General features: G+C 46.0%; 2 protein-coding genes across 4 annotated transcripts in view; both read left to right on the top strand.

Annotated features, from left to right (window-relative positions):
* Positions 1–60,929, top strand: part of LOC114704606 (aldehyde oxidase 3) — a 94,090-nt gene extending 33,161 nt beyond the window's left edge. For both annotated transcript variants that reach the window (XM_028885935.2, XM_037210396.1), the window contains 23 exons: positions 2,399–2,508; positions 4,214–4,398; positions 5,263–5,425; positions 5,901–5,993; positions 10,322–10,491; positions 11,074–11,188; positions 11,563–11,685; positions 14,134–14,230; positions 17,017–17,141; positions 21,324–21,457; positions 23,551–23,638; positions 25,102–25,188; positions 26,198–26,389; positions 26,581–26,808; positions 33,929–34,024; positions 34,800–34,928; positions 36,630–36,704; positions 38,228–38,280; positions 42,332–42,446; positions 44,598–44,663; positions 45,985–46,173; positions 53,228–53,395; positions 60,631–60,929. In XM_028885935.2, coding sequence (XP_028741768.1) covers positions 2,399–2,508; positions 4,214–4,398; positions 5,263–5,425; positions 5,901–5,993; positions 10,322–10,491; positions 11,074–11,188; positions 11,563–11,685; positions 14,134–14,230; positions 17,017–17,141; positions 21,324–21,457; positions 23,551–23,638; positions 25,102–25,188; positions 26,198–26,389; positions 26,581–26,808; positions 33,929–34,024; positions 34,800–34,928; positions 36,630–36,704; positions 38,228–38,280; positions 42,332–42,446; positions 44,598–44,663; positions 45,985–46,173; positions 53,228–53,395; positions 60,631–60,684 — 2,855 coding nt within the window. In that variant the 3' untranslated portion in view covers positions 60,685–60,929. The remainder of the gene's footprint in view (positions 1–2,398; positions 2,509–4,213; positions 4,399–5,262; positions 5,426–5,900; positions 5,994–10,321; positions 10,492–11,073; positions 11,189–11,562; positions 11,686–14,133; positions 14,231–17,016; positions 17,142–21,323; positions 21,458–23,550; positions 23,639–25,101; positions 25,189–26,197; positions 26,390–26,580; positions 26,809–33,928; positions 34,025–34,799; positions 34,929–36,629; positions 36,705–38,227; positions 38,281–42,331; positions 42,447–44,597; positions 44,664–45,984; positions 46,174–53,227; positions 53,396–60,630) is intronic.
* Positions 60,930–74,362: 13,433 nt separating this feature from the next.
* LOC114704588 (aldehyde oxidase 4) lies at positions 74,363–142,274 on the top strand. Of its 2 annotated transcripts, XM_037210395.1 has the most exons (36): positions 74,363–74,547; positions 78,290–78,343; positions 78,663–78,666; positions 82,828–82,924; positions 85,821–85,929; positions 88,201–88,327; positions 92,980–93,041; positions 96,728–96,811; positions 97,483–97,563; positions 99,497–99,641; positions 99,886–99,978; positions 102,230–102,381; positions 104,407–104,500; positions 105,984–106,093; positions 107,495–107,679; positions 109,836–109,998; positions 115,591–115,683; positions 116,344–116,513; positions 116,832–116,946; positions 117,841–117,963; positions 119,343–119,439; positions 121,517–121,641; positions 124,164–124,297; positions 125,427–125,514; positions 125,791–125,877; positions 126,041–126,232; positions 127,188–127,415; positions 128,495–128,590; positions 130,330–130,458; positions 135,379–135,453; positions 137,054–137,106; positions 137,532–137,646; positions 137,841–137,906; positions 138,487–138,672; positions 139,929–140,096; positions 141,070–142,274. In XM_037210395.1, exons 1-36 carry the CDS (start codon positions 74,494–74,496, stop codon positions 141,121–141,123), a joined length of 4,008 nt encoding a protein of 1,335 aa, XP_037066290.1. In that variant the 5' UTR covers positions 74,363–74,493; the 3' UTR covers positions 141,124–142,274. The 2 variants fall into 2 exon arrangements, with proteins under 2 accessions (XP_037066290.1, XP_028741754.2); XM_028885921.2 differs by lacking the exons at positions 74,363–74,547; positions 78,290–78,343; positions 78,663–78,666 and having other exon boundaries at positions 82,147–82,924.
* Positions 142,275–143,547: the final 1,273 nt, after the last annotated feature.

Here is a 143,547-nt window from a genome sequence, read left to right as displayed (position 1 = left end):
TGGCTTTCAGTTCAGAGGTTCAGTCAATCATCATCACGATGGGGAGCATGGTGGTGTGCAGGCAGACAGGGTGCTGGCTACATCTCGATCAAAAGGCAACAGGAAGTGGACTGTTGGTCAAACTGAGTGAAACTTGAGCAAAAGAGACCTCAAAGCCCGCCCCCACAGTGACACACTTCCTTCAACAAGTCCACACCCACTGCAACACAGCCACACCTCCCAGTAATGCTGGGGACCATTTTCTTTCAAACCACCACAACTGTGTTTGCCCATTTACTGTATGGGATATTATATATGTCAAAGGTTACTGGTGAGCCCTGGGTGAAGACATCACAGGGCGGCACTCATGGGAAAGGACACAGAGCTGCTAAGTTCTCTCCAAGCCAACCACCGTCCAGACAGCTCCACATGTTCCGTCATCTGGACCCAGTCTTTAGAACCTCATGGTAGATGTGGTTGAGGACCCAACTGGTGTTTGCTAAAGTATCAATCCTCTCATCACATGGTTGGTTCCCCTGGCAACCAGCTCCCATCCTGAGGCCATTCGAGTGCCCACCAAGAGTCACTTCATCAGTGAGAAAGATGCTTCCCTCATGCAGGAAATCCCAGGGAGTTTAGATGTCAGACGCCCTTACCTCTCAGGAAATCACACAGGCCCAAGAGTTCTGTATCAGCAAACAGAACCGAAAGGCAAACACTGAAGCAGGACAGTCTCCTAGCTCTCCTGTCCAGGGCTCTAGTGCTCCTGTCAGGGACTAGGACAGGAGCCAAACGTGTTTCTTACTAGTTCATAACACTGCGGGCACTGTACGCATGTGTGTGTGCACTGTGTGCGTGCACGTGTGTGTGTGTGTGTGTATGTGTGTGCATATGTGTATGTGTGTACATGCACAGCATGCATGTGTGTGTGTGCACTGTGTGCATGTGTGTATGTGTGTGTGTGCACTGCATGTGTATTTGCACTGTGTGTGTGTGTGTGTTTGCGCACACGCGTGTGTTAGATCAAACTCAGAGCCTTGAGTATGCTAAGCAAATGCTCTACCATTGGGCTGGAACACCAGTGCCACATGAGTCGTGTCGTGGGAAATTCTATAGCAGAATCCACAGGAGAGGATCCATGGCCATCACATGCTTACCCTTTGTGATGTCAAGGGCTACTATGCAAATCATCATTAACGCTCACCTTGTCAAATAAACTTATTTAAAAGGAAGGTTCCAGCAGGACAGGACAGGGAAATAGTTCCCGTGTGGTGAGACAAAGAAAGCTCTTCCTGGGTCACACATTACACAATCAAAATCAGTCTATTTTTACTTGACTTTTGATCAGAAAGTGTATTCGTTAATTTGAGCCAACACCCTTTCCATCAATCCTTCTCCAGAATGTCTGTTACCTCTGGGCACAGATCACACCCACCTTCAAAGGACAAAGATTCATCCTCACCCAGGCTCAGGAAGAAGACCACCCCCCAAAGGATTCCCAAAATGCCACAAGGAAATATGTCACCTTCCCCAGGTGGCTTTCTCTAGAAGTGTGATGTTTATTTCTGAGTCTGTGTTTTAGGATTTGGGTTTGAAATAATCACATGAGTTTGTTGTTATTTCATGTGTTGAGGGACATGACTACCATTATCCATATTTCATCTACTAATATCCCTGTCCTCACAAAAGATGTTCCCATGCTTACCATATGCCTTCAGACAGTTGAAGTCCTCACCCTCGCTCATTCATGTGTGCTCTGCCCACCCCACACACATCGTCTGGCTCTGTGAACACATGTACACACTGATTCAGGATGTTCTCCCCCATAAGTCACACACTGTGAGATAGGCAATGTTTCCCACACACTGGATGACCCTGCCACTACAGGGAGAGAAGGCTGTCATTACCAGGTGAGAATCAGATCATGGGGTTGCATGAAGTTTCAGGTAGCTAATTTTTCCATATAATTTCCACTTTAGATTTTTTTTTTTTTTTTTTTTTTGGTTTTTCGAGACAGGGTTTCTCTGTGTAGCTTTGCACCTTTCCTGGAACTCACTTGGTAGCCCAGGCTGGCCTTGAACTCACAGAGATCCACCTGGCTCTGCCTCCCGAGTGCTAGGATTAAAAGTGTGCGCCACCACTGCCCAGCCTAGATTTATTTATTTATTTATTTATTTATTTATTTTGAGACAGGATTTTTCTGTGTTGCCTTGGCTATCCTGGAACTCACTCTGTAGAAGACCAGGTTGGTCTTGAACTCACAGAGATCTGCCTGCCTCTGCCTGCTGAGTACTGGGATTAAAGGCATGCGCCACCCCCCAGCTTGGTACTTGTTATTAGAATAGGAATACCACTGGATATTATCAAGAAAAGATCCACAGTGGTGTAGGCCTTTGAGGAAATGCTTTTGCTTTGGCAGAAGGAGCCCAGCAAATCCCTCTGGACGATCGCTTTCTTGCCGGACTGCCAGATGCAAGCCTGAAGCCAGACCAAGTGCTCGTCTCCATTTTCATGCCCCTCTCTGGGAAGGTATGAGGTCACAGGGTTACAGTATCCACCGGCATCACTGGTCTTTACCCTGAATTAGCCTTGGCATAGAGAAGCACAGAATTTGTAGCAAATGCCTTTTGCTTGCAGAGGTGCAGATAATTCCAGATTCGGTGTAACCAGCTCCTTCAACAATGTCTTGCAGCATCAGGACATTGTGCTCTTTCCCACCTAGCTCTCAGGCTCAGGACACTTGGATCCACAGAGCAGTTCAGGGAAAAGGACCGATGTCCTCAAGGGATAGGTGAGGAGATGGCACTCCAAGGAGGTTTTATCATTTCAACCAAGATTTGTGGTGAAAGGTTGGTGGAAACAGGAGCCCAAGCCGCCAGCAGCCTCAAAAGAGCTAAGTAGAAGAGTCATCTAAAAATCACTTGGCCTTACTGTACCAGATTAATGTTTCCTTTAAATTATTGATAATTACAGAGACGTGCATGATGCGCCAGTGAGCTCCGCTTACAGGAGGACGCGCTCAGCATATCAGGCTTTCACGTGGTCATTGGTGGAGAAATACAGCTTTGACACACTTTCCGTTCAGTCACAATATCTGTTTGCTATCCAGAAGCTTGGGCAAGTGTTTGCTGCTGTAGTATCTCGGGTTTTGTTTTTGGGAGCAGATCAACCCAAAAAGGGGAAGCGGTCGTCACTGCCAAGCACACTCATTTCGTTGACTCTTGCCCACAGCATCATTCATTCACTCGCCATTCATTGAGGGACTTCTGAGCAGATGGAATGCCAAGGACAGACTGAGAAGTCACTTTCACTTACCCAAAACATGAATAGGTACCTTCTCTCTGCCAGGGCGTTAAACAGATTACAGTTTTAGCCAAAGTTCAGAGATGTAGCCAAATAAATTAGAACAATAAAATTAAAGATTCGCTGCTGCTGATTGAGGAGCAGATCTTAACGTTCAGAACCTCGTGGGCTAGCCTCAGAGACGCTACGACTTCAAAATGAGTTTTGCCAAAGGAGAAGAGAAGCGGTGTTCTAAGCACGGAGACTATTCCGGGGTTCGCGTGTCTTAGTGAGAGTATCTGTAGTGAGTAGGAGGACTCAGAAGTTAAAAAGAAAAGCACATTCCATGCTCCATCACCCACATTGTATTCCTGTCACCCCTCCCCCCAAAGTTCAACCTAAATCAGTTCACGAGGAGAGAATCAGATAAACCTAGTTAGAGACAGTCCACAAACAGTCTGTGGTTCCCCACATTCAGTGTCATGGAAGAACAAAGCACAGTACTCCCTCAGAACAAAGGAACTAAGGGGGTTGTGACCATGCCACCTTCACCATCCAAGGCAGGGTTGGGGTCCCACCTGCACGCATGTAGAAATGTGAATGTGAACAGTATGTCAGATAATAGCATCATACCATTACCTGCTAATAAGTCTTGCTGTTATCAATGCCATTGACTTGGAGCTATAGAGGAGAAAGCCCTTGTATTTTAGGAGTTCCATATAGACATATTTAGTGAGGAATCATCCTGGTGTCAATGATTCATTTCAACAAAGGTTGAGTGTGTGTGTGTGTGTGTGTGTGTGTGTTAAGCTTAAGGGTAGGCATATGTGATTAGTCACTGGTAAATCCATGAATCTAAGTGAAGGATATATATTTATTTACAGTTCTACTCTAAGACAGCTATGGATTTGAAACATTTCAAAATAAACAGCCATTCTTCTCGTTTTTCCAGTGGGAGTTTGTGTCAGCTTTCCGACAGGCCCCACGTCAGCAAAATGCCCTTGCGACGGTGAACGCCGGAATGAGGGTTGTTTTCAACGAAGACACAGGCACCATGGCGGACTTCCGCATCTTATATGGAGGCGTTGGTGCGACCACAGTCAGCGCAAATAAATCCTGCCGGCGGCTGATCGGAAGGTGACTTACAGACGCTTGCTCTTCCCGGGTGAGCCGCTGTCCTTTGAACAGTGGCAGGTGACATGATTGTCAGAGGGAAGGAACTGCCTTCTCTCTGTGGCCGGAGCACTTTGGGGTAAGCACAAGGAAACAGCTCGGCCCGAAGACGGCGTTGGTGTGTGCTATGCTCTTCCTGTGTGAGAAAGTACATTTGAGCAACCTTTGTTTATATTTTAGGTTTCCTTTGGTAAGTGTACCAGGCCTTTTCTTGGGGGCCATCAACCAATTCCCAAATCGTGACGCAGAGACCTATTCTTAGTTTTGAATGCTTGGCCTAGCTTAGCTGGCTAGCTCCTTTAACTTAAATGAACCTGTTAGTTATCTAGCTTTTGCCTCGGAGCTTTCCACCTTTCTTACTTCTGTATATAACTTTCACTGCTTCTTGGGTCTGCTGGCTGGCGGCTGCCTGGATTCCGGCCCCGGGTGTCTCCCTCTTTCTCTCCTCTCTTCTTCTCTCGTTCCTTCTTTCTCTTGAGCCTAGATGTCTCCTCCTATTCATTCTCTCTGCCTGCCAGCTCCGCCTATCCTTTCTCTGCCTAGCTATTGGCCATTCAGCTCTTTATTAGACCAGTCAGGTGCCTTAGGCAGGCAAGGTGAAACAGATGCAACATATTTACATAATTAAACACACATCCTTACATCATTAAACAAATGCAGCATAAACAAATGTAACACACCTTTACACAGTTAAAGTAATATTCCACAGCATAAACAAATGTAACACATCTTTGCCTAGTTAAAATAATATTCTACAACAGGTAAGTATTAAATACTTGTTTGGCCCTGCCCATACTGAACTGTTTACATTCCTTTCCATGTGCCCAGATGTTGGGATGAAGGGATGTTGAATGAAGCTTGCCAGCTGGTTCTGGAAGAAGTCTCCCTGCCAGCATCAGCCCCTGGAGGAATGGTGGACTACCGACGGACACTGACCATCAGCTTCCTCTTCAAATTTTACTTAGAAGTGTTGAAGCAGTTAAAGATGAGGGTAAAGTTGTGGTTGTCCTTAGGATGCCCTGGGGAAGAGAGTTTGTTCTAGATGCTTCTCCAGCCTCTGGGAAGCTTAAGAGAACACCATGTGCTGACCTCACTATAGTTCTGTTTGTGAGCTACATTTCTGAGGACCATGCTGAATGAAACCCGAAGCTCTCCTTAAGTTCACTCAAACTTCCCCAAAGCAATAAAAACAAAAGTCAGGGCCAGGCGGTGGTGGCGCACGCCTTTAATCCCAGTACTCGGGAGGCAGAGGCAGGCGGATCTTTGTGAGTTCGAGGCCAGCCTGGGCTACCAAGTGAGTTCCAGGAAAGGCGCAAAGCTACACAGAGAAACCCTGTCTCGAAAAACCAAAAAAAAAAAAAAAAAAGTCAGAAGACCGTGCAGCAACAAACATTTAAAATCTTGTATCTCAACTAAATCTCCACAAGAAGTACTCTCCATTAAATAAACTATAGTCTGTATTCCAGGATCCCCGTGGATACCCTGACATCTCCAAGAAACTCTTACATGTTCTAGAAGACTTCCCTTTGACCGTGCCGCAGGGGATGCAGTCATTTAAGGTCGGTACACTTTCTCAATGAACAGAATATAGTAGAATATTATTTTAGGGTATGTTGCTTTTGTTTTTGTTGCATTTGTTTAACTCTGTGAAGCTGGGTTACTGTGCCTGTGTGAAACACCTGATGGTCTAATAAGGAGCTGAACGGCCAATGGCAAGGCAGGAGAAAGGATAGGCGGGGCTGGCAGGCAGAGAGAATATATAGAGAGGGAGAAATGTAGGAGGAAAGCTCTAGAGCCAGAGAAGGAGACGTCTCCAGCCATCCAGCAAGCCACAAAGAAAGGTATGCAGTGATAGAACGGGAAAAGCCCAGAGGCAAAAGGCAGATGGGATAAGTTAAAGTTGGCTAGAAACTAAGCCAAGCTAAGGCCAGGTATTTATAAGTAAGAATAAGTCTCTCCATGTGTGATTTATTCGGGAGCTGGGTGGTGGACACCCCCCCCCCCAAGAGTAAAAAACACCACCAACAGGACAGCCAAACGGGGCTGCAACTGTCTTTTGACCTGGTTTTACTTTGAATCTCAAGTTGCTGCTGTGGTCTTTTAAGAAAAGTTCAGCTATGGAATTACATTCATACTCAATAGTCAGAAAATACAGTAGAATGGTAGTTCCTATTGATGATACCCAACCAAAACTAAATCCCCAGAAATAAAATCAGGAAAAAAAAATATGCAGTGCTTGTGTAAAACAGACTTTTAAACTGCTGCTAAACTTTTTCAAAGAAATTATATTTGAATTAAAAGAAACACAGGTCACAGCTAGGAAAACATAGCATATAAAGATAACAATTTTCTCATAAGTAATGTAGATATTAAATATATTTTCAATCAATAATGCTGACAAGAGTTTTGGAAATTTTGATTTCAAGGTTTATCTAGAAATCTGGAAGCAGGCATTTATACAAACCAGTAACGAGGAGTGGACCCAACCCTCTTCAGCCCTGACGACGCTGAACCTCTAGCTCTAGGAGCTAAACATATAGGCACTACACTAAACATCATAATCATTACAGGATTCAGGAACAGACTGAAAGATCAATAAAGCAGCACATAGTCCAGAAACAGACCAGAAAGCGTGCCATCATGAAAACAAAAATACATTTCAAATAAACAGTCAAATGGAGGGTTTAAGTAAAGACTTCTATGTGAGTCACTTTAAAAATAAAGAACAGAGCCATGTTTTCTACCTTACAGTGCATGTGAAGTCCCGATTTATTACTATTTTAAACATTAAAAAACAGCAACATGAAATCACTAGGTTAAGGGGTGTGCAGATTCTGAGGAGGTCTTCCAAACAGGACTGACACCCAGACGCCATGCAGGAAAGCCTGACAGATCCAGCCACATAAAAGAGAATACACGAGCGATTAAAAAAAAAAAAAAAACATGCACAGCAGAAACTTTTACAAATGAATAGACGTAAAGAATTGACAGATCACTGGGGAAAAAATTTTTTAACTACAACGTTAAAATAGAGCCTCACTCGGAATTTTTTAAATGCATTTTAAGACAACTGTGAGATAAATTTCCAGTCTATCGGACTGAAATAATTTAAAATCTTCATCGTGTCCAGGTCTCACTGGACTTGAAGTATTTTTCTACAAACCCGGTCTCATAGAATCAAGTTGCTGAAATAGAGCAGCCTATCTGTAAAGGTAGTGGGGCTCTCTGGGAGCCCAGCAGCAGGGGGCAGCAGAGACCTCCTGTGCTGTGTTGATTCATGTCACACCCTGGTTTTAAGAGGCTTTTTCTGTTGCGTTTTTTCTGAGGCAACGGTTAAACAAAAAGAGACAGTATTATCCGTTCCTGTCACTGTCTCAATGGCAGGGAGTGCTGAGGTGGCCGCTGGCTGGAAGTTACCTGGAGAGCCTCCTTGCCAGGTTTCACACTACTTTGCTGAGGAGACATGAATGACTGTTCACCCCACCTAAGGGTACCGCTGAGGGGACAAAGGAATGAGCCCAGCCAAGTCCAGCTTGGTGAAACCATGAATGTATTGGACTAACTCATGGGGGCATAGGTGAGGGATTACTTACAGGACTATGGGTAGCCCCCAAACAACTGTGTCGCCAAAAGGTCCCACCCCAGTGGCGGGCCAGCCCTCCTGACCCTTCCAGTCACTCATGTAGAGCTCAGACTCCTGTTTCCATCAACAAAGGTGTTGCTTACACAGGCTTCTCTGTCCTCTGCTCCCATTAAAGAAATCCCAGCTCAGATGACTGCCATGATGGAGCTCTCTGTACTTAACTAGTAGTGCAGATTAACTTTTTCTAGTGCTAGCTATGATAAAATACCTCAACTTCCAAATCAACTTCCAAAGAGCAAAGGCTCATTCACTTCACAGTTTCAGGAATTTGCACCTATGACTGGTTGGCTCCCGTTTCAGGGAGACCGTGGGGAGGTAGAACATCATGGAGGACAGTGTGTTGTAGAACCAAGTTGCTCACCTCATGGCAGCCAGGAAGCAGAGATGAAGAGGAGAAAGAGCTGTGGTCCCGATCCTTTCTCCAGGCCCCCAGTGATCTAACTTCCTTCTGCTAGGCTCTGCCTCTTGAAGGCTCTACCCCTCTTCCCAGTATCACCCCAGGATGGTCACCGGGCCTGCAACACCAGGTCTTTGGGAAGATAATTCAGACCTAAATTATAGAAGGAAACATGAGAAAACTTTATACCCATCCATTGGTGCCTGTCCTGTCAACAGAGCTGCCTTTAGAAGTTTTGATGTACCCTTCAGGGTTGGGGAAAGTGTGAGCTGAGAAATTAGGGTTATACACACACACACACACACAGTTTTTTATTTCTTATTAGAGAAGTAAAGTGTGTCCTTCAATTCTCATACAAATCTAAAGCATATAGCAGAGATTTTTTTTTTTCAAGACAAGGTTTCTCCGTGTAACAAACAGCCTTGGCTGTCCTGGAACTCACTATGTAGACCAGGGTAGCCTCGAATTCAGAGATCTTCCTGCCTCTGCCTCTCGAGTGCTGGGATTAAAGGCATGCACCACCATAGCCTGGTTTAGCAGAGTTGTTTTTTGTTTTTTTTTTAAATCATTAATAAGGAAACTAATTTTTAAAAAATCAGTGAATAGAAGTGAAAGGGATTGAGTTTGGTGAAGTGTGGCTGATTTAGATGCAAAACCAGAAAATACCTTGCAGAGAACCTGTAACCTTTGAGACCATTTTTTCCTACAGGGGACAAATAACTTGATTCTCTCTGGGAAACAAAATCAAACCCTGCATGTCCCCACATAACTGTGCATCTCCACCCCACCTCAGCATCATAGGAAATGGAGCAAACCCTGCATGTCCCCACGTAACTGCATAGGCGGATTCCAGAGGCTTGCTGGCTAGCCAGTCTAGCTCAGCAGCAAGCTCCAGGTTCAGTGAGAGAGGTCCTGCCTCAAAAATAAGGTGAAGAGTCGAAGACACTAGATGTCAAGTTCTGCCGCTAATTGATGACGCTGTCTTCAATGGCCTCTCACTGAGGTCTATTTATAAACCATACAGGTTTCCTCAGAAAATAGGTCTCCTAGCTGCTAGCTGTCACAGATCTGTCTTTGTTCAGGTGGAATGCCTGCTTGTCTCTCTTTACCAGGTGTGAGCACCCTTCTGTTTTACACAGTTGGGGGGGGGACTCCCTCCCAGACCCCGGATCAGTCACAGACCACACCCGAACACCTGTTTCACGGAGATCCTTCATTAAGCAGGAAGGAAAGTTAAAGTGGCTGCTTTCTGATTGTGACCTTGCAGGTCCATTCTTAAGAGAAAAGGGGAGGTCGGGGTTAGAATGGGCTGGGGTGCAGTAGTAAAGGAGGTAGGGGAGGAGGGAGAGGGGGGAGAAGACACAGGAAAGGGGGAGGGACATCTGTCCCAGAGGACAGAGGACGGTCTCTGGATAGAGGAGACAGACATGGCACATGTTTATCAATGGCGGTGTATAAAGGTAAAATGGGAAACCCCAGGTTAGGATGAGGTGTTTAATTTTAATTGGACATGTTAATTAGATGAGCCAAAGGGGGCTTTTGGTTGTTGGACTTTGGTCGTCAGTCTCAAGAGGAGGAAGTGACCAAATAAAGGAGTAGACCTTGGTTTTTAGCAAGGCAGAGGGAATGGGGAGAAGGGCAAGGCCTGCCAGAGTCACGTGCTGGAGTGGGCTAGTGTCCCTTCATGCAGATAGGCAACGGGAAAGAAGAAAAACCCAGGATGAGCTGAACTGAGCTGCTTTGGAAAGCTTGCCTCAAGAGAATGGGTAAGACGGCCACTTCCTGGTGGATCCTGCTGACCCTGGTCTTTCTTAATCGTTTCCTTCTGTGTTCTGTTCTTAACACAGGGTGTGGACTCCCAGCAGCCCCTGCAAGACCCAGTCGGGCGTCCCATCATGCATCAGTCTGGCATTAAACATGCCACAGGGGAGGCAGTCTTTTGTGATGATATGTCTGCCTTGGCAGGAGAACTCTTCCTGGCCGTGGTAACCAGCAGCAGGCCACACGCTAGAATCATGTAAGCGATCATGGTGGGGTTGGGAGGCTTGGAATACCCAGCGGGTACCTAGGGATGAGGTTGCCTCTCGGCAATTAATCCACTCAACACACTGGAAACACAATCTGAGCATGTATCTTGAAAACACAAGATGAAAGGAAACCGTGGATGTGGGTGCGTAGAAGAGGAAGCCCCTACTGCATGGACAACTTTTTTCATCTGAAGAACTTGCCGTTGTTATCTGAGAATTTAATGGGGCAAGAACGACTTTCCTGCCTGTGAGACCCCCCACCCAAAGTTGTGATCCTCTCTCTCTTTTATGACGGTCTACCTTCAGAGGAGCCCGTTTCTCAAAGTGCCAGCCCCTGAGCACTGGCCTAGGGAAGCAGGCACGGACTCACCCTGGAAGGTGAGGCTAGTCTGTGCCCAGTGGAACGAGTGTCCTCTACCTCCAACATCATTTGGCCCGTGTTAAGACTCCACATTGTGGACTTGCCTAGTGATGCTCATGTGAATCCGGGGAGTTCCTCAGAATCTCCGTCTTCCCTTGGATGAGGTCCTCACCGCTGGGTGATACACACTATGGTTTTATTTCCTTCCCAGTTCCCTCGATGCCTCCGAGGCCTTGGCATCCCCTGGTGTGGTTGATGTGATAACAGCTCAGGATGTTCCTGGTGATAATGGCAGAGAAGAAGAAAGCCTATATGCACAGGATGAGGTACTGGCAGCGGGCTCTCCCCTGGTAGAGATCATTGCACCAGGGCTTTGTGTACATAACCGCATACCCTCCCCCAGCGACCTGAGACTACCTGTCTGCTAAGCCTTGCTCTGTAACTGACTTGGGGCAGTGAGAACCAGCTAAGCGGGCACACTTCTCCTTTTAAGACGAACACATTGAGGAGGCTTGGATACTTTGGTGACTTACTTGAGGCACATCAGTAGAGGCGCTGTTCATGCCAGCCTGTGCTCTGGGGTACAAGTCACCCTCCCCTGCCCCAATCCGGAGCACAGCCCTGCTTCCTCCCTGGCTGACAAGAGGAAGAAGCCATCTTTCATTCTCTCTCATGTATCCTCTGCTCTGCTTCTCCTCAGGTGACTTGCGTGGGTCAGATCGTTTGTGCCGTGGCTGCTGATACTTACGCTCATGCCAAGCAGGCCACAAAAAAAGTGAAGATTGTCTATGAAGATGTGGAGCCCGTGGTCGTGACAGTTCAGGTAACTTCAGTATCCCCTCGCTCTTGGGGCCACCTGGCAGTGAGTTTTGGTAGGAAGCGTGAAAGGGTATTGTTAGTGAAAGGGTATTGTTAGAGGGAGATTCCTTAATTTATGGCATTTGTCACGCACTCTGGCGATAATACACACAGAAAAAAAAATTCTGGAAGTTTCTTGCCTTCCTCTTTCCATCAGATACTTCTGGCTTAGAAATGGGCCTCCAGTCCCACTACAGACCACTCCTGGGACCACCAGCCCTGAGGACACCTGAAACAAATACTTCTGGTTTTCCCAATTTCCAAGTTTAACACTTGAATCTTAGAAAAGTTCACCCCTTTGCCTCTTAGGTGGATTTGAAGATCTGTAAATTTGGAATTTATTTCTCTTAGCATCTGCCCTGGGTTCCATCTGCCCAGGATCCATGTCATCTTTAAGTTTTCTGTTGCCCTACATGGGACTGGCCCCTTCCCCAGAGTGTGGAGAGGATCCTTTTGCTTTTCTTCACATTTTCCTAGATTCCAAGGTAAACTGCAGCAATTCCTTCTTGCATTTCGTGGCCGACCCACTAGAGAAGGAAGCAGCACCATTCACCAGGAGAGGGCCAGTGATGGGAATCGGCTGCATTGCTTGGCAGACCAGACAGCCTGCTGAGCGTTCTCTACTCTTTTACTATGGACTCATTAAGATTTGGCCACAGATCCCTACAGCGGGGTCACATACACTTGAAGTCAAGTGCTAAGAAAAATAAGAGATGAGCAGAGTTAACCTTACCACAACTGGCTCATTGCATCAGAATAGACCAAGATCAGAAGGGTTACGGACTGGTAAAGAGGTCAAAAGCAAAATCTAAGCGTTGAGGGAGGAAGGCACAGGTGGACGCCTTAACAATATTTCTGAGTACGGCTCAACTTCTGACTTCCGTAAGAGAAGATTAATAAATTAGCTATGAAAAGTAGGTGTACAGAAGATAGGCAGCAACTGGAAACATCTGCCAGCCACAACATAGGAAACAAGCATATCTCTAGTTATATAAATATTTCCTAGAAATGAAAAAAGGAATAAAATAGGAAAACTGAACAAGTAGATCCAAGTAGGCAGACCACAAGAAGAAATTACAAATGGCCAATGTGTGATGCTGTGAATAAAAGAAGAAAATTAAGAGCTATAATGAGCTGTCGTTTTCCACAAAAATACCAAAGTGTGATAACACTGAGCGGGTGAGCTGTAGGAAAGGAAGCGGGTATTGTCTTATCTTCCTGAGATGAATAAGAAACACAACAATAATCTCTGTGAAGGAACATTAGCAACGTCTATGAAAAGTCTAAGCAAATAAATCCTTTGCCAGCAAGCCCAACCTAGGATCTTATCCCCAGGCTTAGACTGCCCACCTGCAAGAGAAGGTTTTCAGAATCATTCCCTGCACCGTTGTTGGCAACAGTAAACACTGAACACAAGCCCAGGTCTCCTCTGTATAATGGAACTGAAGCTTGGCAGAGCACTTGCCTAGCATGCAGGAGGCCCTGAGTTCAACCTCTTTGAACCAACACACACACACACACACACACACACACACACACACACACACACACACACACACAGGAATTATGTGGAATTATGTGTACTTTTTTATGAGCACATTATGTATCCCATAGGTACAGAAAGATCTCTAAATCGTACTGATAAATGAAAGGCAAAAGTGTGAATAATCAGTGGGTGAAGAATACAGACTTATGTTTTTTCGTATTTGCATATATCTGGAAGATATAAACAAAAAATGCATAAAAACCTAACAGTAGTGCTCACCTTTGGGGGGTGCACCCACATATGTGCACCCACAGGAGGACTGCCTCTTCACCAATCTATGGGGATGCTCTCTCACTTTGCAAACGCTGAAATATGTTGTTTAATTTCAAAAAAAAGTTTTAAATATAGCTTTGAAGAAAAAAAGTGAACCATTCACAAAATAAAGAATCAAGAGAATAGCCAGCTGAGACTTTGAGAGGACCTTGGCTAAAGTAAGGGACTCGGTTATGTGTCTGATTCCAGCTACTGAAATTATTCTTTTTGTCACACTCATCAACATACCTGGCTATGACGGGAGAGTGGAGTGAACTCCAAAGCTAGTGCAAGCGTTTAGGCTAATCTAGCTGTAAGCCTCCATAATGGGTTTCTTCTGAAGATTAAAGAACACTGGTGTCCTGAATTCAGGGAAGATTGATGTGCGGTTGCATAATGGGCTGGAGTACACTGTGATCGTGTCTTCCAAAATGTGCCGGCTCAGAAGACAGGATCTAAGGTGTCCCCAGACTCACTGAGGGACTAGCCAGTCATGTGCTGGCTGGGGAATTTTGAAATTAATGCTTATCACTATACATGGGTTTCAGTGTGCAGGATCTGCAAATGACCAGACTGAGCAGCATGAATAACACCTTTTATTTGTTACCTTCCCAGGACGCACTGCAATATGAATCATTCATCGGACCTGAAAAAAAACTGGAAAGAGGAAATGTTCAGTCAGCATTTCAATGTGTTGATCAAGTCCTCGAAGGTGAATTCTTTTGGGGAGGTGTTCAGGGAGGTGATTGAGACAGGGTCTTACTCTATAGCTCTGGCCTCAAACTCACTATGTAGGAACCAGGCTGGCCTCAAACTCACAGAGATCCGCCTGCCTCTGCCTCTTGAATGCTGGGATTAAAGGCGTGGTCTACCATACCCAGCCCTTTGAAGCTGAATCCTGAAGTACTTTCTTCTCGATTACAGGAGGTTTTAATACATTGATACTGCGGCTTCTATGAACGTTGAAGTGATGCTGTGGTGTATCCCAGCACTCCGGATGCTGAGGCAGGAAGAACATGAGTTTGCAGGCAGCTTGGGCTGGGGCATAGTGAAAGCCGTCCCCAAAGCTAAGGGTGGGGGACACCGCTCAGTGGTAGTTCTTGCCCAGCACCTCCAAGGCTTAGATGAACTTAATGAACCTTAACTCTTCTTATGAAGTGAGCTATGAGGGGGAACACCCAGAATATCAGACTCAGAATTCTGGGAAAGATATGGAAGAGCTTGATTCATTGAGAAAAACAACAAACAAACAAAAACAACTCTACTACCTTTGCAGACAATGGACAACATTTGGTATTTTTGAATAGGAAAGCGGCAGGGTCTCAGTTGCCATGTAGAGCACTTGGCAGAAAAACTCAGATTGAAACGGGATGAACGGGTCCATCATGGCCAGGTCAAAGGTCACCACAAAGTCCCCGTTGAGAGAACTGATGCTGTCGGGCAGGAGAATGTAAGTGAAGAGTTAGGCACTGACTAGATGTGACCAGCAAAGAACCTAAGACGACTCTGAAATTACAGACGTGTTGTCTAGGGGAAAAGTGATACTATTAGCAACATGGTTGACATCTTCGTGGACAGACAGATGAGGGATCCAAGTGGCATGGACCATACCACCCACAAAAATGAGATGGAATTCATCAGCAGTTAAGAATTCAGAGGCTTGGAAAAGAGTGGAGCTGGAGACAAGTTTTGGGAGGATCCATAAAAATCAGTCTGGTCCTTACAGGTGCAAAAAATACCTAAAAATCCATTTAAAATCCATATTTAACTTGTTTCCACAGGGATTTGGCATGACCTCCAGGTAATAAGACCAAACCCCGGGGTTCAAGTCGAAACTGATGCTGTGAAAAGAAAAATTTGAGACGAATTGAAGTTAAGAGTTTAATTGAGTGAAAATGAGTCTCAGATTAGGTGCTCTGGGGGTGGACGGAAAGATTCAGAGACAGGAAGAAAAGTGGGTGGAGAAACCGGTCAGTTGGCGGTTTCTGATTGGCTGAAGCTCCACGGCTGGGATTAGCCGAGACTTCAAAAAAACAAAAACAAAAACAAAAACCACGTTCATGAAATAGGTTGAAATTCATCATTGCAAGTATGGAGGCACTCTGGGGCCGAACATAAGAGCACTGCAATAAAAGTTACAGTCACCAAACACTAGGAAAGGAAGGAGGGGCAGGAAGCAAAGGGGGCAGAGGATGAGAGGGACCGAGTCTTCAGCGAGGATCCACTGAACTCCTTACAGCTTCAAACCTGTTTCCCAGAGAAGTGAAGTTGGATGAACATGGTGATTCAGGGATGTTCACCAGGGACACTCAGCCCTGGAAGTCAATCGGGGCAGAAGATTGAACACAGCCTAGAAATCCAGACCAGTTTAAGAGCTGTATTTGTGGATGGATCGTAAACCCTCCAGTCTTCTAACTACTCCTTTACACACGTCCACCTTCTTGACTGCAGACCAGCCTTATTGTTTGTTTGTTTGTCGAGACAGGGTTTCTCTGTGTAACAGGCCTGCCTGTCCTGGCATCTGCTTTGTAGACCAGGCTGGCCTCCAACTCACAGAGATCTGCCTGCCTCTGCCTGATGAGTGCTGGGATCAAAGGCGTGCACCACCACTGCCCAGACAGCCTTATTTTTTAAGAATCGTTTCTACATTTATTTGGGGGTGTGGTGGTGGGGTACAAGTCTTCAGCCTTGCCATCAAGTACCTTTACCCACTGGCCCATCTCACTGACACTCAAACTTTATTTTTTAATACCTACGACAGATCATAGGTTTCTGAAACTTTTGCTTGCTACTTAGGCAAAATTTGTAAATGGAAGGAGGAGGAGAGACAAATTTATGCTGCCGCCCTCCTCCTCTCCCTCATCACAAATCTGTACTCTGCGTTGTTGTGTGGGTGGGGGTGCAGTTTGTAGTGTTGAGAATCCGACCCGGACCCTGACACTTGCCAGCCAGGAGAGCACTTTACCACTGTGGGTCCTAGTGAAGTCTCTTCCAGCTCAGTGGGTAACTGAGATGTGGTCTGTGGTTTTAATACGTCCAACAAGCAAATGAAAAGACATCAGGCTGAGTGTCACTGTTCCAGTACAAGTTTCTGTATGCTATGTAAAATCATTAACTGTCCTGGGCAGCCTCGTTGCAGAGATGAATTTACCCTTAGGTAAATCATCTTGTACTTGAAATCCCAGTTGTTGCTCAAGCCAACAGAAATTAATTTCTAGTTCTTAAGAACGCACTGACATGAGTAGGTAGGGAAATGGAGCCAAATGCATAGGAGATTTTAAATTGCATATAATTAGCCAATTATGCATAATGACAGCTGCTTATGGGAACGTTGTCAAATTGCAATGATTTTTTTTTTTTAAATCAAGACAGGAAACTAAATGCTATTCCCATGACCTAAAAGAAAATCGTGACATTTAGCAAAACATGCCATACTCCACTTCAGATGTTTCTAAAAGATGTGTCTCTAAAGCTACGTGTGTTTGCTGTGTCTAAAAGGGGAAGTGCACTTTGGAGGCCAGGAACATTTTTACATGGAGACCCAGAGCGTACGTGTGGTACCCAAGGCAGAGGATAAAGCGATGGATATATATGTATCAAGCCAGGATGCAGCATTTGCGCAGGTAGGTTTCATTTTAACGTGCCATTCATCTGACTTCCAGCTATGAGATCAAGGTAGGAGATACCAGTTAGACCAAAGTTGAACATCAAGTCACAGAGGCAAAACCGAGCCCCAATTTTTAGCAGCTCCTTCTGTCCTCTACAAAAGTCTATCCACTGCCTCCCGTCTCGCTGGGAAATAAACTGAGGCTACAGGGCATGGCTGCTCCTAGTCTTCATCTTCCTGAAGCCCCTCCCACCTCCAGGGTGTGGTGGGGGGCCCTCTCTCCTCTCCAGTCGGAAGCTTTACATCTGCACTTTTAGCCCCATAGAAACCCACATTTGCCTCTGCTGTGTTCTATGATGTCAATTTCTAATTATTTGCCACCTGTTCAGATCAGCACACAAAAACATGTTTGCCGTGTGTGCGTGGGGGGGGGGGTTGGACACGCATGTGAGCAAGTATGTATGGAGGCCAGGGGTCCACCTCAGACGTTGTCCTCAGGTGCCACCCACCTTGTGTTTTGAGATGGTCTCTCACTGACCTGGAACTTCCCAAGTATTCAAGGCTAGCTGACCAGCAGGCACCAAGGGTCCACCTGGCACTTCTTCCTCAGCGCCGGGACTGTAACTGGACACCAGGTCACCCAGCTTTTTTTACACATGGTTCTGGGGGTTGAAATCTGGTCTGCGTGCTATTGCAGCAAGCACTTTATCCATGGAGCCATCTCCCCAGCGCAAATATGCCCCGTTCTTAAAAATAACCCTCCTGGCTGGGCTATGTTGTGATGAGTTCAAGGCCAAACTCAATCAGTGAGACTTTTGTCTCAAAAAATAAAGTAGGGAGCTGAAGAGATGGCTCATCCTTCAGAATACATGCTGCTCTTCTCCAAGACTCAAGTTTGATTTCCCAGCACCCACACCAGGGAGCTCACAATCACTTGTAACTCCAGCTCCAGAGGATCCCACACCCCTTAGCTCTTCCAACATTTGCACTCACACACACACACACACACACACACACACACACACACACACACACACACTTAAAATAAAATAAAATTAAATTAAAAGTGTTAGTTATCATGCGGCGCTGTTTACCCTGTGAGAAAAGTCACAAAGCACAACAAAACCCACTCTAAGAGTTTATTACGAGAAGGGATGGACAGAAAAGAATGTGCTTAGGCCTACTGAAAGACTGGTACAGGAAGACAGGGGAGAATACATGAGATCCACCTTTTATGGACTCCCCCCCCCACGCATGCGCATATGGACTTACGTAGCTACACCATGCATGCACATAGATTTCACCATCACACTGCGCACAATTATGTGACCACGCAGCGCACGGTTTCCGTAGGCTGTAAGGTCCCCGGAAGTGACTAAGTGTCTTACCAGCACATGCTTGGTTATGGGGGCGTGGCTAGAAAGCTTATCAAAAAATGTCCCCTGATTCACCTGGTGGCTTCACCTGGTGGCTTCACCGCTTCCATCTCTCCCTCTCTTCTGAGACACGCTCTGAAAACAATGGTTTGCACTTCCCTCTTACACTTCAATCCACTCTTTCTGCCACGGCCACCGGCTGCCGCTGTTCCTCAAATCTAAGCCACGCCTTTCTCTCCTGTCCTGCGCATCCTCATTGCCTTCCCCTGCACACCATTTGTTTATTCTCCGTGCACCTTGCTACGGCTTCAAGTCCCTCCTTCTGCTAAATGACTATGATTTTTCAAAATAGAAGTTTACACAGTAAAATATAAGAAGGAAATGAAATGTGCTAAATATGTGTGTTTAGGCAAACACACACATAGCCATGTGTCCCTACAATCTTCGCTTTTATATTCACAGCATAGTCATTCTTGGGAAGTTTAACTGCTACAAGCCACAGGAATATATCATTAGAACTCAGCTGGTTATGGCAAAGTCACTACCTGGAGGGATCAAGGATTTCCTCCAGAGGAAGCCAAATTCCAAGGAGCATTTGGTGTTATTTGGCTTGTTATATATCAGCTGTCTTCTGTTATGAAAATCATGTGTGCCTTCATTTTTTCCCAATTAATTTTTTTCCTAAGAAGGGCTAACAGTGTGGACTGATCACTCTTTGGACATACACGTTCAAGGTATTTAGAGAACAGCCTCAGGAAAGGCTTCCTTTCCCCCAGCCCATCCATTTATCCCCTTTCAGCAGGTATCTCCCTTAGCCACTTTCAAGGGCTAGCAGAAATAACAGTCCAGACCAACACATGCTAGTTGCCTGATTTAAGGTAAATTCCACAAGGAGACACTGCCTAGGTCAGATGGACCTTAAGTAACAGCTTTGTACAATTTAGCTAGGACCCTCTTTTTCTTACAGCCTTACTAACTTTATAGACCTCTAACTCCTTACCTAACCACTTCTAGGAATATTTAGATAACCTTCTGTGCTAACAGCTATGCACAGCCAGAACCCCAGTTCAAGCCTCCCTGTAATTATCATTAGCAGCATCCAGCCAGGTCTATCCCCAGATGGAGGAAAGTACCTTATCAGAGATACCTCTATACTCTCTAAGAACAGACTTAAGCATCCAGATTACCTGTTTGAAAAGGCCTGGCGGATGTGCCGATTAAGCTTAACTCTCTCTTTTTCCAAATCTTACCTCTAGTTCCAGATCTCCCTTTAACGATCACCAGGGGCATCTAGCTGTACACAGGTTGCCTAGCGACCGAGCACACTTTCACTCACCCTGCAGAAAAACAGCAGATAGCTTGGGCAGATAAGGGTCAAAGGGATAAAAAGGCAGTTTTATTTTCAGAGAATTAAGATAGAACTTAGAGGTATGAGGAGATGGAGAGAAAGAGAGGAGTGGAGAACTTGAGGATGGAGAACTGAGAGGGATAAGGAGGATTTCGACCAGAAGGAACGTGTGGACGAGATGGAAGAGCCAGATGGGGAAGTACTAGCTGGGTAAGAATGGGATGAGAAGGACCTAGATGAGGAAGAATTAAGAGGAGAGAATTAAGATAGAACTTAAGAGGGAACAGTAGATAAAGGTAGAGAGAAATCGGACAAGAAAGGAGCTAGGCACGTGAACAGAACTGAGGCTGTGTAGATAGGATGTTATCCCAGAGGAATTGAAGCAAGCGGACGATAGAGCTTGGTGAGCTGAGATTCTATTCCCTGAAAATAGTCCTCGCCGTTAGTAGTTCTCTCTCCTGAGCCCCTGGGATGTATAATATTAAGGCTGGTTCCTCTAATATTTTACAAGATTCAACGTTGATGAACACTGAGTCGTGGCCAAGTTTCCACAAGTGACTCCTTCATGGCTCAAGGCTGCCCTTATCTGCTCTCTCTGCCCCAGTTCTGCTGTCTTTCTGGGCCTCCAGCCTTTCTTAGGCCTGCACAGCTCCCTAGATTGATTCAGGCCCTTCAGAAACAACATAGATTATCCTGAGTCCACAGACACTAACTCTGTTTACCATCAGGCTTGCACAGCCCCGCCCCATCACTCACTACCCAGGATGCATCCCTCCCTTTCCAGCCACGCTCCTCCTTTCTTATGTGAGCTCTTTGTAGCGTGCTGTGCTGGTGGTCATGCTTTTCTACCCATCGAGGCAGGAGCAATTATTCCCTGATGAATGATGTCTGAGTTAAAGAGTAGGAGTCGCCATTCTTTAAAGTCCCCCCACCATGCCGTGGCATGGTCCCCCTGCCTCCCGCCACCTCTCACCCAGCTTCCCTCTGGTCCATTTGCTTCCCCTTCAGATCCATCCCCTGAGTCATAGCAGGCTCAGATTTACCTTCGTGTCACATGGTCCGCTGATCAGCTCTGCAGGCCTGACTTGGAACTGTGTGATATTTCCTTTTGCATAGTGCATGGCTATCTGTCTCTCCTGCCAGTTCGTTTGTAGAAGGTATTAATGCTCGGGCCTAAGAGACCCTGGGTAGGATTATAGAGACCGCCGTACAGCGGGGAATGAGGAGCCCAGGGTGGCTATTTGTAATGCGATCTATCATCCGTTAATTTTGAAAAGCAACAGCAATGTATCCTTTTGGCAGGCATGTTGCAAGCATCCACAGCATTTTCTGCAGTCGGTACTCAAAATAGAAAAATATATCCTTACTGTAGGCAGTGAGAAAATGCTAAGGGAGTTCTTCGGTAAATGAACTTCTTGCTAATCACGTGGGTTCTGTTTCACCCTCTTGGGGGCCTGTGGCCAAATACTCACAGGAAATGGTGGCTTGCACCTTGGGCATCCCGAAGAATAGAATCAACTGCCATGTGAAGAGGGTCGGTGGAGCCTTCGGAGGGAAAGCAAGCAAGCCCGGGCTCCTGGCGGCCGTGGCGGCTGTGGCCGCGCACAAGTGAGTGGATCTGCCAGCCTCTGTGTCTCCTCGGTATCCCAGTTCTTACCTCTCTGGTCCCAACAATTTCAAGAACTTTCTTGGAGACACTCTCAATTCATGCCAAGGGGGAGGGCAGGCCTATTCAGCCTCACTACGCCCCCCCCCCCCCCGCGGTCACTGCACTGGGGACAAGTTGACTCTCCTGTCTTCTGGGGGTGGGCTCTGTCTCACACTCCTGCTGGGTTTTCAGCTCAACCATCAAGGAAATGAGAGTAAGTGAAACAGACATTTTCATTGGTCTACAGTATTCACTGAGACATAGGCAAAAGCCCAGAGAGATGGGAGGTAGGAATGGGGGGGATGTTATCCATGTGGATATTTCACTACTCCTTACGGAAGAAGACACCTGGTAGCACATTAAAATTTTAGTGTGTTTAGAAGGACAAAAAACAGCTGACATCTGCACTTCTTGGAAAAGCTATGTGGCTGGGGACTGCGGCAGGAGACTTGCTTTTCACTGAACCATCTCTTGAAATTTTTAAACTGTTTTAAAAATTTTTTAATTTTTAATAGGTTATCCACATAGGTGTGTGGATAACCTATTAAAAATAAATATTATAGTTACTACTGAGGCACATGGCTAACAAAGAGTTCTGATATAATGATGGAAGGGCCAGACCACAAATCTTGTATCTCTGAGGAAGACCTGATACACTCTCAGATAACTTAGAATCTAGGGAGAGTACCCAGAGTTCCCAAGCCAACACACACACACACACACACACACACCCATATGTACACTCACAATTCTCTCTCACAACACTATGTCCTACAAAAGGACACAATCACGAAGATACGAACCATATGCTCAATGTAGTAATCCTAGCCATACTTAAGCAGACTCTGCTGATAAGAGCTTCAGAACTGGGGTATTCTTCAGTGAACTGTTGAAGGAAGAAGAGGCTGTGTTGGTCTGATGGAGGCATGCCACCAGAGGTCTATGTCATTTTACTATTGTTGCCATTTTACCATTGTATGTGCACGAGGTAAATACGGGCCAGGCACACTGCGGCACACATGTGTGGCACTCCAAGGACTGCCTCACAGACTCTGTTCTTTCCTTCCATCTTCATGTGGATTCAAGGATCAAACCCAGGTTGCCAAACTTGCATGCAACCCCCTTTTCTCACTGAGCCATCTTGCCAGCCCATCCATGATGTCTCCTTAGAAGGTGGCATCTGATGCTCGCCTGGAGGGGTCCTGAGGCATGGACTAAAGTTGGAAATGTCCAGAGAAGACTCTGGAATTCTAACTGCAATCATCTGGATATAACAAAATAAGGCTTAGCCATAGGAACACTCACGAAAACAGAATTAAAACCTAGAAACTTTGTAGGAGAAGAAATAAATGAACATGAATTGGTATTTGAATAAAGAATGCAAGGAATTAAAATATATAATTAGACTTGCATAGTATCTAGACCAGAGATTCTCAACCTGTGGGTCACAACTCTTTCTTAGGGGTCACATATCAGATATCCTGCATATTAGATATTTACATGACGATTCATAACAGTACAAAATAACAGTTTTGAAGTAGCAACAAAAATAATTTTATGGTATGGAAAGTAATTGTATTTCCCCACAGCATGAGGAACTGTTCAAGGGTCTCCTCATTAGGAAGGTTGAGAGCCACTGAACTGGACAGTGGCATCATATAAATGGAGTGTGGCTACAACAGGAAATAATAAAAGATTCACCAAAGTCTCCATCTTCAGAGGGTTTTAAGCTTCCCAAATTACTCTGAAGGGGGAATCTAATTCACGGCTGTTGACCTTTTCTAAAAATTTAGTCAGGTCCGCAGTAGCCATAGGCAGGCTCGACGGTGAATAGAGGTCCTGCAAAGGAACTTCCATGGCCCACAGGCCCCTTCCCAGCCTCCCCATCCATCAGGAAGCAGCAGGAACTCATGGCATCCTCTCTCCTGGGAGTGGCTGCATCCTGGCTCTGTCCTTTCATAGACAGACCAGCAGCTGCTGCTGACGTTCTGCAAACCTGAACTCAAATCTTCAATCTGTTAGAACTGTTTCTCTCACATCTGTTTCTCTCTAGGACTGGCTGCCCAATCCGATTTATTCTAGAGCGTGGGGATGACATGTTGATAACCGGGGGACGTCACCCACTGCTAGGAAAGTACAAGGTGAGTGGGTAGCACAGTTACTGTACACATGCCGCTTCGGAGGCCTGTGGCTTGCAGCTCCAGATCTTCAGTGTGAGCGCTCTGTGAAGTGAGAGATCCCACAGAACCACCGCACTGAGGCTTTGAACGACCTTTTGTTTAAAGTCGGGGATTCTTTTTTTTTTTTTTTTTTTTTTTTTTTTTTTTTTGGTTTTCGAGACAGGGTTTCTCTGTGTAGTTTTGGTGCCTGTCCTGGATCTCGCTCTGTAGCCCAGGCTGGCCTCGAACTCACAGAGATCCGCTTGCCTCTGTCTCCCGAGTGCTGGGATTAAAGGCGTGCACCACCACCGCCCGGCTGAAGTCGGGGATTCTTATCTGAGTGCTTCCTGAAGGATTCCAGAGCCTCTTACTAACAGAGCACAGGTCAAAGCAGGGTGTCTCCGGGCTGCTAATCGCTTAGGCAAACAACTCTAGATAAGAGGTTTTGATAGGCACGAATTGCTTGCCCAAGGTGAAAGTTGCGTAACTATGAGAAGGCTCTGCAAAGCATTGAGCAATGGGTTCACCAGAAGCTGGCTCACCCTGCTGCTTTCGCTAAGCCCCAAATTCATCTTGGAATGACCCCTTTTCTTCGACAGACCCTAGCAAAACAGAACACCAACAGCCCTGGCTGTTCTGAGGGGACAGGGAGCACTCCAAGGAGGGAGGGCTGTATGCATAGGGTGGGTACCTAAGGCAAATCGCAGTGTGTCCGTCCAGTCAGAATCCCTGCCCCTTCTAGCCTCTTGCAGCCTCCGTGGACATTGAATTCCCCTCTCCCTCAGCTGCTGTAACCACCTCAGGCCCAGCAGGAACGCTGGCTGCCTCCCATCTTCAGCTTCACAAATGCCTGATTAGGCAACCCCGATCCAGCCTAGCTAGGATGCTGTTATTACTCAGATTGCTGAAAAAAACTATGCAAGAAGCGAGAAGAACCACTCAATGTTCTGGGGGAAGACGCCAGCGGAAAGTGATGGGGACAGAGCAGAGTCGTCGCCCCCCCCCCCACTCCCCGCTTAGGTTTCTGAGACAGTCTTACTCTGTGCATCTGGACAGCTTGAACTCTGGGGCTGCAAGTGTGAAGCCCCTGTGGGTCAGGTCAGCTAGGGTCAGAGACCAGCCTCGGGAATGTCACCGGGGAATTAGCTAGAAACAGATTCTCAAGTCTACTCAGTCAAACACTCTGAGGTGGGACTCAAGCCTTCCAGATGGTGGTGACAGACTTGAAGTCCTGGAGTGGATGATGGCTTCTTCCCTGTTACCCTGCCTTAGGGTACTGTGGTATCCCAAAGCAAATGGCCGATGCTTGAGTTTGAACCTAGACCCGTCCACTCCCCAGCCCACACTCTTAGCAGTCACAGAACTTCCACTTGCTCTGTTCAAGTGCTCAGGAAATAGTATTTATACCACAAAACTCACAGGGACAAATGTTGGACTCTTCACAGATTGGCTTCATGAACGATGGGACAATCAAGGCAGCAGACGTCCAATTTTACATCAATGGCGGCTGCACACCAGATGATTCTGAGCTGGTAGGTAACTTGGAGAACACCCTGGGTTCCAGTTCTTGGTAACGAGAGATTCAGTGTGAGCCAGGTGTCTTTGAAGGTTAGCGTAGATGGTCTGTTGTGCCCACTGACCTGCACCTCCTTGGCCCTTACTGTAAATTGTAAGGATGACTCAGGATTGCATTCAGATCTCCACCACCTGCTGATGAGTCAGGGAATGGTAAGATGCTCTGACTCTGAGGTACCCTGTCCAGGAGAGTGCCCAAGGCTCTCTTTCCACTCACTGTGCTCTAGGGCCTGGGTGTGACCTTTTGACGAATATCTTAAATTGATCTTCAGAACTTCCCCAGAAGAGAACTGAGTCTTCTAGTCCTCTCCTCCTTCCAGTACCCTCCTCTGGGCAGGGCTGAGGGGCTGTCAGGGGAGACCGTGCTAACACATGGAGAACAGGGCTGTGGGTTTGTCTCAGGCAAATCTCCTCTTTATGCCAAGGAAAACTTCCCTACACCACCCCGCCTCCTCCCTCCTGCTTAGATAAGCTGAGGCCCTACCTAGGCTCCCGTCCAAACCCAGCAGCTTCTGCAGTGTCTCAGGATCCAAAACTCACATGACATGTCTTCCCAGGCCTGTCACAATCTAATCCCTTAACCATAGATATGAGGACACCGCTGGCCTAATTGGCCTGTTCCTCCTTTCTAGGTCTTTCCATCAATTCTGAAGGCACGTCCAGCTGTTTTGTAAAGTAGGACCCCAGAAGTGTGTTGAAACTGGGGGGTAGCATCTCTTCCTCCTCCTTTGGAGAGGAAAAATAATAAGTAAATAAAACCTCTTATTACTTAAGAATTAAAAACAAGCAATGAAATCGTAAAATGAAGTACATGGCCATAGGTGTTGATGGCCAGGGAATGAGGGTGAAATTCCTTTCTGGCTATACCAAGAATGGAGTCAAGAAACAGCCCTCAGAAAGGCTTGTCCTCATCCTCCGGGCAGGGGGTCTAATGTGCTTAGACTTATACCTTGGTACTCTTTTCAGGTGATAGAATACTCTTTGCTCAAACTGGAAAATGCTTATAAGATCCCCAACCTCCGGGTCCGAGGTCGAGTCTGCAAGACCAACTTGCCATCCAACACAGCCTTCCGGGGATTCGGCTTTCCCCAGGGGGCATTTGTAACAGAAACCTGGGTGTCAGCAGTGGCAGCCAAATGCAGTCTGCCACCAGAGAAGGTAAGAGGAACTGACCGTTGTTTCAAGGTCTTTAAATAGTTAAACACTCCGTTTTCAATCCTCGGCACCGTAATGTTTCTTAATCGCTTCATTTGATGATCGGCCAGCTCTGGAATATTCTATGGCTCGTCTCTATTAGGGCTCACTTTCTGGAGATGAAATTTGTGAAATTTGGCATTTCCATCCACCAGGTTCGTGAGTTAAACATGTACAAAACGGTTGATAGGACAATTCACAGGCAAGAATTTGACCCAGCCAATCTGATAAAGTGCTGGGAGACGTGTATGGAAAAGTCTTCCTACGACAACAGGAAAAGCGCTGTGGAGGAATTTAACCAGCAGAGCTTTTGGAAGAAGAGAGGAATCGCCATCATCCCCATGAAGTTCTCAGTTGGATTTCCAAGGACATTTTATAATCAGGTGACTTTCAGAAATGCTTAAAACCAAAAAAGTATTTTCCAAGTGCGTGTAACAAAAGCTCTCTTGATACTAATTCTTAGAACAGTGGTTCTCAACCTTCCTAAAGCTGCCATCCTTTAATACAGTTGCTCGTGGTGTGGCGACCCCCCAACCATAAAACTATTTTCGTTGCTGCTTCATAACCGTAATTTTGCTACTGTGATGAATGGTAATGTAAATAACTGATATGCAGAATATCTGATATGCGACCCCTCCACAGGGGTCGAGACCCACAGGTTGCCAAGCATTGTCTTAGAAGCTTATGGCACCTGTTTGGCAGGTCGTTTCTTTGGCTCTCATGGCTACAGTATTCATAGTTGAGCAACTACTGATAAGAGATCTGCAGTTCTAACTACTTCCTTAAACCCAATCGGTGACACACCTGCGGTGCTCTTAGGTAAGCTCAAAGCACTATGGCTGGAAGCCATCTGGAGCCTCAGTGCCTGCCCTGATCTACCTTAGTGATGCTTAACTCTTGCCAAACGCACTGTCAACAATGCTGGAGTCTGACTCCCCCGAGGGTTCCTCATTCCAGCCTAGACCTAAGCCCTTCTCTGTCCCATCTGCCTCTTCTCCAGCCTAGCGCCGGGCATCGGTGACTAGATGGATGGATGCATAGTTCCATGGGTAGATGAACAGTATACGGGTGGATACATTGTTACATCAATAAGAAAGTGAAAGGGTGTTCATGAGTATTCCAGCATTCTTTATAATCTTCTTGAAACTGAAGTTGCCTGAGGTTTAGAAAAGTGATCTGGGGTTTTGTGGTCACCCCTACCTAGGCAAAGAGGACTGACTCACTGGATCATATATGGAAAACCCAAGACTTCTATCAGTAACCTGTTGTCCTTGTCTGTAGGTTTTTCATAAAGATACATTTCACCCTGGGAGTGTAGAACTAGGCAGAGGCTAACAATGAGTCTTTTCAAATCAATGGCATCCAGCAAAGGCAGAGACCCCAGAAGGCAGAGTTGGTGGAATTATAGAACAATGTTTTATGAGAACTGAGATTTATAGGATTGCATGAGAAGAACGCTGAGAGCAGCTGAGGGTTCTGTACTTGATATTCATGGGCTCCTTGACGACGAGATGAGACTTGAGATACGCTCAGGCTCTGGGAGTCTTGCTCCCTTCCCATGGGTGGCCCCGGGGAGAGAGCAGCCCTGCATTGCAGTGCCTGCAGCTAGGTCACGTGTTTAGAGCAACTCCTCTGCTGTCTTCGCATTCTGCCAATAAGTGTTTTGAAACAGAGCACCACTGAGCTGTTTCCCTGCACCCCAGTTCATAATGGAGAGCAGCCATTGACCTCAGGGAAGACAGTGACTAGTTAGCTGTTCAAAGCCGTATTCCTAGACACAACCCATGTTGTTAACATGCCCATGATTGCTCAGCTCTAATTGGCCCTGTCTCCCAGATAACTTTAGCTGCTCCTCTCAAAACTAAGAGGTTTACCTACCAGGATTCTACTTGCTCAAAATATTCTTTGCTCCACAAATTATGCCCACTTTATGGAATCTGTATTTTAATGAGGGTTTCTAGGAATGGTACTTAAATCTCTACATTTCTCCGGTTTACTAACTCAAATGAGAGTTCTACTCCATTCCACAGGACAAGGAGACTTAAGTATCATTTACCCATAATGCACACTGGCTGCTTAGTATACCTCCTTACAAAAAAAAGTTATAGTATATTTTGATAATTGACATTTTTCTCAATGAAAACTTTCTATTGATCTGTTTGTAACTATATAAAAAGTATGTGCTTACTGCTATTGTAAACAAGTTTAAAAGTTACCAAAAGTTTCAAAAGGAAAAAAAATCACTTGGAAGCCCACCATATAGAGAAAACCACTATTAATTTTTGTTAGTATATTTTTCTATACTTCTGTGTGTGTCTTACTTAGTCAAGGTGTCTATTGCTGTGAAGAGACACCATGACCACAGCAACTCTTATAAAGAAAAACATTTAATTAGGGTGCCTTACAGTTTCAGAGGTTCAGTCCATTATTATGGTGGGGCATGGTCACGTGCAGGCAGACATGGTGCTGGAGAAGGAGCTGAGAGTTCTACATCTTGATCCAAAGGCTGCCGAAGGAGACTGTGTGCCACACTGGGTGTAGCTTAAGCATAGGAGACCTCTAAGCCTGTTCCCACAGTGACACACTTACTCAAACAAGGCTATACCTACTCCAACAAGGCCACACCTCCTAATAGTGCCAATCCCTGTGAGCTTATTACATTCAAACTGCCACATTCCACTCCCTGGCCCCCACAAGCCTGTAACAATCTCACAATGCAAAATGCATTTAGTCCAACTTCAAAAGTCCCCATAGTCTATCACAGTCTCAACAATATTTCAAAGTCCAAAGTTCAAAGTCTCTTCTGAGATTCACACCATCTCTTAACTATAATCTCCTATAAAATCAAAATCAAAAACAGACCACATACTTCCAACATATAATGGCACAGGATATATATTACTGTTCCAAAATGTAGGGAAGGGAGCATAGTGAAGTAATAATGGACCAAAGTAAAACTGAAAACCAGCTGGGCAAATTCCACACTCTGTATCTCCAGGTCTGATGTCAAAATGCCCTTCAGATAGATCTCCAGCTCCTTTCAGCTTTGTTGACTGCAACACACTTCTTTCTCTTGGGCTGGTTCCACTTCCTGTTAGCAGCTCTCCTCAGCAGGTATCCCATGGCTCTGGCATCTCCAACATCTTGGGATCTCCAAGGCAATCAGGCTTCAACTTCATAGCTTCACACAATGACCTCTCTAGGCCACCATTCAAGGACACCCCTGACACATGCCTGGCCTCAACAGCTTTCCTCTTAGTCAGGGAGGCAGTTTCCATAATTCCTTTCTTCTTATCTTGACTCTAAAGTCAGAACCATGTGGCCAGAGCTGCCAAGTTCTGCTGCTTGCTGGGGCTGGAACATGGACCCCTGTTCAGTTACATCTTTACCAGCTTCCGGTTTTTGATGGTTTCCTTCACTGCCTAAGGGTGGCTGTCCTGGAACTCGCTCTGTAGACGAGGCTGGCCTCAAACTCAGAAACCCACCGGCCTCTGACTCTGGGGTGCTAGGATTAAAGGTGTGTACCACCACACCTGACTTTCAGCTTTCCTTTAATCCCTTTCTCAAGTTGGAAGCTTATCTGGGTAGAACCTTGCCCTGAGGTCACCACTCCCTTTATTCCACTTCTTAATCTGTGTAATCTCCTTGAACACAGGACTTGGTGCCATTCCACTTCCTAGTGTTCCTTGTCTCCTCAAATCATACATTATGCATTTTTTCTTTGCCCGGCTTGCTCCTTTTCATTATAAATCTTCATTAGTGTTAACACGAATAACCGTATGGTGGAGTCAATACTAGGCTGTTTTGAGATTTCCTCTGTCAGTGGAATTAATCCAAATCTCTTCACTTTAGCCTCAGGCAGACTCTTTGGACAAAGGCAAAAAACAGCCACATTCTTTACCAAAATATCACAAGAATAATCCCTAGGCCGCATATTAATATTCTTCTGTTTTAAAGCCTCCTGAGCCAGACCCACACAGTTCAAATAACCCTCAGCACCACTGTCTTCCATGCTCTTACTAATATGGCCCATTAAGCATTCCACTGCTTTCCTAATCCAGACTCCGAAAGTCCAAATTGCTCCAAACAAAAGCATGATCTGGCCTATCACACTAATACCCCGGTCCCTGGTACCAACTTCTCTAGTTAGGGTTTCTATTGCTATGAAGAGACATCATGACCACAGCAACTCTTATAAAGGAAAACATTTAATTGTAGTGGCTTACAGTTTCAGAGGTTTAGTCCATTACTATCATGGGTGGGACATGGCAGCATGCAGGTAGATATAGTGCTGGATGGAGAAGGAGCTGAGATTTCTACATCTTGATCTGCAGGCAGCAGAAGGAGTCTCTGTCCACACTGGGTGGAGCTTGAGCATAGGAGACCTGAAAGTGTCCACCCCACAGTGACGCACTTCCTTCAACAAGGCCACACCTCCTAATAGTACCACTCCCTATGAGCTTATGGGGGCCAATTACATTCAAACTACCACAATGTATATCTATGTAAATTGGATATAATAGTGATCACTTTACACATGGTGTGCACAGTTGTAAACAGAGTTGAAAGAGCTTTCCATTTCAGGAAGGTGGGGGATGCTGTCTCCTCTTCATCTCCCCTTTATCTCCAGCCACAACATAACCAATGTTATTAGTTCTGAGCACATGTTTCTACTTAGTTCTTCATGTCCCTCTCCAGGTGCATACAATTGTAAGGAAATATTCACAGAGAGATGCAAGTGTGCTGTGATGTCACGTCTTTGAGTGAGAATGTTCTTCTCACTTTCCGCCTTCTTCCTTACCTGGTGATGATCAACTTGAAACTAACAACATTAAGCTGGGGGGGGGGGTATTGGGAGCTTTAGCAGTAAAAGCTTCTCTGCCTCCCCTGAATGGCCATGTCCCCTCTGAAGCCACCTCAGTCACCTGTTAGTCACCTGCTCTGAGACGATAAAGATAAAACCCCGAGTCTAGTCAACTCGGCATACCTTCTTCAGCACCTCCTGGGTGATTGATGACTTTATCCAGGCCAAGTGCTGTGGCCTGGAGATTTGCTGTTGGAAGGTCTGGGTGTGTGCCTGCACTAGAACGTGGAATGGCAGTGTGGCCTTGGCAGCCTCGGGCTCTCATTATCGTCCTCATCTGTGAAATGGAAGTGGTATAATATCGGTCATGTCTGTCCTGAGGCAGCTGACAGTCTTAGGGCAGAGAATATGGCAGGGCAAAACTGCTTCCTGCCCAAGGGCAGTAAGCCCATGGATGAGACACTGCCACATGCACACAGGTAGCACCGATTCACTCCGTCAATGCACAGCACCCTCTCTCCTCTGGCTCATGAAAACTGGGTAAATCCCACCAAATAATAATGGCTAGGCCAACAGATGTGGAGCAGACCTGAAACACTGTCAGGTCAAAATAAGTCTTCGGGAAGTTGTTCCAAGTCCCCGGGGCCAGAGGATGGGGTGGGGTTTCGGGGTGGGGTGAGTCCTACAAGAACATACATCAATATGCTAAATGGGAGCTGGAGAGATGGCTCAGTGGCCCTGGGTCTGGTTCTCACTCCTGTCTATAAGTCAAGGGAGTTACAGAGGACCCAATACACTTTTCTGGCTCCCTTGGACACCAGGCATGTACATGGGACATGTGCATACAGGCAAGCCTCACATGCACATAAAATAAAGACAAATAGTATTTTCAGAGACTATGCTAAATGTGCTAATAAAAATAACTATATGCTGTGATACTTTTGCACTAAGGTAAACCACATTCACTGCTAGAAACTTTTTAAAACAACCTCATTGAGATATAATTTATATGCCATAAAATTTAACCCTTTACTGTGTACAATTCAGCCAGGCACACCTAGGTTTTTAAGCAGGAGGACTGTAAAATCAAAGCCAGCATAGGCTATATAGCAAGATTCTCTCTCAACAACAAAGAGAAAGAAAGGAAAGTGTATAACATAGTTTGTAATCTTGTCACAGAATAAAGCAGTCGTTACCACAGTCTAAATTTCAAACATTTCATAGTCTCTCCCCTCACACATCATCCTCATTATAGCTGATGGAAATTTACCTGATAAGCCTTTTCAAAATAGTGTTTGTGGGGGCTGGAGAGATGGCTCAGCAGTTAAGAGCACTGGCTGCCTTTCCAGAGGACTCAGGTTCAAGACCCAGCACCCACATGGAGGCTCAGAACCATCTGTAACTATTTCCAGGGGATCCAACACCCTCTTCTGGTCTCCACACATGCACAGACATATATGCAAGCAAAACATCCATTCATATAAAATAATAAATAATACATTTATAAACTGTGTTTGTTGACATATATATGCCAGGATGTTCACAATCTAAAGATATGTACAAAAAAAAAGTGAACAACAAAAATGTATGCAAAATAGTCCTCATTTGGAAACTTTTAAAATAAAAAGGTGTAGTCCATATAATTAATGGAATATTCTACAGATATTAAAATAAGTGAAGTGGTTCTAAATATGCGACATAGAACAAAAGTCCAAGATGAAAGGAAAAGGATCATCTCAGGACGCCAAGATCACATTCTCAGCACAAAGGAGATTTATTTGTCCCAGAGGGAAAGAGGACAGGGAATAAGAGACAAAGACAGGGAGAAGGGGAAGGGAACAAGGGACAGGGGACAGGGGTATTTGTCCCATAGGACAAAGGACTGCCTCTGGATGGAGAGGAGACAGATGTGGCACTTAGGAAAATGGTAGTTTATAAAGCTACAAGGGGAAACCCCGTGTTAGGACGAGGTGTTCAATTTTAATTGAGCATGTTAATTAGATGAGCCAAAGGGGGCTTTTGATAGCTGGACCTTGGTGGTCAGCCTCAGGAGGAAGAAGTGACCATAAGGGACTAGACCTTGGGGGCAGCTTTAGGGATGTAATCTAACAGTTTTTAGCAAGGCAGAGGGAATGGGGGAGGGCAAGGCCTGCCAGAGCCATGCTCGCCATGCTCACGAGCTGACCAGAGTCCCTTCACAAGATAGATTATAGTTAATAAAAATAATTATAAATAATCAAAAGCAGAGCAGTTTATACTATTATGCCATTTGTAAAAGTCATACCACCAAATGAGGACACATTCCTAAACCCTCTGAAAGCTGTGACTGGGAGCTGATGATTGGCCCCCTGGAGCAAGAGGAAAGAGCGTGTTCTCTATCTTGTACCTTTTGAAGATGTTTGCTTTGAAACATGGGCATGCTTTTGTGATTTCGCTCCTGTCAAACCGTTAAAGCCAGGTGTGAAAGATCATCGCAATCCCCATCCATTTATTACATAAAGTCCTCATTGGCTTCTGGGACCACACGCTCTGCTCAAGCGTGAGCGTGTCTGCAGTAATGTGTGCAGTAATTCACACGAAGTGACATTTCAAAAGACACCATTAACCTCACCTCATCGGGTGACAGGGAGCTGAGTCTCCACCAGCCACATTGGAATTCGGCACAGACAATGAGAACAGATTTCCAATTTCATTTCCAGGCTGCCGCTTTGGTCCAGATCTACACGGATGGGTCTGTACTGGTTGCTCATGGTGGTGCTGAACTGGGACAAGGCATTAACACCAAAATGATGCAGGTGAGAGAGGTTGTTTCAGTATTGCCTTAGAGAGAGCTCATAAAACAGCCCTGGACGCTGTGCTGGGCCACATTTGGACTTTGTGATACAATGGCCAAGAGCCCTGCAGTGTCCTAGTTGTTCTTTGTGGACCAGCTGGAAGTACGCCAGCTGGGATGTGGAAAGAGTGACAGTGATATCACTAAACCCAGCTTCCAAAGGGGTCAGCGGCTCCAGACCCCTGACTGCAGCAGCTTACATTCCCGTGGCTTCTAAGCTTGGGCTCTGGGCAGCCCGCTCTCCCAGGCAACTCCTATGCATACTTAACACACCAAGTTCAGGCCCCCTGATCCCAGAAAACGTGCTCCTTCCTCAGAGACAAGTCCATTTACTTGTGGTCATTTTGTAAAAGGGAAACCCATGGCTGTGGTGGGGGGCTCCCCTCTAGCCCATGGACTCCTGCTGTGAGTAGCCGACCTGACCTCTCGGAGGCAGCGGAAGGATGGAGGACCTGGGTTTTGTCTTTGCAGGAACCTGTCTCCCCAGCAAAGTCTGCCACCTGGCACTGGGGAGATTGGCCCAGCTCCTGGCATAGGACAGGTTTAGAGCAGAGAGAGGCCCTTGCTGATTTAAAGACCTTTGAGGTCTTTATAAGTTTTAATTTGTGCATACTGTTCAAAACATCTTTCTCACTTTTCCGAACAGAATTAAGAAAATCACAAAACTTTCTGAAAGGGTCCAGTCATTTTCCCGGTTCCGGTTTGGACTGGTCCATTCTGTCTCTCCCTCTGGACAGGTGGCCAGCCGTGAGTTACAGATCCCGATGTCTTACATACACCTGGACGAAATGAACACTGTCACCGTCCCCAACACGATTGCCACCGGAGGCTCCACCGGAGCCGATGTCAACGGGAGAGCTGTGCAGGTGATGAGCTCCCTGACTCCCAGCCTCCTCCTGCTCCCCACGCCCTTTCCCAGAGGACCCAGTGTCTCGGGACTCTCTTAAGAACGTTCCCATCCCACCCAATGTAAACACAGGGAGTTGTGGTACAGTTTCAGGAGACTTGGACTGCAAGTACTCAGCCCCACGGGTGGGCAGAACATCACGGTAGTGAGAATTCACCATAGGGGAGGTTCTTCACCTCACAGGAGTGACAAGACAGGGGGCCAGGTGCCAGGTATAACTTTCAAAATCACATGTCGGGGCGGGGGGGTCACCTCCGGAAGCTTTCCACACCCCCCACAATAACACCACCAACTGGGGCCTGAACATGAACCACTAGGGGTTATTTCGTATTCAAACTATAACATTTGCAAAATGTCTCCTGATGCTTTTTCCCAGAAGTTTCTGGAAGGAAGGAGGCAGAGTGCCAACTCTTGGTGTGTCTCTGTCCTACCCAAAATAGGGCTCCAGAGCATTATCTAGCACCATGAATTCTATATTTGCTTAATGTATTTCAAGAACACCCTAAGACACGAGTGTCACAAAGGCAAGCGACAAAGACCTCTTTGGCTGACGCATCATTTGGAGTACACGACAGAACATGGCCCAGTGTTCCCAGGCTGCTGTGGGAGGGCATCCCTGGAGGGCGCAGGGGCTCAGGGAGACACCTCAAATGAGATTGCAGTGTCTTGTGTCAGAGCAAGAGGGTTGACTCCTCCAACACTTCAAATGTAAATCAACTCCATCCCTCCACCCTCATTTCACCTTCCACACAGAGGAAAACCAAGTTCCAACATGCTAGTGAACCCCCCCACAAACACACACACACGAGAACAAAGACCACCACAGACTTCCCTCTAGGTAGGACAGAGCAGCCTATTAAGATAACAGCCCTGTTGTCTGAAAGAGGACAAGTGTGACCCTGAAAGGAGACAGAATTTGATACCCATGACTTTGTAGCTACTTGACTCAAAGTTCCGGTCCTTCTGGACTAAAGCAACTGAGATAACAGCTACTATTATGGCAACCTAATATGAAGCAGCCCTGGCAGCTGTCGGTTAGAATATCGGCGGTGTTATCCAAGCCAAGGCACTTTGGAGGTCAAAGGGAGTCCATGATAGCAATACAAGCTGGCAAGCTGGCGTGGGACTTGGCCTGGGGAAAAGGGAAGGATATGGTCCACCCATTACTAATATCTTCAGGTCATAGATGAGGTCCCTAAGGCATGGAAAGTAAAAGACACTCAGACTCTGGACACATTTGACTGCACACCACGTCATCTTTCTGTGTGACCTCATGAAGTACTGGATCTAGGAAGCGCATTCGTGTTCATTTTCCTGGGTAGTGGTTTGCTGGATATTTGGCAAATCCCAAATGAAATGTTGACACAGAAGCAAACTGAAACCTAGTTGGTGCGGCTAAACTGAGAAGAAGGGGTTTGCATTTTGCCTGGTGTCCCTCTGAGCCCCCTCTCATCTTCTGTGGTGGCTCCCCAAACTCCAACTCAGCATCAGTACCACAGGGATGGGCCAGGGCCTGACCCTAGCCCAGATGTGGGGACAAACCCCACGAAACGTCTGAGGAAGGAAGGTAGCCATGGCAGTTGCTGGGGGAGAGGTGGGTCGTGTTCGGAAGGCGTTGCCTTTAGTTCTCAGTTGCTCAGCTGTCCTCTCCAACCTGCAGAATGCCTGCCAGATCCTCAGGAAGCGCCTGGAACCCATCATCAGCCAGAACCCTAATGGTACCTGGGAAGAGTGGGTGAGTTCCCGGGGTGACTGCATCCTGCAGGGAGGGCCTCTCGAGGCCACTGGGTAGAAACACCTGTTCTGTGTTACACTGGGGCCTGCCGGGTCCCTTCTCCCCTGGGCAGCCTGGGGCAGGGGATAAATAGCCCCAGTTGTCCAGGAACACACACCACCCGGCCTGCTTGTTAAAGTGCAGCTTCTTATTCGGCGAGCTCCGATGGAACTCAGAGTCTGCACTTCCGCCAACTCCGTGGCAGCCCCCATGCTGCTGGTCCATGCTTCAAGCAAAAGAGTAAAGGATAGATACAGATCTGAATCACACCTTGGGACATCTTACTGGATGGACACCTCGGTTCACTTGCAGACGTAGCCCAGAGGTGGCAGGAGTTATTCTTTTTTTTTTATGTTAAATGACTTTATTTAAGTAGTACAGCCTCACACTAAGCATGTATTTTTTTTTTTGTTTTATTATTAATTTTTTAAAATTTATTTTACGTACCAACCACAGTTTCCCTTTCCTCCTCCTGTTCTCTCCCCTGTCACCTCCTTTCTACCCCACCCTCATCCACTCCTCAGAAAGGGACAGGCCTCCCCTGGGAGTCAACAAAGCATAGCGTATCAAGTTGAGTCAGGACCAAGCTCCTCCCCTCTGCAGGTAGATGCTGTTCTTACGGGCAGTTTCGTAGATAGATGATTATTCTCCAAGGAAGGGAGAGCCTACCCCATGGAGTCCACTTCCGAAGTTTGCGTGTAATGGGATTCCTTGCAGGAGGAGCTGCTGTGTGGGGTCCGGTTTGAAAAGTTCCTTCAGTGCCAATGACAACCGCAGCTGCCTTGCACGTACACATTTCAAATATGCCTGAGGAACACAGGGTGGGCGTTCTCTGAGTGCTAAGTCTGGCTCTTCTTTCAGAATAAACATTTCATGTGAGAACATGGCCCCGCTAAGAAAGCTACCAAGCCCAGAGCGTTCCCATCAGTCAGGGTCATTGACAACATTGACAAAGGGACACCCTGAGGGAGTTGGTGACAGATGGAACACGTTGAGTGACAAGATCATGTAACCTGTAATTTATCAACGTTACCTCATTCTTCACTGTGTTCCTTTGAAACTTGAGTGTGTGTGTGTGTGTGTGTGTGTGTGTGTGTGTGTGTGTGTGTATTTATGTTTCTTACCATAGTTGCTCTGTTCTCAGGACAATTCCAATTCTCCCGGGGTGGGACAGGAAGGTGGAAAGCCTTCATCAGGTTTTGCTTGGGGACCCTACCTTTAAACTCCCACCAAAATTTACCTTTCATCCCTTTTCCATTGGTCTATCAGTGGATCCACAAAACCAGCAACTTAGTCTCTTCAGAGGAAGTCAGACAAGCCAGTCAGACTTCCCGAGCAAGCGGTGAACACTCACCTGGCAGTATGCTCCACGTTCATTCTGCAGAGGCATATACCCAAGAGTAAGGGAAAGCGCAATGGACAGTGGGTATTTGCTTTGCCCAGCTGTGTGTCTGTCCCTTGAAAACAGTATTCCTCTTTTGCAGGTCAATGAAGCTTTTACTCAAAGCATTAGCCTCTCGGCCACGGGATACTTTAGGTAAGAGGTGGTCTGTGTCATCCTAAAGCTATTCTCTTTAGAAATGAAAAGAGCTTAGGAAACATGTGTTCGGTTGTTTATATCTTCAGTGTGATGTCTATTGCTTATTTTATTTTCACCAGAAGGTTTTCATTAGAAGTGCTATGTTATTATAAAAGTAGATAAGTTTGAGATTAGTCCCAGTTTCCTAATTGCAATTTATTTATTTTTTTATTTTATTCAGTTTTTCAAGACAGAGTTTCTCTGTGTAGTTTTGGTGCCTGTCCTGGAACTCACTCTGTAAACCAGGTTGGCCTCAAACTCACAGAGATCCACCTGGCTCTGCCTCCTGAGTGCTGGTATTAAAGGTGTGCACCACCACCTCCTGGCCCTAAATGCAATTTCTTATTCACACTATGTACAAATTATGTTATATACACATATTATATAACATAGGTGTATATTATTATAGATTTCAAGGTTTCCTGCTAATGCTCATATGTGTAGAGTGGAAAGACATAGTGACTTTAGCAAGTTTTTATATAGTCTAGCATGAACTTACTACTTATACTTTTGGTCCTGATATTTAACATGACCCAGGATTTGGTGCTTCTAAATACTCTTGATCTTCAGAAATCTTGCTCTGCATCCTGTCTCCTGTCATATGGGAATTTATAGAAGCCGTGAGTCAAGCCAGAGCCCAGAATAGTTCTACAAATAGAATAAGAAGTTGTGCAAGCCGGGCGGTGGTGGCGCACACCTTTAATCCCAGCACTTGGGAGGCAGAGGCAGGCAGATCTCTGTGAGTTCGAGGCCAGCCTGGGCTACCAAGTGAGTTCCAGGAAAGGCGCAAAGCTACACAGAGAAACCCTGTCTCGAAAAACCAAAAAAAAAAAAAAAAAAAAAAAAAAGAAGTTGTGCAAAGCAAGTTAACGGTTTCTCAGACAAGGATGCTTGTCCAAATAGGCAATAGATATCTCACCAGAGGCAACAGAAAACTAAGCCTGTTCTTACCCCATGAGCACACGTGGGCACATCTTTTATGATTTAGGGGGGAATAGTGGTGTGTTTTGCTGATGTCTAGCTCTGGTGTGTCTGGTAAGACACAGCTCATAGTAAGGAGATCTTCAAGTGTTAGTCGCTCAGGGAAAGGGTGAACTTTAGAAATCGGAGTGAGGGTGCTCAGTTTTGCTTAGTTTCACAGACAAGACCCTGAAAGACAGGGCCACTCCTGAGTGGGGGTTTAAAGGGTAGTAGCCATCCTGAGGTACACCAGAAGCTAGAGAGGCGTAGATGTACCAAAATACACTGTGGAAGAACAGCTTGGAACAGCAGGTCCCGGATTACTTGGCTGCCTGCTTAAAGCACACTAGAGAGATCTGGCCACCCCCTTCCCCACGGTGACATGGATATAAAGACATGTTCATTGACAAAGTGCTTTACAGTGGGTTGACGGTCTGTGAGCTCTCGCGTGAGTAGTGCCAGCATATGTAGAAAGGTGAATTGCTTATGTGTGGCTGGAGCCAGGGCCAGGCACAGAGCTTCTCAGAGCAATGGCCTGTGTTAGGACATGCGGCCTTACAAACACATCAACTACTGCTGCACCGTTCACCTGGAGGCACTTAGCCCTGAAGAGTTTACAATAACAGAGTCTGCAGATTGTTCTAAGTGAACCAGGCACGGTGGTGCACGTCTGTAATTCTCACCCTTTCAAGGCTGATCAAGAGTTTTAAGATAGCGTAGGCTACATAGCAAATTTTAGGTCACTTGTACTACTCAGCAAGACCCTATCTCAAAAAAAAAAAAAAAAAAAAAAAAAAAAAAAAATGAACCTGTAAGAACAATGATGCAAGTGTGAGATAATTTTAGAGCAATCGCAATGAAATAGAAACAAAACAAAACACTGCCGAGAGATACTTCAGACTCAAGATTGAATTGTGAAGTTTCTTCATGGAGTAAGGGCAGAGGGAGGGATGAGAAAGAATTCACGTGTGCATATAGAAACCAATGCACGAAGATTCAAAACCTGCATGTGGTCAGTGAGTATAGATTTCATAGTGGCTTTAAAAACTGGGAGTTGGGGTATAGTTCAGTAGTAGAGTACTTCTCCAGCATGTATAAGGCTCTGGGTATAATCCCTAACAACACACACACACACACACACACACACACACACACACACACACACACACACACACACACACCTTATTTAAGGCAGTCACAGAAGAACAAATATCAAATGATAACATTTACATGAGATTCCCAGAAGAGTCAAGTTCTGAGGCTGAAAGCCGAGTGGTAGCTGGTAGGGAGTGTAGAAGTAACTGTCTTATTAAATAAGAAACACAGAGCCAATGCAAAGATGAAAGCCCAAGAGGTCAGAGCTAAGAGCCTTACCCTTCACTCTGCAGCTATCCTCTTCTGCCAAGAGAACTACTTCCTGTGTGTTTGTCTTTATATAGACTTTCTGCTCTGCCTTCTCATTGGTTGTAAACCCAACCACATGACTCCCTCGTCACGGCCTGTCTGTACAGATCTCCAGGTTTTCTATGGTTGGTATTGAGATTAAAGGCTTGTGTCTCCATGCTGGCTGTATCCTTGAACTCACAGAGATCTGCCTGCCTCTGCCTCCCAAGAGCTGGGATTAAAGGCGTGCGTCACCAACACCCGGCTCTGCTATGGCTTGCTATTAGCTCTGACCCCCAGGCAACTTTATTTATTAACATACAAATAAAATCACATTTCAGTACAAATAAAATACCACCATAAGGGAGAGAGGGGATGTTGTAAGTTTCAGTGTTTTTATTGATACAGAGTGTCACTGGGAAGAAGAGAAAGTTCTGGAAGGGATGGTGGCTATCTTTGTTTATAGGGGTTTATCTAATGTTATGGACCCACACAATGCCCCAAACAGTGATAAATCTCAGAAATAGGAATCTGTGAGTTTTTTTTCAAGCCAGTGTTTGTAAGTTGGCATGTTTAGAAGACTCTGCAAGATAATGAGTTCAAATGTTTTGGTCTCAGGTGAAAACTTGGCTATAGAGAAAATATTTCAAAGCCGGAGAGAAAGGCTTGATCATGGGACCTAGATGTCCACCTTCGTGAGATAAAAAGCAGCATCAATAGTAATTGTCCCTCACTGAAGAGAGCTGACCCGGCCACGTGAAAACAGTTTGAGTGACATGTTCGCCCCAGCTCTTCTAGCTTTCACAGTTCTTAATGAGATTCTGGACCTTTTGACTCCATGACTGCTCAAGATAATTTGCAAAGCAAATGCTAAATCAAAAAGGTATTTGGATCAGGCCTCCTATAACATCACAGCAGTAACTCCAGGACCAGAGATTGCCACCTGCCTCCGGACCTGAGAGATGCTGTCCCTGAACTCATTTTAGCCTCACCTCCAACAAAAAGCACATTCCACGCCACGTCTCTCCAGCCAACAAGGAATTGTTTTTCAAAAAGAAAATCATATGCACTTTCTTTTCACAGTCATGATCACTTAGAATGATGTTGGGTGTTGTGTTTTGGTTTTGGTTTTGGTTTTTTAAAAACAGTGTAGGTCTTAAAGGTTTTACGCTTGCTTAAAGTTAAAAGTGGAGTCTCTTATTGAAACCTCACATGAAGATCATGTCCCTCCCTCCTCATGGTAGGCATGTCCCTTCTCCTCCAGGCCAAGTCCTTCGCAGGATTTTCAGGGCTCCACATTCTGTGAATAATTTACCCCTGAAGCCACCTGGATTTCTCTGGTTTCCATATTCTTTTTTTTTTTTTTTCCCTCTGATTTCCATTTTTTTTTTTTTTTTTGGTTTTTTTTTTTTTTTTTTTTTTTTTTTTTTTTTTTTTTTTTTTTTTTTGGTTTTTCGAGACAGGGTTTCTCTGTAGCTTTGCGCCTGTCCTGGAACTCGCTCTGTAGACCAGGCTGTCCTCGAACTCACAGAGATCCTCCTGCCTCTGCCTTCTAAGTGCTGGGATTAAAGGTGTGTGCCACCACCGCCCAGCCATCCCCATATTCTTAGAGACAGTCTCACTGATGAGCCCCTGTCCTGACCACTGGCTGCGTCTGTCTTCTCAGGGGCTACCAAGCCGACATGGACTGGGAGAAGGGAGAAGGTGACATTTTCCCCTATTTTGTTTTTGGAGCCGCCTGTTCTGAGGTTGAAATCGATTGTCTGACCGGCGCTCACAAGGTAAGTGGCAAACATGTGCAACCAGTGTAGTCAGTGTGTGTTATAAAGGTGATGTGGCCTGCCTTCATTTGCATGTCACATGCAAATATTTACTAAACAGAAATTTTGGTGCAAGCAAGTGTTCATAGGGAATGAGAGGGAAGGGACAGATGCAGGCATGTTTCGATGGAGAGATGAACAGACCTTGGTGGTGGGAGGAGGAGGAGGTGAGAAAGGAGAGCTGTGGTCATCCTAATTGGGTGATTGGACCTCTGTCTCATTCAGGTTTTCCCTTTCCGGAGCCAGGACACATAACTTCAGTTATGAATTCTTGGTCTCAGTTGTCGTCTGCCAATAACTGTAGAACAGAACTTTACTTTTGTAGACCACTAGCATTTATACACATCTTTGAAATCAATGAAGAACCTTCCAGTAACTTGCCTCATTCAGCTCCATTAAAAACTCCATGAGCTAGAAATTATTATTGATCCTCTCACTTACTGATAGGAATATGGGAGCTTTATAAGAGTTAACTGGCCAAGTCCAAGTGACCATTACTATAAGGTATAGCAAGAACACACAGTCAGAGATTCTCGCCCAATACTGTTCTCAACACATCACCGTAGTTTCAGGTTTTGCACAAAAGGAACTTAAAAACAAACATCCCCGAACATCAAGCCACTGTTCGTTCATCTGCAGCATACCGACGTGCATTAAGGACAATTCACCAAAGAGCTGGATGCGCGGGTCTCTGTGGGAATTTAGAACTGGGCCTTGAGGCCTGCTAATTCAGGTCTCTGCAGCACCTCCACACTGAGGATGGGTGACACTCTGTCCCAGGGTATGAAATCCAGCGTGACATGGCCTGCTCTGCGGTGCCATACACCAGCCCAGTGACATTGGGACAGTGACATTCTGTAAGCTTTCATTCTCTGGCCTGTGGAGAGTGCTCTCATAGACACTAGACACTAAAGCCTTAGACCAGCCACACTGAAAGAGGGAGGAAAACAGGCCAGGGCAGCCAGGAATCAGCTCTGCAATGTGGAGGGGCTGAAATCCACTCTCACCAAGGTGATCTAGGGCTTCCCAAAACTGCAATGGCTACCTGGAACCCAGGAAGTGATCAGCCAGGAGCACTGTCTCCTTGGGTTAAGGAAAACCCCGAATTAAAGACGGAACCAGATGATGACCACAAACCATAAAGTCTCCTGCATCCTTTTCATCTCATTGGCAATAGAACTAGAAGAATGTGTGTTTGAGGCCAGCATGCACTACATAGAGTTCCAGGTCCAGCCTGGGCTACAAAGTGAGAATGTGTCTCAAAAAACAAAAACATAGTACAGGGGGTGACTTTAATCCTAAAAAACAACCCCCTGCCACAAATTTTCAACACAAAACAACATGCTTTTAAAACCTCTTCTATAATATTACTATTTTAAAATAGCATGCCATGTATTTTTAAAATATTTAATTCTGATAATTTACTTTTTGTTGGTGGTGTTGTTCTAAGCACAAACAAAATACAAAAAGATTCTTTATTAAGCAAGGCAAAGAGATAAGGTGCCTGAATCTGAATTGGGCAGAAACAGCAGCAGTTATGAAAGTGTTGATTTTAAGAGGGAAAAGGGGGAGGTCTGTGTTAGAATGAGCTAGGACATGTTGGTGAGTTCTGACTGTGTACTTTAATTAGGTTAGTCAAAATGATACATTTTGGTTACTGGACCTTGATGTTTTGATGAGTGTTCTCATCTGTGTATATAATTTTATGGTCTGGTTTTCTTTATTTCGTTGGCTGTCATGACCACTTTACACATTATTACTTCATAACCATTATTTCAAGTGGCTGTATAATATTAGAATTGAGCAAGGTAAAATTTCACAACCTCAAATTTGTAGGAAGGCGGGCTCATCTCTGGTACTTGTGAACTTTAAAAATTCTAACAGACTCCATGTCAACAACTCTATGGTCATAGCTTACTCAACAATACCTGGTTCGTATTTATCCCAAGGAGCACCTCTTCATTAACAACATATGGTATTTTTATGACCTTTACCAATAGTAGAACTTCATTGTCGTGGCCTTTTAGAATCACCTTTTATGCCCTAATCAATGAAAACATTTATTGTTGATAAGAGGAGTATATATAGCAATCATGTTTTTGTTCTCCACAGAACATCAGAACTGACATTGTTATGGATGGATCTTTCAGTATAAACCCAGCTGTGGACATAGGCCAGGTAGGCAATACCTTGTTGGTGAAGTAATATCCAAATACTTCACATGCTAACCACATTTTCACCTGCTCTATTTTCTGGATATCACTAAATAGTTGGTCCATTCACTAAGATTGTTTTCACTGTCTTCTTCTTTTCTTTGTTTCACACATAATAATGTATCCCAAGGAGTGGAGATGTAAGTAAAAGAGTGCACACTTCAAAGACAGGAATATGGGTTCCACTTGGGTGTGTTGACTTCAAGTTGCTTATGAGAGACCCCAGTGAAACCACCAAGAAGAACACTGGTCTTCAGGCCCTGGGCAGAAGTCATATGTTTGGAAGTGATTGGAGGGACAGTGGTAGTTGAAGCCACATAAGCATCAGCATCATGAGAGGGAGAGAGGAAGAAAAGAGAGGAGAGAGCAGGGGGGGGGGAGCAGGGGGGCTTTAACTCCACAGGGAAGAATCACACGCATGTATTCACTGTGGTTTTAACGGAACCCCAATATTCAGTACATTACGATATGAACAAAGACAGTCTCTCTCCACACAACATTTGTAGACATTTCTAGTCCCTAGCACTGATTTTTTTTTAAAGTTTTATGTGTGTGAGTGTTTTGCCTGCATGCATGTCTGTGGACCACATGTGTGCCTGGTGCCCACGGAGGCCAGAAGAGGCCTTTAGATTCCCTGGAACTGGATTACAGACGGTTGTGAGCGACCATGTGGGTGCTGGGAATGGAACCAAGGTCCTCTGGAAAACATTGTTTTTTCTTGACTCTCATTTTTGTGGAGCTAAATTCAACTCAAATAGCTATTGAACTAAAAAATAATGATCAGATGATGTTAAGATTTTAGACTTTGGAATGAGGCAAAGGGCGTAGAGGTGGTCTAATACCAGCCCATTGCTAAAAGTATGTGCTGAGAAACTCTTCCCTGTAAAAGAACAGATCCAAGACCTGCTGTAATCCTCAGAACGGGCATTCTAGCAACTAGAAAAAGAGAGGTCTTGCCATTCATTGAATGACTTGGGGGTACAAATAACTTGTTACAGGTCCCACAGGGGCATCAGACATCTGTTTCTAAAATCACTGCTATGCAAATGACTTATCCAACCATTAAAGATAAGCATTATTGTTTCTGCAACAAGTCCTGTTAGTTTTCTGAAACCTACCCAGGGGTTTCAGAGGCTGTTGTTCACACCTGCAGGCAGAACACGTGGAGCTAAGGGACCTACACTCCAGAGGGAATCAGTCTTTTGAAAGATGACATCTTTTGCTGATGCTTGGGAAGTCAGCACATCATTTAAAAAATGACATTCATCCATTTTTCTGTGTCTCAGATTGAAGGCGCCTTTGTTCAAGGTCTTGGACTTTATACTCTAGAGGAGCTGAAATATTCTCCTGAAGGAGTCCTATACACCCGTGGTCCGAGCCAGTACAAAATACCTTCAGTTACTGATATCCCCGAAGAATTCCATGTGTCCCTGCTGACACCAACCCAAAATCCAAAAGCCATCTACTCTTCTAAGGTAAGTACATATGGTCAGGCTTCGTTCAGCTTGCCATTTATCTGTACATGTTCCGAACAGTAGCCAAAGAAAGTGGACAGAGGCGTGATGATGTAATCGCTTCTCGGCCTTTCGGCTGAGATCAAGTGTAGGAGTGATGATGTAGCTCGGTGGAGGAGCACTTGATTGGCATGTACAAGCCCCTGTGTCCTATCCCCAGTATCACAAAAGAAAAAAAGGCTGGATTGACATCCTCCTCTGTAGCCAGGAGGTGGTGGTGCACGCCTTTAATCCCAGCACTCAGGAGGCAGAGGCAGGTGGATTTCTGAGTTTGAGGCCAGACTGGTCTACCAAGTGAGTTCCAGGACAGCCAGGGATAAACAGAGAAACTCTGTCTTGGAAAAAAAAAATCCTTTGAATAGTCATGGTGGCGCTTTCCACCTGCAGAACTGGAGAATTGGTCACTGTTTGTAATGTGCAGAAACTCTGAGAGGATGGGGGCGTGAACGGAGAAATGTAAATTAAGGCCAAGGCAATATTTTCAACTAAAGTCATTTCACACTTCTCACCCTAGATCACATTACATTAGAGCATGTTAATGTGGTGTATAACCTACTCACTTCTCAGCTCTGTAATCTGCCTTCCACCCCACCATGCTGCTTAAACAACTGTCCCCAGAGACCTCAGTGCTGCTGGGTACAATGAAGGACCTCTCTAGCCCTTAACCTACTTGACTTTCATCGGATTTCTTCTACTGACCTCTCTCAGTCTCCGGGGGCCCACAACACCTGCCTCTCCTGTGTGCCTCTGCCTGCTCTTTGCTTTTTCTTACCGGCGATTCCTATTTCTCTGCCCAACTTTAAATGTCTTTCTATAGATGCATAACCTCGCCCACTAGTAAGGAGCTAGCTGTGAGCACTGGGGGAACAAAGCTGTATTGCCCCCGTGTGTCTCACAGTCCCAAAGCAGGGGCTAAACACGGGAAACATACAGTACGCATTAGATGGGTTGAACTGATCTTCATCTTTCTCTATCCAAACCACATCTATGGTGATCCCAAAAATTATGTCATCCACCAGCTTCTGTATTTACACACACACACACACACACACACACACACACACACACACACACACACACACACACAGAGGCACACACAGGCACACACACCCCACCACCACCATACACATACACTCCACACACACCACATACACACATACCACACACTAAGAGACAACTACCGCCGGGCGGTGGTGGCACACGCCTTTAATCCCAGCACTCAGGAGGCAGAGGAAGGTGGATCTCTGTGAGTTCGAGGCCAGCCTGGTCTACAGAGCTAGTCCAGGACAGGCTGCAAAGCTACAGAGAAACCCTGTCTCAAAAAACAAACAAACAACAAAAAAAAAAGAGACAATTACCGTGGTTTATAAGAAGAAATTTGGTGAAACACTGCTCTGAATCATGCATATACCATTTCTTGTCAGAAGCATTCTCAATATAATTTGTCTTGTAAGCAACATAGAGTGAGGTGTAAACTCCTCATTCAGCCTTAACAAATGTCACAAGCTTAAATTCATTCCAGAGTAAGTTTCAAACTAAATAACTGGTTTTTGGTTGGTTGGTTGGTTAGATGGTTTTTGTTTGGTTTGGTTTTTCAAGACAGGGTTTCTCTGTGTAGCCTTGGATGTCTTAGAACTTGCTCTAGACCAGGCTGGCCTCAAACTCAGAGATTTGCCTACCTCTGCCTCCTGAGTGCTAGGATTAAAGGCATGCACCACCACCACCACCACCTGGCTAAACTAAACAATTTTTAGTTTCATAATTCATAAATTATGAATGACTTCATAAAAGGCTACTGAAGAATTAGGGGCTTGTATCACCACATGAGGTTTTCTCTTTTAACTGGACTTCACTAAAGGAAAATTAAGACGATCACAATGTATTTTGCCAGATTCCATTTTTCACAGCATTGAAATAACCTGCTCTGGGAAAAGCCAATTCTTGTGAACTAGATGGCAGGAACCAGAGACAAACAACATCCTGTTGAACTCTGTGCACATGTTTACAAGGCTGGGCTGCTGCAGACCCTGCTCAGGTCCATGAACATGGCCTGTGACCCTTGCACTTTCCTCTTCCCAGGAGAATGTACCTATTTGTACCCGGAGAAGGAGATCAGTGGTGATACACTGCCCTCCTGGACGATGACGGTCTGTAACCCTGGAATAGTCCACCTGGTTGCCAAACTAGAGGGACTGTAACCTCGTGCAGTTTCACAGCCAGGGGGAGCAGGTCACACGATATTTCAAAATCCTCACTACGCTCCACCTGTCAGGTGTTTATTTTCAACCAAGCCGAGTGTAGGTTAGAAGACGCTTCTTGATGTAGAACACTACCCATCACTGTCTCCTGGCTTCCCCTCCCTCCCCACCCTACACTGTCCCCATTGGGACCAGAGAAGAGTAGGAAGACCCTCGTGGAAAGGCTGGGCTTGTCAGGCTGTCCTTTAGCATCTTGTTTGGACCTCAGGGGCATTTGTCCTCTGAGAGTCTGTAGCGTTATGACTTCATCTGCACATGTGGAGAGACTGAGCCCCTCAGCACTTGTCTTGGGTGCTTCTCCACAGCCCGGCACAATTGCACATCGCTTCACCATGAGGGTACGTTCCAAGAAATTTGAGTTCGGTGATTCCATAGGAATATCATAGCATATACTACACAAACCTAAATGGTATGCTTCAGTCACTTAACATGGTCCCTCTATGTACCTGAGAAACACAGTAAACATGGTACAAGAAGCTGCTGCCAATATGACACAGCATTCTGGTTCACAGTCAGCTTTTTAAATGAATATAAGTGTATCCTAAAATAGCAACAAAATAAGGCAAACATGAAACTAAAGCACAGTTGTTTATTACCAAGTATTGTGTACCGTGTGTACTTGTATTGTTGTAGTTTTGTACAACCCTCAGAACAGTGTGTCCTGTCGAGATCAGCGTCCTCACAAACACCGGGACAACATGTGGTGCCATGGTGTCATGATGTCACTAAACAATAAAATTATTGAGCTCCCTTATAAACATGCGGGACCACTGTTGCATATCCTGTCCATCACTGATCAAAATACTTTATCAGTGTAGGACTGTACTCAAGGTGCGTGCACCTAAGTCATGTGGTTGTTTAATGTCAACCAGGAGAAAGGGGGTGCCTTCTAAGGCAGCGAGGGAGTACTACATAATAAGGATGGGTAGACACCTGTGACATTGCTCAATCCCAAACGGCAGGACAGCAGAGCTCATCCCGTAACCTGAAGAGCAGGAAGAGTCAGGGCTTGCTGACTTAATCTGCTTTGTGTTGCTGTATCAGAATACTTGAGACGGGGTAACTTACAAGGAACGTAGTTCAGTCTCAAAGCTGGCAAAGTCCAAAGTTAGCGAGTCACCTCTGGTGGTGACTTCTTGCTACTTTATGCCATGGTAGAAGATACAGAATGATAAGACCAAAAAAAAAGGGCCAAACTCACCTTTATAGCATACCACTCCACATTAATTCTTTCATGAAGGCGGAGCCCTGATGACCTAACAACCTCTTAAATGTCCTACCTTGCAATGTATGGAGAATGAGTTGTCAGCACATGACCTTAGGCAGACATGTTCCAACAACAATAACCAGTAGAAACAGTGTGTAGGAGACGCTGATACTAAACGCAGTAGGGCATGGTATAAAGTTTGGGAATGTGACCTGATTCCTTCCTTATAAGTTACCCGGGTCCCAGTCTCCATACCTAAAATGTGACAATGGATGTGCAGGCTTTGTAGATCTGAAAGCTTAAGGACACTACCCATGCAGAAAGTGTGGCAGTGGTCTGTTCAAAGTCAGCTGAGGAGGATGTTAGCTGCTAATGTCACTTAGGTATGTCAGTCACTTGTGCGTGGCTGTGACGGATAATACCTGGCAGAAAGGACCGAACAAAAGCAAGATTCGTTTTGAATCATGACTTTAGAAGATCCACTACATCATGGCAGGGAGACCACTTCACGGTAGCCGGGGAGCAGAGAAGTAGGGGTCCTGACTCTCGGTTTCTTTTCTCCTTTGTCCTCTTCTTCTTTTCGCTAACACTCTGGCCCACAGGATGGTGCAACCCGCGTTCAGATCAGCTCTCTCTACCCCTGGGTGAATCCAGTCTGGAAAAGTATTCACAAACATATCCAAACATGTATCTCCCCAGTTTTCTAGGTGATGCTAATGCAGTTAGGTTAACGATGAAGATGAGGCCATCATTCATTCTGTGTCATTGTCTTAACTAATAGGCAAGAGCTCATCCATGCCAGGTAGTCAGTCTTTCATCGAATATTCACAAATACCTGAATACGACAGTTTAGCCTTAACCATGAAACATATAATCCCTATTTTGGGTCAAGGTGGTGACATTGCTCATCAAGGCTTTCCTGGTGTCCATAATGGACAATCAGTCATGTATTTCTGGCTAATTTAAGCCTCTTGAGGAGTCTTTGATCACCAAGTGTGTCCCCTGTGGATTTGATGGTGGAAAGTCGCCAGCTCAGGATTGTGTGTATAGTCTAATTTCCCCTCATAAATTAAGGAAATGGGCATGGTTCATGTGCCGGGCTCTGGGAGTTTGAGTACTTTCCTAGGGTACAATTAACTCTAGAGTCTGGTATACTTAGATTGGGGGTGGGTAATGTAGACTCTGGATTGATTCTAATGTCAGTCTCTCGCCCCCAGACCTAGACACTCGGCTTTCTCGGGAGCGTCCAGCTCAGGTTTGGGGGCCTAAGCCATGTTGTCTAAGCCTGAAAACCTCTACTTGTAGCCACCTAAGCCCATGCAGAGCACTCAGAGTACAGGGCACTCACTCCCCCAGTTTCTGGAAGGCATGAGTAGTCTAACACATGTGGGAAGGCTTGCCAGCACATAAAGGAGACAGGGACAGCCGTCTGCCATGTGATAATATTTGTTGCAATGATGGACCACCTAGACACAGGCTTACCTGTCAGGCTCTGTGGCTTGGTGGTCCTGTAGCTGCCGCCTTTGTGCAGCTGAAGGACAAAATGGCTCAGTGACAGATTTCTCATGACACATCCCCATCGTCACGTGTCACGGCTATACAGAAATGCAGCCACAAGATCCCCTTTGCCTATCTATCTCCATCACTCTGACCCATCGAGGACAAGGGTGATACCATGAGAACCTGATGGCTCCTCCTGCCAAGGAGACCCATCTATTGAGGAGAGCAGACCTGAAGAGGTGACTGGACCAGTACCTGTGGAACAATAATGTCCTCAAAGCCCTTGGCCCTACCTCGCCACCAGCTGGTTTTCAGCATTAGTCACTGCTTGAAGGATTTCTTTGGCATATTATGTGAGTTAAGGCATACTTGATCTGTTAACGCAACGGATTAACCACAGAGTACAAGGCTGGGAAGAAAGATATGTGATTCATAGTGGCTTTGGTGGCTTCCCTTGAGTTGGCAATAAGTCACAGCTCTGAACATGGCTTCCAGAGCCCTGCATAGTCATCCTGGCAATCGCTGCCCAGGCTTCTTGTACCATCCTTTCCATGGTGAAGCTGCCTAGCGTTTTCAGCCCCTTGGATGAAGCCAGCTCTTCCCTCTTCCCAACACCTTTGCAATGTTGCCCTGCATCAGCTCTCTAGACAAACAGGACCAATGGGCTCTTTCTGGGTATTGGAGATACACACATGCTTATGTTAGACATGAGTGTTATGTATACATGCATGTGTGTCTATATGTATGTTTGCACGTGAATCTACGTATATGTGTCTATATATCTGTATACACACGGAGAGGGATTTATTTTAAGGAATTGGCTCACACGGATGTAAAACTGACAAATTCAAGATCTGTAGGGTGGTGGGCAGCAGGCTGGGAAGTCAGGTGTGGTTTCTGCACTGATGCCCTGGGCCAGAATCACTCCTCCTTAGAGGAAACTTGTTTTGCCCTTAGGGACTCTGCACGTATTATCAAAGCTAGTCATTTCCTTTCTTTTCTTTTTCTTTCTTTTCCTTTTTCTTTTTTCTTTTTTTTTTTTTTTTTTTTTTTTTTTTGAGACAGGGTTTCTCTGTGTAGTTTTGATGCCTGTCCTGGATCTCACTCTGGAGACCAGGCTGGCCTTGAACTCAGAGATTACCTGCCTCTGCTCCCAGAGTGCTGGGATTAAAGGACAGTGCCACCACTGCCCAGCACTGAGAGACTCTCAATGGCAGGCACCATCCTCCACGGGACAGAGTCGACAGGTGTGCCTTGAAAAGGCTTTGACTCATCGTAATCCTCTCTGAACCTGGGGAAAGCGCTTGAACCCCCGCTGTTGACTTAATTCAGACCAAGAAAGATAAGTCCTTGGCACGGGCCCTTCCAAGAATGTCAGCCACTAACAAGCTGTTCCTCTACCTTCCTCATCCCTTAAAAGCCCAGTTGGCACAGTGGATGGCTTCTTCTGCAACCACATGGTCCCCTTGGGCATGGGCATGCCAGGCCTTAGCCAGGCTATCATCAATTGGAAAGTGTAACCAGCATTGGGATTATTACCACCAGAACGGGGCTCCTTTGAGTCCCAACAAGCTTCCTAAACAAATAGAAACTGGCCCGTAGCGGAGTTCAGGCCTGTTCTGGAATGGATCCTAAGGGTGGTTGGAAAGGCCATCATCTTGAGAAATGAATGATCCCCAAGTAGGCTATTGTTTGGAAGAGGCAATCCAAAAAATACATGCTGAGTCCTTTGTGGGTTTGTAGAGCAAGCATTAACTACACCCCAGCATGACCGAGGCATTGGGCACAGCTAAACAAACAGCCCAGATTCTGTCAGAGGGCTTACCTGCCTACCCGCGAGATTGCTACAAGGACGTAAGGACATAATGACCCCTTCAGAAGCACTGAGTCAGCTCAGGCCAGCTCCAGGGTGTGTGTGTGTGTGTGTGTGTGTGTGTGTGTGTGTGTGTGTGTGTGTCCCCATGTCCATGTCCGTGTGTCCTGCCCCATGGGTTGGCTGCCCAAGGCCAGGTTTCTAAAAGACTTCTCATTTTTGTCTTCCCCTCCCCAGGGCCTCGGTGAGGCCGGATTGTTTCTGGGCTCTTCTGTGTTCTTCGCTATCGCTGACGCTGTGGCCGCAGCCCGGACAGAGAGAGGCTTGCCCCCACTGTGGGCGATGAACAGCCCGGCCACGGCGGAGCTGATTCGAATGGCCTGCGAGGATCAGTTTACGGACCTGGTATGGGACCCCGTCCTTCTTGTTTGTGAATGTCTGCAACCACTTTCATGATTCTTAGTGCAGGGACAGAGGACATGGGTCAGTTCAAAAGCAATCTCACAAACCCCCACAAACAGGATGTCTTCTTGTGGGAAATGGAAGCTGCTTTGAGAATTTTCGAGTAGGAAGTTATGGGATTCTTATATTTGTAGAAGGGAGTGTGGGGTTTAAAGAGTTAAAACTGATTTTTCCCACTTGGGTCCCGATGGGTCCCGAAAGAACTGCCATAGACTATTGTTCTTTCCACAGCACAGCAATCTCCAGCCACTATCCACCCCCTCTACCACTTATGCAGGAAGAGGGGGCTACTCCATATCACGTCTTCAGCCAGGCCTTGTCTGCTGCTGTAGCTGTGAGCCACATGTGGCCACAGATCCTAGAAACCAGCTTAGTGTAGAGCGCAGTGCACTGTGTGTGTGCTGAATCCACACCGCATTTAAAGATGGCTTGGTGAGGAACTTTTTATTCATATGATGAGAATGGTAATATCTTTGTATACTGGGTTGCGGCTAACTATAACTAAAATTAACTTTACGTAAGTATCCTCCTGTGGTGATATTTTATTTGTATTCTAACAAATAAAACTTATCTGGGGATCAGAGGACAGAGCCAACCACTAGATTAGACATAGAGGCCAGACAGTGGTGGCACACACCTTTAATCCTAGCATTCGGGAGGCAGAGATCCATCTGGATCTCTGTGAGTTCGAGGCCACATTGAGAACAGAACCAGGCATGGTGGCACACACCTTTAATCCCAGCACTTGAGATCTCATAACTTTGCTTGGGAAAGACACATGCCTTTAATCCCAGGAAGTGATGGCAGGAAGCAGAAAGGTATACACGGCATGAGGACCAGGAACTAGAAGCATTTTAGCAGCAGTTCAACTGAGACCCTCAGGAGTGAGGACTCAGAGGCTTTCAGTCTGAGGATTCATGGAAACAGGGTCGGCTGAGGAGTTTTGAGGTGAGGTTGGCTGTGGCTTGTTCTGTTTCTCTGATCTTTCAGTTTCCACCCCAATACTTGGCACTGGGTTTTTTATTAATAAGACCATTTAGCAATTCATCTTACATCCTCCGATGACCTAAGGTCCTCCAATCAAACCTCTCCCAAAGGCTTAATACCCCACCCATACACTGGGGACCAAGCTTCCAACACATGAAATTTGGGGGTAACAGTCACGTGTAAAGCCATAGCCACCAATTTCACGTTGATAGATATGAGTACTAGAATTTTTTTTACCTTTTAGAGGTTATGTTTGTTTGTTATGTTTTTGTTTTTTAAGGGTGTATGTCCCTCCAATTAGCCCTTGGAGTACTGGAACTCACTGTGTAGACCACGTGGGCCTCAGATTCAGAGATCTGTCTCTGCCTCCCTAGTACTGTGATTAAAGGTGTGTGCTACCTCACTTGGCCCAGTACTTGGAATTTTAAGAACACGTGTGGCTTCCACTCGTGGTTTTCTAAGGGGCTGTTGTGGCTTCCGTGCTCAATCCCTTGTACATCTTGACATCAGGAGAAGAAGTCAAGACTGAGAGATGTTGGCACGTGTGGTGATTCGGAGGCTGTCGGGAGCCAACGAAGGAGCGCAAACTTTTAATTGCTTTAAAAAAAAAAATCTTTCCCAAGGTCCAAAATTCAGGAAGGAGAGGGAACTAGAAATGAAGAGAGGAGCCCTAACACCTTATACACCCCTCAAGCGGTCTTCCTCCCGGACCCCCAGTGACCCCGCCCACCTCTTCCTTGCTATCATTTCATTCGTCCTCTGGGAAAGCCCCGCCCCCGCCCCGCCCCCACCCCCACCCCCACCTGTTTACCTGTTCAGCTCAGCCTAGCGGCTGCATTCAATACACCCACTACATGCAGCAAGGCATTGCGCTAGGCTGAGACGGCCACAGTAAACAATGCGCGTTCACGCCCCCAAGAATCCAACGTCTAGCAAAAGACAGGCACAGAAACAGGGATGACTATACAAACCCTCCATTGCTGGGAACTACGCACTCTGGTGGCGCAAAGATGACTTGTGAGCTGCTTACCCATCCTTTGTCCCCAACTGGATGGCAGACTCCCTGAGAGCAGGCGGCATGTTCTGTTTCTCTTGCTCCTTATCATTGAACTTTATAAAATGGCCAACTAAAGTGGTTGGGGTTCCTGGCTTTGAAATCAGATGATTGGGTTCAAATCCCAGCTGAGCCACTCACTACATCTTTAAAAGAAAGAAAACACCTGCATACTTGTATCCCTCTGAGTAGGAAATGAACTTGGGTTTAAAAGTGGTTATCACTGTACTGGCTCGTACTGAACAAATGTTTTGAGGATCATTATATGGGCAATCTTTTTATGCCCCCAGATAGGCTCTAGTTTCTAGCCTTATGTGTTCTGATTTTCTTAACCTCAACTTCATAACGGAGAACTGATTGAAGGAAGAATTTTAACTGAGTCAAGGTAGCAAGCGGGGGCAGGTGCATGGGTTTGGCCAGGACGCCACATAAATACTGGCCCATTATCTCAATATGGTGTCAGCTGAAATTTCTCTAGGCCACCATACTTGTACAAACCTGAGTTGATGAAAACAGACTCTAAAACGCATGTGAAAGATGTCTAGTATAGTCTCTACTAAAGGTGTACCAAGCCAATCACAACTGGATTACGGGGTGTGTGTGTGTGTGTGTGTGTGTGTGTGTGTGTGTGTGTGTCCGTCCGTCCGTGTCCGTCCGTCTGTCCAGGTACCTGTATGTGTGTGTGTGTATACTTAAACTAAGACTCATTCCTCTCCAAAGAGTAAAGATAAAAGAGAGATCAGGGCACAGTGAGATGCCTATACACATTTTATTTCATTCTTATACGTACCTTTAAAAGTGTGACCAGGCATTGACGCAGATAATCATAATGAAACCTCCACCTCCTGGGACTTAGAACAAGATGACATAAGGTTGAAAGGAAAGGGACGCAGGAAGACGGCACCAGAGTAGACAGGGCCCAGTGCAGTCCTACGGGAGGTAACAAAGAAAACATCAGCTAACAGGTGACGGTGAGACAGGGGGATGACGGGGAAAGGAGTCCGGGTGGGGGGAAGTTAGAGCAGACGCAGGGCAGAGGAGAAAAGCATGAGGCTGTCTTAGAACACAGAGAGTGTGGGTTTCCCGGAGGGGAGAGTGCACAGAGGGAAATCCTCAGAGCAAACCACGACAGGAGCCTGAACTCCCACACACGGTCATAAACGTAAATTCGCTTCTTCCCCCGGGGCAGGCGGGTCTTTGAAGGTAATGTGATCATGGGAATGATACACTCAAGGAAGTAACCCGATAGACGCTATACCGTGAATCAGCTTGAGAGCAAACAGTTGGGAGCGGCCGTGAGAGTTAAGAGGCGACAAAGACTTAGCTGGGTAGAGCTAGTGGCATTTGAAGGCGAGGCAGGGTCACACAGTGCCTGCCACTCAGTGGAGTGGGGGCAGCTGAGAATCCAGGCGAGTCCAAGGTTGTGTGCTCTGGATGAGTGGAAAGGCCGTACTGCCTCTCACAGCAATAGGCAGCCGGGGAATCCTTCAAAGGAGAGTGGCGAATTCGCTTTCAGGCTTGCAGCCCAGTAATCGGTTAGCCAATTTGCTAACAAGCGATTACCTCAGGGTTGACTAGAGAGCAGAATTCCAGACAGATTTATGAGTCATTAGTGCACACTAGCAATTAGAATCGTGAAAATAGATAAAAATTCACCTGTGGGTGAAATCGTAACGAGGGGAGAAAGAAAATGGAGAAGAGAAGAAAAGGGGAAGGAGAGGTGAAGAGGAAAGAGAAAGGAGTAAGCCAGGTGGGCTTCGTGGGGGCACCAGGCGGGCGGGCAGACCTGAGGGAGGGGCGGCAAATGGCAGGCTCGGCCTTTGATGTGGAGGTCCCCAGGTCCTGTGTACCCTGGGGAGCACACCTAACCACAACTCTGAGCAGAGCAAACTACTGGCCTGAAAACCACACCGCCATAACCCCTCCCAGATGAAGGTGCCCCAGACTCCAAGAGGCCTTTGCCCCCATGCCCCCCAAATCCAGCAGTGCCCCCTGGTTCTTTCCTTCCCTGACCCCCACTTCACTTCCACAGTCACTGTTACAACAAGGAAGGGAATGGAGGTCTCTGTGGACAAGGAAAGTCACTTGGGAGACTGAGGCAAGAGGATGGCCATGAGTTAGAGGTCAACTTCAACCATACAATGAGGTTCCGGGTCAGCCTGGGCTACGTGACAAGTCCTTATCAAAGGAGGAGGAAAAGAAGAGAAGGAGGAGGGAGGGAAGAGGGGAAGAGGAAACCAAGGAAAGGATGATGGGTGGGTGGGTGGGTCGGCCTCCAGGGCCTCCTGTTGACCTGGGAGAAAAGACACGCAGGGATCCAAACGCCCACCTGACGGCCACCGTGAGCCTGGTGGACTGCTGCTCACTGGGCCCTGGCTGAAGCAACGAGTGGTTTTTGATCCAGGTGCCCCGGTGCCCAAGTTCTGCCTCCAGCCAGGAAATCTGCACTTGTGAGGCTGGTGAACCCTGGCACCCCCGGCAGGCGAGGCTCAGGTTTGCCCTGAATGCTCCCACTTGACAATCTGTACACTCGGCTCCCACGAGGGATGTGCTAGTGTTCTGTTTTAACCCCCTCCCTCCAGACAGATTTCTATAACTTGGTTTTTCACCCACCTGTGGCGAAGGGGGGTTGGGGGCAGGAGAGGGAGGAACCCTGGGTAAATCTCACAGGAATCTGTGTTTTGACATAACACATACGAACAGGTGCGTAGTTGACAGGTAAGTCCACTGACGCAAAGATCTGCTTTTCCAACCGCAGCAATGAAACTATGTTGCTATCTTTGAAATAGAGCAGAGTCAAACCCCTGCCGGAGTCTGATGAGGACTGGATCACCAGCAGCCAGCCTCCCAGGACAGTGGATTTGCTACAGCAAAAGGACTGTGCTGCTTTCAGGGTGGGGGTTTACAGGGAAGGAAGGCTGAACCTAGGATCAGGCAAGAAGGTGCATTGGGAGAGGCCCAGGCGCTGCTGGCTAGCACAGGTACCTGGATGCATTGCTAGAATTACTTAGACACTGACTGAGCCCCGTAGCAACAAATCTGTGTGTTTTACAGCCTCGAAAATCAGTGTCCCGATTACATCCCACTCACTTCCCAAAGCAGCAGAACAGGAATTTGCAAAACTAAAACTCCACGCCCCACCTTGAAAGTATCAAGAGCGAGTGGTGTGGAGTAGACGTTAAAATTCTGCTGTTGTCATACTTTCTTCAGCAGCACACAGAGAAAATTCTGCTCTCGCGTGTGTGCAAAGAGGTCACTATCATCTTTCACTCTCCTCTGCTATCCATCATCTGTCTGTCTTCTCCATCCAGCAGCATCTGTTATCTCCTCACCTCTCACCTGCCTCTCTGTTGACCCACCAACCCCAGCCTCTGTGGAGGTCAATTCTTTGTTTTACTCCTTTGCGTGACATATAAAGGAAACATTTAAAGAAATAAAATGGCTTTTAAACTAATTACGCTACAACAATGTCAGCTTACACTTTTGATTTATTGGGAGCCAACAGGAATTGAAGGGAATTGTGGGAAATTCTATTTTTGTAGAATAAAGATGAATTCACATCTTTGGTCAGTTTTGACTTGCCTGAGTTTAATGGAGTCCATTTGCCCATCTGTAAATTATTCGGATAAAAGATTGTTTAAGAAAACACCTGATGACCTAAGTGTAAAGTTTCAAACCCAGGACAGACAACTGAGGTACCCGTTTAACAGATCAAAGCAGACCTGACTTCCGGGTTCTCCCAGCATCCCTCAGTCCCTACCTATTACAGGGCATGTTGGCCTACCCAGTCCCTTACCCTGAACTCTCCAGCCCAGAGGTTGGGCTGCTCTTCCCCCTGAGGCTCTTCCTATATAATCCAGGCATTTTGGTTACCTGCCCCTTTTGTACCTTTGGCCTCCTGGCTGCTGTACCTGGTTCCTCTTTCTCCTCTCTCCCTTTCCTGCCCCCTCTCCCACATGGTCCATCTCAGTCTGGTCATGTCCACTCTGGACTCTCCCGGATGTCCCTGCCTCTGACTGTGTCTCCCTTTTACGTGCAGTAAACTTTTTCTCCACCGTACCTGTGAGCAGTCATAGCCGCCTTCTGTTTTCACCCACTAAGTGGAAGTTCTGTTTCTCTCTGTGGTCATCATTTCTTCTCTTACTGCACCTTTAATACCTCTTCTGTTCCCACTTGACACTAGTTGCTTCTTTTTAAAGGTTACATCTTTTTGAAACCGAAAGAGGTGACTTTTTCATGTCAGATTGCTTTTGTACTGAGTTTTATTTCTGCTTCCTTTAGCAAAAACCCACCAAAACAAAAAGCCCAGCTTTAAACTTGCAAAACTCTTTCTTGGTGGAGTGTGGGGCAGGTCACTGAATTCTATGAGTGAGCCCTTCATTTTGCAGGCCGTTTTTGAAGAGGCTCTTGACATGTTCAGCAATCACCACGCACAAATGTGACGAGTGTGACCTGCTTAGGAAGTGTACTCGCTGCCTCTGTTTCTTTTCTGTTTCAGTTTTGATGAACATTTACTTCCACTCACACTGAAGAACTCTTGCTTCTGAGCTGGTTCCAGTTTGCCTAGGTTAATAAGACCTCATATCACCAAGGTCACAGACCCGGATAGAAGATTAACTGTGCAGAAAGCGCATCTTTCCACTATTTGACCATGGGGATGCCCTGTGTCTGTGGTCGTATGAGGAGAAAGCGCAGCTTTGACCATGGGGATACTGTGTCTGGGGTTGTATGCAGAGAAAGCACATTTTTGACCATGGGGATACCCTGTGTCTGGGGTTGTATGTGGAGAAAGCGCATCTTTGAGCTTGTGGATGCCCTGCATCTGCGGTTGTGTCTAAAAACACCCCGTCGGTTCTTTCCAGAGGATCCAGTGTTGTGTGCATTTTGTCTCTGCTTTATTATTATTATGTCAAAGAACTAGATTGTTTGAAATCCAAAATTACTTAATTCCTGTTGAGAAAGAGAAAACATGTTCTTATATAAGTTAAGCAAATAATTTTTTATGAATAAATAGGCTAAATGTCTTTTTGAATAAGAAACTATTTTGCCACCAATTAGTTATGTAAGTTGTTTTAGGTGGGGTTTTTTTTTTCTTTTGTTTTTAAACTGTATTTTTTTTTAAACTTTTCCTTTTTAGGTTCCACATGTGGATTCTAAATGCTGTAAGCCATGGTCCATCCCGGTTGCCTAATGCCTGGGGTTCAAGCACAAAAGCAGATGTTCCAATGGATTTAAAGCTTCAACAGGTTACTAGTATAAACATCTGTATCTAAAATACATAGAAAATTGGGGGTAATTCTTAAATTTTCATATTTACAAAATACCTTGTAATCGTCGATCACTCATGCACACTATAAGCAATGATGTTTGTGGAGCTCCAGTCAAAGACTATGTTTAATTCAATATAATAAAGAGCACTTTCCACTGTGTGAAGAATTTCTATGCTGAGTGTACAGAGAAAATGAATGTCTAGTCTAGGCATATGTTCCTGGGGAGAAATGAGCAGGATTCTGTGGCTGTTTTCCTACTGTTTCTGAAGTTCCTGACTTAAGATGTGGTGTGCAAACTGACTTATTTATCACTCTGGATTAAATGTGGAGTTTAGGAACTGACAGTCCCTGGTGACTATGAAAGGAGTGCTCACTTGGTTATTTTAATGCACAAGTTTATTGGAAAGTCATTGATTTTTTTCCTAAGACTCTCCTTTACCAAAGATTCCCTGAGATACTACATATGGTGGTGTTGCCTCTAAGATGAGCCACGGGAGGAGAATTTGAGGGCACTGTGGAAGCAGCTTTGGGATGCCAAAGCTGTGGTGGCATCCGGCTTCCCCCCAACAAATCCGTGTTGAGGTGAAAGGCCAAAATACCTGCAATCAGTGTGTCCCTGAGTTAAGTTCAGGGGGCATGAGCACTTCAGATTTTGATATTCAGAGCCTATTTAAAATTGTCCAGTCTGGAATATTCTAGCATGTGAATAACCCACAGCAGCTGACTTCATTTGTACAGTTTTTATTGTTACAAAAGTTTGAGTGTTGGTGTCTTTCAGTGGGCTGATTTTATACATGACATTCTCTTACGAACAACCCAGTAAGTCCTACCTGAGTCCTACTCATTCCTCCTTTGCATTTTGGGATGCCTCTCCTTCCTACCTACGCCACTCCTAACACATGGGCAGCTTGTGTGAGGGCCAAGTGAACAGACAGAAGGGTGGCAGGCAGTTCATACACCCCATGCTCTCAGAACTTCCTGTTAGAAACTCGGTGATCAAAACCACGCAGTCGTAACGACAGGGCCACATCACTTCCCAGATAAAGAGCGTTTCACATCTTCCACTCCCTGGTCGTCTCACCACACCCCGATGCCTGCCTCAGTATTCTTAATCTCGATCTGTACTGTGTATGGATCCATTAATTACAGTTGTCCGTTTCTTGACGGCCGGCATTGTGCCTTGTATTTCACGAGCATTCACAGCTTAGACAAACCTCACAGAAGTAAATACCACCCAGCTGACGGCCAAGAAGCTAAGAGCTCCCAGGACAAAAGCGTCGACATTTGATGACAGAAGAGCTCTTAGGCGGGAAGGACTAGGAAAGTGTGTTTCAGGAAAGGGCAAGGGCTGATATAAGAGCCCGGGTGTGGTGCTTTGGATGACAAGGCTCCCCCTAGGCGCATAGGGAGTGGCCCTGTTAGGAGTGTGTAGAGGGGTTACAGCTCCCATAGGAAGATGGCCTGGTGGTCAGAAGCCAAGGAATACCTACAGTTCTTACGGGAAAGGTATCCTAAGAGAAGTGTTACAGCTCTGTTCCCGTGGGGGACTGTTTCTCCAGCCAAGGGTTACAGTCCTTCCTCTGGCAAAGGTTTCCCTAACGCAAGTGTAACAACTCGGCTCCAGCAGGGGAAGGGCTTCCCCAGCCAGGTGGTTACAGCTCTGCTCCGCTCTGCTTTGAGAAATGTTACAGCTCTGCTCAGCTCCCCTTGAGTGTAACAACTCTGCTCCAAGCCAGGGAAAGTTTCCTCAGCCAAAGTGTTACAGTTCTGCTCAGCTAAGGGAAAGTTTCCCAGTTTAAGGGTAGTAGCTCTGCTCCGCGTTAGCAAGAACCTTTTTCAGCTCTGCTTTCTTCCGGCAAAAGTTGTTACAGCTCTGCTCCGCTCCACTCTGGGAAAAGAAAGTTGTTAGAACAAACCTCATTCAAGAGATTTATTGGGAAGGAGGGATCCAGGAGAGTGGCTACTTCTGCCAGGGTCAAAAAGGCATCTTCAGGGCTGGAGAGATGGCTCAGAGGTTAAGAGCTCTGACTGTTCTTCCAGAGGCCCTGAGTTCAATTCCCAGCATCCACATGGTGGCTCATAACCATATGTAATGAGATCTGGCACCCTCTTCTATATACATAATAAACAATTATTTTTAAAAATTTTTTTAAAAGAAAAGAAAAAGGCATCTCCAAACAACAGGTACAGGGCTCATATAGGCTTTCTTAGGGTCCAAGCTTTCCAGAATAAAGATTTTTAGGGTGGAGATTGGTAGGATCTCAAGTCCTGAGCTTGGGACAAGCTCAGAGATTGGTTGAATTTGGTTGAATTTCATGCTCATGGACTGGTTGATTTTCATGCTCTGGGATTGGTTGGATTTCAAGTCCTGAGTTGGTTAGGGGCAGGGTGTGTTTCCTTGGCTCTGGTCTCAGGGCCAGGGTGTTCTTTCACTGGCCCTTTGTATCCTACAGAGTGGCCATGTTGGAGGAGGTGTGGCCATGTTGGAGGAGGTGTGTCTCTGAAGGTGGGCTTTGAGGTCTCAGATGCTCAAGCCAGGCCCAGTACCGCTCTCTCTACCCACTACCTTCAGATCTGGCTCTAGAACTCTCAGCTCCTTCTCCAGCACCATGTCTGCCCGCACACTGCCTTGCTTCCCAGCATGTTGACAATGGACTAAACCTCTGACACTAAGCCAGCCCCAATTAAATGTTTTCCTTTATAAGAGCTGCTGTGGTCATGGTGTCTCTTCATAGCAATAAAACCCTAAGACTCCAGGAAAAGAGTACACCAGGCCAAAACTATACAATGGAACAAAGAAAGTATCTTCAACAAATGGTGCTGGCATAACTGGATGTCAATATATAAAAGATTACAGATAGATCCATTTCTGTCACCATGCACAAAACTCAAGTCCAAGTGGATCAAAGACCTGAACATAAATCCAGTTACACTAAACTTAATAGAAAAGAAAATAGGAAGCACTCTTGAATGCATTGGCACCGGAGACCATTTCCTAAATAAAACACCAACAGCACAGACCCTGAGCACAACAATTAATAAATGGGACCTCTCAAAACTGAGAAGCTTTTGCAGGGCAAAAGACACAGTCAATAAGACAAAAAGACAGCCAACAGAATGGGAAAAGATCTTCACCAACCCCACATCTGACAGAGGATTGATCTCCACAATATATAAAGAACTCAAGAAACTAGACATCAAAGTACTGAACAGTCCAATTAAAAAATGGGCTAAAGAGCTAAACAGAGAATTCACAAAACAAGAACTACAAATGGCTGAAAGACATTTGAAGAAATGCTCAACATCCTTAATCATCAGAGAAATGCAAATCAAAACGACTCTGAGATACCACCTTACACCTGTTAGAATGGCTACGATCAAAAACACCAATGACAACCAATGTTGGAGAGGATGTGGAGCAAAGGGAACACTCCTCCACTGTTGGTGGGAATGTAAACTTGTACAACCACTGTGGAAATCAGTATGGCGGTTTCTCAGAAAATTAGGAATAGAACTACCTCAAGACCCAGTCATCCCACTCTTGGGCATATACCCAAGGAATGCTGATTCATACCATAAAGATACATGCTCAGCTATGTTCATAGCAGCACTATTTGTAATAGCCAGAACCTGGAAACAACCTAGATGCCCATCAACGGAAGAATGGATGAAAAAAATGTGGTACATATACATAATGGAGTACTACTCAGCAGAGAAAAACAATGAAAGCATGAAATTTGCAGGCAAATGGATGGAACTAGAAAAAATCATCCTGAGTGAGGTAACCCAAACCCAGAAAAACAGTCATGGTATGTACTCACTCATAGGTGGATTCTAGATATAAAATAAAGAACAATCAGACCACAACCCATAGAACCATAGAGGCTATATATATAGCATGGAGGTCCCTAGGACGACTGTGGCTTATAATAAATTTCAGTTTTACTCAATTATTGAAAAAAAATAGCCAAATGAATGGAAACACATGAACTATGAACCAAAGGTTGAGGGGCCCCCAGCTGGATCAGGCCCTCTGAATAGGTGAGACAGTTGATTGGCTTGATCAGTTTGGGAGGCAACTAGGCAGTGGGACCAAGTCCTGTGCTTAGTGCATGAGTTGGCTGTTTGAAACCTGGAGCTTATGCAGGGACACTTGACTCAGTCTTGGAGGAAGGGACTGGACCTGCCTGGACTGAGTCTACCAGGTTGATCGCAGTCCTCGGGGGAGGACTTGTCCTGGAGGAGGTGGGAATCGGGGGTAGGCTGGGGGTAAGGGGAAGAGGTGGGAGGGGAGAGAATAGGGGAACCCATGGCTGATATGTAGAACTGAATGGTATTGTAAAATTATATATATATATATACATATATATATATATATATATATATATATAGAGAGAGAGAGAGAGAGAGAGAGAGTACACCAGGAAATATTCAAGCATTATCTAAGCATTAGCCCTTCACTTACATGTCTTACACACTGTCTTACATGTACTTATATACATATATATATATATGCCTTCACTTACACATCTTACATATAGTCCTGCATATACAAGCCTTCATTATTTTTAAAGATTTATTTTACTTTTAACTGTGTGTGTGTGTGTGTGTGTGTGTGTGTGTGTGTGTGTGTGTGTGTGTGGTGGGGAATGTGTGCACATGAGTCAGGTAGCCATGGAGGCCTGAGATATCAAATCCCCCTGGAGCTAGAATTACAAATCAATATGGGCTCCCCGAAGCAGATGCTTGGAAGGGAAATGGGTTCTCTGCAAATGTCTTCATGATTTGTAATGGCCATCTTACTTTTCATGTTATTTATACAGGACACTGAATAATTCTTCCCATTACAGTGTGTTTGTCCATTGCTGATTTGGTAATACCTAAGTACAATACTCTGGGGATAAAGTTGGACATCATAGCTCTTAATCCTACTTTCTTTGAACTTTCTCACATCTTAATCAGAATTATTAGGTATTTGTATACTCAGATGTGCAAAGAAAATATTGGCCTTGTTAATCAATGTTTTAGTGTCATTATTTTCTGAATAGTAGTTTGCTTTTGTCTTAGGAACATATATATTTGTGATTTCTCTCTCGGTTTTTTTTTTTTTTTATTTTCTGCCTTTTGTTGTGAATATTTGGTTTTCTTTTTGAAATCATTAGGTTTAATAAAAATATTTAAACCTGCTATGTTTCAGGGGCTGGAGAGATGGTTCAGCAGTGAAGAACACTGGCTGCTGTTGCAGAGGACCCAGGTTCGGTTCCCAGCACCCACACGGTGGCTCACAGCCACCTGTGACTCCAGCTCCAGTGTCTCTAATGCCCTCGTCTGGTCTCTGGGGGCACAATACACACATGATACAAATATATGCATGCAGATAAAACACTCGTACACACAAAATAAAAATAAATTAATTGGTTAATTAACTTCAAAGAGAACTATTTACTTCACCCAGAATGTAATAGAGTCTTACTGATTTCTGAAACAGGATTTTTGTCGTCTTGTCTTTTGTTTGTTTGGTTCGGTTTTTGACACAGGTCTTATTGTGTAGCCCAAACTAGCCTTGAATTAAAAAATCTTTCTTCCTGGGCTGGAGAGATGGCTCAGCGGTTAAGGGTACTGACTGTTCTTCCAGAGGTCCTGAGTTCAATTACCAGCAACCACATGGTGGCTCACAACCATCTGTAATGAGATCTGGTGCCCCCTTCTGGCAGACAGAACACTGCATACATAATAAATAAATCTTAAAAAAAAAAAAATTTAAAAAAAAAAACTCTCTTCCTTAGCTTCCTGATTGCTAGAATCACAGGCATGCACCATCAAGTATAACTGTCATTTCTCTCTAAACTTTATGTTCTGTTTTCATGCCTTCTTTGAGCCCAAATAGAAATTTTGTTCTAAAAAATATCTGTGGTTGTATGCCTTGTTTGTTGGTTTTACGTTAATTTCTAGTGTGGTTGCATCGTACTCACAAAGAATTATTTAAAAGAAAAAAATGACACAGAGAAACCCTGTCTCGAAAAACCAAAAGAAAAAAAAAAAGTAAAGAACGAACCACGGTGTGGGGTGGAAACCGAAGTCTAAGATACAAGAAAGAGTAAAGGCAAATAATGACAGCGAGACCTGAACGAAGAGAATGGAAGGGACCCGGTGGCTGGACGGAGCGGAGGACCACGTCAGACTGTGGACCTGGCGGTAGGCTGGTGGACACCACACAAGATGAACGGCAGATACCGGAGGGAAGGGCCCAGAGCAGCAGAGAGGCACAGGAGCCTGGAGAGCCAGCTGCGCCTTGGCTGTGATGACTAAGATGCCTTAGTCTGTCCGTTCTGCCTGTTTAAGTGCTGGAGTTAAGCCCGGCTCGTCTTTTTCCATACCGCTCCTTGACTCTTCAGATCTTGCATGCGTTTAATGACCTCTATTTCTTCTATTAAACTGGAGGAGCCGATTTCAATGCAGGAAAAGCACCAGGGACCCCAACTGAGCAATCTAATTCACTCACATTGAGTTCCCGTGATGACCTTTTTGTCGTTGAGAACGGTGAAGAGTCACCAGGTGTTTCTAAACATCTTAACTACAGCCCACACGTGCATGCAAGCTCCTGCCTTCCTGAGCAGGAGTCATCTGTTCCCTCTTGGGAAAGACTGAGTGGCCATGGTAGCAACCATTCCCTAGCCGGGAGAAAATGCAGTGTATGCAGCGTATCCACCACCTCCCTACAGTATCACACTGACCAGGGAAGGGTAGGAGAAGATGAGCCTGATCCACTTGCCACGTATTTCCTACATTGGAGATGTCCGAAAACGAAGCTGCCCGGAAAGTTTAAGGTACTCATGAAGCCCAAGGAGGCCCTGGTACACAATGATTTCCAGCCAAGGCTCTCAGCCAGTTTGCTAGGGTTTGATGACACCTCTATTGCCAGAGTGTTCCTTCAGTCAAGTTACTATTCACTTCTTTATGCCTCAGTTTACCTGATCTGTAGATGATGAAGACAATGTTAGTACCTACCTTAGACGTTCTGAGAATTAAATGAACTAATGCCTGGACAGTGCCTGGTGCCCAAGCACATGGTGAAAACGAACTCTTCCTGCTGTCATGGGCATCCTCGCGGCTGCGCAGTCATGGAGTGCACAGACCTGCACAGAGTACAGACGCGGGACGATTGTGTTGACGCAGCCAGTTTTCGCACAGCTAACTAAAGCAGGCATCCAGACATGCGAAAAGCAAATTAGAAACCAAGACTTCAGGAGCAACCAATGGGTAGGAATCTCACGTGTCGAGACTCCAGTCAGAGAGAATGTAAGCAAAAGCTGAGACCTGCAATACCGTAGGAGCCCTGAAAAAAATGAACTCACAGCAGAGACTTGAGTCAACATGGACTATCCAGAAGAGGCTCTAGGAAAGAAGAAGGAAACTGAGAGCTAACACCCTAAAATCTTTACCACAAATATCTCACGTTAGTGTGGATTCAATCATTCATTTCTAAAGATACCAGTAAATAAAATCATAAGTGAGTTATTTAGAGAGTCATAAGTGAGGTGTTGTTTTGGCCACTGGAGATGTGTGATGAATCATGTAGGTGAAGACCCAGTCCCTAAAGTAGTTATCATCTGAAGGAGAGATTGACATTGTCTAAACTGTCCCACAAATGTCACTGCAAGCTTGTCAACTGCTAAGAAGGAAACATGGAAAGGGTCAATGAAGAGGATGGCAGGGGAGCTTTCAGATCTGGAGGTCAGAGAGAGAAGTCTTTGAGAAGGTAAGGAGTAATGCCATGCCCTGCAGAATGGGAAGGGTCTGGCTAGATAAAGAACCGTGGTCGATGGTGTCAGGGACCGGCGTGCTCAGGGTCCATTGACAGGAGGTGCAGATGTGGTAAAGGCACTGAGAAGCCTGTGTAAGGATCATGGTTAGGATGGAGAGCCAGCCTACCCAGGGACAAAGCCAGAACCCCGAAACAAATCACAGACGGAATTTCGGCAACTAAGTGTGTTGGGGCTGAGTGTGAAGGACTAGTAAGGAATACAGATGTCCATCAAGGTATCTTTCAACCCAGTCATTACAGTCAAGATCACGGCAAGTCCAACCAAAAGCAAAGATCCCTTTGCCTTATCGGATCCTGAAAGGCTCGTTTCCAGGGTGTTTTATATATGTGCAACGGCACCCATGCCAGAGGTCAGGCAGCAGAACATTCATTTAAATCCATCTTTTTTGAATCTCACTTGGATAGGAGTCACGAGTCGCACGCATCCAGCCATAGGAACATGTTTGTGGGAAGAACGATTGGAGTTAAACCTCAGGAAACAAGAACCTGGAGACGTGTTCCCGAAACTGTAAACAATTAGTGGGGGGGGGGAGCGCCCTTGAAGCCAGGACAATTAGGAAATAAGAGAACTGGACAGATGACAAATTAGTGTAGCAATTTTATTTCAAGTAAAGCCGAGGATTTGGGCTTAAGCCTCTGGATAAGCATTGCCTCAGAGATTTCACCACGGAACTAAGCCTGTCCCAGTTACTGATGGCTCTGTGGTGGACGAAACAGCAGGACTCGGCCTATTTAGCAGACAATAATGGCAGAAGATGGAGGGTCAGCACTTTGATTTTGTAAATCCTTAGCTCTCCTCCTGCCCCCACAAATAAAAAAAAACCTAAAAATTCTGTCTCGTGGCTTCACTGGTAACAAGGCAAATGTAATCCAAGAAAGTCTATGTTATAATTTTGTGCTGACTTTAAAGATCAGAAAAGATTTTCATGGACCCTAAAAGTCATGTCAGACCCTCAAAAAGCGTGTCAGCCCTGTAGAAGGCTGCCAGGAACAGAAGGTGGGGATCTGGGGAGAAGAGAGGGGTCTCAACTGCCTGTGAAATCCTCTCATGAAAACTTGGCAGGTGGCCTCTAACAAGCACTCTGGAGCCCCAAGAAATATCCAGCCTAGATCAGATTCATGAATCTATGGATTCTTGCTCATTCTAATCTGATTATGGGGCCCAGAGAATAGTCTGGAACCCCAGAATAATGTCTCCATGTTTCCCAATCTCTGCATCTCTTGAAGAACGAATCGAATGCATTGTTCATGGCAACACCCCAATACCACCTGCCAAATTCTTAGCATGGGAAGGATAACCCCCACCAGGACAAAGAAACAAGGTTCAACCCCACCCACAAGAGAGGAGCTCAAGAAATCCTGCACATTCAAGACATGATTGCAGGTTTCACATGCTAGGAGTAAGCAGGGCGCCACTGTTGTTACAAGCTTAAACAAGAGGCCCAGGGCTCGGGAAGGGTGCTGTTCTGTTCAGCCTTCCAGAAGAGCTAGTGTTCTATACGTATGCATTTCTGGTCATCAGAGGAGCACTGCCATCCTGTCTGCTTGAAACAAGCTTTGAAATTGCCTGTCTTTGAAATTGTTAACGCATCTCAGCAGGGTTGTGCGATGTGCCACACACACACACACACACACTCTAATTGTGCTCCATTGGTGGCAAGTCTGAGCCAACCCAGCCAATGACTAGGAGTCTCCAAGCTCAGACCCTCACCCTGACATTTAAAAAGCTTCAATAATAGTTTCTGTTTCACGCACCATGGAAACCTCATGAGTAGATGATCTGAGCACTCCGGAGAAAGTGAGAATCATTCTGTCTCACTGAGCAGTTAAGGAAGCAGGCTGTGTGAAATTATAAGGAATTTCGGAGGTCATAGGCGTGGACATACAATACGCATAACTCATTGAGTGCCTCTGATTCTTTATAAAGTAAGGATGCTATTCCCATTTCAAGGGTTAATAAAGATTAAATGAAGTAGCATAGGGAGACATCTGGCCCAGTATGTGCTTGAATACTGAATAGAGGTTAGTTTCTGTGCAGGTATAAGTACACACACACACACACACACACACACACACACACACACACACATATATATATACTTATGTATCTATATATGCATTCCATCTCAGGCCCTATTCTGCCACGTGCAGGGCCCCAGTTCCACACAACTGGAAAGAAAACCAGCAGAACAGAAATTCCACGGCAGGCTCGGGATGATGGCAGTGGCGAGGACATCTGTCTGAGGCACTCTCTCTGGGACTCCTGTCCAGTGTCACTGCCAAAGGCAGCAAAGGCTAGTTTGGCCTGAGCCTGCCTGTTGCAACCCCCTGCTCTGGAGGTGGGAGGGGCAACATGCTCCCCTGACCTCACAGGGTAGGCAAGGAAGTTTTGGGAAGAGTACATCACCTAGCAATCCACAGTGTTCTCCTGCTACATAGAAATAGTGTTTTTTCCTTTGTGTGTTACAATCCCCAAGGAGTCTGTGCTAATACGATTGATAATCTGATGATTAATTAAATTGACATCTTCATTGTCCTCTAGGTTCCTGTATTCCACTGACATCCCCCCCCTTGGAACTCAGAAAGGCACTTTACGCTGTATAGAACCAAGAAAGAATTTTGTCATCTTTTTCCCTTAACCCCAGCGCTGTCCACCCACCCCACTCCCGGCTTCCCATCTCAGCAACTGGTACGGCCCCACCTAGCTGTTTATGCTGAGGCCTCTTGTCTACTTTTTACCCCGTTCTTATCTAATCTGTCAACTGGTCCAGTTGGATATGTCCCCAAATTTCATACAAAAGATGTACTCTTCTCTCCATTCTTATCTCTATGTCTACCACCTCACACCATAGTCTAAGCTAGTGTCCCCTCTAGCCTGGGGTATGCAGAAATGGCTTCAGATCGGTCTCGATAGTACTAGTAATGATCTTTCTCTATACGTTAGAATAATAGAATTTTTACCTCAAAGTTTATTTATGGGCATGAATATCTCTCTATTGTGGCATGTATGTATGGGTTCCCACAGAGGCCAGAAGAAAACACCAATCTCCTGGAGCTCCTCTGGAGTTATGAGTGGTTGTGAGCCGCCTCATATATTATCCAAACTTGGGTCTTCTAGAAGTGTAACAAAACAAGCACTATTGATCTCTGAGCCAGTTCTCCAGTTTCTTTTTTTTTTCTTTTTTTTTCTTTTTTTTTTTCTTTTTTTTTTTTTTTGAGACAGGGTTTCATGAATCCCAGGCTGATTTTGAATTCACCATGTAGAAGAGGTTGACCTTGAACTCTTGATCTTCTGCCTCCACCTCCTGAGTGCTGGGATTGCAGGAATCTGTCACCACAGTCAGTTTATACAGTGCTGGAGACCAAATTCAATGCTTCATGCATGCTAGGCAGGCACTCTACAAACTGAGCCTCGGCTCCAGACCAAGGATGGCAGAATTCAAATCATGCTATGTTGTATCCTACATGGAAACTTCCTGGGGTGTTCCTTCCCACCTAGTTTCAAACCTTTGTCTCACCCCTGCATCTCTGCCTCACTCCTACATCTCTGTCTCACCCCTGCATCTCTGCCTCACCCCTGCAATCTCTGTCTCACTCCTGCATCTCTGCCTCACCACTGCATCTCTGCCTCACCCCTGCATGTCTGCCTCACCCCTGCATCTCTGCCTCACCCCTGCATGTCTGCCTCACCCCTGCATCTCTGCCTCACCCCTGCACCTCTGCCTCACCCCTGCATCTCTGTCTCACCCCTGCATCTCTGCCTCACCCCTGCATCTCTGCCTCACTCCTGCATCTCTGCCTCACTCCTGCATCTCTGCCTCACTCCTGCATCTCTGCCTCACCCCTGCTCTCCACACTTAGCTATACTCCCCTGCAGCTTTAACATGCCAAGTTCACATCTTCTTTGGAGACCACTACACTCACTCTTTTCTCACACATCCTCTAGGTAGGAGTCTCCTTTGCTCGGACAAGACACTCTCCGGTCCTCAAAACTAAATTGAAGCCACTTAGCTGGGTCACCACACTTCACTCACTGCATCAGTGTCCATTTCCTGAGGTTACCCCATTTCTTAAGTTTCAAATCCCTGGACAGGCACGGAGCACTGGGCAGAAGATGCTGGGAACCACTGAGGCAGCAGACGGAGGTGTGTGCAGATGGTAAGGTCCACCCGTGACCCTGACCAAAGACAGGGTTGGGATCCAGCCCTGACTGGGAGCCCTTTGCTCCGCTGCAGACGAAAAAGAAGACAAGGCGGAATATCTGACGTGAATATCCGACAGCTATTCACAGCCGCATTTGCTCTGTGTGTGTGTGTACGTGCGTGTGCACGCGTGCGTGCGTGTGTGTGCGTGTGCGTGCGTGCGTGCGTGCGTGCGTGCGTGTGTGTGTGTGTGTGTGTGTGTGTGTGTGTGTGTGTTAGCATCTCAAACTTAACCTGGGCAGACAGGACTTGAAAAGCTCACTGGCCAGCTGAGCCTCTCACATGCCTACATCACATCCAACAGAACATCTGCTCCCCTGCCATGCTCATGAAGTCTAATCTGAATCTCTTGACTGTGGCCCTGTCGTAACTTGTCGCTCTGGCTCACCTTCTCCCCAAGCTCTTCATTCTCCATAGCAGCTGTGTAAATTCTGAAATGTGATCCATCATACACACACACACACACACACACACACACACACACACACACCTGCTCAAGTCCATAATGACTTCCCTCCCTGTTAGGACAGCTCTCTTGGTGGCTCCAGGGCCCTCAGAACCTGGCACAACTGTTCCCTGGCCTCACTCCCCACCATACTTCTACGACATCCCAGGACAAGTGACAGCTGCAGACTCCAAGGCAACTCTGCTCTTTGGACAAGTCACTTAAAATCTCCATGTCTCACTGTTCTCATTTATAAAGTAATGGTGGTGGTGGTGGTGGTGGTGGTGGTGGTGGTGGTGATGATGATGGTGGTGATGATGGTAGCAATGATGCTCTCCTGAGATGACACAAAATTCCCAGCCTATGAGAACAGCCTCCAGCCCACAGCAAACCTGTATGCATGTTAGTGATTTCAAATAAATTTGTACCTAGGGTATTGCTGAGCATGAGACTCTTGAAATGATTTGCTGTCTCAAACTCAGATTTTGGCGGAGTGGGGACGAGTGAGTACAGAAAAATCAAGAACAGAGAGTGTACTTGCAGGTTGTTATAATCAAGACCCAGCTGAGGGGCTAGAGAAGAGATGGCTAGTGGTTAACAAGACGGGCTGCTCTTCCAGAGGGACTGGGGTTCAAATCCCAGCACCCACATGGTGGCTCACAATTGTCTGTAACTCCAGTTCCAGGGGATCCGATGCCCTCTCTGGCTTCCAGGAGCCCTGGACACACACACAGACAAAATACACAGACACATAAAATGAATTAATAAGAAAATCAAAGCTGCACTTGAGGTCTTTTGTCACACTCATGAGAGAATCTCCCTTTGCAGTTAAACACAAGAAAAACCGGAGAAGGGATCAATCCCCCTAGTGCGGACAGCATGGTATTGGTTGATAGGCTGGTTAGTTTTCTAAGGGCCATTGTTATCGTTGAATTAAAAGTCACCTCTCATAGATTAGCCCGGGTCCAAACCCACCATGGATAAACCAGTCACTTCAAGCAGCCATGGGAATTCTTGACTCACTCATGCCAGAGAGAGAACCAGATGCTGCCAAGAGTTGCCAAGCCTTGTGGGCCAGGCAGGCAGGGCTGCCAGCAGGACTATAAATCACCAGCGCTGGGCTGCACTGCCAACTTCCACTGCCCCGGCCCTGATAGGTACACAAGCTCCCGCTTTGGTGTGCCTGAGACGGACAGATAGGTAGATTTGCCAGCAGGAAACTGTCTCCTTTTTGTGTTTTTGGTTTTCCATTGACACGATGCCCTCCGTTTCCGATTCTGATGAGCTGATTTTTTTTGTGAACGGAAGGAAGGTAAGTTTCTGGCATGACTAATGTGGATTTTCCTTTACGCAGAGCAAAAGTCTAACTTCTTTTTCTTCTTCATGTGGTGCATCTCCTGTCTCTTTAGGAGGGGTACAAATTTAAACATGAGTCATTATCTCCATTTTTGGCATCAAATTATGAAAGCGTGGGGTGTCTGCTTGCTTTCCATCCTTACTTGGAGTCAGTAAGGAAAAGAACCTTTTATTTGTTTATGGTGACAAGCGCAAATTCTGACAGGGCAGCTTCACGCTGCAGGGGTGGGCGGCTGACGTCCCTTCTGTGTTGGCTGGATATGAGGGCCTCCCGAGTTCACTAATGTCCTTTGCACAGGAAAGAGGCAGGACCCCGAAAGTAACCACAGCCAAGGACTCTCATACCATAGCAATTCCCTCAGCCTAGCCCATCATCACCCCGGAGGCAGAAGCACCTCTGGCAGCCTCTGCAGAGGACAGGGCCGGAAAATGTTCTCAACTTTGTTCTTAAGGTGAAAACTAGCACATGGGAAGTTTGGCGTGCTTTATAGTCAGAATTCATATTTACTTGTGTGTGGCAATTAACAAGGAAAAATTAAATTAAAATTTTTAGGAATTTGTTATGGTTCTTGTTTCCCATACCTCAATAGTGCTGTTGCTGAGTGGTTTTCTGTTTGTTTGTTTTGGGGGGTTTGGGGGGTTGCTGTTTTGGTTTTTCGAGACAGGGTTTCTCTGTGTAGTTTTGGTGCCTGTCCTGGATCTCACTCTGTAGACCAGGCTGGTCTCGAACTCACAGAGATCTGCCCGGCTCTGCCTCCCAAGTGCTGGGGTTAAAGGTGTGCACCACCGCCACCCGGCAGTTGCTGAGTTTTTTAGTGGAAGAAACAAAACTTCAATAAAAGCAAAAATTCTTAGCAATTTTCCCAGTCAAATAGTTGTGAAAAAGTCACTTCTGAGACCCCTGTAAACTTGTAAACACAGAATGAGAAAGAGACAGACAGACTGGCTGAAAGGAAAAAAGCAGAATGGAGTGAAAACCCAGGGTAGCAATCTGGAACGACCCGAAAGAGCCCAGGACGTCAGCCTCGAAGCTGCTGAGTGACCGTCTAAAGACAGCAGGGCTGCCGTCTGTGGGTGGGAAATGGCTTTTGTGGACTTGTCCTCCAATGTTGTTTAATGTTTCAATGCTAACATGCTCGCTTCCACACTCCCAACACCAGTTTCCAGTCTCTTAAATTCATATCTGAAGTGTAAGAGCTGTTAGCTCATTTTATCCTACATATTTCTTGAACAAATTATAGATGTCACAAAAGGGGACAATCTACACAACCCTGAAGAGGGTTCATGGCCACAACTGGCTCCTTTCTTTAGACAGAGGGCTCACGTTGACTGAGGCACAGTGTCCATGACTACCCACCACCCAACAGACTCCCCAAGGTTCTGCTTCTGTTTCCTATGTCAACACTCTTATTTCCTGTGCCTCCCCTGTATGCTTTCCTGACCATTTCAAACCTGTATCTTTCCCATCTGCTTCCTGTTCCCTTGAGGCAGAGGCCGTGTTTGTGGTGCCTGGGTTCTGAATTTGTGAAAACAGCAGCGTGAAATGCAAACCTCCTTTGTTTTGTTTTGTTTGGGGGCGGGGGGGGGGGGGGGGCTCAGCCCTGGTCTTGGATTTGTACACGTTCCTCTGTGAAAATTTGCCTCATCAGTGCATGGCCTTCTAGGGTGTGCTTATCTGTCGCGAGCTTGTCCTACTGTTGGAGACACAGGCACCTTTCTGTTCCCCCCAAGCCCTCCCTCCTCCAACGCTGGATGAACATCCTTCCATAGACTCCTCAGCAGAGAGCTGCTGGGTGACTGTGAAATCACAGCAAGGCTGTTTCATAGATCGCCCTGGTGGCTTGCCAGAATACAGTACGGGCTGCATTCCCCACAGTGGGCGGAATGCCAAGCGCTTTCTCCATGAACGTATCTGTTTCATCGATATCTGGCATGCAGGTGCTTGCTACAGGCTGACTTCCTGCATTTTGCTACTCTTCCTGTCGTTGTTGGTTTTTTTTTTTTCTTTTTTTTTTTTTTTTTTTTTTTTTTGTTTTTGTTTTTTTGTTTTTGTTTTTTGAGACAGGATTTCTCTGTGTAGCTTTGCGCCTTTCCTGGAACTCACTTGGTAACCCAGGCTGGCCTCGAACTCACAGAGATCTGCCTGCCTCTGCCTCCCGAGTGCTGGGATTAAAGGCATGCGCCACCACCGACCGGCCTGTTGTTGGTTTTTTATTTGTTTGTTTGTTTGTTTTGTTTTTCGAGACAGGGTTTCTTTGTGTAGCTTTGCGCCTCTCCTGGAACTCACTCTGTAGACCAGGCTGACCTCGAACTCACAGAGATCCGCCTGGCTCTGCCTCCCAAGTGCTGGGATTAAAGGCGTGCACCACCGCCGCCGCCTGGCTTTGTTGTTTTTATTTACACACTGGCGATTATTGATGAGCTTGCTCCCCTTTCATGTGCTTCCTGAGAAGAGATTTGTTCCTTCTCACAGTTCCCGAGATCTTTTTAAGTGGCTGGGAATGCTGGCCGCTTGACGTCTGATTTGCAGCAAGCAGGTTGTAACCGCCCCAAAGCAAATCCCACTCTTCTTTTGGAGCCCGGCCATACTCGGTGCTCTTTGGACCTGAGACAGGCGTGACTGACAGGGACAGCAGTGTGGCGATCGGAGTCCTGCTGACGGTGAGGACGGAAAGTACAGTATTTACCAAGAATGCTGTAGCAGGAAGTCCAAGCCTTGAGTGTCATCGGGCCTGGATCTAGGGACAGAGGAAACAGGAAGAAGGATCTGCCGAGTTCTTTCGGTTATCAGCCCCTGTTGCTGTCTTGTTCCCGGCTTGTCAATCATCTCCCTGGTCTCACAGTTAGGGTGTTAAAGAACATGAGATTCGGATGCTCCGCCCCTGTAGTGCCTCTGCTCTCAGGCCCCTACACACACACACACACACACACACACACACACGCACGCACGCACGCACGCACGCACGCACGCACGCACGCGCGTCTGTAGTGTGGGTGTTGGGCTGATCTCTGCTTTGGTAAATCTTCTGAGGGCTTTAGAAGGAGAACTGCAGACCGGAGGTGTGGAGCGAAGACGTCGGTGGTCCGTTTGCCTTGCACAAAGGCGATGTGAACACAAAGCGCGGTGGAGGACCGTGCCCTCCGTGTCTGGGTTCCGCGCTGCTCTGCTTCCCGGTGAGGGCATTCCGACTTGCTTTCCCCATCTCGCCTGGCTGTCCCCGCAGAGAGACTGGCCGGGTTCCTCCAGGTCCCGAGGGCAGCGGCCTTCCCTCTGGGCCAACTCCAGTAACACGTGGCGCTGAGGGGAGGGGAGAGCCGTGATGGGTGCCACTTGGCTTTCCCTCACGCACTGGTAGAGCTGGGAAGCGAGGGCCCTGGTGCTAAGGAACATCCTCTCTGGCTAACACACTTTCACAACTCTCTATGGCTACGAGTTATCCGAGTCACTTCTGTGCCTCTGTTTCCCCTTCAGTCCTTCTCGAGGAAGTCAGGAATAAAGCTTGTCGGTCACAGACGATAGAAAATTCAGACATTGAAATAAAGCTTCACTATTTCTTCAGACTTTGGGGTTCAAGAATCACTAATAAGAGGTTTTTGTAAAGCCACCCATATTATAAACACGCCCTCCGAACAAAGACTTGGATTGCTGTAACCCATGGCGGCATCTTCCTCGCCCCCTCTCTTGTTTCCCAATGTAGGTCATAGAGGAGAGGGCTGATCCCGAAGTCAATCTGCTGTTCTACTTGAGGAAAGTTCATATCCTTTGACTGCAAATGGGGAGAAAATGGTTAGATGTGATCAGAAGGGCTGGTGGGGGTGGTGCCTCCGTGGTGAGAGCAGTTACCGGTCCTCCAGAAGAACTGAGTTCAAGTCCCAACCCCCCGTGAGACCGCTCACAACCACCTGGCGATTCACACATCCAGCACCAGGGGGAGCTGACGCCCTCTTTTGCACGCACGCACGCACAAAAACACAGCACACATTCATATAGACACAGACCCACAAATAAAATTAACAAAAATAAATCTTTTAAAGAGTAATGATAAGAAAAGTCCCCTGCATTCATTCTAGGTAAGTGACTTGAGTTCCATTCAGGGCATCTAGTTGGAGTCCAGAGAATGGCTGTATGGATGTATAATGGATTTATGGATTCATATTTGATTGATTGTATCTTCACCTGAACAAAACTGAAAGAACCCTCCAGTGGAGTGTGAGTGTTTACTCTGGAAGCAACTTCATGACTGCTGAGGCCCGTACACATCCCAGTGATTCAACATCTCTAGGCAAACTTGTGCCCTGCCAAATGATCAGGGCGTGTGTCCCTGATAATGGTGTCCCCGCAGGACTTTTTAGCTGACTCCTCCTACACCCTTGCATAATTCCTAGCAGAGAAAACAAATTTTTATAAATATATTTCAAAACCCTGACGTGTCACCGATGTCCTCTCAGATTTTCACCTCTGACCTTCTTATTCTTTTTACTGTCTGGGCTCGATTTTCCTTTCCTCCGAGGTTTCCATCAGATGCTGGTAAACCGTCCTCCAAGAAGCGTCCCTTGTGTCTGGGTGCAACAGTGAGGGACCAGCACTGGCTAGTGACCGTGGGGCTGTGGTCACACAATCTCTACATGAGCTTGCACAGGACTGCACACACAGGCGTGTACATGTGTATGTAACAGGGGGGTTCTGCATCAGCGGTCCCCCAGTTACCAATACGGAGCCACTGCTAAGTTCCTGAGTTTGGGCTCTTTTTTCCACATTTGGTGAGAGAGGGGGGGGGAGAGGGAGAGAGGGAAGAAGAAGGAGAAGGAGGAGGAGGAGGAGGGGAGGAGGAGGGGAGGAGGACAACTTGAAGGAGTCAGTTCTCTGCTCCTACCGCATGAGCTCCGGGCATCAGCATCAGATTCAGGCTCAGTGGCAGGCTCCTCTACCCAGTGACCATCTCTCTAGCCCAAGGCTCTGGTTTTAGTATCACACTACAGCCTGCCGTAGCCACGTGGCCGTCATCAACCCAGGAGAGCTGGGTCATGGAAGTACAGGGTGGTCTGTCCCATTCTTCCCGTGAGACTATACTACTTTTTTAAGTTAAAAATATGTACTCACTGGGGCTAGGGGCACAGCTCAGTCAGCAATGTATTTGTCTTGCAAGGACATGAGTTCAACACTTTAAAAAAGCATTGAAAATGCCAGGAGTGGTACACAGGGGAGGCAGGGACCAGAAGATGCCTGGAACTCACGGACAGCCTACTTGTCCAGTGCCAGACCAGTGAGAGAGCGTCCCTTTCTCAAAAGGACTGTGCCTATGGAATGGCATTGAGGTTGGCCTCTGGCCTCCACGTGGACACACACAGACACACACAGACACACACACACACACACACACACACACAGACACAGACACACACACACACACACACACACACACACACACACACACACACACACACACTGGTCTCTGTTGTCAGGCAACTGGGATTCGGTGATGAACAACATACTATCCTTTCTCCTTCTGCCTCCCCACCTCCCAATTAACACGCCTCAAATAACACTTCATTGCTTACCTTGACAAAGGTGTTCTAGAAATAGCCTGTCCCTGATGCCTAATTTTTCTCCCCAGACTCCCTCTCTCTACTGGAGCCTTACAATCTGACTTCCTGTATCATCATTTTACAGCCCCCTCCTGACGAGGACCATACTGCCTAGGGTCCCTCTCCCACTCAGTCCACACAGCCTGAATCCTCCTCCCCATCCCGCCAGCTCCCCTCTGCCCCACTACAAAATCTCACCGTTGGTCGGCAAAGCCTATCACCTCTAAAGCCCACACACATCCTGTGGTGCCTTCTCTAGATTTCCCAAAAGGAAGCAACATCGGGAATAAGCTGAACATGCAGGTGCCCAGGTAACCAGGGCCAGAGCCAACACTAGGTGAAACACCTGACCCCCAGATTCCCAACGCTCCTTCTGCATGTTGCTTGATGGTAACTAATATAAACACACCGTTCTGGATAAATGAGGCTCTCCGGAGCTCTAGGCCCCAACTTTTGATTAGAGTCAAGAGTTCTAGAACAGAGTGCAGGCGTTACTCTAACCTGTTCCCTGGTGGGTGCTTCTGATGAATGGTTACAGGAAGGAAGGAATGCTTGCCTCTGCTAGCAACAGTGCCCACCTAAAGCATGTTCAAGGGACTCCTATAGGCCAGAGGCAAAGGACTGTCGTGTTTTGGAGAAATAAAGTTTTTGTTGGCATGTGTGAGGAGCTGAAGGTGAGGATGGAGAGATGTGACGGAAAACAAAGACGAAATAATCAGTGAGAGCCTTAGAGAAAAGGACCGGGTCTGGCTCTGGTGGCATGTCCCCGGTACGCGTAGTCTGTCCGGTTAGTCTAAGGCAACTTCTAAGAACGCCGCAAGGCTGTTCATCTTGAGGGCGGTGAGAAATCTCCTCTATGCAAAGAACCAAAAAACAAACTTACAACACACTGTTTCTACTCAGCCCGAGTCATGTTTCTGTATTGAGCATTTATAAAAACAAAGCACAGCTCGTCAAATTTGAGATTGCCCAGGACATGCTCATCCCACATCATTATCAGTTGTTTACTTGAAGTTCAGATTTAACTGAGGGTCCTGAATTTATCTGGCCACACTGTCTAATGATGAGCCCCAAGATGAGCTCATAGAGTGCATAAGGAACCAATCGTGGCTTTCTGTGAGGACAGGGAGTCTTGACACTAGCTGGTAGCTGTCCAGAGGGCAAAGGGGCTAGAGGAATCAGGCGTCCATGTTTTACTTGGGACAGCTAAAACACGCAGCCCAGCTCTGCTGTTACACGCTGACCGCGTGAAGGCTCAGCTCCGCCAGACAGCACTTGGGTTTCCCAGACTCCCAAAGCAGGGACAAACGACGCCTTGCCTTTTGCGCCCTACTCACTGGAGTGCTGTAAGGTCTGACCCACGCCACCTTCAGCTCTCGGTCTCAGCCCTGAGCTGCCTTAACTGGCTCAGAATTAAAGAGCAGAGTCATGAGTGCAAAGCCTTCTGGGAAAGGCTGCAAAGAACTCCTCAGCTAGGGATTCCAAAAACCACAAGTCTCCTGACTGCAGCACTTCATCAAGGGTAGCAATTTACAGGAGGAAAATGACTCAGCCTCCGCCCGAGCCAGTTATCGGCTCCACCCATGAAATCCTTTTGACCTGAGAAGGTCCCAAGCCAACTCTGGTAGACTCCTGGATGCACCCGAAGGAGAGGATTTGAATATATCCTTTGTTCTCTCTTGGAGGAAATATGCAATATTTCTGCCATAGTGATGTCGACAGGGCCAGCCCAAGAGCCAAGGTTATCACTGTTATTTGCTAACGGGGGACTGAGTCCAGGGCTGCACGCACGCTAGGCAAAACCTGGTCTGCTGCTGTCCTGTGGCCTCCGCCCTTAGGTTGATGTTTTCTAATTCCGCAAGAAAGCAAAAGTAAATACTGCTGAACTGGAGGAGATTAAGCCTCCCAGGAGGATTTCTCTGACTTTTACACAAACCACCTTCTGTGACATCCAGAGAAATGACACCATATGGATTCATCTTCCGTTACCCACAGTTCTGAGTTCTGTAGAGGTCGTGAGCTTTTCCACACGGCATTTGTGTGCAAACCCTAAGCCGCTCCCAGGAGGCTCGTGTGATCTGTGTGTCCTACTCAGGAAGAGTGTGAGCATGGCTCACTGCAGAAATATCCGGGCTTTGACTGCAAGGCACTGCCCTATACCCACTGGGTAGATTTCCCTATGTTACCCAGGCTGTTGCAGCAATCCTCCTGCCTCAAACTCCCAAATCCCAGGAATAATAGGTATAAATCACAATATCCAGCATCTGCTAGTTCTTTTTTATTGATTAGTGTTGTTTCAGGGGCCAAAGATAGAAGCCGAGGCTTCAGGAGGTAAGCACTCTACCACCTAGCTGGCCCCCCAATGACTATTTCATTGCCTTCTTAGCTGAATTGGAAATTCTTATATTCAGAAATGCCATGGGACCCAGTTTTCAGAAAGCTGCTGTGTCTCTTGAACAGCCCGCCCCTCCTCAGCTTTCATCAGTGAGCTGAGATGTAAGCGGCAACTTGAACTAGCCCATTCACCAAGAAGCTGTGGCCAGCACGGCCCGAGACTCCAGAGCACGCCGCTTGTTATAGGCACCCGAGGGAGAGAAACGTGACAAGTAAAGGCACGCGGGTCCCTTTTCCTTGACTCTGCTCCTTCCAGTCCGTCTGACAGGCACTAAGTATGGCTGTGGGAGCGGAGGCTGCGGGGCCTGTACAGTGATGGTGTCACGATACGATCCCAAGAGCAAGAAGATCCAGTATCCTTTGCACTGGCCTGGCCATGCTCTGGGCACATCTGGGAAGGGCGAGGGGCCTCGCCGATGAAGTCTTCACTTTCCCTGAAACTATGCGCCCCTCTCTCCTGTCTCCAAGTCTCTCACATGCTCACCCTGCCTCCATCTCTTTTCCATAAATGTTCCCAGCAGGACTTATTTGTCCTGTGTTCCGAGCTCTTGGGGCTCGGTTCTCTGTTGCTGTAAAATAGTCCCTTTGCTTTTGAACAGGGGGCTCAGGGAAGTGTCTGCAAAAACGGCTAATGCAGATGTTATAGCCTTGGTGAGCTTTAGGCCGTGGCACACACTAGGAGTCACTTTCCCAGGAGGATGAGTGATTGCTCAAATCCAACCGCCTCACCTTGGCCTTAAAATGCAAATCTGCTCTCTGACGGAATGTGGAGGTGAAGGCGGAGTCGTCTAGTGCAAGTGCCAGGGTTTTGCCAAGGATGACACGTGGGTGGTACCATCCACAAACTATAGAACTTGGAAGAGGAAAAGCTGAGGAGGCGGGAAGTGGCAGATTAGCTGGGGACACATCTAGGGTACTGTCTCTAGGGGATTGTCCAGCAGGTGTTTCCATACAGAGCTTTACTGTTTAGAGACGATCCCTTCCCGGGAGTTATAACTTATTGGGTATGTGAACAGAAATAACAATGTGCTGATAAAATCAGCAGCATCTACTGGATGCTTACTGAATGCCGTGCACTGTTGGAAAAGCTTACATATTAGGTATGTCATCAAATTTAGTTCTCCAAACAACCTCGTGAGGGTGTGACCATCACCCACATTTAAAACTGAGAAAGAGCAGCAAAAAAAAAAAGTTAAGTTTTATGAATTTCTCAGTGGTGATTGCGGGTTCTCAGCCAGACCATCTGAAAGACAGGAAGAACTTGAGAACAGAGATGTGGGACTCTGTCAGAAAACAGAAAGGGAGACGGGCAAAGAAAGATGTGTGCACACGGGTACACACACACACACATACTGACAAACATGCCCTCACACACACACACATACCTCTGCACACATGTAGACATACACTTACACACACTGACATACACACACACACACATACTCACAAACATGCCCTCATACACACACACACCTCTGCACACATGTAGACATACACTTACACACACACACACACACATGCCCTCACACACACACATACCTCTGCACACATGTAGACATACACTTACACACACACACACTGACATACACACACATATATATGTATACTCTCTCACACACACACATTCATACATACATACACACTAAAGAAAAGGAAGAAAAGAGAGAAGGAAGGAAAGATAATTGTGTCGAAACAGTAACATCATCTAAAGAGCCTAACCAGTGACTAGCTGATCTCAGCCCAAGGATTCTAACTTCATTGGACCAGGATACAAGAATATTCCTGTTCTTGGAAGCATCCCATGGTTGAGGACCACGGACTAAACTGCTTAGTAGTCAAATCCAACTTTCCTGTTCTCTTGTAGTAGTTACTTTTCATCACTGTGACCAAGATATGGATCAGAACAACTTACGGACAGAGGCATTCTATCCATAATGTTTTAATGACCAGGGAACTCTTAAGGAGGGAGAAGTAAGGAATATTTAGATAGAAAAAGATACCTAGATGATGAGAGGAAAGACAGAAACACAGGACAGCCTCGGGAGGGCCTGGATCCTTACCCACCCACCCAGAACTTTATTCAAAAGGACTTTTTATAACAATGCCAGGGGGTGGGGCAAAAGACCTCCCCCTTGCTAGACACAAACCAAGTACAGACCCTTCCAAACACCTGGTACCCAGGCCCGTGGTCCAATCATCCTCTTATGCAGCCCTGCTGGTAAAGCCAGCTCAGACCTCACTAGGAAACCTCTGTGGGCTCCAACGGGCCCCGAGTTCTGGGAGACCTCAGTCCCCGAGTGAGGGAGGTGGAGCATGGTACCTCCATCTGGGGCAGAGGGAACAAGAGGCAAAGTTCACTTCATGGTGGAGGCCATTGGTGAACCGGTGCCAGGCTGTCACCTTCAGGCACACTCCCTGGACCTGCTTCCACCACCGTCACCTACACACAAGCTCCTTAGCCCCACAAGCGACACCAGCAGCCAGGGAGCAAGTGCTCAGAACATGAGCCTATGGGGATGTTTCTTCTTTATTTTATTTTTGAGATTACAATATACATTATTTCCCCCTTCCCTTTCCTCCCTTCAAATCCTCCCATATGCCTCTCTGTGCCTTTTTTCAAATTCATGGCCTCTTTTTTCATTAATTGCTGTTATATGCATGTATGTACACATGCGTGTATGCACATGCGCGCGCACACACACACACACACACACACACACACACACACATACACGCTAAAACAAGAAGGGATAAATGCAGGGAGAAAGATAGACACATATGAACTCCCAACTATAACCTGTTCAGTTGGTTCGTGTGTTTCCAGGGCTGACCATTTGACGTTGGATAACCAATTGCTGTGTTCTTCCCCGGGGAAGACTATTTTCTCCCACTCCCAGCATTCCTTAGTTACCTGTAGTTCTTTGTGTAGGGTTGAGGCCTTCGGGGGACATTTATGATCCAAAGATGAACACTTACTTGCTTGCCTTCAATGGAGAAAATAATAAAATAAGAGGTGAAGGAAGGTCCCTTAGGAGTCCAGAAGGAACGTCCCCCTCCCCTTTACTTCCTCCATTTATCATATGTAAGGTCTTTCTCAGGCATGGCCAGAAGTCTACGGTTGTATAGGTCATCTTCACCACAGTTGGGGAAATACAACCTTGTCATTCTCCCGGACTGAAAGAATACCCTACTCTTTGTCACCCATTCCCCATGATTTCAGTGTGTTCTCTTTACATAAGCCCATCACAGCCACTACCCAGCAACAGCATGCCTGGTGCCCATCTGTTCTCTCCATGGGGCAGCCGTTACCACAGTGGAAGGTGTGGGAAGCATCAAAAAGAGGATTCACCCCGTGCAGGTAAGATCACAATGTGATGAGGACCAGATGCTGGAACAGGCATGGCCTGTAATGGTCTAGTGTGTTCTCCTGGGGTCCCCAAGCTCATAGTCTGGTGTGTTCTCCTGAGGTCCCCAAGCTCATAGTCTGGTGTGTTCTCTTGGAGTCCCCAAGCTCATAGTCTGGTGTGTTCTCTTGGAGTCCCCAAGCTCATAGTCTGGTGTGTTCTCCTGGGGTCCCCAAGCTCATAGTCTGGTGTGTTCTCCTGGGGTCCCCAAGCTCATAGTCTGGTGTGTTCTCCTGGGGTCCCCAATCTGTTACAGGCATGGCCCATAGTCCGGTGTGCTCTCCCGAGTTCTCCAAGCTTGAAACCCTTTATTCTTTTACATTCTTGTTTTGGAAGAGTCAGTGCTTTGTAGCTCAGAATCTTTTTCAGACATCTCTTCACGATGCTGTCATCGATTGTAAAGAGACATCTTAACCCGAGAGACCTTCTCAGCTCTGTTCTGGCCAGTAACTAACAGACAAGGGCAGTCTTACTCAAGAAGAAAACGAGGTAGAAAACCAAAGTTTATAGAAAATACTTCTTCGTTTCTCACTGTTCCAAAGTGTGGGGTGCTGAGGGAAGTTGAGCCTGTGTGCGAGAAGGCTCCGGAAAAATCCCCCAACTACTGGCTACAATTAAAATGCAGCAGGGTGGTTGTTCAAGTCTGGAGGGCTCTTCAAAGAAAGGGCGGCAGTTTTCGTATGACTGATCAGGAACTCCTGCTGGGTGAGCTTGAAAGGCAGGATGTAGAAAGAGAAGGACGAGGAGTCTTTCCCTTAGGACTCCTTCCTTGAAAGGCTGTGTCTGGAACACGGCGGCTTCATTGACTGCCCGCTACTCCTGACGGAGACCTGTTCATATCTTTCAGCCCTTAGCTCAAATCGCTGTGTCCTGTGGACTTACCCAGCATTCGCCTTCTGTGTTTAGTAGATTTAACTCTCGCAGGTCTTGATGGGACACCAGTCACATTTGTTCAGTGGTGTCCCGGAGCAGGCTTGCCCCAGCTCGCAAAAGCCTATTGTTAAATTTGCAGGTTTCTGCTGATTGTCTTTAAACATATCCATAGTCAAATTAAACTAGGCTCCTTTAAAGTACCCTGGTTTGTATAAATCGTACTTGCCGTGGTAGTGGAGGTATTTGTGCAATAAACATCGGTAAAGAAGTTGTGTGTGGGGCTGGAGAGATGGCTCAGAGGTTAAGAGCACTGGCTGCTCTTCCAGAAGTCCTGAGTTCAATTCCCAGCAACCACATGGGGCTCACAGCCATCTGTAGTGAGACCTGGTGCCCTCTTCTGGCCTGCAGGGATACATGCAGATGGAGCACTACATACATAAAATAAACAAATCTTTAAAAAAAAAAAAAAAAAAAAAAAAAGAAGTTGTGTGTGAAGGCCTATCTCCCCGAGAGAGCCAGGTGTTCAACACGTCAGCAGGTTCCACAGTCTGGACTACCTATCAGAGCAGACACGACGGCCATGTAGCCATAAATCCAATGCCACCATGTTGTCCCCTAACGAAAATAATGTCTGTCCCTTCAGTTGGACCACAGACAGAGCATTTGGCTTTCATTAGAGGAGCCATGATGTTCGGGGGGGGAAATGTTGATTTGAGAACACTAGAATTATACTCGAGCCAGCTGGGTGAGTGTGGAGTGTCAGGCAGGCTGGACTGGCAGTCCTGACTCCATCTGCAGCTTCCTGGCTTAGGGATTCTGTAGAGAGCAAATGAATTGACGTCTCCCCCACTGTTTTCTCTGTATAAGATTGAATTGCGTGATTTAAATGCGGGACCAGCCCTGCAATATCAAATAGAATGTTCAATTTTTTTAAATATATAGATTGTAACATTTAGTACACCAAAAATTCTCTAATCTAAATGGGAAAGAGCATGAAGACGCCTGTCCAGAGCCTGCTGACTCTGGACACACATTTAATGACTCCCACACATTCATTTATTCTGCAAAGTGCAGGCCATTATCACCCTAATTGTAAACATGAAGAAAAGTTGAACACATCATCCAAAGTGATATAGTGAGTGAGAAGGAAAAAGAAAGCAGGTGTGAGAAGGGTTCTGACACTAGGCCTTCTTTTTTTTTAAGCAAAAGTCCAAAATTCTGACTTTAAGAAATTCATCTTCTTCCTCCAGAAACAAGCGTTTCTCCTGAAGTTGTTTTCAGAAAGTTTAGACTCTGTGCTAGCATGCAAGGCCAAAGGTCTAACGCACTGGTGGCGTGCCTTTGTCTCTCAGGAACGGCTTGCCAAGTGTCATGGCACGCAGTGTGGATTCTGCAGCCCTGGCATGGTGATGTCCATCTACACGCTGCTCAGGAACCACCCGGAGCCGACACCTGATCAGATCACTGAGGCGCTTGGAGGTGAGGCTTTGGCGGGCAAGACTCGGGGAGCTAGAGATGGATGGCCCAGCTCCTCTGAAAGACACTGGGGCAGACAGGCGCTGTCTTGGTTCTGCAGCCCTGAGGCTGGTAGTTGAGACAATACTGACTCCATCATAAGACTTTTCCTTTGCTGATGCTTTCACGGTATTTTAACGCCTATGCTAATGCTAACACAGCCTTTTCCAAACACGGGAATGTGGGCAGAGTGGAATAATAAGATTTTGCTATTTGTGTTTTAATTAGTGAGTCTAAATCATTCACTAACATTGCTTACTAAAATTAATCCTACAAAGAAAGGAAGAAAGATTTGGGGGTACTGTATATCTTTATGTGATGGCTGTTTGGGGGCCCTCAGAAACAATGGGTTATCATAAGCAAACAGTGAGCAATTCAATTCCTACAAAAATACTGATAAATCTAAGTGTGAAAATTCTGACTTTGTATCTAGAAAGTCATGTTAACAAATGTAGTTTCTATTACAAACCTTTCTAGCTTAGGGGTATGAAATCTAAAGTATTAATAGTGTTGACTCAACTAAGAGATATTAAAGGAAACTCCTTGTCCCGTTCCACAAACAGAACAGGCAGAAACTCGATTATGATGAAAAGATGCAGAAGGAAGCTAGGTCAAAGTTCAACTTAAATGGTTTCGGAATTGGGGTATAAGTGTTCTTTCATATCTTCTCTCAACAGCTTCATTCAAAATTTTCAGTAAACTGCTGTGGCCTGTAGTTTTGGTTATGATTTTTAACCAAGCCTGAATTGATTAAGCAACCAGTAATCTTTTTGTTGTTCAGTAAAGTAACGAGTAATACAATGAGAATTAAGAGACTTGAGAATCGGAGATCTTGGACTTGGTGTTTTGTTTGACTTTTTTCTTGGGTACAGGCAGTCGGATAGAGATGGGGTATAGCCTTCATGATTCCTGACTATAATTCACATGATGGCCAACACGAAAAAGATGGAAAATCAGCTGAGGGTGTCGGGGTACAGCTGCCTAGATCTGTGTGCTGTCCTCGGCACTGAGGGTGTTGGGTACACCGGCCTAGCTCGACATGCTGTCCTCAGCACTGAGGGTATCAGGGTACACCTGCCTAGATCTGTGTGCTGTCCTCGGCACTGAGGGTGTTGGGTACACCGGCCTAGCTCGACATGTTGTCCTCAGCACTGAGGGTATCAGGGTACACCTGCCTAGATCTGTGTGCTGTCCTCGGCACTGAGGGTGTTGGGCACACCAGCCTAGCTCAACACGCTGTCCTCAGCACTGAGAGTGGGGGAGAGAGGGCAGACACTATGCAAGAGGTGGATAATCCTATTCTGAGTTGATAGCTTGAAGAGTGTATTTGGCTCACAAGGCATTTACTTGTGCTCTTTCTAAAATTGTAAGTGTGGGCCACACTGACAGCATTCATGCTCACAGTCCCAGAAAGACAACAGTATACAGTGCAGTTCAAAGCAGTGCAGTCAAGAGGTGTGGTGGTGCATGCCTGTAAGGCTGAGGCAGGAAAACACCAGCTACAGAGTGAGAGGCAGAGGAGAGATCGGGAGAGGGGCCTATCTCAAAAAATCAAAACAAAATGTAGTGAGGGTGGGGCTAGAGAGACGGCTCAGTAGTTCAGGGTACCTGTGTAGTGGATTTTTTTTATTCTTAGGGGGCCTACCACCCAGCTCCCAAATAAATACACAGAGACTTATTTTTACTTATGATGCCCAGCCTTAGCTTGGCTTGTTTCTAGCCAGCTCTTCTTAAATTATCTCATCTAGCTTTTGCCTCTGGGCTTTTACCTCTCTCTACTCTATACACCTTTCTTTCCTTCTTCCTCGGTGGCTGGTTCTGTGGCTGGGTGGCTGGCTCCTCCTTCTCTCCAGCCTAGATTTCTCCTATTTATTCTCTCTGCCTTGAAGCCCCGCCTATCCATCTCCCGCCTCTAGTTCAGCTCTTTATTAGACCATCAGGTGTTTTAGACAGGCACAGTAACACAGCTTCACAGAGTTAAACAAATGCAACATAAAAGAATGCAAGACATCTTTGCATCACTAAACAAATACTCCACAGCACAAAGGAATGTAACACACCTTAAGCTAACATTCCACAACATACCTGCTGATCAGGCAGAAGATCTAGACTTGGTTCCCAGCAGCACGTGACAGATGCCAACTATGTGTGACTCTAGTTCTGGGATCTGAAACCTCTTCTGGCCTCTGCTGACACAAAGCATGCACATAGTACAGATACATGCATACATACATACATACATTCATACACACATATACACATACATACATACATACATACATACATACATGCATATATACATACATGCATACACACATACACACATGCATACATGCATATATACATACATACATACAACATGCATGCATACATACATTCATACATACATACATACAAAGCATTCATACACAGAAAATATAAATAAATACATAAATAAATTTGTTTCAAATCAAAATGTAATAGCATAAGCACACAACTTCTAAATCAGCGACTGTATGAACCACTGCTTCATTGAAGTTAGTCTTTGCCCTTCAAGACTAAGGGAGTAAGATTTTTTAATTTCCACTTTTTCCCTACAGAATTAGAAGAAATACTGTCATTGGTGCAATTATCCTGGGGATGTCTTTAAGATACTGAAATACATATGCATGCATTTCCTTTTGGCTGTATATTATTATAAAATACAGACATGCCAATTTTTTTCTTATTTAATATTTTCTATTATTTGAAAGTTTCATATATTTATACAGCGTATATTAATCATATCCACCCACCACTACTTTCAACCCCCCTAGTGCCCTCCCCTCTTCCCCTCTTAACCTTACATGCTCTTTTTATTGTTATCAATAACCCCCCCACCTCAATTCAATTAGTGCCAGATGCAAACAGGTGTGTGACCATCCACCGAGACATAAGCAACCAGTTATGTCCTCCTGGGGTCCTCCTGGGGCTCTTCTTTGGGGTCCTCCTGGGGCTCCCCCTTCGGGGTTCCTCTTTGGTACTGTAGACTTAAGACTGTGGCCCAAAACAAAACCCCTGATCCTGGCTCATACTAGACCTTACGTTTGCCCCATCTCTCTCTATGAAGGAAGGAGTTCATTGCCTTCCTAACCTTCTGACTCATGCCCCCTGACTATGTTTTTGACACCCTGTCTCAGCTCCACAATGAAGACAAATTCTAAGTTTAGATCCGTTTATGATTTTTCTCTCCCTCTTACCAAAAGGAAGATGACGGAATCTGCAGCCCTTCTTGCCTGTGTATATTCCTGAGCTGGCCCCATTTTAATAAGCGGGAAGGCACTCCCCCAGAACCCATTTCCACATGGCTCACCTGCCTCATTTCTCCACACACTTTTCTGTCGGGTGTTTAAAAACACCCAGTCCACAGGCACAGTGCTCTGAACTTGTAAAATTGAAGTGGAACTTCATAATTTGAAGTATTCTTTCTAGTGTAATTATAATGTCTTCTATTGGGAAAATGTCCCTAAAATTAAAAGGCAAAGAAAAACTCATACACAATTCTCCCACTAACAGATAATCATTGTCAAAGACTTCTCTCCTTTGTCCATCTTTTAGGCTCAGATTTTTATTTGTTTGAGTACGTATATCTGTTTTATGTGTGGTTTTCTACGCATGATTTCAACAGTATGAGACTCTCCCCATTTTAGTCAGACCTCTTCATAATTACCATTCAAACTGATTGTAAAATTTGCACAATGTATTTTCAAATTTTTGAGACAGGATCTCATTATATAGCCTCTGGCTGTCATGAAACTCACTGTGTAGACCAGGCTGGCCTCTGCCTTCTGAGTGCTGGGATCAAAGGCATGTGCCACCACACCTGGATTCATACACTTTTTTATGGGTAGCGGTTTCCCTCCTACTTTCAACCATTATTTGGAAATGTTGACTGACTGAACAGTATCAGCTACATATTGAATACAGACCATGCCTTCACAGTGGACTCAAGAACATCCAAGGCCATCTCCAGCCTATGATTCAACAAGTAAACTAAGGTGAATTCACAAATGACCCAACACACCGATTGCAGAATCCAGGCAATCAGTGAAACAGTCCTGCCTGAAGTATTCCCCTGGAGAACAGAGTCAGAGACCTTCAAGAATGCTCCCTGTGTTAGGCAACTTTCCATTACTATGACAAAATGCCTGAGATAATTAATTTACAAAGAGAATGGGTATGTTTTGGCTCACAGTTTGGAGGCTCCAGTTCAGGATCTGCTGACTCCTTTGCTTTGCATCTGTAGGGAGATTGCTCATCATGATCGAACCTGCTGGCAGAGAAAAACTGTTCTTCCCACAGCTGTGACGAAACCATGAGAACAATGGGTATTCTGTTTAGGGGATAGAAATGAGATAGGCAGGAAGAGTTGCTTGGGAAATGTGAAGATTTCTCTAGTGTTTCAGAAAAAAAAACAAAACTGTAATCACATGGCCTGCTGTTGAAGAACATCTCCCAGGGAAGAGTTTTTTCAAAGAATCTCGCTGGGTTTCAGAGCAAAAAATAAGCTTGCCTATTTTGCTGAAAACACTAAGCATTAGCTGTGCCGTCCATTTCTGGATGAGACTCTAAGACCTGATTCATTTCTTATTAATCAGGTAACTTGTGCCGATGTACTGGATACCGACCAATTGTAGAAAGTGGGAAAACGTTCTCACCGGTAAGTTAAAATGTTGTAGGCTAATGTTCTATTAACTTAATTTGTGAATGGACTTTTACATAAAATAACCTATTTTACTCACTATCCCTAGATGTGAACCCCAATATTGCCCATTCTAACCATTGAGGGTTGCCAGACTCCTACTGTTTATATTTTTTATTTATTCTTTCACAATTTTATACCCGTATGTAATGTCCTTTGATTGCGATCCCTTCCATTACCCTCTCTTCCTGCCCCCCACTCCCACTAAAACCCCTTCTTCTTCCCAACAGGTCCCCCTCCTACCTTCATGTCTTTTTCTGTGACCCCCCCTTCCTGCCCTGTACTTTAATTAGGGTTGCTTACATGAACGTGGGTAAGGGGTTATTCACCTGAGCAAGGGGAGCTTGCTGGTGGCTCCACTACTGAGAAACAGGACTCCTCTCTCTCAGCAAACGTAAGGGATGAAGGGTCATGAATCCCTGCCTCTTCCCCAGGGCGGTGTTGGTGGACTCACTTTTGTGCAGGCAGTCACTCTGAGTTCCCGAGTATAATAGCACACTGTTGTGTTTTTATAAGTAAGCCCTTAGCATCTATCTTGTTTATTTCTTCAAATTTGACACTTTTACGAGAATTATAAAATTTATTCTACCACTCCAATAAATGAAGAAAGTGAAGTGTAGAAATAATAATTTTTTTTTTTTAAAAAAGTAGCCAGTTTTATGGCACAGAACTGAGGCTGGGGATGGAGAATGTCAAGTGCAAGAGCCCTGAAGTATAGAAGGCCTTCAAGAGCAGCCTGGGCCACCTGGTGAGGCCCTGTCTCAAGTCAAAAAGCAGCCTGGGGTGTGGCCCAGAGATAGAGCACTCACTAGCATACATGAGACCCAAAGTTCAATCCCCAGTGTAGGAACGGAAAGGCCAGGGGGAGGAAAGAAAGACAGGTATTAAATGCTTACTGTATCCACCAGGCATACAGATTGAAGGAACACCGACTGAAGAGAACTGAGGGAAAGGGGAAGGCAGAGAACTTATCAGAGAAAGGGAACCTGGAGCTAGATTCTAAAAGAAATTACAGATATGAATTGCTGGAGAAAGAGCAATAGAAACATTACAAGGAGAGAACTGGTTGACATAGAAAAAGATGCCCAATATCCAAGGCTCAGAGTGAAAAGGAAAAGGAAGAAGGAGAGAAGTTGGTGTGGTGGAGGTTTCAGAACTAAAAGAAAGTATACCGCTTGGAGCTAAAGAGTTTAGACTTGAAGCTGTTGGCCGACACACAGACATTGTTCCCCAGCCGGAGGACACAGCGAGCACAGAACTTCCCAGGGAAGTGAAGTTCCTACCTGTGGGAAGGATGAGCCTGGGAGGCACAGCAGGGGGATGAAAGCCTGAGTTACCGCAGAAGGAAATGTTCACAATGGTCAGGGGGGCACAGTGGGTACAGAAAGACAGCTTCCAAGAAGGAGCTTGCCGGTCCTAACCAGATCTAATCACCAGGCAGCAGAGACTGCAGTAAGCCAAGAGCCAGGTCACCTTGAAAACTAAGAACAGAGAAAGTTGGAAAACATGATTAGTGCATACAGGGGCAGACATCTTGAAACATAAAGGGTCCACTTTTCATGATAAAAATTATTTCTGTATCATTTTTGTTGACCGAAAATAATTCAAAGTATACCAGTTCATTCCCAATACTATGAACTTTTGAGGAGCCAGGGCATAGTTTAGTTGGTAGGGTGCTTGCCTAGCAGGCACGAAGTCCAGCACCACATGAAGAAGGTGTGATAGTGCGTGCTTGTAATCCAAGCATTCAGGTAGGAGAGGCAGGGGGATCAGAACTTGGCTACACAGTTCTGGGCCATTCAGAAATGCTAGAGACCTTGTCTAAAAATAAAAGCAAATAAAAATTAAAACAACCATGACTGGAGAGATGGCTCAGAGGTTAAGAGCACTGGCTGCTCTTCCAGAGGTCCTGAGTTCAATCCCAGCAACCACATGGTGGCTCACAACCATCTGTAATGAGATCTGGTGCTCTCTTCTGGCCTGCAGGGATACATGCAGGCGGAACACTGTATACAAAATAAATAAATTAAATCTTTTTTTAAAAAAAAAATTAAAACAACTTTAGAAACTTATATTTTTATGCTACTACTAAAAATTTTCAGGAAGTTTTGCAAATTACAGGTTATTTCATTTTAATTCCTAAGATACTATTTATGTTAAGTCATAATAGTGACCAAGGTTTTACCACTTTTTGACCTACAGAAACAACACCTTCTTCACATTGTCCAGCCTAAAACTATATGGTCTTCTTTGTAGATAAAAATCTATGTAAGGATGTAAACAAAAATACAAAGAATTAGTTCCTTTACTAAGCACAGTTTACAGTATCCAAAGCCCTAATTAATTCTATAGAGATGGCCTTGGAGTTCAAAATACCAGCTGTCACTTTCACAGCAGGTGTGTGCGTCAGACACTATGTGGAATTTTCCCATCATTAAGTGTAACAAAACCGTTTGCGATGGGCTTTATTATTCCAGTTTAACAAGCCCAGCCTGGCCAGTACATGCTAAACCAGGAACTAGACCCTTGATTTTAAATATGACATCCATTGTCTCCAAATTGCCACATGCCCTTGGCACTGTTTACACATAAGACGGCAATAATAAGTGAAACTGGGAATTGTGGTACACACTTGTTATCCCAGTGCTTGGGAGGCTAAGGCACAGACCTGCCAGAAGTCCAAGGCCGCCCGGCCTCTACAGTGAATCACTTCCGGGTCAGCCCGGCCTATAGTGTGAAGCCTTCTCTCACTGGAGCATTGGAAAAGCTAGAAAAGGAGGAAGAGGAACAGGAGGACAAGGAGGAGGAAGAGGAACTGACGGACACAGCAACTGACAAATTCAGGCCCAAAAGTTTATCTTTTGGTTCCACATGAAATACCCGAAAAATTATAATTAAACGATTAGCAATTTGAATCCTTCAAATAATTCACAATGGCCTCCATACTTGGGATTAACCACCATAGCATAAGTACCCTCCATGTTTCTCACTTCCCGTGGGGAGCCCTGGTGACTGATCCCATGGACTGCAATCCCATGTGTCTTCTTCCCCTGAGCCCAGGGTGACAGTTTGCAGGTCCCCACTGGAAACACAGTTACACGTCCCCTTTATTTTTCTCTAATCCTTCAGTAGTAGGAGAGCTTGTTACCTAACCTCCCGAACTCCTGTAGAGGTTTAAAGCATTTTTATTGTTGGCTGTGGCGTGAGGCATCTTACCAAGGCGCTTGCTTACACATCAGCTTACCCGCTCAGCCACATGGATTCCAGCCCCTTTTCTTGTTTTTGTTTATTTGTTTTGATTTGTTTGGGTTTTTTGTTTTTGAGACAGGGTTTCATAGAGCCCAGGCTTGCCTCCAACTTATCTAAAGATGGCCTTGAACTCCTAATCCTCCTGCCTCTACTCCCCAAGTGCTGGGACTACAAGTGTGTGCCTGCCATTCCCAGATCTTGTTATCTGTTTTACTGGGAGCAGAGAATCAGTAGCTTGATGAGACGTGAATCCTGCAGAGGTCTCCTTCCATTCAGCCAAAACCAGAAGTGAGGAATGCACAGATCCATTTGGTTGAATTATAGATATGGGGACCTCAGGCAGCGTGTTCAGAGACCTGACCACGAAGCTGACTTAAATTGCATTACTTCCCCAGGGAGCTACTGTTTGCCAAATGAAAGGATCTGGAAAATGCTGCATGGATCCAGATGAAACGTCTTTTGTGAGCAGAGAGGAAAAAGTAAGTGTCTGGTTTTCCCACTCCAATTGGGATTGACTCAAAAAAATGTTAACAAAAATCCAAATGTATCTATCTATTCTTGTCAGTCATTACAAGGCAAAAATAGTAACATTCTTGTCACTAAAAGTCTCAATGGGAGAGAGCAGGGCGCTATGGAGGGACAGCATGGGGCAGGAACAGAAGACGCCTGGTCACACTGCATCCACACAGACAGGTGGGTGCTGTACTCAGCTCTCACCCTTTCATTCAGTCCAGGCCCATAGGACAGTGCCACTCACATTCAGCGGAGGTCTTTCCACCCAGTTAACCCAGTCTAGACTCTCCCTCACAGACATGGCTGGAGGTTTGTCTTCTGGTAGATTCCAGAGCCTGTTGAGTTGATAATCAATATTAACCACCTCAGGCACCTTTGTGATCATAAAAATATAGGAGACCCAGTGCAGACATCTAATGCTCAGCTCTGACAGCTGAGAAGTCCAGAGTCTTGTCCATTTGCTAAGAACACCACTCCTCAGTCCTGGAAGTGACAGGAGAATTCTGCATGAGGGGGTCCTGTGACTCCAATATCTTGCTTCATATTGGGGTGTCAGGAGGAATGCCACCCTTGAATATTGCTGTATGTCTCTGGGTAACTCTGACGTTCCATTGGTGTTGTGTTGTGTTTTGTTGAGATGTGTACCAAACTGTATGATGAAGATGAGTTCCAGCCCCTGGATCCATCCCAGGAACCTATATTCCCTCCTGAACTGATCGTAAGTTGCTCTGCTTTTGTGGTTTCATAATATGATGTGGCACATGCCTTTCTGTATTACACTATAGAACCACAAAGCTCTAGCTATTAAGAAGATGGGAGTGTGTCCACCATGATGGAGTCCTTTTTTGGGACTTGTTCAGTCCTTTCAGTAGGTAATCAAATCAGAGCTCATGAAAGAGTGGAGCTGCCAGGACCTCAGAGTCCCATTGGCTAAATCCCTTTTACCTGAAGATGCTGAGATCAGAGTGTAGATGAGTCACCACAGAAGGTCATACAGGAACTCACAGGTATCTTAAAGCCAATTTATAAAACAGTAAAGTGACAATAAAAAGATACTTAGGACAATGGAATTGGACTGTTCTTACAGTTAACCACTGGCTCAAGTCTACTAAAGAAAAAAGGAAAAAGAAAAGAATGTGTCAGGGCTGGAGAGGTGGCTCAGTGGTTAAGAGCACTGACTGCTCTTCCAGAGGTCCTGAGTTCAATCCCAGCAACCACATGGTGGCTCACAACCATCTGTAATGCGATCTGGTGCTCTCTTCTGGCCTGCAGATATAAATGCAGACAGAATACTGTATACATAATAATAAATAAATCTTTTTTTAAAAAAAGAAAGAAAGAAAAGAACGTGTCACATTGTGGTATGTCTGAACCCCTGTTCTATAACTGTGTCCTGGAGAAAGCATGGTAGGAGACAGAGAATCCCCGTGGCTTCTCAGAACCCAGTGCCACAGACCCCTCAGAGCCTGAGAACTTGGACACCTTAGCTATGTGTCAGTATTTTTTTTTTTGATGGATCATGGAATGATTAGCTTTAATTGACAACTTGATTCAACCTAGTATCACCTGGGAAAAGAGTTTCAGTGAAGAGATTGTCTATATTGGGTTGGCTTGTGGTGTGTCGAGGGGAGGTTGTTTTTTTTTTTTTTTTTTTTTTTAACTTGTGTTAATTCTTTGTGGACCTCACATCATACATTCCAATCCCACGTATCTTCCCATCTGCCTTCTGCCCTTGCCAACCTCACCACCAATAAATAAATAAATAAATAAATAAATAAATAAATAAATAAATAAATATTTAAAAGAAAAACCAAGAACCCTGGACAGGGCACTCCTGGTTGATTATGCCCCTCCACACAGACCAAGAAGTATGAAGGGCAGCCATCTGTGTCCTCCATGAGTCATTATTTTAAAGTTGTTTGCCTAAATATAGATAGGTATATACTAGATAGATATAAGCAAGGTTGTGAGAAAAAAAATTTCCTTATACACACACATAACACACAATACACACACATAGACACAACACACACACACACACACACAAATAGACAAACAAATAATAAGTGATTTTTAAATTTTTAAGGGAATAGTGTTGGGTGACAATGTTTCCTGTGGTCAGTGTTTGAGCCTGAAGGTGCATCTCTGAGGACAGTTACCATTCTCTCCAGTCCACTGCTCACCGCTTTACTAAAGAGCCGGGAGGCAGCCGCCAGGAAACAGATTCACCTACAGTGTCCCCCAGAACTGAGGGGGAAACATTCTCAGCCTCTCTCCACCTCGCCTGTGGCAATGGTGCCATTTATATGTTGCCAGGATGTGTCACACATAGACAGGGTGAGCCGAGTTGGCAGGGCCACGCAGGAAGTCTGGTGAGAACCCAGTTCTTCCTCAGGGGCTGTTTCCTGTGGGAATTCTAATTCCCCGGTGGTGGGGCAGAACTAGAAGAGACCTAGGCACTTGCACTGCCCCGAGTGCCTCTTCAGACAGCCACTTCACAAGCACAAACACTGTCCCTGTGCACACCTAGCAGGAGACAGGCTCATCGATCTGGTAGTTTCAGTCCACCCCTTCCTGATCCCTGAGAAAGCTAAAGTGACCCGTGGACCATTTGGATCCCCGGAAAGCACAGTGGCTTTGCTTCTCTGCAGAGAATGGCCGAAGATCCACATAAGAGGAGGCTGACATTCCAAGGAGCGAGGACCACCTGGTTCATGCCGGTGACCTTGAAAGACCTTCTGGAACTCAAAGCCAGCTACCCCAAAGCCCCATTGGTCATGGGGAACACTGCAGTGGGTATGTGTTATTTGCATGTGTTTTCCTTCAGATCAGGTAGCTGAAGCCCCCACCCCACCCCACCCCTCAGCTCTCCATAACCCAGGCTCGTTTCTACTCATGGGACTCGGGTCTTTTAGAATTATTTCTTTCTTTTTTTTTTTTATTTTCTTTTGCAAATGAGTTGTATACGTGATAATTTTTACTCTGTCATACCAGTAACCCATCGTTCTCTTTCTAACTGCTTCCTGTTTTTCTCCTTAAGGACCCAGTATTAAATTTAAAGGCGAATTCCATCCAGTTTTTATATCCCCACTTGGGCTTCCAAAACTGAACTTTGTGGATAGCACAGACAAAGGTAAGCATCTTGGTTCAAGTAAGGCATCGGCCCTGGCTCGGCGGGGCTCTGATGGCAGTCAGTCACACCTCCCAGAAGCCCTGACTTTGCGCATTCATTCAAAGCAACTGGGTGTGTACTGTGCGTTCACTATAAGCATCTTTAGGATGTCTCACTCGGCTGTGTCCCTGAGCATCACATTGTCATCAAAGCCATGACAGCAAGAAGATGACCAAGAGCTGTAGAGCTCGGCCAAGTACCGGAAGATTGGTCCAATAAGCCCTTAGGACGTTTTCTTTCTTGAGGTTCATCTCACACACATGTGTACCCTTGCGGCGCGTGCACACACACATACACACGGACACGGACACAGACACAATCTTAGCCACAAGATTTAAAATGCAACTATGAGCAACTTCCTTCCTTCCTTCATTTTCCTTTCTTTCTTTCTCTCTCTCTTTCTTTCTTCCTTCCTTTCTTTCTTTCTTTTAACAAGTTGCCAGGTGTGTTCACATGTCCTGTCTCTTTGATTTTTAGGTCAACCCTAGGAGACAGACCTAGCTCATACCTTGGAGTCTCCAATGTCCTCTGGAAGATTCAGAATCAAAGGACCTAAATAATCTCCCCAGACTCCCAAGGCAGGCCTAGAGCCTGTCTTCTTTTTGCTGATAATGCACAAACAAGACTCTCTGAGTCATCCCACCGCCAATACCCAAACAATGTATTTGAATAGATAAATAATAGATGATGGGAGCTAAAAATACCTTAACTAGTTAAAAATGTGAGCGGGACAAAGAAACCAACTGGGCAATTCTTGCTCTCCCTCCAACACATCAGTCTTAAGTCAGTTCATTTTTTCCCAACTATTGGAATATCTGTATCAGTGGATACGGATATAGGAAAAGATGGATAGGGGAGACTATCCGGGCATGTCACTGGCTAGGGTGAGTGAGGATGTAGAGATGGGAAGCAGCGCTCATAGAACTACATCTGTTGCTCCAACTTTTCTTCATTGCCCTCCCTCCCAGGAGCAGTAAGCGCCGTTTCCCTAATCATCCCTCCGTGAAACTTTAACACCGCAGATAAAATGCATGATTTTTTATGTGCAGTAGGTTAATTGGTGCTGGATGCATACTGAGATTTTTTTAGTCACTCCCTCGGGGATTCCATTAGCCCTGGAAAGACAACACTACTGAAATCATGCCCTGTTAGCACACCTGCAAACCAAACTAGCCTGCTACCAGCAGGTATCGCTCCTGTTCTCTTTTGGGAAGTGGGCGGGGCAAGGGGAAAGAGAGGCCCATGGAAGGAGAGCAAATGGACAGTGGAAATTCTGCCAATGAATTTTCTAGTTTAATGATCTTCAAAGACAGTTTCTAAGTCCTTAATGTACTGGCGCACCTTATAGTCTAGTGTCCAGAGGGTTAAGACCAGTCTGAGTGCTATAGTGTAACAAAACTGTTTCAAAAGAAGGGAAGGGTTTAGAATCCCCACATGTGATCATTCACTCTGATCGGTTCATGTACTAAAATCCAAGGCAAACGCGATCGTCTATGACCAAGGTGAGGCATTGTACCAGTCTTTCATCACTATGACAAGATATCTGTGGGAAGTCCACCCGAAGGAGGAAAGATTTATGTTGGATCATGGTTTCATAAGTTTCATTCCGTCATGGCAGGAAGGGTGCGGCTGAGCAGGGCGGCTGCACCCTGGCGCCCGGGGAGCAGACGGAGAAAGAGCGCCAGCCTGAGACAGCTCTCCCTTTGTGTTAGTCACTTGTCTCAGTGCTGTGGCGAATACCCACCAGGAAGTAAAGGAGGGAGGGAGGGCTTGTTCTGGACCTCTGTTCAAGGGCACAATTGTGTGACGCGGAACTCATGAGAATAAGCACTGGGGGAGCTGGTCGCATTGTGTCCCCAGGCAGGAGGCAGAAATCGTCAAACAGTTCTCTTGTTGATGGTTTAGTGTTCTTTCTCCTTCTGAGCTCCCGTGTTAGAAGACGGCACAGCTCAGGCTGAGGGAAGTCTCCCCTAGTTAATCTTCTCTGGAAACGCCCTCAGATACATGCGGAGGTACCTTCACTCATTTTCCAGGTTTTCCTCCATCCAGTCAAGGAGACTTTAATGCTGACCATCTCGATGATGCAAATCGCCAGAAGTATCCCTAATTATCATTGCTTGTTGTCATCCCAACTAAACATACGAAGAGCTGACCTATTTAGAAGCGTGCATGCAGGCTCTCTGTACATTTACATTCTTTCTCTTGCTTCCAGGGGCAACAGTAGGGGCAGCGCACAGCCTGGCACAGTTGAAAGATGCCTTGGATTTTCTGGTTTCGGAGCAACCAAAGGAGAAAACCAAGACCTACCACGCCCTCCTGAGTCATCTGAGGACACTTGCAGGGCCCCAGATTAGGAATATGGCTGTATGTTCTCTATTGTTCTACAAACTAAGCCACAGTGTGTGTGTATGTGTGGTATGTGTGTGCCCCAAATGACAGATGTCACAAATGTGTGTGTGTGTGTGTGTGTGTGTGTGTGTGTGTGTGTGTGTGTGGTATGTGTGTGCCCCAAATGACAGAGGTCACAAGTGTGTGTGTGTGTGTGTGTGCCCCAAATGACAGGCATCGTGTGTGTGTGTGTGTGTGTGTGTGTGTGTGTGTGAGTGTATGTGTGTGTGTGTGTGTGTGTGTGTGTGTGTGTGTAAAGTGATATAACAAATCATGATATAGAGTCAGAAGAAGCACAAATTCTTGCCCCAGTTTTCCTAGGCAAGTCATTTGAACTCCTTAAACTGCAGTCACTTGAGTTTGGAAATTAAAGTCCAGCCAAATGGGACTATGTCTAGGGTCCTGTCTAGCCATCTATGAAGCATGCATGTCTTATGCCGCTATTGGTGAAATTATTAAGGCCACTCCATGTAGTTAAAAGGGAGATTTATTTAATGGCGCAACTTACAAATGAAGGGATAGGTAGGTTGAGGGTGCTGGGAAAGACGCAGACAGCGCAGTCTGGCGGTGTTCTCTGGAGAACTCTGCTTGGTCTACCTCTAGCATCCAGGGTCCAGGAACCAATAGATCAGGCACATCTGGATCTCGGGTCTTCAGGGTCCTCTCTTGGCCCCACCTTGTAGGCGTGACAGTTACCAAAGCCTCAATAGGGGTTAGAACTTCCAGATCAAAGCTGGAATGGCTACCCACTACATCCCGCCCTCCCAGATGCTCTTCTGATTGGTTCTCCTCTTAGACCTTTGCTCTGATGTCCATTTCTGGCGTGTCTTCCATGCATACACCCTCCGACCCCCAGCTGTCTAGAAGTCTCACTTACTGGGGTTTTTCCATTACTTAAGATTTCATGGTAATTGGCTCAGATCACTCCCCATCGCATGCATGAGCAAGCCATCAGGACGAGGGGGCAGGGGTGGGGGTGGAGTGGGGGTGGGGTGGGAGGTGGTGGGAGAGCCAGCCATATAGATTTCTCATGGCTGTCTCTGGCCTTCTGTTGATCCACAAATCTCCTACATATTCTCAAATCTGTATTTTATGTCCGTTTTCTGAAAGACTTTGCTCCTCTCAATGAACTTGTCCCCATCAGTTCCTTAAAGACCCCTGTTCATGCCGCTCCTCAGCAGACTTCCCTGGAGGTTTAAGGCCACAGAGAAGCACCCAATAGTCTCCCCTAATCCATCTTTTCCTATATCAGTATCCATTGACATAGATATTCCAATAGTTAAGAAAAACTGATGAGCCAACTGACTTAAGACTGACATGTTGGAGGGAGAGCAAGAATTGCCCAGTTGGTTTCTTTGTCCCGCTCACATTTTTAACTAGTTAAGGTATTTTCAGCTCCCACCATCTGTTATTATCTATTCAAATACATTGTTTGGGTACTGGCGGTGGGATGACTCAGAGAGTCTTGTTTGTGCATTGTCATCAAAAAGAAGACAGGCCTGACTTGGAAGTCTGGGGAAATTAAGCAGCCATCCTAGATGTAAAGGCACCATTCTCCATGTCTGTTAATGGGGCTGCCGGCTCTCCACCTTCCCTATAGGGGACTCTCTTCCTCTGTGGGTGTGTGTCACACCCACTTTTCCCCTAACCTGCTGGCGTCGCTCCCTAGATCTCCATCCGCTTCTCTTTCTCGGCTTCCTGAGTGAGCGTGCATACCCAGGAAGGCTTCTGGACAAACACAAATTCCTGTTGGGACCGTTCCTCCAAGAAACTGTTCCACTGCACACGGGTGCTTTCTCGGCTTAGGTGGCCGTTAGGCGGGTCAAGAGTGAGAGCTGAGCACAGCATGGCGTCTGGATGGGTTAGCTGCTTCCAAACGCTCCCGGGTCTTTCTGCAGAGCAAAGGGGGAAATTGAAAACTTATACAATATCTCTGTGCACACGATTCCTTACTTGTCAAGTCACTGAATGAAGCTTCTTTCAACGCCCTCTTTTCATCAGACTTTAGGAGGCCACGTGGTGAGCCGGCCTAACTTTTCTGACCTCAACCCCATTTTAGCAGCAGGAAATGCTACCATCAATGTGGTATCTAAAGGTAAGAGGACCAGCTTTGGGAATTTGATTTTTCTACTACCATTATTACACAGATCCTGCTGTAGATTATGAAATGGGGACCCGAGAACATCTTACTTGGGCCCCTGACCCTCGGACATCTCCTCACACCTGAGGCAGAAGCTGTGGTTGCCTCTCTGTCCCCCAGCTGTTCTGTACTTAGAGACTGGATTAATGTCTCTGATACTTTTCTTAAACATTTGACCCGTTTATAAGCAGCCCAAGTTATAACATCAAAGAAATTCAAGGAAAGGATCAGGGCTGGTGTAATAGCACCGTGGGTTAGGCACTTGCCGCCAAGCCTGGCCACCTGAGTTTGATCCCCGGGACCCACAAGGCTGAAGGAGAAAACCAGAGCCCTGTAGGTTGCCCTCTGACCTCCACGCGAGCACCATAGTACATGCACATGCAATTGATAAATCAATAAATGGAAAAGATAGAGGAAGAGGTTTCTCCGCGGCTTTAAAGTTTATGACATATTTCTTTCCCTAGTTCTGAAAAGAAGTCAGTTTTTATATATGCTGCCCATTACTTCTCTTTTTAGTCACATATGAGCTTTGTGGAGGAAAAATAATCTAAACTTAAGGGAGGAAAAGCAAGTTGATGCCATTCACAGTGCTACTTACTATTGTAAAAATACCTTCCCTTAAATTAAAATTATAGTTTTAAGACTGTGATTCAAATGATTGTAAGCATCTCAAAAAGTGCACGTGCTTATGATTTTAGTCAGAGAAAAGAAGATGGGGCTGAAAAGGAAGCTCCATAGTAATGTGCTTGCTGCATAAGCATCAGGAGTTCAACCCCCGGGGTGGGGGTTGGAGGAGGGGCTTCCTGTAATCCCAGAGGCTGGAGAGGGTAAGCAGATCCCTGGGCAGCCAGCCTCCCTAACCAAGTGACAGACCCTGTTTCCAAAGAAGTCAAGGTGGACAGAACCCGAGGGACAGCATCCAAGGTTGACATCTGGCTGACACCCTCGTGTGCAAGCATACTCACACAGACATGTGCACCCACACCCACATGAACACACGCAAAAAAAGAAACACACAAAAAAGAACACACACACACACACACACACACACACACACACACACACACACACACTCCACTGTGCCAGTTTGGAAAAGTAATTTAACTTCCCTGGATCTTCCTTTTCTCATTTGTGAAATGTTATACATTGTAGCAGGTTGTTTCCTTGATAACTTTAAAGATCTTTAAGTCCAGTGTTGGTGAGTGGCCTGCAATGGGCTCTGAGATTTTCAGTTCATCTGGTTCGACCCGGTCATTCTGAAGCCTGGGCCCCAAAGTTTCTATGACTTGCTTCAGGCAGCCCAGGCTCGGGACTAGATCTCAGACCCCGGACTTTGGCTCCCGGCCACACCAGTTCATTCCGCCAGACATTACAGATGCTTACTGTGTAGTCCCCTGTTTGAGAAATGTGTCTTAATCTGGATCATTCTCTCTAACAGAAGGAGGACAGCAGATTCCTTTAAATGGCGCTTTCCTTGAGGAGTTACCTCAGGCCAACTTGAAGCCAGAGGAGGTGGTGGTGTCTGTTTTCATCCCTTACACTACCCAGGTGAGCTTCCTGTACTCACAACCCACCTACACACCTCCTCTTGCCTTCTGCATCCAAACGGAATGGGCCTCTCTGCAGCTGATGACCGCCTCTGAGAGAGTCTGGGGGCCCTCACGGTGAGCCCCAGATGACTATTTCAGTTGCTTCCACAGAAGGGCCACATTATGACTTTTCAGGGGTGTGCCTAAAGGGACACTGTCCTTGCAAACAACAGAAGCATCCGTATGAGTGGAAATCTTGGTTATAGATGAAAATGCATCTTAGCCGGGAGTATGTAAATTTATAGTCAGTATCAGCTATGGAAGTTTATAATGAACCGAAAAAAATGTGTTATGAAGTTATTTGCCAATCACCAATAGCTATGAACTAGGTAGTTTGCATGAAATCATTTATGTACTAAGTTCCTACCGCTCTGTAACACAGTGCTGAGCCTGGAAGACAGTACAAGAATTTCAAAGGTCTAGGGCTCCTTCCTCCAAGCTCCCTAACCCTAGTGGGAAAGGCTTGAAATAGGAAACAAAACCCAATCACCAAGGATGGGAAATGAATGGCCCAAGAACCGGAGGAGCTCTGGGCTGGAAGTCGGTGGAAGGGAGCGAGGGTGGGGATCTGAGGTATATCGTCTCCCTGTCTGGCCCTTGGCTCACTCAGCAGCCTCAAACCCAGTCTGATGCACCCCGATACCTCCTTAGAGCAAATAAGACCCGAACACGTAAGTCACTTCCTCGTGGCCTCGGGTGATGCCGTGAAAAGCTGAGAGCCTGGAGCTTAAGCAGAATCTGAACCCCAGGCCAGCCACTTGCTGTGACCTCGCACAAGTGACGAACGTGTGTCCTCAGAATTGGAAATGAGCAGAGCTGTTGAGGATTAAACGTTGCTCTAAATGAAACACACAGGGCAATACTCAAGGGAACTACCGTCAGTCACTGCCTGTGTGATCCACCATTTGCTGTATCTTTATTGCAAATACCCATCGAAAGGGCAGGGGGACATGACTCGGTGGGTAGAGTGTCGGTGGTGGCAAGCGTGAGAATCTAAGTTCAAGTCCCAATACCCACATTTAAAAAAAAAAAATTGCAGATGTGATGGTGTATGTCCGTGTCTGTGACCCCAGATCTGCGGGGTTGGACGGCGGTACACAGAGACAGGGCAGATCCTGGAAGCTCCCTGGGCAGATATCCTGGCTAACTGATGAGCCCCAGGGTCAGTGAGAGATCCTGTCTCCAAAAAAATAAGATGGAGAAAACTGAAGAAGACTTTTGATGTTGACCCCTGGCCCCCACCTTCACATACTTGTGCACATTCATACAAACAGCTACACACACACACACACACCACAAGTTGTCAGAGTCGTTGCTGTGTGGCACGCACTAACCGTTCTGAGTGTTTTTCTGTCTCTAGTGGCAATTTGTGGCAGGACTCCGTCTGGCCCAGCGTCAGGAAAATGCCTTCGCCATTGTCAATGCTGGTATGAGTGTGGAGTTTGAAGAAGGTACAGACACAATCAAGGGTCTTCAGATGTTCTTCGGGAGTGTTGCCCGCACTGTGGTCTCTGCAAGGAAAACCTGCCAGCAGCTCATTGGGAGGTAAGTCGCAGCCCGCCTGGGACACCATGCACAGACCTTTCTGGGTGAATAGTTTTCTTTAAAGCTATACTTGTGGAAATCTTTCTAAGATTTTATAAGCATATATATTCTTATTTTTATATAAATACGTTTTTTATAAATCTTTTTGAGAGTTTATGAATATATATCTTTTTTTTTTTTTTGGTTTTTTTTTCGAGACAGGGTTTCTCTGTGTAGCTTTGTACCTTTCCTGGAGCTCACTTGGTAGCCCAGGCTGGCCTCGAACTCACAGAGATCTGCCTGGCTCTGCCTCCCGAGTGCTGGGATTAAAGGCGTGTGCCACCATCGCCCGGCTGAATATATATCTTTTTATATAAATACTTTGTAATTTATACAAATATTGATATAAATATTTTATATTTATACAAAATAACATTTTATGTAAAGATAATACATATATTCATCTGGAATATTTAAACTCTGAAGAAAATCTTAAGAAAGCCACTCAAAAGCCGGGCGGTGGTGGCGCACGCCTTTAATCCCAGCACTCGGGAGGCAGAGGCAGGCGGATCTCTGTGAGTTTGAGGCCAGCCTGGTCTCCAAAGCGAGTTCCAGGAAAGGTGCAAAGCTACACAGAGAAACCCTGTCTCGAAAAACCAAAAAAAAAAAAAAGAAAGCCACTCAAAAACCCACTCCTTCAAAGTACATATTCTTCTATTATCACAGATTTTTGTACAATTATTGCAAAACTTACAGAGCTTGAGTAGATACTAGTTTTAAGTAATTAACCTATAAAATAAGCAAACATCTCCAACACTGAATCCTGAAGATAAAAAAGTAAAAGTGTGTTTATCTACATCAAGAAGATGGAGCCTTGGAAAGGTCGAAGAGCCCTGTTCCTGGCACACTCCTCATGGCTACCATCTAGGAAGGTTTTGTGTTGTTTTTGTTTTTAATTTTTTCCAATTAGTATTTTTGCAATCATTTTCACTTACTTACCCATTTATGTTCATTCCCAGCAAGTGGGATTTAACATGGTTTTCCTCAGACAGTGAATTAAACCCTCACTCCCAAGACAAGCATGGAAACTGGCCACTTGTGAGATAGCCAGCCCTTCTCTGTGGTCCACAGTGTTTGTGTGCCGGGCTCTGGCGCAGAGACATACAGCAGACTCCAGATTTCAGAAACCTGTGATTTTTAGCAGGGGCGATTTTTTTTTTAACCTAAACAAATCCATACTATCGGCTTATGAAGTTTAAAAACAGAACAAAGGAAGACTTGGAAAGAAACACCTGACAGCTGTTAGATCTGATGCTGAAGAAAAGCTTAAGGGCCCTGGTGTGGAGGAGCATTCAGGAGGCAGGACAGGGGAATGGCACTCTGGTCAATCAGTCTTGGCTGCGCAAGATCCTGCCTCAAAATAGGAAGGAGGGGAGGGGAGGGGAGGGGAGGGGAGGGGAGGGGAGGGGAGGGGAGGGGAGGGGAGGGGAGGGGAGGGGAAGGGAGGGGAGGGGAGGGGAAGAAAGCTAAGTGGCCTATCTTAAGGGCATTTTGTTTGGATTTAAAAGATAGCCAGAGTTGCACCCCGTTTTTCCTTGCCTTAGTAGTTTGGTGTCTGCCTGCCAGCTGCAACACTCTGTTACTCTAACAAAACACCGGAGACTGAGTGATTTATAAAGAGAAGGGTTTTATTTTGGCCTCCGGGTCTCAAGCAGTGGTCCTCAACCTTCCTAATGCTGCGACCCTTTAATATAGTTCCTCATGTTGAGGTGACCCCCAACCATGGAATTATTTTCTTTGCTTCTATCATAACTGTAATTTTGCTGCTGTTGTGTCATATCATAATGTCAATAGTCGTGTCCTCCGATGGCCTTCCGTGGCCCCTGTGAAAGGGTGGTTGGACTAGCCACGGGGTCGTGACCCACAGGTTGAGAACCGTTGGCCTGGCGACTGCCATCCAAGAGCATGGCACTGGCAAGGTGCGCTTGCTGCTTCCGTTCCCAGTAGAAAGTGGAAGGGCCTTTGCAGAAGACAGAGGACCGACAGACAGCTTTGCTCCCTGAGAGGCTGAGCTCCCAGTAACTGGTCCAGCCCTGGTGACGTCATCCATGGACAGAGCGCACAAACCTCGGGAACATCCTTAGCTCCGGGGTGAAACGTTCATCTTCTGTCCTCAGGCACTGGGACGACCAGATGCTGGGCGACGCCTGCCGGTGGGTTCTGGAGGAGATCCGCATCCCACCGGCGGCTGAGGGCGGCATGGTGGAGTACCGACGGACCCTCATCATCAGCTTGCTCTTCAAATTCTACCTCAAAGTGCGCCGGTGGCTGAACAGAATGGTAAAGGGCTTCTCCGGCCCCAGGGCGCCTGGGTGTGTGCACAAGGAACATGCCCTGCTGCTGAGAACTTGCCGTGAGTGGGCCAGGGGTGGGGCCCTGCGGCTCCGCGGTCCTTCTCCCCTCGGTCCGGGTCTCAGAAGGGAGCGGCCATGCTCTCGGGATAAGGTGCCGTATGAGACGGACCAACAACGAGGGCAAGTCATCAGTAAGCAAACTGCATCTTTTCCTCTTTAAAAAAGATGTTCTCGTTGAAGTAAGAAAAATGATACTTTAATACGTAACAGACCCAAAATGGGAACATTACATGCAATACTATCACCCATATTCAATCTCTATAAATATTTTGGCATGTGTCCTTCTAAACCTTTCATTATGTGTGTGTGTGTGTGTGTGTGTGTGTGTGAGAGAGAGAGAGAGAGAGAGAGAGAGAGAGAGAGAGAGAGAGAGAGAGAGAGAGAGACACTGTTTAGGATAGTTTGGTTATTTCACTTTTTTTCAATGTTATTAAGTATTTTTTAGCAATACCATGATGTAATGGTTACTTGGCATGTCCATGGATGGACTTCCCATTACCCAATTCATTCTGTGTTTTTAGACATACCTGCGAAGGTGGTTCAGCGGTAGAATTGTTCGCCTGCCTTATTTATTATTACCCGGCTTACTTTAAAACAATGCCCACCGTAGCTGCTTAGAATTTACCTCACGCCTATGGAGTGTCCCTTTGATACGTGTGAGCAAACAAATGACCACCTCCGCATTTCTCTTATGACTGAGAGCTCTGCTCTGTTGGTTCAGCCAATCCTTTCTGTTAACATTTTGTATCCACAGCATCATCCTTGTAGTCTATGACATAGCCTTGTATGTTCTCTTATGTATTGCTTAACTCGTCCAGCATATAGATATCAGATACATAATATATAATCGGCTAAATCTTTTTCTTTCATATATTATATATATATATATATATATATCATTACACAACCCAGGGCCTCGAATATGTTGGTCAAGCACACCAACACCGAGCTAACGCCCAGCCTTTAAATTCTCTTATGTATTACATATGAATGCTATCATTATAGAAACAAAATTTCAAAAATAAGCCATAATATAATAAGCCTGCCCTAACTAGCATTAGCACTTCATGCTATATACAATTATTTGCTTATATTTACATGAGTATATTTTACATTTTTATATATTTTTATAATTTTTGCAAAGTTGAAAACATACCGTGCATACATGTTTATAACCCGTCTTTTTCACTTACATTCCCTAAACTGTTCTTTTGTATTCGTGCTTTAAAATATTCTTCTTTATCACAGTGTCTTGGCAGGTGTGACACCTGTCAGTGTAGGGAAGGATATCTTTTTTCTTTTACTGAAAATAGAATTTTTATACAATATTTTCTGATTATATTCCCCTCCCTCTCCCTACTCCTTCCAATCCCTCCCCACCACCACCACCCCCATCTAGATCCACACTCTTTCTGTCTCCAGTTAGAAAACAAACAGGTAATTAGAATTATATTAAAAATAAAATACATTAAGTGAAAAACAAATCAGAATATGAGAAAACAACCAAACAAGAAAAAGAACCAAAAAGAAAAAAGAAACACATATAGATGTGATGTGAAGACACATACGTTCCCACACCCAGGAATCCCATAAACACCCCAAACTGAAGCCATAATATATACACAAGGGGGGGGCCCACTCACAGACTCTAGACTGACAGCTGGGGAGCCTGCATGGGACCTCACTAGGCCCTCTGAATGTGGGTGACAGTTGCATGGCTTGATGTGTTTGTGGGTCCCCTGGCAATGGAACCAGGACTTATCCTGGGTACACGAACTGGCTTTTTAGAGCCCATTTCCTATGGTTCGATGCCTTACTCAGCCATGATGCAGGAGGGAGGGGCTTGTTCTTGCCTTAACTTGGTATGCCAGCCTGTGTTGACTCCCCAAGGGAGGCCTTACTCTCTATGAGGAGGGGATGGGGATGGGATGGAGGGAGGTTGGGGGCATAGGAAAAGGGGAGGGAGAACAAGGGTTGATATGTAGAATGAAAAATAAATAAATAAATAAAGCTACAAAATACACACACAAAATCTGTAAAGTTAAAAAAAAAAAAACAGGTGTGATGGCACACACCTTTAATCCCAGCACTCAGGAGGCAGAGCCAGGTGGATCTCTGAGTTCAAGGCCAGCCTGGTCTACAGAGCAAGTTCCAGGACAGCCAGGGCTACACATAGAAACTCTGTCTCAAAAAAAAAAAAAAAAAAAAAAAAATGTCCCAACATTTTGAAACGAAGAACCTCCAAAGATACCATTGACTTCGCTTTGTGTTGATCATCTACTGCTGGGCACAGGGCCTAACCTTGGAGTGTTTTGTTTCCCCAGTGAGACTCCTTTTGAAAAAACTAATTTTTCAATGAGAAGTGGCTGTCAACTGTAGATGACTTCTGGGTAGGGGTGGAGGCATGTGTCCACTTCTTTCAACTCTAGGACCCCGCCTGGTATAGATCTGTGCAGGTCCTGTGCCTGCAGCCACAGTCTTTGTGGGTTCATATGTATACCAGCCCTATTGTGTCTAGAAGGTCTTGATTCCTTGATGCCCTTCACCCCAAACATACTCTCTCTCTCTCTCTCTCTCTCTCTCTCTCTCTCTCTCTCTTCTCTCTCTCTCTCTCTCTCTCTCTCTCTTCCTGCCTCCTCTTCTGCAGAGTTCTCTGAGCTCTGAAGGGAGGGATTTGATGGAGACATCCCTTTTAGGACTGAGTATTCCAAGGTCTCTCATTATCTGCATATTGTTTGGCTGTGGGTCTCTGTATTAGTTCCCTTCTGCTGCAGGAGGAAGCCTCTCTGATGGCTGAGCAAGGCATGATTTATGAGTGTAGCGGGGTTTCATCAGGAGTCATTCATTTTTATGTTCCTTTAGCAGAACAGTAGTATTTGGTTTTTCCCTAGGTCCCTGGCCTGTCTAGTCTCAGGTTCTTGGGTATGGATTCCATCCCATGGAGTGTGCCTTAATTCAAATCAAATATTGGAGGGTTACTCCCACGAGGTTTGTGCCACTATTGAACCAGCATACCTTGCAGGCAGATCACTCTTGGAGATCAAAGGATTGATTTGTAGGTAGGTTGGTGTTTACCTTTCTCCTTTGGGAACATGCGGAGTTCCTTCCAATACTATGAATACTAGTCCATGGGATGAAGGCTCTAGGTAGGAACCAGCTGGACTTCTCTGTGTCAGTGAGTTAGGTAGGTGTTATCTTCGGCAAAAAGGCCTTTACTTCCAGCTTATGGAGAACAACCAATAGCCTTGGCAAAAGCCTGGGTTAGATGTAACCTAATCCTGGTGCTGGAAGCTTCATGTGGTCATGAGAGATGTTCAGTTGTGGCTATGTAGTACAGTTTGAGGTTGGGGGTGGTGATACTTCCAGCAATTCTTTTATCATTCAAAATTTTAGCTATCCTGGGCTTTGTGTGTTTCCATATAAAGCTGAAAAAATTCTTCTTTCAAGTTCCGTGAAGAACTGCATTGGAATTTTGATGGGGATTGTGTTGAATCTGTAAATTGCTCTTGGTAGGATGACCATTTTCCTATGTTAATCCTACTGATCCATGAGCATGCAAGATCTTTCCATCTTCAGATATATTCTTGAATGTGTGTCTTCAATGTCTTAAAGTTTTATCATACAATTCTTTCACTGGCTTCGTTAGAGTTACCCCCAAGATATTTTATATTTTTGAAGCGATTGAGAAAGGTGTTTCTCTGATTTATCTCTCAGTCTGTTTCTCATTTGCATATGGAAGGGCTACTGGGTTTTTTTTTTGTGTGTGTGTTCATTTGTATCCTACCTACCTGTCTCTACCCATCCCCCCATTCCCCTGAGTGCTGGAATGGAGGAAAGGTAGGTTAAGCCCACGGAGGAAAGGTAAAGCCCACAGAGGAAAGGTAAAACCCGTTTCCCAGCTTTCCTCATACCCACAGACAATCAGACCCAGCCGGAGTCAAGTCAAGCAAGAACTCTTTCATTGTTGTTAGGCAGTAAGCCTCTTTTATAGCAGAAAGCCTCAGAACCCTAGGAGGGGGTGGAAGGAACCAGCCAATCATTTTAAAGGTCACCCTATACTCATTCCTTTGTCGAGCTGTTTATGCACTGACATCATCTCTTGATTTTGTATCTAATCTCAGCGTAAACAACTTGGGCTAACTTCCTCTCAGCACTGTCTTTGTAGCCCATGTAGGCCCCACAATTTCCCTCAGTTTGGGTTTTCTCTATTGATTCTGTTTCCACTTGCAAGTCTTGTGCTGATTTTGTTTGTTTGTTTGTTTGTTTTTTGGGTTTGGTTTTCTTTTCATCCCACTCTTAATGTTTCCAGAGATTTCTTTAAGGGATTTAATCATTTCCTCTTTAGGGACCTCTAACATATTTCTAAAGACTAATTTGAAGTCCATGTCTTGTGTTCAGCTATATTACAGTTCTTAGAGTCTCCTGTGGTGGGGTTGCTGGGTGCTAGTGAAGACTCTGTCCTGGCTGTTACTGATTGTGTTTTTAAGCTGGTGTGTAGACATCTGGGTTTGGGGAGATTGTGATTCTAGGTGGTGATTTCTGGATTGTTTTTGTTGGATGGGTATTTTGTTCCTTGGTTTCTGTTGCCCTCTCTGGTTCTTAGGGGGGTGTGGTGGCTGTGTGTTGTCTGGTAGGAAATTATTCTGGGATCTTGCCAGGGGTGGCCACTGGGCATTCTAGTTAAATGTGTTTCTAGGTATTGGGGGCTGACACTTAGGGATGGAGATGGGCTAAGGGGGTCTATAGTGGGGACTAAGGCAAGGTGTGCCACCAGAATATGCTGAGTCCCCTGGGAATGGAGGCAGAGAGGGAGGAGAGGCCACAACAGAAGGCCTGCCACAGAATTGGGGATGAGGCTGGGGAACTAGGTCTGGAGGGAAGGAGGAGAGTGAATATCCAAAGATCGCCTGCTCCCCTGGGGTATCTGTGGCCTATGCCTGTGGGAGGTAGAGGCTTCTTCCATGGATAGCATCCCCAAATTGTTTTTTCAGCATCCAGAAATACACTCCTACAAAATCATTTCTCATAATTGCAGAATTTTGTATCCCAATTTACCATGATGTCCCTATTGCTATATATTTGGTTTCATTCTGTTTTCTTCGCTATCATCGAGACATACTTCCTTCAGTCACTCAAAAGGAGACTTTGTGAATGCTTAACAACGCTAGCCTTTCCTTCTCTGTGTGCCTGAATGGGCATGGTAGTTCCTCTACTTGCTCAGGGAACTTGAAGTTCTGGGAACTCTTAGCCGAGCTAAGATCTTAAGCGTCAGATTGGAAAATTCTATTATTTATTTGTTTAGTGTGTGTGTGTGTGTGTGTGTGTGTGTGTGTGTGTGTGTAGGTCAGAGGACAGCTTTCAGTAGTGTCTTTCCATCTTGTAGGATCCAGGGATCAAACTCAGATTATCAGGTTTAATGGCTGAACCGCCTCATGAGCCTGGCTCCTTCTGTCTCTTCACTTGTTTCTCAAGTCAGGAGCTCAGGTTGTAAAAGTAAATGCCAAGTGATGTTTTTCAGGATCCCCAGAAGTTTCCTGACATCCCAGGAAAGTTCGTGAGTGCTCTAGATGACTTCCCCATAGAAACACCCAAAGGAATCCAGATGTTCCAGGTGGGTAAGGGCTTTGTTTTATCTATGCATTTGGACAAGACATGCATTGTGTACATGTGCCTCTATTTTCAATTACTTCATTATGAATAAATATATAGTCTTTAAAAGCCAGCCAATGTCACATGTGGTCAAACATATACAATTTGCACAGTTTCCTCAGGGCTGCTCGAGGAATTAGTCTAAATCTTCCTTCTCTTCTTTTTTCAGGCTTGTTACCTAAAATTTATCCTTCACTGTGTAGATCTCTGACCTTCTTTAAATTCTTACTCAACATTAAATGCCGTTCCAAGCCCTTCCTTGCTTTACTACAGTTGCCCCAAATCTCCCAGGAACTTGGCTATTTTCATTACCCTTTATCGGTTGTGCAAATTATGTTTTATTGCAAGCTGAAGCAGAACATATTAGTTGATGTGTATTTGTGTGTGTTCTAATTCCTTAGTTAGACTGAAGAATCCTGAGGACATGAATGATGTCTTCTTTGCCAAAGAGTATTGCAACCAGAATGTATCCCTTACCGTATACTCAAGACATATTTACTAACCTCCATTTGCTGACTTGGGTATCCAGTCACCTATAGTTATTCTGGATTGTAAGTAAGCCAAGCACAGCAGACCCAATGGTCAGGTCTCGTGTCCAAGATCTTACCTTGTTTCCTGACAGTGTGTGGATCCCAGCCAACCCCAGCAAGACCCAGTTGGACACCCAGTCATGCACCAGTCGGCCATTAAACACACCACCGGGGAAGCTATATTTGTTGATGACATGCCTCCCGTTGACCAAGAACTCTTCCTTGCCGTAGTCACCAGTACCAGGGCCCATGCAAAGATCACGTAAGGAAACGCACAGTGATGCCATCTGCTACTGAAATGCGCCCACCATTTCACATTCAAATTGAGAGCTTATTACATATTTAAGTCAACTTAGGATAATCATCTTTTCTGGGTGAGAATCGGCCATTTTTAAAGCATGGTTATAAGGGAACCCATGGCCTAAAGTTAGAACACCTGCCAATATTTTCCAGCATAGACTCTTACTCCGTGATTTAGTTGTGATACTCATCCCAGATCTCCCTGTCTGAGGAATCATTTGTCCTGGGCTGTGAGCTTTCCTCTGCAACCTTGTCATCCTCTTCATGTTTCTCCTCCCAGATCGCTCGATGTGTCGGAAGCCAGGGCATGTCCAGGGGTGGTTGATGTGATTACAGCCGAGGATGTTCCGGGAGATAATAACCACAGTGGAGAGATTTTCTATGCACAGAGTGAGGTGTGTGATCTGTGTGTGGTTTGTTATCTAACACCCTGCTCCAATGTCAAAACCATTGCTTGTGGCTACAACCTCCGCAGCTTCATTCACTAGAACCCGAGGTCCTCAGTCACTCTGGCACTCCCTCTGAGATGACTCACCTTGAGATTCTGACAAAAAGCCTTACGTCCTCTCAAGCAAGGTTTCTAACTGTTGGGAAAGTCACCTAAGCAATGGGAAGCATAAGACATTAAAAGGAAGAAGAACGGCAGGGTGACGGGGCCGCTCTGTGTGCTGTGGGAACAAAGAGCGGCGTGGGCAGAGACGACAGAGGGCAAATCATTAAACTCGAGTGACTAAGTTCTGCGCGTGCGCAACTTTGATCCGTCCGGCTCAAGCCACTGTTTGAAATTGATTTTCATGAGTAGAAAATGGTCTTCCTAAGCCAGGTGTGGTGGTGCACGCCTTTCATTCCAGTGCTCAGGAGGCAGAGATAGGTGGATCCCTGAGTTCGAGGCCAGCCAGAGAAACCTTGACTCCAAAAAAGAAAAGAAGGAAGGAAGGAAGGAAGGAAGGAAGGAAGGAAGGAAGGAAGGAAGGAAGGAAGGAAAGAAAATGGTCTTCCTTTTGGTCACCAAAACATCAGTAGGCAATGTAAGAATGTGAGAGCAGTAATTCCTTTTGGAAAACTATGTTTTATTTTTTGCCTTTGTTTTGAGACAGGATGTCATGTATCCTAGGCTGGCCTTGAACTCACTATGTAGCCATAATGTGCTCCACATATCTAGTTTACATGGCGCTGAAGAGCTGAGGAACCCAGGGCTCCATGCACACTAGGCAAGCACTGTACCGACTGAGCCACACTCCCCCAGCCCCTGAGTCTGTTCTAACTAACGACACGTGGCTTTTCGGCAGGTCATTTGCGTGGGTCAGATCGTCTGCGCTGTGGCTGCGGACACCTATGCCCATGCAAAAGAAGCAGCTAAACACGTGAAGATTGCTTATGACGACATAGAACCAGCGATTATCACAATAGAGGTAGGACTCTGCCCATCCCCAGGAGTAACCAGGGAGGCACACTTTGAACAGAGTTCGACCAGAGGGTCATGGGATAAAATAATTTATGCTTCAAGTATACTTTGGTCGGCGTCACCCGAAGGTTTAGAGTAGTCTCCAGTGATCTATCTGCGCCTCAAGTCAGGGCATCCTGTCTGAACCCCTCTTCCCGGCAGCACTTCCCCAGGGATCCACAAAAATGAAGCACCCTCTACCTACTTCTCCTGTGCCCTCTAAACCAACACCGGAAAAATGACCTCCTACCCACCGACCGTAAGTGGGACACTCTAGAGCGCTGTGGGATTCAGGAAAGTCACAGCCCTCACCAGCCCCCCGGGGCACCCTGCCTCTGCCCACCCCCCTGATCACACACAAGCATTGAAGAGAGGCCCCTTGAGTTCAGAATGCAAGTTGACTAAACTTCTCACACCCCAGTGGGAAGCTTTTAGGTACCCACGCCTGGCTTTCTAAATGTCTAACTTACTGAGAAATTCAAACGTGGGAATCCAAGGCGATGTTGAGAACAGCGCCTGTGATGGGCAATGAGTCCGGTAGACGTTAGCCGCCAGATTGGTTTTGCCATGATCGATGAAGACAAGGATATGTTATATTTTGTTTCATGTCATTGGTATCTGTGAAAGTGCTAACCCCATAGCAGATGCTCAGTAATGTGTGTCAGATGCTGGAGGCATGGAAAGGGGGATGGACAGGCGGAGGCATGAATAGGGTGCAGCCTTGAACACCCTTGGATTAGCCGCTGGTCTTGCTAACAGTTGTCAAGTTCATCTTTACCTATAAATTATGCTTTAACTGTCCCTTAAGCTCTTTCGTCTCTTTTCATCCTCTCTTTCCAGCCCCATCCTCAGTCACAGTATTTCCTCATAAAGAACCCACATCCCAGCCAACCTGCCCTCATTCTCACTCTGGCCTCTCACTTATGAAGAACCATTGACTTAAAATGATTCAGGATCCAATTCAAGCCATCAGTTCCAGGCCATTCCACAACATTCCAGGCTTTATCTGCCCTCTTCTTGGCCCCTCTTGACTCCACCATATCCTCTTCTTGCCCCAGAACTGACACCTTAGTGATGAACCACCTCAGTCAGTCAGTCAGCGATCTGGAAGTAGGGCCATGTTTGCATACCCTTGTACTAACCTCATCTCCTCTCGGGAGCCATTAGGAACACATCGCCAAAGCCCACAAACACATCTAAGTCAGTTTCTACCAGCTCAACTCCATGCCAGCCTCCAATTGTCTTAGTGTGTAAAGATCTGACCGAGCAGAAGGTGGGATTTCAGACAGGGACAAATAACTTATTAGAATTAAAAAGTATATATTCTGGTTTGATTTTCCACTGCAGCAAGCCCTAGAACACAACTCTTTTCTTTCTCCTGAGAGAAAAATTGAACAAGGAGATGTAGACTCTGCCTTCCAGCACGTGGATCAAATCATTGAAGGTACGTATTGCCGTCAGTAGCCAGAAAGAGGAGGCAGCTCCTGAAGCCAGATGCTCGTCTGTCTTGAGAAAACTGAAATTCTCCGTCATAAGGCGCTTGTGAAACAGAACTTCGAATGACAAAACGTTCCTAACTCGATGAATTTTGCATGTGTACAAAGCTGTGTGAATTCTACACACATCAAAATATACAATACTTCCAGTGCCCAGAAACCACACACACATACACACACATACATACACACACACACACACACACACACACACACACACATAAATGTAATAACAACTAAGTAAAATGTTTAAAGTATGCTATGCTAGTATAGGGATTATTTTGAACTGAAGGCAGCTGAGAAAAAATAGACACAGAAGAAAGCTACGTTTTCTCTATCTAAAAGAAGGGCATAAGGTTCCCTCTGCCCAGGGGTCCTCTCTCCCCTCTTGTACCAGGAAAGGCAGAATGCAAGACAACTCTAGACTCTCAGCATCACAGGCGCAAAGCCCTGGGCGGAGTCCGCACAGCCAACCTCACTATGATAAACCTTCTCTGCCGTTAGCTTCCCCCATATATTTTCTCCCCGTATTTTAACACTCCTAAACGCTCAGAACTCTTTCCCTGTATTTATAGACTTCTCCAAACATCTGTTTCCACTCCTTAAAATGGCAAATAAGCCTGCTGGCCTGATCACCTCCTGAGGTTTTCATTCCTATGAGTGCCCCGTTCTCACCCCATATGTGCACAGGAATGAAACTCCTGTGGGAGAAGAAGTCAACAAAATGTATGTTTAAATTTAGGTTAGATTCAGCATGTGCACTCTGGAAGTGAACTTGGGGAAGAGAGCTTTTTTTTTTTTTAGCAAGAAAGAGGATTTTGAATTGATTTTTTAGTTAGCATTTAAAATAATGGATTTTGTTACAATGTTTCATCCCCCTGTCTCGCTGTACTTTGCTTATGTTCTTATTCATCACCACCCACAACTCTCACATCCATCCTTCCCTCCTCTCCGCCTTCCTCCCTCCCCTCATAGTTCCCTTCCTGGTGTGCATGTGCGTGCATGTGCATGTGCATGTGCGTGTGTGTGTGTGTGTGTGTGTGTGTGTGTGTGTGTGTTGTTAAATCTGAATTCTGCATATGAGAGATCACATGCTGTATTTTCTATTTCTTCAGAGGGGCATTGCAGGACTCACCCTCCACAGACCTGATAGACAGTTTTAAATGATCTTTGACTTGTGGCAGTGTAGTTGACTTATTTTAGCACAGAGGTCCCTCAGTTAGTCACAAAGTAAGAACACTGTGTTCTAATGTTCACACTGGCGACAGATACCTCTCCTAGTGTGGTGCACAGCATGATAAAATATGCTGAACCCAGCTCAGGCATATGGCATTATCTCACCTGTTAATGTCCCCTAACTCAGGCATATGCCATTAGCTCACCATGTTCCCTAACTCAGGCATATGGCATTATCTCACCTGTTAATGTCCCCTAACTCAGGTGGACACTCTTATTATTGTTGTTGTGTTGGCTTACTTATTTTTACATCTGGGAACATTGGATTAACAACTTGGACAAACGTACCTACCAGGTTGATGGCTGAGCCTGGATATGTAGCCAGACTGGTCTCAAGTTCAGTACATGACAGGTCTGACCTTCTCACTAAACAGATAACCCAGGGCCACTCAACCAGCAGGGCACAGGCAGCATTCACAAAGGTCTCTCAGCCAAATGATATGAAGCCCAGCTCCACAAGCTAGTACAAATCACTCTTTTTTTTCCTTCATTTCATGTATGTGCATGTATTTTACCTACATGTATGTCTAAGCACCACGTGTGTGCCTGTTGCTCAAGAAGACCAGAAGAGGAAATAAGATCCCTTAGGACTGGATTAAGAGAGGGCTGTGAGCCACCATGTGAGTGCTGGGAATCGAACCAGGGTCCTTTGGGAGGACAGCCAGCATCCTAACCACTGAACCATCTCTCCAGTCTCCGAACGCAAATCACTGCCGACAAACAAAACACCCAAGGAGCTCGCCCACTGCAACCTGTGTCTAGATACTGTGCTGTGTGTTTGCCTTTCAGGTGAGGTCCACGTGGAAGGCCAGGAACATTTTTACATGGAAACGCAATCCGTCCTGGCTATCCCACAAACGGAAGACAAAGAGATGGTGTTACACATAGCGACACAGTTTCCGACCCATGTGCAGGTAACAGGGGCGCTCCAGAGACCCTGTGATAGGAGCCCTCCACCCTTGTTCTTAAACTCCCTGCGTAGTGGACACTGGCTGAAGTGTAGCGTAATAAAGATGGAGCAGACACCTTTAAAAGTAACCAGGAAGTCTTGTGACGTGCCAAGGTATAAAAGACAAGACCCATCTTTCCTCGTAGAACAATTAACAGGGTGAAAATCCCAGGGAAGTCAAGCCTAGGGGGGTCGTACTGTACCTTCCCTGTGTGGTCCATTTGTATCTCTGTCCTATGCGAATGTCTCCATGGATCATGGTTCGGTTCATGAGTAAAGCAGTTGCATTCTCAAGACCTTTTCAGCTGCCTCGATAAGCAGCGGCTAAACTCTAGTCCTGTGATAGTGGTTGAGACCCAAGCAATGGATATACCCGGGGAATAAAGAGGACCCTCTGGTGTCCTTTTCTCAAAACGGACTCCTTGACCCGAGGATGGTGCCGGGCACAAGGGGCTACTTTAAAATTTCCATCAGAGAAAAGAATCATGAGAAGCGTTGCTGGGTCACAAGGCTGAGGATTCTCTGTCTCTGTTAGAGTACAGAGGAGCTGGCATCCCAGTGTCCTGAAGAGGTGGCTCTGTGGGAGAAGGAAGCTATCGGCTTCCATTCAAAGCAAAAGGGAACGCTGATGTCATAGCCTCTGACATCACAGTTTCAAGCTTTGAAGCAGACAAAGGCAGCTTTACCCTCAAGCAGCTGGGTGAGCTCTTGGTGGTTTCTAGATATCAATAACCCTTCTTGTAAGTTGAAAATTGTAAACTGGGGTGATCAAGGTCACCTCTGATGTTCCTGGTGGGAGCTCAGAGGCCACAAAGGCCAAGATCACGAATGTCACCTAACCACCTATACCAGTCAGTTCCACAGCAGTAGGCATGCCCCTAGGCAACAGGCACCCACAGGCTGCCATAGTCCAGGCAGCAACAAAACCATTCCAGGAGAGGATCCGAGTGGACAGTGTCCAAAGAAAATATGCAAATGGCTAGTAAGCATAAGATGTCCAGCAGCAGCAGCCATCAGGGAAACCAAGTCAAAACCACTAGGATGGCTATGATTCAAAAAAGAAAGAAAGAAAGAAAGAAAGAAAGAAAGAAAGAAAGAAAGAAAGAAAGAAAGAAGCCAGGCGGTGGTGGCGCACGCCTTTAATCCCAGCACTTGGGAGGCAGAGCCAGGTGGATCTCTGTGTGTTTGAGACCCGCCTGGGCTACAGAGTGAGTTCCAGGAAAGGCTCCAAAGCTGCACAGAGAAACCCTGTCTCAAAAAGAAAAGAAAGAAGGAAGGAAGGAAGGAAGGGAGGGAGGGAGGGAGGGAGGAGGGAGGGAGGGAGGAAGAAAGAAAGAAAGAAAGAAAGAAAGAAAGAAAGAAAGAAAGAAAGAAAAAGAAAAGAAAAGGAAATAGAAAGACAAGTGTTTGTAAGAATGCAGAGAAATTGGAACCTCCATAAATTGCCAACGGACATGGAAAAATAGCATTTTGTATAGGCAGGGTTTTTCTGTGTCCTGGCAGCCTCTCCCAAATAACCACACGGAGACTTATTATTAATTACGAATGCTCGGCAAATAGCTTAGGCTTGTTTTTAGCTAACTCTAATAAGTTTAATTAACCCATTTCTATTCATCTATGTGCTGCCCTGAGGCTCTTTTACCTCATGTATGTACTTCCCATCCTGCTCACTCTGCGTCTCATGGCATTTCCTCTTGACTCCTCAGACTCTGCCCTTCTTCTTCCCAGCATTCTCTCTGTCCCGAAAATCCTGCCTAGCCATCAGCCGATCAGCTTTTTACTACAATGAGAGTAATACATATTTACAGTGTACAAACATTGTGCCACGGCACATTTGCCTTGGAACACAGTTCAGCAGTCTCTTGGGATGCTGGAAAGAGAATGACCACATAACCTAGCAGTCCCATGACTAAGCCTGCAGCCAAGAGAAAGAGAAGCATGTCTGTGAAGACTTACACGTCTAATACCTTATGTGCTAATTTAAACTTCTTTAAGTTTTAAAAGTTTAGGCACATGTTCCTAACAGCGTTACTTATAAGAGTCTAAAGTGGGAACAACCCAATGTCCATTAACTGATGACAAAGAAAAAAATAATAATAGTCCATACAGTGGAATATTATTCAGCCATTAAAAAGCAAGGTATACTCATGCATACTACAGGTAGAGAGCACTTGAAAGCATTATGCTAAGTGAAAGAAACAGTCACAAAGACTACGTATCGGGTATAGCTCTGCTGTGCGACAAGTCTGTAGTCAGGACGGGCTGTAGTCCAGGCTGCTGAGGACTGAGAAGTTAATGGGAATCAAGGAATTGCTGCCTGGCGAATCACGGCTTCTTTGGGGATGCTGAAATCTCTAAACTAGACCGTGGGGGTTGTACCACTGTATCAATGGAGGTGTTGGTTGGACTAGTATGCCAGAACAGCACACAGGCAAGAAGGTAAACCATAGAATGCCACTTATGTGGCTTGGGGCCTTTCTCTTGCAGGAATATGTGTCTGCGGCATTAAAGGTTCCAAGGAGCAGAATTGCCTGCCACATGAAAAGAGCCGGAGGAGCGTTTGGGGGCAAAGTGACCAAGCCCGCTCTCCTGGGAGCTGTCGCTGCTGTGGCCGCCAACAAGTAAGGGGTCCAGGGAGCGCTGTGATGTCAGCTGTCTATGTTTCGTGAGTCCTTCCGACCCCACACCCCACCCCACCCCTCCCGCCTCAGCCTGCATCTCAGCTGAAGTCGGCGGGTTGGAAGGTCAGAACCCCGGCCTTCCAACAGATTGCCCTGAAGCCAGTTGCATGCTGCTGCTAGTCAGTGTCCCTTAGCCTGTGCCCCTCTGGTTGGAAAGCAGATGCTGGGAAACCTGGCTAAGAAAGCACCCACCCCGGCTCACAGGCTACCGGTACCGAGGGAGGATCCTCGAGAATCTTAGCTCCTCTGTACTCCCCAGTTGGAGAAAAGGCTGCCTCAAGTGAACACAGCAGCTTGACAGGGGCTGGAAACCAGAGTCCCGAATGGACACTTTACAGTACAGAGGGGTCTGTACGTAGGGAAACGGACATCTACAGAGTGTCGCGCCCCGCTTTTCAGCCCCAGCTATCCCCTCACAGTGATATGTTAATGCCCCTATTACCGTCTGAAAGTGAAATTCAGAGCAAAATCTTTTATGCGTATAACTGCAAAATGTTGATGGAACTCATTTACATAACATGGAAAGGAGCCAGGCCATTTAATCCCAGAACTCAAGAGGCAGAGACAGAGGCAGGCACATCTCTTGAGTCTTTCTAGGCCAGCCAGGGCTACATAATAAAATCCTGTCTCAAGAAAGAAAAAGAAAACTGGACTTGGTGGCACTTGCCTTTAATCTCAGCACTTAGGAGGCAAAGGCAGGCAAATTTCTGCAAGTTCGAGACCAGCTGGTCTACAAAGCAAGTTCCAGGACAGCCAGAGCTACACAGAGAAACTCTTTCTTGAACCACCCCACCCAAAAAAAAAAAAAAAAAAAAGGAAGGAAGGAAGGAAGGAAGGAAATGGGAATAATTTGTAACCAAATACTGTATCATCATGATATATAAATATTCAGTTGACTAAACCAGAATAATTATTTTAATTTCAATGCCCTGACTACTTCCTAAAATGTCATCTGAGGCATGTTATTATCCATTAAAACCACTGACCTAATTACTTCAACACTCCCCCTATCTTATGCTTCTACAGCTTTATGGAGAACGCAGCTTTTTAACTGAGTCATTTCCTGCAGGACTGGCCGCCCAATCCGCTTCGTCCTGGAGCGTGGTAATGACATGCTGATAACCGCTGGCCGCCACCCACTCCTGGGAAAATACAAAGTGAGTGAGATCCCCGGAAGGTCAGCAAACTGCCGATCAACCCGCATTAACAACCATGTCTGGATGCCACAGCTCTGCAAAGGGATGTTTGAGCACCACTAGGCAGACCCTCGTGGATCCTGTTGAGATGATGTTTCTCTGGTGGTGGTCATAGCCAGTCATGAGCACAGCCTAAGCATGGGCTGACAACTATGGCTAGGTGTGTTTGTGCACAACACAGTTTGGCTGCAGGGAAAGGCTGCTGACGAAGCCCTCTTCCTCGTTATCACTTTGCAGATCGGGTTCATGAACAACGGGGAGATCAAGGCTGCTGACGTGGAGTATTACGTTAATGGAGGATGCACTCCTGATGAGTCTGAGATGGTAAATACGCCCTCAGGAAAGCCCATGGTCCTTACTTTATCTGCACAAATACTTGTCTTACAGCTGACCAATTCCAAAAAGAGTTTAAGTTAAAGATAAAATTCAAATCAGTGGCTTGAAATCTTGACAACAGATGAAAAGTTCTATTTGTGTTTTAATTCAGGTGATAGAGTTTATTGTGCTGAAATCTGAAAACGCATATTGTATCCCAAATTTCCGGTGCCGGGGCAGGGCTTGCAAAACAAATTTGCCATCGAACACAGCCTTCCGAGGATTCGGTTTCCCTCAAGCGACAGTGGTAGTCGAAGCCTACGTAACTGCGGTGGCATCTAAATGTAACCTACTCCCTGAAGAGGTGAGCAGTGGAACCTGCTAGTTAAACACTGGCAATACCACGTGGGCTGTATCTTGGGCTCCTACAATAGCTACTTATAGTTTTAAGAAAATAAAATTCGTCCATTATCAGTGAACATTTTCTATTGTGGTAAGTCAACCAGAAACCTGGTAGCTTCGAGCAATGATACTATGCTTATGATTGCTTATGATTCTGGGGGCCGCTTGGGGGCTCTTCTGGTCTGGGCCAGCTCACTGGACACTCTGTGGTTCAAGATGGCTTTATTGACATTTCTGATGAGCATTTGACCGGCTTATCTATGACTCACCTGAGAAGTGTGCTGCCCAGTCTCTCATTCCTCAGTCAGGTAGCCCAGATTGAGTCTCATAGGGGGAGGGGTATCACAGAGTTCCAAAGAGCAGGAGGTAAGTGGTGTGCCCTCAGCCACAGACACTTTCCAAGTCTGTCTACATCACCATGTATGGTCCCATCATGCAAAGCAAGTCACAAAAGGCAGTCCAGAGTCCGTGTGAAACTATACCAGACAGACATTGGGTAGGATGGTTGCAGCCTTTGATGCAACATCTTGTCACAGTTTTTGAAGAGAGATGGAGATATAACTCACCGGACAAGCACTTGCCTGGCTGGCATGTGCAGGACTCTCAAGAGGTAAAGTGGGAATAATTGGGAGTAATTAAGAATTCAAATCAGGAGAATTTCACCTTGCAAAACAAATTGATAACAAGACTAGTAATAATCCTACTGTTTCTCGGGGTTATTGTGAAGTTCACTGAAATGCTTTCTCTAGAACCTGGAGCACATGAAGTATTCATTAGTAGTTTTTATTGGTTTTGTTGTTGTTGTTGTCATTTTTAACATATACATTTGCATATTTATACACTTGAGGGGTTTTTTTAGACAAACTTTCTCCATATCAGACATGTAACAAAAATGCGTGCATGTTCTCGCCTCTTAGGTTAAAGAAATAAACATGTATAAGCGAACTAGCAAGACAGCCTATAAGCAGGCGTTTAATCCGGAGCCCTTGAGAAGATGCTGGAAAGCGTGTCTGGAGAAGTCGTCGTTCTATGCTAGGAAGCAGGCTGCAGAGGAATTTAACAAAAAGAATTATTGGAAGAAAAGAGGACTTGCTGTCATCCCCATGAAGTATAGCATTGGGATCCCCACAGCCTTCTACAATCAGGTGAGGCAGAAGAGCGGCGTGCCCCTCAGAGCCCTTCTCCAGATGGTTGGCTCTCTGGAAAGGGCTCGTGTATGATAAGCAATTGTGTTGTCCCCAGTGGAGACCGAGAAATGAAGAGTAGTTCGTTCTCTTTAGCAGGCCAGAGCATGGATGTAGCCGAGGGCTGGGCCGATGGATATCGGGACAGACCTTCAGGATACAGTCGGTATTTAGGGCCTTGGAGAGCATCAACCGTAAGGTCCTGCTCAAAGGGACCCGTTTGAGGAACCACACCTGATGTACTGAATGTCAGGCCAAGTTTCAAGAGCAAACTGGAATAAGCAAAAAGATCCCTTCCTGGCCTCCTCTCTAATTTCACCATTAACTGGTTTTTCATGGGCTTCAATTTCCAGCTTAATCTTTTCCTTTCCACCTTGTTGAAACTTTACCCTATGCTAGGCACCTGGCTTTGGCCACCTATCCCCATCTCTAGACTTCTAGTCCCCCTGTACAAAGTGAAGAATACGGACTAAATTAATGGAGCCCGAGCCTGACCATAACCAACGTCCTGTGGGAGCTTGTTAAACCTGGGTATCCAGGCCGTACTGCCAGCCTGCAGCTGAGCAGGGTTATCCACACTGGGACACACACTCATCCCTCACCCACCATCATTCTGAAAAACAGCCTTTGGAAACCATGAAACATCCCCAGGTCCTTCCAGGGCCTCCAGTATCCAGGAGAAGGTGTGCCTGGAAATTTACTCGTGTGGGTTCCAGTCAGATGTGTTAAATCGATTTCCACACCTGGTGAGCAAAGAATTATGAAGCATTGTTTCATTATTGAAATAGTCAAGGTCGAGGCCTTGAAGGGACAGATGCTGAGGACCAAAGGAGAGGGAAATACACACATCCAACATCTAGATTGATGGTTTCAGGTCCAGGGTGTCTTTCAAGAGGTTGTCTGTGGCTCTCTTACCCACAATGAGAAATGAGAGATTGGTTAAATCAAAGAAAGTGGTTCATCCAACAACCGTGGGTGAACTCAAAACCACCTTTGGCTTTCATCAGTTTCCAAACTGGTATGACAATTGTCTCTTCCAGGCCGCTGCTCTGGTCCACATCTACTTGGATGGCTCAGTCCTGCTGACCCATGGTGGCTGTGAGCTGGGACAAGGCCTATACACCAAAATGATTCAGGTGAGATAAGTATTTGTGTTCTCCATTGTGAAGTGGATCGGATTGTAGAGGCAACGGGCCATTTTTCCCCGTGTTGAATCAGAGAGATCACACACAAGCCATCCCGACTCATCCTGACTTTCAGGGATGCAAAAATGCAAGGGGGTGAGGGAAGGGGAGATAGGACAGGAAATTGGATGTCATCCTTCCTGCATCAAAAGGATTGAGTCTGTGGGTCTTTTGGCAGGGGGGGGGGGGAAGATTCAGTTTCCAAAGATAAAACACTTTTTAAGTTCATAGTGACTACTCACAGCAATAATGTGTTCCTTCAGATCCTCAATTAGCAATTCATGTTTCACAGGCTGAAAACCTAAGCTCTTGGGTGGTCACCCTCTGTGAGGCTGAACCGTGAGCTCACTCTAGACACAGCTGCCAGCCTCCTTAGAGGTTTGGGCAGGCCAAGCACCTTCTATTCTGAAGTGAATGGTGAGGGAAGGGTGAGAAAAGAGTCCTCACTCAGCTTTAGGAATCCATTCACGTGGCCGGCCATTCACGTGGCTGGCCACTGTTCCACAGGATGACTCAAAGCATCTCTCTACTACTCTACGAGATCATCGCAATGGGAAATCTTCCTTTCTTTGTTTTAATGTGAAACAGCAATTGCTGGATATGACATTTGATTAAAAGTGTTTATGGGGGGAATGAAGGGGGACAAATGGGAACACAATATAAAGACATGTGTATAGGGGCTGGAGAGATGGCTCAGCGGTTAAGAGCACTGGCTGGTCTTCCACAGGACCCGGGTTCAATTCCCAGCACCCACATGGCAGCTCACACCTGTCTGTAACTCCAGTTCCAGGGGAGCCTCACACAGACATACATGCAGACCAAACACCAATGCACACAAAATAAAAATAAATAAATTATTTTTTAAAAAAGACATGTGTATGAAGACACATGACAAAACCCACTGCTTTTTATGTTAACCTAAACCACTGGTTTTCTTACATTGTGTGTGTATGTGTGAATATGTGTGTGTATGTGAGTGTGTGCATGTGTGTGTGTGTGTGAGAGAGAGAGAGAGAGAGACAGAGAGAGAGCACACGTGCACCATTACAATGTGCATGTGGAGGTCAGAAGGCAGTGGGTAGGGAATCAGTTATCTCCTTCCATCCTGTGGGTTTCAGGCAATGTGGGTTGTCCAGCTTGGCAGCAGGCACCCTTACCCACTGAGCCATCTTGCCAGCCCTAAAACATTATTTGTTTGTTTTTAATATGTATGAAAAATGCTCATCAATAAGAAACAACCTCCCCAGGAGACATAGAGAAGAGACAAATTCTTTAAAAATAAACACTATTTGATAAGGTTCTTAAACTAGAAAACCACACAGAGTTCCAGGACCCTCTCTGACCGCCATACTTCCTAAGCCTGTGAAGCGTCTCTGAGGAAAAGAGTCCGCTAAGTCATCTGTAGACCAGGAGGAGAAGGCGCACTGGAGACAGGAAGCCCAGGGCTTCACGCCACCTCCTTGTGCCTTCTGAAGCCTGCGGGCAGAGTGACCACGCCTCTGCATGGCTTCCCCGAGGCAGGTACCCAGGGAAGCACAGAGAGGCTGTCGAGTGTGTCCTTGACTGTGCCTCTGTCCCCGTGGCAGGGGCACCAGGCTTCATGCTCAGCTCTAGAAAGAAGGTAAGCTGTTTCACTCGGAAGAGGGCTTAACGCCAATGAAGTCAACACTGTTTTTGTTCTGCCTCGGCAGGTGGCCAGTCGGGAGCTCAACATCCCACAGTCGTACGTGCACCTGTCCCAAACCAGCACGGTCACCGTGCCCAACGCTCTCTTCACCGCCGGCTCCCTGGGGACGGACGTCAATGGGAAGGCCGTACAGGTGATTTTTTTGTCTTTCGTTTCTCAGCCACCAAGCGTGGTTGAAGGGCCCTGTTACCCTTGTTCTTTAATGGAGGATGAGACAGAGGTGACAAGTTCTAGTCCACGCAGCAAATTCTGGCAGAGCCGAGGCTCCGTGTCCAGGTTTCTGAGGCAGTTTGGTGCTTCCCTGCATGGACTGTTGATCATAACCCGTCTTCGGCTGCAGCAACCTCCTTTTGTGTTCCATCAGAACACAGCAGAGCTATGCAGGGAAGGCCCATTTTTGGCTTCATGAAGAGTGTGGGCCGAAAAGCTAATCCCTTCAGGAACCCATTTCCTTTCCTGGAAAACTGAGGCTGCGGATGCCACCTCCATCAGAGAACTGTTAGTAAATTACAGCTGTCACCTCCTCCCTTTCTACCCCCAAACTCTAGAAAAGCACCTGGGGGCTATTAGACTCCCACAAAGACCATCTCTACAAACTGGCCACACCTGGATGAAAAGGGAAGCTTCCATACTGCCAAGTGGCTCCGTGTGTCATGGGAACCATGGTTTCCCAGGATATGCTCCTTGGGACAGGGGCTAGGCAAAGTGCTGGGTGGAAAGGAAAAGCATGCATTCTCTGGTCACTGTGTTTGGAAAAGGTTTCGCTCCCCATCCGACTCAAAGAGGCCTGTGATGCCTGTCTGCACAGAGAGGTCCTGATAAGGCCCACAGTAAACATATCTACTTAGCATTGTCTCGCTGCTCTTCCTGAGGTTATTTAACCATAAAAGCATTTTAATTCATATCCTTCTTAACAGCTATGGAACCAACGCCCAAGGAAATGCCCTGGGAAATTCCAAATTTGCTAAGACCTATAGGTTACTGCCTTCATTTTGCATATTACATTCAGATATAAAGGTAGGCGTTGTGTGGATATCATCAGGTCACCTTTGACACAAAATTAAGTTCTTCTGAAGCCCAATACTACAGCCAAACTGTGCGACAGAAGTCCTTCCATACCTCGTCTGCTTCCTCTGGCTTGGACAGAAATGCATACAGCAGGGATGGAGGGTCCTCTGAGCAGGGAGGGCTGGCAGTTGCCCCTCCTGTCCTTCAGACCCTTGGCCATGCTTTGCTGAACTTCCCTTGTGGGTTATGAAGAGTTCCAGCTTCCCGTGGGTCTAGATTTTTGGCCAATCAATGACCGCATCAGATTTTCAAAGGAAGCCAGTCCCTGAGGCCAAGGTTAAGTTGACTCTGGACTGTGAGTATATAAGTTATCACCTGGCTGGTAGGGCAGAAAGGGTAAAGGTAATTTCAAGACCCTGGCACTCTTTTAAAACCCAAAATCTTTGGTATCAGAGTCAAGGCAATGACTATAAATAGAAAAAAAGATGCCATATAGAAAAATCCTCATTCGCTTTTAATTCAAAGCAACATTTGGCAGGTTAAGTAAATCAGCATACACTTAAAATACAAAAATTAAGAGCTAACTCCCAGTCAGACCCTCAACAGGTGTATCTGTCTGTCTGTGTCTATGTCTGTGTGTGTGTGTGTGTGTGTGTGTGTGTGTGTGTGTGTGTACACCTATTGAGTTGTTTATAAATATAGAGGACTAGGGATAGCCAACTCAAACTTGGGCAGCGGCCAGAGTTGATAGATGTGTTCCCTAATCTCTCAAGATACTGCTATAGCTTCATTAGCAAGGATAGCATGGTGTTTGTGTCCAGGCTGGAAAGCAGAATACCAGAAGAGAAAGAACCACAAGCATCCAGTTGACCTCAACAGCACTGACCCTACAGTAGAGCAAGCCAAGAATGGCTGGGATTAGGTAGTAATGATGCCTTTGGTATTTACTTACAATATCCAAGGCACAGAAAGAAGAAGTCCAGACTGTGTGTTGGTCTCAGTGTAAATGCTGAATGAACAAAGCTTTTAGATTAAAGGGGAAAAGAAGGAGAAGATGACTATGACCAAGAGAAGGAGGAGAGGAAGAAGAGGAGGAAGAAGGAGAAAGAGAAGAAGGAGAAGAAAGGAAGGAAGGAGGAAGAGAAAGAAGAGGAAGGAGAAAGAGAAAGGAGGAGGAGGAGGAGGAGGAGGAGGAGGAGGAGGAGGAGAAGAAGAAGAAGAAGAAGAAGAAGAAGAAGAAGAAGAAGAAGAAGAAATGTGTTGATAAACTATTAAACATGACGAAGTAAAGATGTTGGCCAGGAAAGGGACCCACCCCACTGTGGCTTTGTCTTCCTGGTTTCATCTTTACCTGGGGTGGCCAACAAAAAAATTGGAAAAGAATTTAGCCACAATTGCCATCCTTAGCATGGGCTCCCTCCCAGGAAAGGTCAGCATGACACAAGGTGACTTGAGGTCATGGGGAAATGTGTTGCCTACACAAGCGTGACCCTCCATGACCCCAGACTACCGTGCAAGCCTCACACCTGCAGCCTTGTGTGGTGTGGTGCTGGAGACCAGACTCAGGGCTTTGTGTATGCTAAGCGAGTTTTCTACCAGCTAAGCCACAGTCCATGCAACAGAAATATTTTTTAATTAAAATGAGCATATTTTGGGTCATCAAAATGACCACTCTGTGGTGGAATGTTATCATGAGATCTCCCTGTCCACATTTAGGGCCAAAATGTACTTTGAGTCAAGATAATATGAAGAGTGTAAAGAACCAGGCAGTGGTGGCACACACCTTTAATCCCAGCACTGGGGAGGCAGAGGCAGGCAGATCTCTGTGAGTTCGAGACCAGTATGGTCTACAGTTCTAGGACAGCCAGAGCTGTTACATGGAGAAACCCTGTCTCAAAAAAAAAAACAAAAACAAAAAACACTATGTATGATGGAGCTGGAGAGATGGCTCAGTGGTTAAGAGCACTGGTTGCTCCTCCATGGGACCCAAATTCAATTCGCAGTGCCCACATAGCAGCTCACAACCATCTTTAACTCCAGTCACAGGGGGCCCATAGCCCTCTCGTGGACACCAGGCATACATGTGGCACACAAACACAAATGCAGGCAAAAGGCCCATGCACGGAAATAAAAATGCAGTATTTTACAATGTAAATGAACCAGTTATAGTGACTTACTTCTATAATCCTAGCTGCCCAGAGGCTGAGACGAAAGTATTGCCATTCATTCAAGGCCAACCCGGGCTGCATGTCAAGACACTGTCTCAAAAATTAAAAAAAATGATAACAACTTCCAGATAAAGTAAAGAGCTAATATTAAAATACTTTCTAAGCCGGGGGTGATTACACAGCTCTTTATCCCAGCACTGGGGAGGCAGAGGCAGGCGGATCTCTGTGAGTTCTAGGCCAGCCTGGTCTACATAGTAGGTTCCAGACCCACTAAGGCTATATATAAGACATCGTCTCAAAAAAAAGGCTTTTTTTCAAAAGATATATCTATTTAATTAGTATTATTAACTGGTATCCAGTTTTACATTTTCTCTTCTTCTTAACACAGACATTTTTATCTGATCTTGGCATTAAGAATCCTTATTGTTGGCCGGGCGGTGGTGGCGCACGCCTTTAATCCCAGCACTCGGGAGGCAGAGCCAGGCAGATCTCTGTGAGTTCGAGGCCAGCCTGGGCTACCAAGTGAGCTCCAGGAAAGGCACAAAGCTACGCAGAGAAACCCTGTCTCAGAAAAAAAAAAAAAAAAAGAATCCTTATTGTAAAGCAAATTTAAACTTAGAAACCACTAGGAATGAAAAGAGATTGGTGGATGAATTTGACTTATAAAAACATGAACCCAGGGGCTGAGACAGGACTCCCTAGCAAAGGGTACCGCTGCTCTTTCAGAGGGCTGGAGTTCAGTTACTAACACCTACATTGGGAGGCTCACAACCACCTGTAACTTCAGCTCCAGGGTATCTGTGATCTCTTCTAGCCTTAGTGGACACCCACACATATGTGTGCATACACACACACATAAGTAAAAATAAAATAGTTTAAGAAAAACACAAACTGTCTATACAGTAAGATACCATAAATAAAAATCATAATACATTAAAGAAAATATTCATGACATATATGAGACAAGAAAAATTAAAATAAGCCAGGCATGGTAGTTCACATTTATAGACCCAGTACTCAGAGGCTGAGACAGGAAGATTGCTGTGAGTTTAAGGCCAGCAGGGCTTTAGAGTGAGATCCTGATCTCGGAAAAAAAAAAAGAAAAAGAAAAACAAAATAAGGAAGGATGGAAGGAAGGAAGAGAGAGAAAGAGGGGGGAGAACAGACAGTAAAGTGGTAGGGAGGGAGGGGTGAGGGGGAACAGAGTGAGGAGAGAGGCGTAGATGGACGGCATGTGTCACTGATGTGTTCTTGCATGTTGAAAAGTAAATGTGATGAGATAGAAAATGCAAGTGAGGAGCTCATGGCCATTTCAGTAAGAAGAGGGAAGAAAAGTGGCCTGTCCACTGGTGACTGGCAAAGTCAGCATGCCCAGCCCAGAAGTCCACCCTTCCTCACGTTCCACACATTGTCTCTCCAATTACTGTGGCCATTTTCAAGTTTATTAGTGTGTAGACTGATGTGCACTTTCATCCTTGTATTAGTGTGTAAACTGGTGTGTATTCTCATCATTTGATTAGTGTGTAGACTGATGTGCACTCTCATCCTTGTATTAGTGTGTAAACTGGTGTGCACTCTCATCATTTTATTAGTGTGTAGACTGGTGTGCACACTCCTTGTTTTGGTTGTGTAAATACACACTAAAGAGTTTTAACTCTACTTAGTGCACATTTGAACAGCACTGCTGACCTCAAGTCAATGCCACAGGACTTTTTTCTCCTGAAGCAAGTCCACATGTTACTCACATTTAAGAAATCCTACAAGAGAGGAAAACAAGTCTATAAAACAGCCGCCATTAAAATCTACCCGAATCACTAACATTTTGCTGTTCTTTGTGCTTTTAATTTTTAATGTCACTCTAAACACTCACTTTTCAGAATGCCTGCCAAATTCTTCTGGAGCGTCTTCGTCCCATCATCAGGAAAAACCCTGAGGGAAAATGGAAGGAATGGGTGAGTGTTCTCTTTACTAACCTAGCCAGGAAAGAGCAATGCCACACACACAGGTAAAAGTCCTCAATGTGTGCACTGGGGGGCAGCACCCATCCAAAGCTTAGTGTCTTCTTCTTAGCATCTTCTACTTCTTCAGAACGGTAAGAGGGGTGTATGTTCACAGAGAGCTGACTTCATTTCAGAGCCGGTACTTCAGAGTGCAAGAGCACCGTGAGTTCTAAAGTACAACCCACCTGGGGCTGCACCCCTGAGCTGCAGGACAGGCTGTAGGGCAAGCCCTGTGCAGTGGAGAGTATAGCATTCTTTTTTTTGTTTTTGTTTTTTTTTTGTTTTGTTTTGTTTATTTTTTTGGTTTTTCGAGACAGGGTTTCTCTTGTGTAGCTTTGCGCCTTTCCTGGAACTCACTTGGTAGCCCAGGCTGGCCTCGAACTCACAGAGATCCGCCTGCCTCTGCCTCCCGAGCGCTGGGATTAAAGACGTGCGCCACCACCGCCTGGCCGAGTATAGCATTCTTAAGACCAAAAGACTGGAGACTTTAGAGATGGCCAGCGGTTAAGAGCACTGGCTGCTCTTACAGAGAACGTGAGTTCAGTTCCCAGCACCCACACGGCAGTTCACAACCATCTGTAACTCCAGTTCCAGAGGAACTGACTCCCTCTTCTGGCCTCCAGGGGTACTGCACACATGCAGTGCACATACATACAAGTAGACAAAAAGTAAATATTTTCAAGAACCAAAAGATTATTTTACTTTTAATAGTTGTATTGCAACCACCACCATCATCTCCTACAGCACTCTCCAGCACAGAAGCTTGCTGTGGGATGGTCTGTATGTCAAATGTGTGCTCTGATTGGTCAATAAATAAAACACTGATTGGCCAGTGGCTAGGCAGGAAGTATAGGTAGGACTAACAGAGAGGAAAAAAGAAAGAACAGGAAGGCAGAAGGAGACACTGCCAGCCACCGCCAGGACAAGCAACATGTGAAGATGCCAGTAAGCCATGAGCCACATGGCAAGGTATAGATTTGTAAAAATGGGCTAATTTAAGATAAAAGAACAGTTAGCAAGAAGCCTGCCACAGCTATACAATTTGTAAGCAATATAAGTCTCTGTGTTTACTTGGTTGGGTCTGAGCGGCTGTGGGACTGGCAGGTGACAAAGATTTGTCCTGACTGTGAACAAGGCAGGAAAACTCCAGCTACAGAAGCTGACATGACCGTTCAGTAGACAATTGATCAAACCGACAGAATGAGAAGCAGAGCAATATACTACATACATGCATGCCTGTATTCACACCCTGTGTACATGTACATAAACACAGCCTAGTCCCCTCACTAAAGTGAAAGACCAAGAATGGGAAAAGTCATAAAGTAGCTACATGGTGTGACCCAACACAGTGAGAGACCCAGAGGGCAGCCAGCAGCCACATCAAGCCCCTCCTCTGGGAAGATTGCCCTGTATTTTACACACAGGCTTAAATCTCCCAGGGAGTAGACAGGAATCACAGACCTTGGCACAAGCCAGAAGCAAGCCCAACAGGAAGGTGCTTTTACTACTTTCCACAAACTTCTATTTCTTTGAGACAAATCGTCCTTTCCAGGTTGCAAAGGCCTTCGAAGAATCCATCAGCCTCTCTGCCACCGGATACTTCAAGTACGTGGTGTTCTTACGTGGCTTATGTGGTACTTGGGCAGCCGTCGTGCGTGGCCGATGTTAAATCTGGGGTCACAGGATCCCTTTGGTGGGGGAGGAAGTGAGAGGGAAGAAGGAGAGAACAGTTCAGAAGCTCCGAGCACGGTCGCCATTACCAGCCAAGAAGCTCTGTAGTCATGGAGCTCCGTCCTACACACACGTGGTCCAGCTCAGCATCTGCACACTGGACAGCAGGGTCGGAAACCAGGCCATCCATCCCCGCCAAAGTCGGCTGGGGTCTGCTTCGAGCCCCGGCCATACAGTCCCTCAAGGGAGAAAGGGAGCAGGTCTCCAACTCCAAGGCAGGGCCTGCAGCCCATCTGCCTGCCATCTCCAGGACCCCCACAGCCATGCCATAACCACACCACTCTGCCTTCTCTTCTCAGAGGCTACCAGACAAACATGGACTGGGAGAAGGAGGAAGGCAATGCTTACCCGTACTATGTCTACGGCGCAGCCTGTTCGGAGGTCGAAGTGGACTGCCTGACGGGGGCTCACAAGGTAGAATGTTGCTTGCGTACCCCACCTTCGCAGGGTACGAACGCACACTGTCGTGGTTCCTGTACTGTAAGGAACAGCCAACTTGACCTGACAGGGGACAGATGGATAATCTTTGTTGTTATAGATGGGTTGTTTTTTTTAAATCCCTTTTCAGTAAATAACATTGCCCACTGTATGTTTCCTCCCTTGTGAAGCTCCTGAGGACCGACATCTTCATGGATGCTGCCTTCAGCATAAACCCTGCCCTGGATATTGGGCAGGTATGTGACTCCGGGCCACACCCAAAGGGACTTCGTCAATTCCATTTGTAGGAAGATTGTGAGTTTGAGGTTAGCCTGGGCTACGTAGAAAACTGTTTCTGAAAAGACAGAGAGAAAAAGTCAGAGAAAGGAGGAAGGAAAAAGAAAGGTGAGGAAGGAGGAAGAGAGGCGGAGGAAGGGAGGCAGGGAGAGAAAGAGGGAGGGAGGGAGGGAGGGAGGGAGGGAGAGAGGGGCCTCAGGGAGGTGCCAGTGTTCATGTGGAACTTGAAAGGTGAACAGGAGTTTTCCAGGTGGACAAGTGAGGTAGGTCATGTGAGAACAGTCAGGAGAAAACACACGTACAGACTTGGAGATGAGAAGGATCATGTGACAGGATTTGGAACATGGACAAGGCAATGTGAGGGCCCAAAATACAAAGCCAGGCAAGATGGCAGCGGCAGCTTCTCGAGGACACTTGGTAAAAGCTTCCACAGAGCTTCTGAGAGTGGTTTCCTGTGACTCAGAGCTCCGCTTTCATCCCCACGAGGGTATCTGTTCAGCCAATACCATAGGCTTCTCACCCACAAAACTGTGCCCACAGATCGAGGGAGCGTTTATCCAAGGCATGGGACTCTACACCATAGAGGAGCTGAAATATTCCCCAGAAGGTGTGCTCTATTCTCGGGGTCCAGATGACTACAAAATCCCCACTGTCACCGAGATACCGGAAGAGTTCAACGTCACTCTGGTGCACTCTCAAAATCCCATCGCCATCTACTCATCTAAGGTAAGAGTGGACAACCTCTGTATTCGCTGGGAGAGAACAAGTCAGTGGGTCCTTAACAAAAAAATACCACAACCCAGAAGCTTACAGAGGTTTGTTTCCCTAAAGTCCCCAGTGAGATATTTGCAGACTTGGTTTCTTGGGTCCTACTTCCTTTGACTTACTGGTCTGTGTCCTGCTGTCCCCTGTGTCCCTGTCATACTGGACAAGGGCCTAACAGAAGAGCCTCATCTTAATGTACGCAATTCTTAAACAACCTTATCTCTAAATGCAGCCTGGGGACTGAGAGGTTGGCCCGTCAACATGTGTCTAAAGAGAGACAGAATTCAGCCCTTAATAGCCTCCTCCATCAAGAGATCATGAAACAGGCTATTCAATTTGCTTTTTCCTTCGACTTGTAAGTCCCCAAAGGCGGAGTGGTGATGCTCACAGACTCCAGAAACCCACGTAGAGTCTCCGCTCTGAACCATGAAACAAATTGGAATCCAGTGAGGCGTGTGGCGGAGTCTCTGGGCATCTCGTTCCGCTAGGCTGAGGTCACTGGCAGATAGACTGACATTGTCTGCAAAGTCCAGCAACTCAGAGCTCTCTTGTCTCCAGCCTCCGCACCTGTCCCACAGAATCTCCCCTCCACACACACAACCACACCCTTTCCAAACCAGGGTGGGGTTTCAGCTAGCTCCACCCTGGCTCTTTGCTCTAAGTGTCTGTGGTCACTTATTCTCGAGGTATTGGCTCCCTGCTTTCTAGAGCATATAGCCTTTAACTAGCCACTATCTCCAACTCCAGGGCATCTGACACCCCCTTCTTGCCTCCGTAGACATCCTCATACAGGTGGCCTCTGTTCTGTCTCCAACACTGTAAAGGAAAAAATTAACTGAAAGACAGGTACCCTAGAAGGACATGGTCTTCAGGGCTCTACTTGGTAGGAAAACAAGTGTTTTTAGATGCCTGCTTTCCTAGGGCATGTTCACCAGGTATTCTCATAAGAACCCCACTCACAAATTACAATGGGGGCCTAGTCTCAGCAACTCAGATACACCCCTTTCTTGGGAGTGATAAAGCCAGAAAAGTGTGCGCGCACACGTGTGTGTGGTGTGTGTGTGTGTGTGTGTGTGTGTGTGTGGTGTGTGGTGTGTGTGTGTGTGTGTGTGTGTGTGTGTGTGGTGTGTGTGTGTGTGTGTGTGTGTGTGTGTGTGTGTGTGTGTACTAAACCTAAAGAACCTTCCCTTTCTAACTACCTTTTATGCTTTTCTCAGGGACTGGGTGAGGCTGGAATGTTCTTGGGATCCTCAGTTTTGTTTGCCATATATGATGCCGTGACCGCGGCCCGCAAGGAGCGCGGGCTGAGCGACCCCTTCCCCATGAATAGCCCGGCAACACCTGAAGTGATTCGCATGAGCTGCACAGACCAGTTTACGGACATGGTAAGAGAAGTCCATACTGTCACCACCCCACGCGTGGACGTTAAGGTTCTGGATAGGGATAGGATAACCATGACGACATTGCCGGTCATGTCTGTCTTTTCCAATGAAAAGTCTCCGTTTGCCTCCACTCGCCACTTCCCACGTGCCTCCAAACGTCTTCAGAGGCTGGCTTGTTTCCGACCCTAAAGAAATAGCACACTAATAGCAAAGGGACGTGGCAGATTGCTTCTTTAAATATTTGATCAAAATGCAATTGATATGGCCTTTTGATTACCTCATTTACAAGATCTCTGGCCTGCTCCATGTTGCAGAAAGTATCTGTTAAGCAAACTAATAAAAGTAAATTTAAATGAAATGATCAGGTTCCTAGGCACACTTTTCCATGCCTTCCTGCTACGCACTACACAGGACACTGTTCCACTGGCCAGCTGCAAAAATTACACCCAGAACTGTCGCAGAAAGCATCTCTCCATGGCACTGCCTCCTTCAGCCCGAGGGACTCATGGGTAGAGAATCCGACAGCGTGGTGTGCTCTGGAGACTAGGGCAGCACATGGTTCTAGGTCATCCCAAGCATAAGAAGTTTATCGGGGTAAGAGCTTGGGTGTAGCTCAGTGGTCAGCATTCAAGAGACCCTGGATTCCATCCCTGACACCAAAACAAACAGAAAAGACAGGATCCGGGCCCGGTGACACGTACCTGTAATCCCAGCACTTCAGAAGCTGAGGCAGGAAGATCACAAGTTCAAGGCCAACCTAAACTATGTAGAAATACCCTTTCTCAAAAAATACAAGCACATGTATGAGATGTGTCTTATGAAGAGAAGTCTGTGACTACATGGTTGAAGTAAATATGAAAATTATATAACTTTGATTCATTGATATCAACTTAGTTCTGTTTTCAAATGCCTTCAGATTATAACACTTTTCATGGAATAACACCTTGCTAATCTTCCATGTTTTGATCTTTTTTAGATTCCCAGAGATGACCCTTCGACATTCACACCTTGGTCCATCCACGTGTCTTAATCTCATGCCTTTGAGGAAATACAGCTGATTCACTAGCCTCAAATCAGAGCAGCATACAAGTTGACTAGAATTTGTCAAGCATGATTTTACTAATTTTAGTTATTCTCTGTAATAAGGTTATTGTGTGATTACATTTTAGGGTACAGATTTTCAACAAATAGTGTAATAAAACTTAAAATCCAATTCTGATTTAGTTTTCATCATCCTGGAAATTTGCATCATGGTACTTTTTAAACCTGGTGACGTTCCATTAACCTGGGGTGGCTTAGGAGGACCTCCCTGTGTTTTGTTCCAAACAGCTGTGTTCAAAACCCAACAAAACTGCCCAACCCAAAACTCTCTGGATTGGAGTCTCCCAAAACCAGGACCCGAAAAACCCATTTTTACAGTACCTGCCATTTCCCGTGGTATAAGCACCGTCACAAGGGCAAACTATAAGCCCTTGGGGAATCTGGATGTGCAGCTGGAGAGAGGAGCCCACTCTGGACTCCTGGGAGTGGCTGAGAGCTCTGTCTGCACTCAAGTCCCCACAGTGCAGACTCCTGCCTCCTGGATCTGCTCTGGTTTGAATACAGCTTGTTTCCAAAGGTGTGAGCTAGCAGCTTGGCCTCCGAGGTGGTGGTGTCAACTGTAAGGGGTGGAGTCTATCGAGAAGTGGTTAGTGAGGCCATGAAAGCTGGAATGGACTAGTTCCCAAAACTATGACAGAGAGGAGGGCCTCACCAGATGGGCAGTCATGTGACCTCGCCTCTAAGCTATGAGCCTATAAACTCTTTTCTTGATGAAGTATCAAGCCTCTGGCATTTTGTTACCACAACAACACAAAATGATTGAAAGCACCATCAGAAGCTTCCAAATGACAACCCTCATCACCATGAACTATGTACGTGATAGAACATCCTCCTCGCCTAGATAACCACACTGAGCAGAGAGTATCAATCCAGGCCACTCTTGTACGGTTTTGATTTGGGCTTGTTGGCCAAGAGGTGAAATCAGAACCACTTCCTTTTACCACCAAAATAACACAAATCCACAAAGTTCCTTTGCTTTTGGGCTCCTCTCTACCTATCTTACATTGCATCTTTTCCAAGGAAATGCACCCTAGGGAAGTGTAAAAGTGGAAATAAACAAACCAAATCTGTTGTCATGGATCTGTGTAGACATAAATGACTATAGTTGTGTGGTTAACATGTATGAGACCAGATTTTATTTTGTTTTTTTGTTTTGGTTTGGTTTGGTTTGTTTTTCGAGACAGGGTTTCTCTGTGTAGCTTTGCGTCTTTCCTGGAACTCACTTTGGAGACCAGGCTGGCCTTGACTCACAGAGATCCACCTGCCTCTGCTGGGATTAAAGGCGTGCGCCACCACCGCCCGGCCTGAGACCAGATTTTAAAAGAACAGGCTGGGGGGCTGGAGAGGCGGCAAAGAGGGGAAAAGTGTTTGCTGTGTGAGCATAAAAACCTGAGATCCTGGCACCCACAGAGAAAGCCAGCCAGGGAACCCCATCGTGCCCCTGGAACCCCAGCACTATGAAAGGTTTGGGGGCTTGTTGGCTGCCAGCCTAGCTCAAGGTTCAGTGAAGAAGGTCTGTCTTAAAGAAATAGGCGGAGAGGAATAGAGCAGGATACTCAGTACACTACCCTGGCCTCCATAAATGCACATACACACACACACACACACACACACACACACACACACACACACTCACACCAAAATAGGAAGCAGAGACCAGAAACCAGCAGGAGAAAGGCTCACCAGTTGCTGGGTCCTACTCCAAGGCATGGGTGCGTACATGTGCCTTTAAGTGTTTAATTTAATCTTTTAATTCCCCCAACAATCTACATTTCCTGGAACCTAGCCCGCAAAGTTAATATGTCTAGACAGCAACAACAGTCTTGCTGCCTAACATGCTTTGGTCATAGAACACAGAGGAAATTATGAAAACAGAGTGAAAGCCTCCCTAATGGCTAGCCCTCAGAAGGGGCCGTGCAAGCTGGGGGCAGGGCGGGGGGCATGACACTGGGGTTTGAGGGGAATGGGGGAGTCGTCATTCTCAGCTGTGGATCCTCAGAGCAACATAACTGACAGATCCCCCCCCCCATGAGATGGGCGGTGGTGGCGCACACCTTTAATCTCAGCCCTCGGGAGGCAGAGGCAGGCAGATCTCTGTGGGTTCGAGGCCAGCCTGGTCTACAGAACAAGTTCCAGGACAAACAGGGCTACACAGAAAAACCCTGTCTCGAAAAAGAGAGAGAGAGAGAGAGAGAGAGAGAGAGAGAGAGAGAGAGAGATTCTCTGTGTAGCCCTGGCTTTCCTGGAACTCACTGTGTAGACCAGGCTGGCCTCGAACTCACAGGGCTGCCTCCTGAGTGCTGGGATTAGAGGTGTGCGCCACCACCTCCCCCACCCCCCACCCCCGCATTTT

Source organism: Peromyscus leucopus, chromosome 13 (genome assembly GCF_004664715.2).
Source record: "Peromyscus leucopus breed LL Stock chromosome 13, UCI_PerLeu_2.1, whole genome shotgun sequence".
NCBI classification, from domain to species: Eukaryota; Metazoa; Chordata; class Mammalia; order Rodentia; family Cricetidae; genus Peromyscus; species Peromyscus leucopus.
The sequence above is the reverse complement of the archived record's forward strand: the minus strand, read 5'-3'. Positions and strand labels throughout refer to the sequence as shown.

Excerpts from the sequence above, each read along its gene's own strand:
- LOC114704588 (XM_037210395.1), top strand. The coding sequence starts at position 74,494 with ATGCCCTCCGTTTCCGATTCTGATGAGCTGATTTTTTTTGTGAACGGA. Across the intron at positions 88,328-92,979 it reads GATCACTGAGGCGCTTGGAG|GTAACTTGTGCCGATGTACT; the intron begins GTGAGGCTTTGG and ends CTTATTAATCAG. Across the intron at positions 128,591-130,329 it reads TATACACCAAAATGATTCAG|GTGGCCAGTCGGGAGCTCAA; the intron begins GTGAGATAAGTA and ends CTGCCTCGGCAG.